This window comes from Vulpes lagopus, chromosome 7 (assembly GCF_018345385.1).
Source record: "Vulpes lagopus strain Blue_001 chromosome 7, ASM1834538v1, whole genome shotgun sequence".
In the NCBI taxonomy this organism is placed as follows: domain Eukaryota; kingdom Metazoa; phylum Chordata; class Mammalia; order Carnivora; family Canidae; genus Vulpes; species Vulpes lagopus.
Window position 1 is genome coordinate 11940338 of NC_054830.1, and position 121896 is coordinate 12062233.

General features: G+C 50.1%; 2 protein-coding genes across 18 annotated transcripts; one reads left to right on the top strand and one right to left on the bottom strand.

Moving 5' to 3' along the window:
- The first annotated feature begins 1981 nt into the window (after positions 1–1981).
- On the top strand, positions 1982–4411 carry KLF2 (Kruppel like factor 2). The gene is made up of 3 exons (XM_041764439.1): positions 1982–2159; positions 2347–3169; positions 3725–4411. The coding sequence occupies exons 1-3, from the start codon at positions 2085–2087 to the stop codon at positions 3898–3900; spliced, it is 1074 nt and encodes a 357-aa protein (XP_041620373.1). The 5' UTR covers positions 1982–2084; the 3' UTR covers positions 3901–4411.
- Positions 4412–24586: 20175 nt separating this feature from the next.
- On the bottom strand, positions 24587–121379 carry EPS15L1 (epidermal growth factor receptor pathway substrate 15 like 1). Of its 17 annotated transcripts, none has more exons than XM_041761454.1 (25): positions 121285–121378; positions 96981–97022; positions 96700–96789; positions 96196–96243; positions 94293–94388; positions 93179–93241; positions 89895–90020; positions 86225–86284; positions 82538–82771; positions 77752–77909; positions 74673–74829; positions 73984–74069; positions 73073–73145; positions 66573–66734; positions 65498–65695; positions 63871–64035; positions 58839–58962; positions 57809–57859; positions 56506–56642; positions 52327–52387; positions 51114–51196; positions 44629–44761; positions 42432–42479; positions 30244–30449; positions 24587–25207 (listed from the first exon to the last, which is right to left on the bottom strand). In XM_041761454.1, the coding sequence occupies exons 1-25, from the start codon at positions 121315–121317 to the stop codon at positions 25061–25063; spliced, it is 2781 nt and encodes a 926-aa protein (XP_041617388.1). In that variant the 5' UTR covers positions 121318–121378; the 3' UTR covers positions 24587–25060. The 17 variants fall into 17 exon arrangements, with proteins under 17 accessions (XP_041617388.1, XP_041617392.1, XP_041617401.1 ...); XM_041761458.1 differs by lacking the exon at positions 30244–30449 and adding an exon at positions 50014–50105; XM_041761467.1 differs by having other exon boundaries at positions 96700–96785; positions 121285–121330.
- Positions 121380–121896: the final 517 nt, after the last annotated feature.

A 121896-nucleotide genomic window follows, 5' to 3' on the forward strand; every position in this document is an offset into this window, starting at 1 on the left:
TCTTTCCCTCATTGTCATATGGGGAAACAGAGGCCCAGGAAAAGGCAGTGAGAAAAGCATACAGATGGCTCATCAAACCCGAACCTGCAGAGCTCACCGGATGTCATCAGCTCTTACACACACACACACACACACACACACACACACACGGAGAAACTGCATGACTCTTACAGTACCGCAGTGGGGTAAGGTACCATTATTATCTGTGTTTTACAGATGAAGAAGCAAGCCCAGAGAGCCAAAGCCACCTGCCCAAGGTCACACAGCCAGGGGTCAGTGGCTGAGGCTGACTCTCAAGCATCACGGTGGCAGCGGCAGGAGGGATGTTTGAATTCAGCCCGAGCCTCTAGAGGCCCAGGGAAGCTGCAGAGGACATCCTTGTCCCCTCCAGCCACTGTTCCTGGCACTGGGGCCCCTCTGGATCCCCATCCCCTGATGCATGGGGCTTATCCACATGTGTTTGCCGAATCTACAGTTGGATGAATCACAGCGGGGTGACACACCTCTGAGGTTCCTTCCAGCTGGGAGGGTCCAGGATCACAGACCCCCAAGGGGCCCCCTCGGTCCCTGTGTGGTGCCGAGGCCACCCCCCACACAGTGGCCCTGGGCTGTTGGTGGCCCAGCTGCTGTCAGTGGCAAAGCCCTCCTGGCTCCGAGAAGGCATCCAGGTCAGGAGCTTCGTGTACCCCTCACCACCTCGCCATGGGTGCCTCCAGGCCTGGAACATCCATAGGTTCTGGAATCAAGAGACGGAGCGGGATGCTGGCTCGGTGATACACCACGAGATGCTCTCCCTCTGCACTCACTGGCTCCCTGTTTCTCCAGCTCTGGACTCATACGGCCCTGGCTGAGGTGGGGTTCAAATGCTCATCATCCTCTCCCCCCCCACACACACTTCTCCCTCCCCCCTGTATCTTGCACCCCCTGCTTCACGTTTCCCGAAGGTTCCTATTCCCAGTACGCTTGTTTATTTTACACCTCCTCCTGGAAGCCCCCAAGAGCAGGGGCGTTTGCCTGCCTGCTGGCTGCTGCGCTCCCAGCGCCCTCTCAGGCCCAGCACACAGTAACGACGGCGGTGACAGTCCCTTGCTGGCAGGGCTGCGCTGTGGGTGACCCCAGTGCTATGTTCAAGATGCGGACCAGACAGGCTTGTTCCCGGTCCCCTGCTGCCACCTCCAGCCCCTCCCGCCCAGCGCTGGGTCTGTGCTGGAGTAGAGACTGTCATCCTTGCCTTCAGCCTCTTCACCTACGCAGGTCACCGGGCCTACCAGCCTCTGGAGGACCGGGCCTCAGTTTCCCTGGGGGCTTCCTTGAGGGAGAGCGTCTCAAGGACCCAACACTTGTTGACGTCATCATGCAGAGTTTTTTTCTTTCTTTTCTTTTCTTTTTTTTACAGAGCGATGGGCATATCAGCGGGTCAGGCTTAGTGGGCTCCCTGAGAATGAGGGGCCTGGTCTCCCCTCCCATTACGAACCCTGGGGACCCCGAGCCCCCTCCTCCAGCCAGCGTTCCTGGGCTCTAGCATTCTGGGGACCCCCTTGAAACTACGGGCCAACGTCGCCCACCATCAGGGCGTCCAGGAGCCCCGTGAGGCGCCGGGCGCCGTCCTCCCCGTGCGTCAGCGATCCCCGGGCCCGGATGCCGCCTCCGCTCCAGGGCCCCGGGCAGGCGCGAGCCCGCGGGGCGCCCCGGGGATCCCTGGGCGTCACGCCGCTGTTGTGGGGCGCGTGTTGACGCGTCGCCGGGGAGACGCGCGGGGGCGGGCCCGGCAGGGGGCGCGGCCTGGCGGTGCGCGCGGGGCCGGCGGCGCTGCGCGGAGTCCTGGCGGCCGCAGTGGCCACGGCCGCCGCCGCCCGCCGGCTTATATACCGCGGCTAAATTTAGGCTGCGCCCGGAGCTCGTCCCCATCCGGGACGCGTTTCCGCCGCCGCCGCGTTGGCCCGGCCCCCGCGCGCCGCGCCTATAAGGCTGGGGCGGGCCCGGCCGCCGGCCGCAGAGCGTCCCCGCCCGCCCGCGCCCCGACCAGCCCGGCTCCGGGCAGCCACTCGCCGGCGTCCCGACCCCGTCGGCCCCGGGCCCCAGCCATGGCGCTGAGCGAGCCCATCCTGCCGTCCTTCTCCACTTTCGCCAGCCCGTGCCGCGAGCGTGGCCTGCAGGAGGTGAGGGCGGCAGGGACCTCGGGGGCGGCGGGACCGCGGGCGGCGGGGGCGGCCGGCTCGGGGAAGTAAAGCTCGGGCCGCGGGGGAGTGGACCGCGGGCGCCGGGTAGCAGACCTCAGGCGGCGGGCGGCGACCCCGGGGCCCGCCGCGCGCTCACGCCCGCGCCCTCCCGCTCTGTCACCCGCAGCGCTGGCCGCGCGCAGAGCCCGAGGCGGGCGGCACCGACGACGACCTCAACAGCGTGCTGGATTTCATCCTGTCCATGGGGCTGGACGGCCTCGGCGCCGAGGCCGCCCCCGAGCCGCCGCCGCCGCCCCCGCCGCCTGCGTTCTACTACCCCGAGGCCGGCGCGCCGCCGCCCTACGGCGCCCCCGCGGGCGGCCTGGTGTCCGAGCTGCTGCGGCCCGAGCTGGACGTGCCGCCGGGACCCGCGCTGCACGGCCGCTTCCTGCTGGCGCCCCCCGGCCGCCTGGTGAAGGCCGAGCCCCCCGAGGCGGACGGCGGCGGAGGCTACGGCTGCGCGCCCGGCCTGGCCCGCGGGCCGCGGGGCCTCAAGCGCGAGGGCGCCCCGGGCCCCGCAGCGGCGTGCATGAGAGGCCCCGGGGGCCGCCCGCCGCCGCCGCCCGACACGCCGCCGCTCAGCCCCGACGGGCCCGCGCGCCTGCCCGCGCCCGGTCCGCGCGCGCCCTTCCCGCCGCCCTTCGGCGGCCCCGGCTTCGGAGCGCCCGGCCCCGGCCTGCACTACCCGCCGCCCGCGCCCGCCGCCTTCGGTCTCTTCGACGACGCGGCCGCCGCCGCCGCCGCCGCGGCCCTGGGCTTGGCGCCGCCCGCCGCCCGAGGTCTGCTCACGCCTCCCGCGTCCCCGCTGGAGCTGCTGGAAGCCAAGCCCAAGCGCGGCCGCCGCTCCTGGCCGCGCAAGCGCACCGCCACGCACACCTGCAGCTACGCGGGCTGCGGCAAGACCTACACCAAGAGCTCGCACCTCAAGGCGCACTTGCGCACGCACACAGGTGGGCGGCGAGCGCGGGCGGGGGGGGCCGAGCGGCGCGGGCTTAGGAACCCCTCCCCGAGGGCGTGGCCCTGGAGCCGGGGAGGGGGTCGCACGCTCAGGACTCCCCGGGAGGCGCGGCTCCAGGGGCTGCGCTTAGCACCCTCCCGGGAGCGCGCCTCAGGCTTTGGGAAGAGGGGGTGCGCGCGCCCTGGAAACCTAGGGGGTCGCTGGGTCTCAGAACGCCAGGGAGAGGGTGCAGGCAAGCGGAGGACTCCCGGGGGCGTGGCTCGAGGCGCCAGGGAGTGGGCAGCGCGCCCTTTGCGCGCCCTGGGGGCGAGAATCGGGAAAGCTTGAGAGCGGGGGGCTGGTGCCTGGGATCCCTAGAGGTGCGGAACGTGGGTTCCTCCCCCCCGCACCCGCACCCGCACCCGCACCCGCACCCGCACCGCGCAGCTCGGGGAGCTGGTTAGGACTAGGTTGCGCGCGCCCGATAGCCACAGCCGCGGGGAGCGCGCGCGCGCCGGGCGGCGCGGAGTCCCGGGGAGCCCGCTGACCCCGCTGTCGCCCCCCGCAGGCGAGAAGCCCTACCACTGCAACTGGGACGGCTGCGGCTGGAAGTTCGCGCGCTCCGACGAACTCACGCGCCACTACCGCAAGCACACGGGCCACCGGCCCTTCCAGTGCCACCTCTGCGACCGTGCCTTCTCGCGCTCCGACCACCTGGCGCTGCACATGAAGCGGCACATGTAGCCCGGACGCCCCCCCCGCGCGCGGCCGTGGCGGGTCCCACGCGCCGCGCGCGGCCCCCTCCCAAACTGTGACTGGTATTTATTGGGCCCGGAGGACCGGGCTGGGCACAGCGTGGCCTTTGGGGGGGGCCCTCCCCGCGACGCCAACGCTGCCGCCCGGCCCCCATCAGAGACTGAAGGCCCGGTGGGAGAAGACCGCGATCCTCCTTGACGAGTTCTGTTTTCAAAATGGTGCAATAATTCAGTGTCGTCTTCCCGTCCCCCCATCCCACCGGGTCTACACTAGAGGATCGAGGCTTGATGCCTTGTGAGAAATGCAGCCTTAATTTGTACTGTCTTCGACATTTTTTTTTATAATATTGTACATAGCAACTGTGACATATTGTATTACTGTAAATAAGGAGACAGGTGGGCATTTTGGCTCCCTGGTTCAGTTTTTTAAGACTTTGGTTGTTGTTGTTGGTTTTTTTTTTTTTTTTTTTTTTAATTAAAAAGAAAGTTTTGCATCTTTTGAAAAATCACTGCGCTGGTCTGACTGCTTGGAAGCTGGGGTGTAGGGTGGGACTGGGGACGGGAACCGGCAGCTTGGGTGGAAAGCAGCCCGTAAGAGGTGGGGTGAAGTGTGTCCTGCCCCAGCCAGCACCCTGGCTTGCCAGCTGCAGCACCCAGCTGCCAGGAACCTGTGGGTTTTTCTATAAATTTAAACACTACATTTTAAGACTGAGGGAGAGTTATTTTAAGGTTGTTCCCCGAGCCATAAATTGCCTCTTTTTCCCCTGAGCTGGGGAAAGTGCTGGTCCCACTGACGTGGCCTCCTCTGGGCTGAAAAAAGCTTTACCTCTTTCTGGAAGTTTCTGAGGTTTTAGCCAAAGTTCTGGAGTGTGCAGGCTCGCCCCACGCCTCACACACCTTTATTTTTTTTTCTTTCTTTCTTTAGAAAGGGGCAAAATGCTAATTTTCTGACCTGCTTTGCCTTTTACTAGTCTTGCCTTTTAGCAGGATTTTTTTTTTTTAAAGAGTGAGTTCCCCATCCTGTTAAAAAAAATAAAATAAAATCCATGTTTGAGGGCTATGTATGGTGGGTGCTCTTTCCCAGATGAGAAAATAGGCTCAGAGAGGTAGCTATGGAGTGATGGCGTTAGGATGCAAGCCTGGTCTGTCTGCATCCCGGGGATCCCTGAACCCCACTAGAAGGGATCAGGGGCTTTCTGTTGCTTGCATTGAAGGGCTAGGAGACGCACTCCTGCAGGTGCCCTGGTGTGAGGGAATCACATCAGAGCCCCTGCCTTGGTGGCTGGAGGTGGCCGCTCCAGAAACTCCGCTCGTAAGCTGGGGGAGACCCCTGCACTGCACCCTGAATGTCTCGGTCAGGCAAGGAGGTGCCTCTCCCTGGCAGGTTCCCCCTCATTTTCTCCCTCGTCAAGGGCCCCAGTGGGTAACCATGACTACCAACAATTGCACAAGTTGTTTCCAGAAAGTGAAAATAGCTTGTAAGCAGCGCCTATTTTAAAACACTCTCGCCCCATTGCGACAGAGGCTGGGATTTCCTCCCTCCCTCCATCCTTCCTCCCCCCCAAAGGCAGTCCTGGAAACAGCTGAGAGCGTTGGGTAATCCACAAAAAGCAGAAATGGGAGATGACAATCTGATTCATCTTTCTCGAGTGAATAGCCTGGGCCCAGCGCCGCTGCTGCTGAAGGGCGTGTGAGTGTGTGAGCCGCCCCATACCCACTCTGCGGCTTTTGCAAAAAACCGTTTCAGAGCAGAGCAGGGGCCCCGCCGACCCATGGAAATGCTCTTCTTTGCTCACAGCTGGTTCCGGAGGCCATGAGGATAGAACAAAGACTCACAAAAGATTTTAAAATAACTCTGCGTAGGGTCTCCAGTCTTTCCGGTTGAGCTTAAACTTGCAGGTAAAACCATTTTTCTGGCTTGCTCAAAAAGACCTCCCAGGTTCCCCCGAGGCCTCGGAGTCCGATGAGAGGCCTTTGTAACGGGACCACTGACAACGTTGAGCTCGTTTCCCCGAGCGCCTCCAACTGCTAGAAAGAGGTGCCGTGTGCGCTTCAGCCTCCTCCGCTGATTAATAAGAAAATAACTCTCATCGTTTGTGCTGCCCCTTTCTGAAAACCCAAATGACAATATCCATCATCTTCAGGATGCGTCGTTCTCAACCAGCTGGTCCAGAGACTTTCAGCTGCCACAGCTGGGGGTGGGGGGTGCTGGCATCCGGTGGGGGGAGGTTCGGGGTGCTGTTAAGCAGTTTCTGATGCATATAGCAGCCCCCCCCCCACCCCGCCACCCAGAAGATGCTCCAGCCCCGGATATCATCAGTGCCCCGGGTGGAGGGCACTGCTGATTCCTAAAAGAGCAGCGTTCAATGCTTTGATCATCAAGGACGTGGCCCTGTCCTGGGAGCAAGCGTTGATGGCAGGTGTCACCCAGAGACAAGTATGACTAAAATCTCACTGCTGAGCCCCATCTCGGATCACCGTGAGAACACACAGAACCTGGACACTTTTCCTTTCCATAAAGAAGTCCTGGCATCCATTTGAAAAATAGTAAATACCAAAAAGAAAAACAATTTATCCTGCATTCTACAACCCGATTCCAATCAAAGGTTTTTAGAGGGAGGGATTTCTGTTTAGGTGTTGAATTGCTTTCACATGGTTGTAATGATCAGCATCCCCCCCCCCTTTTTTTTTTCCAAGCAAGATTAAAACCATTTTTTCCATATTTTTCCCTCCATGATGTTTTTATTACCATTTGAAATGGCTGCATAATATTCCATTAGACATGCCAAAAGCTGCTTATGCAAACAAGCACTGAGTGTCGTATTTAGATTGTCATATTTTAGATTGTCCTCCAGGGCGGTGGGTAAAGGGGTTAGAAGGGATGAAGGTTTGAAGGGGTGGGGGGACTTTAGGCATCGCCAAAATGACCTCCCAAGAGTAACTCCAGGGTGGGGGGAAGTGTACAAGAGCTGTCTTTTTCTGCCAGGAGTTTCCTGTATGTCAGGGAGCCCGGGACACCCAGGCTGGTGACAAAATATGGTGTGAAGTAGAGGAAATGGGAGCTTTCAGAGGGTAAGGTGAGTCCCTGACTCAGCACCCTGCCCCATCAGCAAAGCTGAGTTAGCACCCAGACCCAGCATCACCCTGGGGAGTCCCAGGGCAACGGGCCAGAGACAGTTCATGAAGGCACGAGTGCCAGGCAGCTCCAATGCTGAGCTGGTGGGCACTGAGGACAGGCTTGAGCCAGTCGCAACCTTGACTCTGTCAACACTTGGGGCCGGATCATGCTCTGTAGCCGTGGCTGCCCTGTGCACCGTGGGGCATTGAGCTGCATCCCTGGCCCCACCCCCTCGTCACCAGCGGCAGCCATCTCCACGAGTTGTCACAACCAAAAACGTCTCCAGACATTGCCAAGTGTCCCTGGGGGCATAATCGCCCCAGATCAAGAAGTACTGGTTTGGGGTTCCATGACTACCTAAGAGACTTCACATCTGTAATCTTTTTTAAAGGTTTATTGATTTATTTGAGAGAGAGTAGGGGTAGGGGCAGAGAGAGAGACTGAGAGCAAGAGAGAGAGAGAGAGAGAGAGGATCCCAGACTCCCCACTGAGCTCAAGCCCAACACGGGGCTCGATCCCAGGACCCTGAGATCATGACCTGAGCAGAAACCGAGAGCCGGCCACTCAACCAACCGAGCCACGCAGGCACCCCTCTGTGTCTCTCATTTTATGGCTCACTGAGGTCCTACCACACTGCACACATTTGAGTACACCAAGTGAGGGAGCGAGGGAGTAACGGGATCACCCTGGTTTATATCAGCTGACGAATGGCAAATGTATTCTGCCGTGTAGCGTGGGCCCGGGGCTAAACTGACTTTTTTTCCAAATAATTGATGCAGGGGATCCCTGGGTGGCGCAGCGGTTTAGCGCCTGCCTTTGGCTCAGGGTGCGATCCTGGAGACCCGGGATCGAATCCCACGTCGGGCTCCCAGTGCATGGAGCCTGCTTCTCCCTCTGCCTATGTCTCTGCCTCTCTCTCTCTCTGTGACTATCATAAATAAATAAAAATTAAAAAAACAAAAAACAAAAAACAAATAATTGATGCAGGGTTTGTCTCCCTTGGCACCACTGACATTTAGGCTGGAGCCTTCGTTGGTGTCGGGGGCCGTTTTGTGCACTGTAGGGTGTTGAGCAGCATCCCCGGCCTTGACCCACCAGATGCCAGTAGCACCCCCAGCCCCTCAATCACGACAGTCTCCAGACTTCACTAAGTGTCCTCTGGGGAGGGGGCCGCAGAACCCTTCTCTCCCACCGAAGCCCCACGCCGGCCTCGCAGGCCTGTTTCCTTGTCTGGAAAGTGAAGATGCTGCCCTTAGGACAGAATGACAGGGGTGGGGGCGGCACCCAGCCCCGGGCTGTGGCCAGCACAGCAAGTCTCCCCCTGGTGCAGGCTGGCACTCGGATGTGAGGCCTGGACTAACCCGCACCCCATCTCTCTCTGGGTCCCTTCTCTCCTCTTTTTCTCCCCACCTCTCCCTCTCTCCCTCTCTCTCCCCCCTCCTCTCTGTCTCTCTCATTCATTCATTCGGCAGATGAACTCAATGCCTTAGCCCTGAGCTGAGTCCTGGGGAAGCAGCAGTGACTCAGAAGTGACTCAGCTTCAGGCTGACATCCAGAGCCAGTGTCAACAAGTTTATTGAATGACTAACCCAATGCTAACTTGAACTGAGCACGAGGGCTGGGGCAGGTGCGTTCATCCCGGGCATCTCCCCCAAGTCTCTCTTTGAACCCTCCCACCAAGCAGGGATGTGGGCGGGAGGATAGCCACCCCAGTTATCCAGATGCAGAAAGCGGGGCTCACAGAGCGGAAGCCTGGCCTGGGCCCCGTACAGGTGTAGGTGGTGGAGCCAGGGCTCAAACCCTGGGCGGCCTGACGTCACAGCTCCTACCCGGGCCTCGGACTGTCTCCATCCTGAAACACATCAAGCTTGCAGCGCCTTCCTCTACACGCATGATCGTGGTTCCTGGTGGCCCCAGGGAGTCCCCTCAAGGCTTCCATCTGAACATCGTGGAAAGTTTCTTTTCTAGGAAGGTCCCAGACAGGGAGAAACAGAGTCAGGAAACACAAATGTTTGGGGGAGCCTGGATGGGTGAATGGGGTTCCCTGAGATGCTACAATAGGAAGCAAAAGGAGGCCCAGGCAGCGAGTGGGTCCGCAAAAAGTGAAATAGAGTTATCATGTGATCCAGCCATTCCACTCCTTGCTATAGACCCCCAAGGATTTTTTTTTATATTTTATTTATTTATTCATGAGAGATACAGAGAGAGAGAGGCAGAGACCCAGAGGGAAAGGCAGAGGGAGAAGCAGGCTCCATGTAGGGAGGCCGACGCGGGACTTGATCCCGGGTCTCCAGGATCAGGCCCCGGGCTGAAGGCAGCGCTAAACCGCTGAGCCACCCGAACTGCTCCCCCCCCCGCCAAGGATTTAAAACCAGAGACTCGGGGATCCTTGGGTGGCTCAGGTCAAAGGTCAAAGCGACCTTTGGCTCAGGTCATGATCTCGGGGTCCTGGGATCAAGTCCCACATTGGGCTCTGTGCTCAGCGGGGAGCCTTCTTCTCCCTTTCCCTTTGCCTGCCGCTCCCCCTGCTTGTGCTCTCTCTCTCTTTCTCTGTGATAAAAAAATAAATAAAACGTTTAAAAGCAAAAGAAAAGAGAAAACATCATGCCTATTAAAAGATGCCAGACAGGAAAGCTCCTATATGCTCTGATCCCACTCACGGGGGACCCTTACGGCAGCTCTGTCCATATAGACAGAGAGTGGATAGTGGGGGTCGGGGGCAGTGGGGAGGAGGAACGGGGAGCTAATGTTTAATGGGACAGAGTTTCCATTTGACGTGATGGAAGGGTATGGAAACAGTGGGGATGGTTGTATGGCAGCGAATGTAATTAATAGCACAGAATCGTATACTCAAACATTAAAATGATAAATCTGATGTTACATATGTATATCTTATCACGATTTAAAAAGAAAAAGGCTTGAGAGTCTCCATAGACAGGAGGCAGGGGGTGAGATTTCTCTGTGACAGATCCCGTGATGAGCGTTTTCCAGGAGTTTGTGCCCATTTTACACGTGAGAAAATGGCAGTGTGGGGAGGCAGGGCTGCCGTCCACGTGTTGGAGCTGAGCCTTGAAGCCCTGTCTGCTTGAAATGAAAATTTTGCCCCACTGTAGGGGGCAGTCACTGCATGTCTCCCGGCCTCAGTTTCCCCATCCGGAAGCAAAGGCCCTGGACCAATAGCTCCTCTACGTGGACACCATACTGGGGACAATTTTGTCTCCCCTGTAAAATCAGATGGTGTCCTCCAGGAGCTCTCCATCATTCTAGAATAAATCTGAAGACTTCACTGGGGTCTGAGGGGCCCCAGCTCCTCCGTCCCGCCTCTCATCTTGCTCCTGTGTGCTCACTCAGCCACGCTGGCCTCCTTACTGTCAGCCAAACACGCTCCCCAGGTCCTGCCTCAGGACCTTTGCATTTGCATCCCTGGGCCTGAAATGCTGATTCATGTGCTCTCACTGTAGCTGCTGGTAGCAGCCTAGCCAAGCTGTACTGGGGCCGTTTCTCAGGCTTGAAGCCAGGAGGCAGATGCTCAGATGACAGCAGGAGGCCCCCGGACAGAGGGCTGGGGCCCTGGGTAGCCCTCCTTAGCCAGCGGGGGAAGAAGCTGGCTCTGGAGCCTGCATTCCCAGCACCTCTATTCCTGCCCCACACCCGCCACCCAGTGCCCCCCACCCCCACACTGGCCCTCACACATCATTTCTGCTATAGGCCTAAGCCCCTCAGAGGCACCATCTCCTTGTTCTTGTAGCAGAGGAAACTGAGGCCCAGACGTGTTTGCCAGAGTCACCTGTCGATGCTCCCACTCTGAGCGTCAGGCCCTTTCCCTCAACTGTGTGGGCTCAGAAGGCCGGTGCGGTCCCACCTCATGATGAGGCAAATCTCAATGCTCCATATTTCACCAATTCTTTTTTTTTTTTTTTTTTTTTGGAGGAGAGGGACAGTGAGGCAGGGTCCATTTATGGTCATTTGTGGCTCTGGGAATGAACAGATAACAACCCTCAATCCTGCCTCAGGGCCTTTGCACTTACTCTTTCCTCAGCTGGAAATTCTTTTCCTCTCTCCCTTCCCAGGGCCAGCGGCTATCGGTCCTCCAGACACTTGACCGTCCAGCTGACCTCACCCACTCCCTGGGATGGAGGGAGGACCAGTGCCTCACCCTGCTGAACACATACCTAGCGACCTCTGTCAAACGATTGGGCTCCTCTGGGCCTGACTGCACGTTAGCAAATTACACCCCCCTCGGAACTTGGGGGGACAGATGACCTTCTTGATGTGCCAGGAGGTGAGGGATGCATGAGGAGCCTCAGACAGGGCAGCCACCTGCCCAGGATCACACAGCAAGGAAGGCTAGAGCTCCTCAGGGATCCACCTCCCAGATCCTTACCCAGACTCCCCAGGGCTGAGACCCAGTGACCACCCCGTGCTGGAAGTCTCTGGGCCTCCCCGCTGCCTCTCCCCTCCACAAATCCCAGGTCCTCATCCCAGTGAGGGGATCCCTGGTCCTTGGCTGGTTCTGCCTGGGGGCTCCCTGGGGGCAGAGACCCAATCCAGGCTGGCACCAAGCGCTGCCAGTGGCCCCTGTAGACCGAGGAAGGTGAGGCAGGCCCCACTCTTTCTCCAGCTCTATTGCTCCATCACCGGAGTTTCTCCCCATACATCCCTTATTTTCGTTACTTTTTCATGGTGGTAAAACCACTTTAAGGGCAGCCCAGGTGGCTCAGCGGTTTAGCACCACCTTCAGCCCAGGGCGTGATCCTGGAGTCCCAGGATCGAGACCCACGTAGTAGGGCTCCGTGCATGGAGCCTGCTTCTCCCTCTGCCTGTGTCTCTGCCTCTCTCTCCTCTCTCTCTCTCTCTCTCTCTCTCTCTCTGTGTCTCTCATGAATAAATAAATAAAATTTTTTATAAATAAAAAAAAACACTTTAAGCATTTTTGTGTCCAACCCAGGGGCATGAAGCACATTCACACTGTTGCGCAGCCAGCCCCACGGTTCCTCTCCAGAACTTTCCCATCTTCCCAAGCTGAAACTCTGTCCCCACAGACCACAGACTCCCCCTCCCCTCCCCCAGGCCCCACTCTCTACTTCCTGCTTCTGTGGCTGTGAGTCCTCGAGACGTGTCACATAAGTGGAACTGCACAGTATGGGTCCTTTTGTGTCTGGCTTAGTTTCTTCCAGGCTCACGCATGTGTCAGGATTCCCTTCTTGTTTGGGGCTGCGTAATACTCCACCAGACGGCTCGACCCCATTCTGTTTATCTGCTCACCCACTGCTGGACACTCAGGTGACTTCCACCTTCTGGCGATTGTGAAAGATGCTGCTGTGGACAGGGGCGTGCAAACATCCCTTCAAGACCCTGCTTCCTATTGTGTGTGTGGGAGGGGAGCCTGCCCAGACCTGGAGCTGCTGGATCCCCCGTCTTCTCTTTCAAAGCTTTATTTGGGGCTGCTCAGGAGCTGAGAAATGTTTTTCTTTCCTGAGCAGCTCACCCAGGTGCCGCTGGCCTGAGCTGGGGGCCTGCAAATGTCCCAGCAGATTCTTCACCAGCTCACCGCTCGGTCAGCCTCAGTTGGCCACATACTGGGTCTCAGTTTCCTCCTCTGTGAAACAATGGGGAGGTGAGCACTGCCAGTGGCCCAACTTTGGGGCCACCCTAAAATTAGGGTTTCGCAGCAGCCCAGGCTGTGCAGGAGCTGGACAGGCCTGCGGTCGAGGTGCTACTCACACCCGGCACACCCGCCTGCCCGCCTGCTCATCCTGAAGACTGCTCAGCGTGCAGCAATCACCCCACCCCACCAGGCCCCGAATGTCCCAGGACAGCCTCCTCGGGGTGGGGGCAACAGCAGACCCGGAGACCCTCCACAGGGCCAGGGCCTGAGCTGGGCCAGGACCCAGAAATCCAGGCCCTCACACGGGCTGACACCATCTGTTCTCACTCGGAGACAGTGGAGGCCATTCACCGGGACAGGTCAGACAGGCCTCCTGGGTCCCCCGGCCCTCAGGAACCACAGACACAAACCCCATGGAGCCCCAACAGTGCACTGCCTGCCAGGACTCGACTGTTTTAACCTAGAACAAAGTGAACAGAACATTCTATTGACAAGCTTTTGTTTTCCTCCTCCTTCTTCCCCCACCAACTATTTGAAAACTTATTTTTAAGCACAAGGCGCCTATAAATCAACTAGATATAGCAAATATGTCTAGAACGCTCCACCCAACAGGAGCAGAATGCATTCTTCTTGAGGGCACGTGAACATTCCCCAGGATAGGCCACAAAACCAACCTCGATGCATTGACGAGGTTTCAGATAATACCAAGCATGTTCTCTGCCCACAATGGAATGAAACTAGAAATCCAAACCAGGGATGAATTTGGCAAACTCAGAAATACATGGGAATTAACTAACAGTGATGCTGGAGAACCTGCTGGGAGCCTTAATGAGCAAATCCTGGCCCCAAGAGATTTGCTGGGGGCCTGAGCTCCTGGGTGTACCTGAGACCCATCTCATCTGCACATCTGGGGTGCCCGCGAGATCTCTGGGTGTCCCCCGGGGTGTCTCATGCACCTCAATCTCCATGGTCCCCCCACCCTACCCCACTCTCCCTCCCTCCTTCCCAAGTCCACTTGGGAAGGCTGTTCCTCATATGAAGAAGCTCCTCCCGTGTGTCCATGGGGCAAACCTAGCCCACCTTTCAAGGCCCAGCTCAAGGGTCACCTCTGCCGGGAAGTCTGCCTTGACTCTTCGCAGCAGGAGTCTGCCCACTGTCACACAGGCCAACCTAACCAGGGTGGGGGTGTCAGGATGGGTATCTGGCTCCAACATTCGACTGGGTCTGAGCAGCCAGTAGTGAGCCGTGTGGTTGAGAAGGAGTCAGTCCAAAACGTGAGAGTCACCTAACTCTGGGAAACGAACGAGGGGTAGTGGAAGGGGAGGTGGGCGGGGGGATGGGGTGACTGGGTGATGGGCACTGAGGGGGGCACTCGGCAGGATGAGCACTGGGTGTTATGCTAAATGTTGGCAAATTGAACAGCAATAAAAAATTTTTTAAATAAATAAATAATAAAAATAATTAGGAAAAAAAAGAGAGAGAGAAGGAGTCCGTCAACACCATGAACTGGCACGGTATGGCTTGGCTTTTGGGACTCATAGCAGCAAAACCCCAAATCCAGGGCTTCCCAGGTTGACAGGACTTCAGAGGCCAAGATGATGCTGGGTACTGTGCAGAGTGCAGTGTAGACAGGACTGGGGAGTCGGTGGCCCGGGTTGACCCCAGCTCTGGCACCCTCCTCCCGCCGACGCCCTGAGCAACGGGCCCGTCCGTCTGAGCCAAATTTGCCCCGAGCCGCTCGGAAGAGTAAATCAGAGAGTCCTTCCATGGCACACGGTGGGAGCTCGGCCGGGCTGCCCCCTCCCCGCTGTCCTCCGGCAGAGACGGACCCCGCCTGGAGGGCCTGACGCAGGGCCCAGGAGCTGGCATGTGCACAGCGCCGCGGGGACTCTGGCTCGGCCGTCTGCGGGCCGCACTGCGAGACACGTGGCTCTAAATTGTCACAGTCATTCAGGAAATAGTTGTGCGCCCGCCAACGCCAGATGCCGTTCTCAAGGCTGCCATCCTGCCTTCTCCAGCGCCTTCTGGTTCCCTCCACCTCAGTCACCCCTGATTTCAACCTTGACCCCAAGTTGGCCTTTTGGGGACTGTCCCAAGTCTGAAGACACGCTCCTCGGCCCAGCCCCTCGTCGGCAGCCTCTGGGTTCTGTGATGCTCCAAAGCGAGGAGGAGCCCGGCCAGCCCTGTCCCTCCACTTGGCTTTGAGACGCGCCCCAGCGCCAATCCCGACTCTCCAGGACAGAATTCTCCACATTCCCGGTGTGTTTCCGTTGAACCCCAAACCTCAAACACATCCTGATGTCTCATTTCCTCAACGCGGCCCGGGGTGACAGGCCAGCTTGTCGGGGACTCGTGGGTTCGTTTTGAGTCATACAGAGGTTTGTCGAAGGAAAGGTTTCTTATCTCACAAGTTGTAACATCAAGCACAGCAGGTTCCCACCAACCCTCTCTGCCTGCATGTGTCCGGGTCCTGCAGGGCCCGCTCTTCCCTGCCCGCCAGGGCCTGGGCTTCGGGGGGCTCAGGGGGCAGCGCTGGCGACGAGGCGGGAGCTGGGGACATGGGACAGGGCCGAGCAGGCTCCCGAGTTCACCACTGTCAGCCTGGGGCTCTCAGGCTGCATCTCCTCCGCCCTATAAAGGGGGTCTGAGCCGCTGCCCTGGAGGGGCTCCCTCTGACGGACAGGCCTGGACTGTGCCTGGTATACAGTAGGCGCTCAATCAAGGAATGCTGGCCGTTTACTCAGAGATGATGGAACTTCAAAGGAGCATCTATCTATCTATCTATCTATCTATCTATCTATCTATCTATTTTTAAAGATGTATTTATTTGGGACGCCTGGGTGGCTCAGCGGCTGAACATCTGCCTTTGGCTCAGGTCGTGATCCCAGGGTCCTGGGGTCGAGTCCCACATTGCGCTCCCCGCAGGGAGCCTGCTTCTCCCTCTGCCTGTGTCTCTGCCTCTCTCTGTGTCCCTCATGAATAAATAAGTAACATCTTTAAAAAAAAATGAAGAAAATGGGAATAGAGGCTTCAGTCATAAACTGTCATTTTTAATAAAATTCTTTTGTGAATATAAAATAAAATGCGGACCCAGTGTCCCAGCTCTTGAAGGGTGAATGGAAAACAAGACGTGATACACACACACACACTGGAATACGATTTGGCCTTAAAAAGGAAGGGAATTCTGACCTGCTACAACACAGATGGACCTCGAGAACATTCTGCTGAGTGAAAGGAGCCAGTCACAAAAGACGAATACTGCAGGACCCTACTTAGACGAGGTCCCTAGGGTGATCAGATTCACAGAGGCAGAAAGAAGGGCAAAGGCCAGGGATGGAGTGGGGGTGGGCATGGGGGAGGGGAAGGGATGGGGAATTTGTGTTTAATGGGGACAGTGTCACTGTCACAAGATGAAGAGCTCTGGAGATGACCTGTAGGGGCAGCTGCACAACACACATGTACTTAACACTACTGAACTGTGCGCTGAGAAATGGGTAAGGTGGTAAACTTCGTATTTTTGTATATATATTATATAAATAAACATGTATTTTTTAAAAAAGATTTTATTAGTTCATGAGAGACACACAGAGAGAGGCAGAGACATAGTCAGAGGGAGAAGCAGGCTCCCCATGGGGAGCCTGGTGCGGGACTTGATCCCAGGACCCAGGGATCACAACCTGAGCCAAAGGCAGACCCTCAACCACTGAGCCACCCAGGCGCCCCTGTAGATGCGTATTTTACCACTCTTTTATAAATAAATAACTAGATACATAGCATTCGGAAAATCAGATATGAAAACAGAGAGCTGACCTGGAGCCTCTCAGACTCCCAGCCAGTAACTCAGCCTCTGCTTCGCTGACAGGAGCATCCACTCCTTTATTAACCAGACAATAGAATAGATACCCAGAAAGGGTGAGTTCAAACCCCTTTCCCCATTTCATTAGGAAATACTCATAGAACTCCACTAATGTGTATCCTTGGATATATGAGGGAAAAAAATCCATCAGAAAAATGATGGATTTCTCATTTTGTGGTTAAAAAAAATTATTTTCAGCCATGCATCTGTCAGCCTTAGGTCAAGATGGAAAAGAGAGACTCTCATAGAGAGAGTGGGGGAATCCAAACAGTGGTATGACCTTGATATTGTCATTAGATTCACACAAGGGGCTGTTTTCACTTCACATAATTTCCTTTTAAACATAATGTTGACTCTCAAACTTGTGGGGAAACAGGGAGGGGACCTCTGGTTTAATGGTATTGTGAACAACGCAGCATTTCATTTTTATACTTCCAAGTAATACCACCTAGCACCCCAGAGAAAGATAGAAATCATAAACTGGCCCTAATTAAAAAATAAATAAATAAATTCAGCTGGAGCTCTGTAAGGGCAGAAAAAATGCGTGGCTCTCCACTGCCTCCCCAGGACCCAGCTCCCACCCTAGCTCTGGAGGCACAAACCATAGCCTGAAGGCCAAACCTGGCCCCCTAAATGTTTTTGTAAATAAAGTTTTATTGGCAGGCAGCCAGAGGCAATCACTGACATATATTCTCAGGCTGCGTTTGTGCTACAACCGTAGTCTTGCAACAGAAACCATATGCCTCTCCCCCCCACCCCCCAAAAAGAAACCATATAGCCCTAAAAGCCAAAAATATTTACTGTCTGGCCCCTTACAGAAAGTCTACTGACCCCTGGTCTAGAACAACACGATGGCAAATATTTGTGGAATTAAATCTGATTCAAAGAACACTTGGCTGCTGGCAGCATCTCCTGTTTCTGGAAACAGAACTGCATTTGAGGGTGTCTAGTTTTTGGAGAAATACGGCACATCTACCCGGTTCTCTGAGACTCCTAAGAGAAAGTTGCAAATGACCAACAGTAAGAAAGCGCCCCAGGCCCCAGGGCTTGGACACAGTAGTCAGTCCCAGGCTGGCAGGTAATGGGGGGGAGGAGGTGACTCAGTGCCAATGGACTCTGCGTCCTTTGAATATAAGTGGGAAGAATTTTCTAGATCAAGTTTCACAGCCACCACAGGCCCTCCGTGAAGGCCAGGGGAGGAGTCTCCCGGCCTGACTTAGACCCTTGCAGATGCCTTGCCAAAATCCCCCACCTGTCCCAGGTCCCTGCGTCCCCCAGGAAAGTCCACAGTGGCACAAGGGACCCACAGACTGTTTCATGGGGAGGCAACCAGCTGGTGCCCGATGGAAAATCCCTGCTTGTTTGCTCAATCCCGCTTCCAAGGAAAAATTTAGTTCAGACAATACATGCGGCACCACCCCGGGAACTGGGGTGTCGTGTCAGCAAGACAATGTGAGCAAAACCAGGGTTCTAAGATGTTGGTTGGGTGTGAGAGGGGGAGTTGAAGATAGAGAAAAAGAGTGGCTGGAAATGTGGCAAGAGTCCTGAAGACAAAGTATGGAAAAATGCTCCACGCAGGGGCACGTGCCTGGGGGACAGAGAGACGTCCGCAAAGGGTGGGGTGTGCTCCATGTCTGAAAGGAGCCCCCCAGCCGAACATCAGCTTCTGCACCTCCTTTGTTAAATGAACTACCTTCCATGGCCCAGTCACGGTGAGGGGGAGAGAGAGAGACAGAGAGAGAGAGTGCAGCTGAGAAGCTCACACAACTCAAGAAAGCAGCGTGGGAAATGGAAAATGATAGAATGTTCCCATTGCTGGCCAGACGCACTCCTTCCCTCGGAGGGCCAGGCGGGGGCAGGTGGCCAGGAGGGCTGGGGTAAGCCCGGAGGGTCGGAGCACCGTGGTATGGGTAATGGTCTGTGGCCTCCAACACCAGTTCTTCCGGAAAGAACCAGTCCTCTGGAAGGCTGGGGATCCCCGGAATTCTTGCTGGGCTGGAAGGGATCGGTTCTGTGGGAACGTCTTGGTCAAGGGCCTGAAGAGCTCCCACATCCCGGGGCTCATATCCTCCATCCAACTCCTCAAATTTAACTGCAGGAGCTTTCTATGCATGAATGCCAAGCCACTTCCAGTAAGTCTCATTGTCGGCTATAAAAATAACCACTGTTGAAGTGGTGACAAGCCCGTGATTCAGTCCAGCAGTGCCACACAAGGGCAGTGGCATCTGTCCTCCTCCAGAGATAAGTCCCCTGGCCAAGCCTCTGAATGAAAGGTAGCTCTTGGTTTCAGGCATAAGCACCATTTTCCCGGATGTTGGCCGACAATAGACTTGGTCTACGCAAGGTCCTCGGTACACTCGAGCCCCCTTCTGTCTATAGACCTTGACACAATCTTGGGGGAGCTTCATGGCAGGTCCGGGCCTCCTATCTCCCCGCGACCCCATACCAGAGCCTCCCTTCATAAGCAATAGTGCGGGGGCACCAGGAGGCCTCAGTGGTTGAGCATCTGCCTTGGGCTCAGGTTGTGATCTCCAGGGTCCTGGGATCAAGTCCCGCATCAGGGTCCCCGCAGGGAGCCTGCTTCTCCCTCTGCCTATGTCTCTCTCTCTCTCTGGGTCTCTCATGAATAAATAAATAAAAGCTTAAAAAAAAAAAAAGCACAATAGTGCGGTAGCTTTTTAGCTAGTAGAGACAGAGTTACCTCTGTCCGCAGGTTCCTGGGTAGTAGGACTAGAATACACAAGCCTTGCTATCAAAGTGCAAAGCAATCACTATCGTAGGAACCATAGCGTTAATAATATGCATCAGAATCAGTAATAACAAAACCCACTACTACTGACTGGGAAATGGGGAGCTGTTGTTCCATGGGTATGAAGTTTCAGTTTTGCAAGACGAAAACGTTCTAGAGAGCTATTATTGCATTGCACAACAATGCGAATACAGTCCATGCTGCCGAGTTGTACTTTAAAAATGGTTGTTTTGTTAAGTGGGGTTTGGTTTTTTTTTAAAACCACAATCGGTAACAAACTAGATAACAAAACTACTACTACTGTTCTTTCTAGCTCGAGCACATAGAATGTGCTAGGAACTCAGCTATGGATTCTCAGAACAGCCTGGGGAGATAGAGTTATTATCTTCACTTTACAGAGGAGGAGAAATGACTCCAAGGGGTGAAGTGGGCACCCCCAGATCTATCCAGTCTGACTCAAGGCTGTGTCCTTCCCAGCACACCCATGGTTTCTTCACACGGCTGTGTCTTCTCTGGTCTCCCCTAGGGGAAGAGAAGCCATAGGTCTCTTATCCAGGATCTAGAACCGGAAATGAATCCGAGTTCCGGTCTTCCATGCTGTTCCCTTAGAACCAAGATCCTCGTTTCCTTTGAAAAGTGTGTTTATGGTTGAACAATGGCTCCATCTCATCTTGGGTCTTTTTTTGGCTCTTGGAATGGAAACTCTGCCCTTTGTCTTTAGTACAAAGAAACAATATTCACTACAGACCACTATCTCAAAAGTCCTTGTGCTCTGGTCCTCAGAAAGGGCCTCGACTCCCAGGGTTGAAGGTCAGTTGTAGGAAAACCATTGCAAGGTCACAGAATTGTTCATTTATTAAACTTGGGTTTCTTATAATGTACTGGGTTTTTTAAAGTTTATAAGATATATATAATTATTATTGATATCTATTATCAACACAATGTAGTGATATTGATGTTATATGTACTATATATGAGTATTACTATTATACATAATAGTCTATTATGTCAAGCTAGTAATTGTATAATAATAGCATTATATATAATAGTATAGGTAGTAAATATACAATAGTGTATACACACGCACACACACACACGTTATTTAAGCTAGTATCTCTCCCTTAGCTATTCAATGGTTATCAAGAGTGGAAAAATATTTTTTCGATTTTTTTAATGCATGGAAAAATACTTTTATTGAAATACATTTGACATATAACATTATGTAAATTTGTACAACATTGTGTAAGTGTAGGGTGTACATGTTAATTTGATAGATACACTTATATATTATAATATGATTCCCATTGTAGCAATAATTAGCACCCCTCTTACACAACTTAATTGTTTGGGTTTATTTTTTTTAAGATTTATTTATTTACTTACTTACTTACTTACTTATTCATTCATTCATTCACGAGAGACACAGAGAGAGAGAGAGGCAGAGACACGGGCAGAGGGAGAAGCAGGCTCCCTGTGGGGAGCCCGATGTGGGACTCGATCCCCGGACCTGGGATCACACTCCGAGCCTAAGGGAGACGCTCAACCACTGAGCCACCCAGGTGTCCCTGCATGACTTAATTGTAATTTCTTTTTAGTGGTTGGAATAATTACGTTCTAGTCTCTTAGCAAGTTCGGTGATCATAATACAACATTGCTGTCTATATGTGCACAAAATATTTTAAGTAAAGATGAGGTTAGTGGGACGATTTCCATTTTCTTTTCTTATGGTACCTGAAATCCTAAAATGCATGCCTTTCTAAGGCCTTGAATAATAATTTTCAGACTTCTAAAGCTAGGAGGGTCTTCCACTGGTTGTCCAGTCCAACCTCCTTGGCTAAATGAGGAAAGTGAGTCCCAGAGCACTTAAGTAGCTTGCTCAAGGTCATGAAGCAGAGTGCACACAGCGCAGCCGCCAGAAAGCAAATCAAAGAGATATTTAAAAACCCACTAAACATAAACACAACCCGAGCCATGCAAGCCCATATCACGTAATTTCTCTGGAATAAGTTGGTGATAAGGATCACATTTCCCTTTATGTTTTTTCCAACAACAGCTCATGATACAATTTGTACGGCTCCTGGTAACTTTTACTGGGGAAAATTTGGGGAAAAAAAACAAAACAAAAAAAAGACCCATGTTTCAAAGGAACCAGATCTGATAAGGGGGCAGAAATATTTACTCCATTATTTCAAGAGGCAGGGTCTTTGTTTCTCAGACGCTTCCTGTTTTAAAAATAGCTTTCCACAACTGTTCCAGGATTAGGATGTCCTTTTAAATGCAATTGGCTTTGAAGATGCAATTCCGTTTACTTGGAGTTGTTGGAGTTGCAGACCAACAGTCAACCTTTTACAAAAGGCTGCTCAGACCAGGTACCCTGAACCCTTGGTCTCTGGCCCTGCTGCAGCAGGAGCTGGGTCACTGGCAGGTGGGCAAGGAGGTGGGGAAGCAGCTGCCACAGGTGGGACCTGCAGTGGGGCGGGGTGGTGGGGGCACCTCCTAAGGGGACAGGCTTCCAGCCATCGGCCAGTACATCAGTGATGTCACCAAATCAAAAGTCGACGCTCATGTGCAGGATGTGACTAAAGGGAAGGAAGGCGTGACTCTTAGTTGTAGGTATGATCGCGGCCTGGCAGCTGTATGAGAAGATGCCCACCTTTTTGAGTGACATGTCCTTGAATCTGGAAGGATGAAGTGACACGGGGACAGAATAGCCTTTACAGCCTGTCTGCAAAGGGACTGGGGGAGGGAAGGCGGCAGACTGTGACAGCGGGCCACGCGTGTACAGTACGCGTGTATTCACGGTACTCTTCTTGCTGCTATTATGCTGGGAGATTTTCATAATAAATGCTTTCATACTGGACACTCTATTTTTTTCAGGAAATTGTGTGCTCCTTGCCAAGGAAGAGGCAGAGAGAGCCTGTGGGAGTGGGGATGGTATCGGTGGATTTGAGGCTCGGTTATTTGCACAGCAAGCAGGTGTGTGTGTTTGTGTGTGAGTATCCATGAGTGTGTGTATAAGGCTGGGGAAAAAGGAAACAGGATTTAAAATTGGCTTGTAACCTTTTTGGGGTGGTGGTGGTGGTGGTGGTCTGAGAACCGCTGCCGACAGCATGAAAACTTCAAGGACACCCACACAAAACAAACAAGAAGAAATACACAAATGTACTCTCTGGGGTTCAAGGATTCCCTGAAGCCCACTGCACCCCTCTGGGTAAGAACTCCTAATTCAGTGCCTGGCCCTCCATTTCTAAGACATAAAGAGACTCTGTACCTCTTCTACGTGGCAGTGCACACATAAAAAAGCAGCAGGCAAGATGAAACTAATCTTTTCTAAGGCCAGCAGAACACCAAGCCACCACCTCTCCAGGGCTTCGGGGCTCTGGGCAAATGAGCACAGACACTGAGCCTGTTTTTCCATCAGGAAAATGCATTCTCACCTCTCCCGCCTCACCTGTAAGGTGGCTCTGAGGTCAGAACAGAAGGATGCAAGTTGCATCACCCCAAAAACCGTGAGCTTTTCACCTTGTACTCAAGTGTGGAGCCGTGACCAGCTTGGGGACGGTGACATAGTGACTTCCCCAAGGGGATACACGATGGTCCCACCTCAGCAGGAGGAAGCCTTAGGAACCATCTCAAGGCACATACTGGAAGCTGCTCCCCCTTCCAGAGAGGATGAGGCGCACATCAGAGCTCAGGGAGCCCACAGGCCCACATCAATGCTGGTGACGGAGAAGCAAGGCCATCTCATGGGCACCAGGGAATCTTGGGGGCCTTTCGTCCAAAAATCACCCAGAAATGGGCAATTTCCAAGGGCCTGGACTGTCTGGGGTGATCTCCACATCCCCTACCCTACCTCGATTCACAGTGTCCTCTGAGCCTCACCCTGAGATGGGTCTATGTCACCGAATACCTGGCTCTGAAAAGCTGCCTTTTGGAAAGCCTGTCTGTCTCAGATGAAGGTTAACATCCGCAGCGACATGGCATTTGGTGATGGGGACTCACTTCACCTCTGTGCTCAGCCCCAATCTGTCACCTCGAGTCCCAGCAGGAGGAAACCCTCAAACAAGCCAAACCGAGGGCCATGCTGTGAGGCACCGGCCCAGCCGCCTCCACACTGCCACGGTCTGCAAAGACAAGTGGGTCTGCAAAGACAAGCAGGTCTCCTGCCTAAGGAGACAGGACAACTAGATATTACACAGTGGGGGTCCTGGGACAAAAACTTAAAAACACGGAATAAACTGTGACCTTAATAGTAATTTCTTAGTATTGATTCATGAATTCTAACAAACATACCATGTTAACATGTTCAGCACAGGGGAAGTTATGCGGGGTTTATGAGAACCCCTTTGTATTATCTTTGTGACTTTTCTGCAAATCTAAAACTGTGTCTAACACGTCAAGTTTATTAAACTGCAAAAACGAGTTGGTAAATACCTGTGATTCCCCGGGTGCGATAAAGCCGATAAAGCCCGTGGAGTCAGGCGGCAGAGAGGCAGCATGCGGGGGCGGGGGTGAGCAGCTCCACCTTGGCTGGGGAAGGGAAGCCGGCAGGGACCTTGGCCCAGAGACACAGAACAGAGAAGGGTCTCAGCATCCACCCCACCAGGAGGGGCTGGGGCCGTGTCCCCTGAGACTTCCCAAAGAGGCTAATCCTGACGGGGAACACTGTGGGCCTGCCGTCCTGGCGTCCCCAGCTCCTCCCCTTCCGAGCCTGTGCAGCCTTGGGGGTCAGAGGCTCTCTGCCACGTTTCTCAGGATGAAGGCTGTGCCAAGGCTGCTCAGATTCAAAAGATTTATCATGTTTGTCTGAGAGAAGTTGACCTGGGGTGTCTCATCTCCCTGGGGACAGTGAGAAGAAAAGCTGGGCAGATCTGCAATGTCCTTGGCAACTCCTGAGCTCACCCCCAGTTATGTCCGAGCTTCAGGAATGTTCTAGGGGATTTCAGCTGAGTTCGAATGGCTAACTCTCCCACCTCCCGACCTTGACTATGGGTTTGTTTCGTGGTATGAGGACTGCCTAGTGGCCTCGCCCCCCATGTAGACCAGCCCTCAGTGAACTGTGCAAGAATCTTTCTTCCAATTGCAGGGCCCTTACCAAGGGCCACCTGCTCTAGGGACAGTGAGGTTACTACCAACCATCTCAGAGACATTCTGTATCCTGGGGTGCCCCCTACAAACTTCCCAAATTGGCTCTGTGGCCCTAGAAGCTGCTCAAACACTGAGGATTTAAGCTAGAATGTTCCATCTGGTTTTCCACCCACTGTGGGGCTGGTTCGCCTCTGTGACACCACATGTGAAGGTTACTGCAAGGAAAATAATATTTAAATGAAAGGGGAAAAAAAGATTGTTTTGTATTAAAATATTTTATATTAATCATTCAAACTTAATTTTATACAACGAATGCATACATCGCCCAGGTGTCTGTCTCCGGAGGGAAGTCGGGGAGGCATGGGGGTGGTGCGCCTGGGCGCTGGTACGAGCAGATGAAAGGCAAGGGGTCACCGCGCTTCCTCTACTCGTCCTGTGCTCCAGGTGGAGGAAGAAGACCCGGTGCTGTCACTCCACAGGGACGCCGCGGAGAGGAGCGTCTGCAGGCACCTCTCCGGGCCTCTCTGCTGGGCGAGCCCCCGGAGCCCGAGGCCCTCCGACCAGCGAGTCCTTGACGTAACCGTGGCTGTGACATGTCACAACGCGAACGGGGACCACTGTGAGCGTGTGTGTGCGTGTGTATGTGTGTATAGATAGACTTGAGTTTTCTCCTTTTGCGAAACCGCCCCCGTGGCCGTCCCGCCTGGCGCTCGTGGCCGCTGACCCGGGCCTAGGCGGCGGGCATGTCGGCCTTGCTGAGCGCGATGGCCAGCTCTAGGTCCTCCTGCTCCTGTCGCCGCAGCCGCGCCAGCCTCTCCTGCTCCGCCTTCTCGCTCTCCCGCTTGGCCCACGCCAGCTGCTGCTCCTCATTGCCAAACTGCAAAGGAAAATGGAGGTTGGGTTACTTGGCCTGGGCGCTGCAACCTGCCGCTCAGGGGTGGGGGCCGGGGCCCGAGGACGCCCCTCGCGTGCTGTCAGGGTGCAGGGAAATGCAGTGCTGGGGGGCACTGGGCGGGGTGGGGCTGCCTGGCGTGCACGTGAAAACCAGACAAAGCCAGAAGCCCAGGTCTTGGTTGGGAGCCGGGAGGGGACACGCATGGCCCAGTCCTGACCCGCAGTCGCATGCACTGAGAAACAGGCCTGAGTCTGACCCCAACTACCACCTCGGACCTCAGAGAAACCAGCCACCCGGCCCCCTGCGGGAAACCAAAGCAGGCAATGCTAGGCATCGGTCTGGGGACACGGGGAGTTCCCGTGAGTCCTGGGTCAGAGTCTCCGAGGCTTCACAGGGTGAGGGACAGGTCCCCGCTCCGCTTGGCCTCCTCTCCGGGCACGGTGGGGGCATCTCTGAGAGCGGCCGTGGAGCAGAGGTCAGCTGAACCGAGGAGCTCGAACAGCGAGCCTCCAGCAGGCCGATGACACCAGCGGGTGGGAGGCGCTGCGACTGGAGAGCTCTGGCAGCGCACGGCTTTGCGTTTAAACGTGCACGGACGACACGGTCCTGAATGTGGCCTCTTTACCCCAGCCATGGCCTGGGGGGCACCAGACTCACTAAGAGCCACCAGCTACTTCAACATTTATACTTCAACATTTATAGAAGCCCTGGCATTAATGCTGCCGATCCATCCGGGAGTTCTTGAGGTCCTTTTCCAAAAGGTTCAGTTAAAAAAAAAAAAAATATATATATATATATATATATATTTTTTTTTTTTTAAACAAGGGAGGAAACCATTTTGACACCAAGATGGGTGGTTTCAAACCATTCAAGGTATCTTAGCTCTATGGGAAAAAAAAGCAAAGCTAGACCTCATGTGCTCTTCCCCTGGTGTGGGTCTCTGGTTCCCCCACGAGCCCCAGTCACATGCCCCACGCCCCTGAGCAAAGCTGTGGCCTCTCCATGGGCTCGGCCTCCCTTTGCATCTCTCTCCTCTGCACCGGCTTGGCCAGCTCTCTGCGGAGCACCAGGCGACACCAAAGAAAGAGGCAGGCCGACCCTCTGAAAGGCACCCCCTGGGAGCAGACATACAAACAATACCAATTCGACACAGGCTTCACGGAGGCCTGTATAGACCCCACTGGGAGCACCAGGGAGGGAAGCACGACTAATTCTGGACTACTTCTTCACGCATGTACTGAAAGCCTGAGTGACAACCTGAGAGGTGAGCTCCTCTGGCAGGTGGGGACGCGGAGGCCTGGGGAGATGGGGGCAGTGGCTACAGAACCTGGGCCCTCAGCAGGCTGGACTTTCTCTCTGGGTCTGGGTGGAGGGGGTGGGGGCAGTCAGCTACAGCTGCAGGGTTGGGGCAACAGGGCACCTCTGTGAGTGTAGCAGTGGGTGGGGGGCGTCGAGCACCCAAGCCTGGTGCTGCCAAAACGGAGCACAGGGTGGGAGGGACCAGACTGCCAGGGGTTTGTGCGCAGGTGGGTGGAGGGGTGCGGTGAAGGGAGCCTGATCTGGACCACATGAGGCTGGGAGAAGGAGATGAGGCAGGAGAGGAGGCCTCCTCCACGTGGCCTTGGGAGTCAGGTGGGGACAGGTGTGGGGTCAGTGTGACAAGCTGTCCCCAGGAAGAAAGCCTGAGTTCCAGTTTCTTAGAGAAACTAGCCAGGAAGCATTCTGGGGCTGATGGGTCTCCAGGTAGGACTCCATGGAATGCAGCCCTCACCCCTCCTGTTGCCACCGCCCATCACAGCAAGCCTCCGCCCTCACACTCTCTGGGGTTTTTCCAACAGCTCATCAGGAGAAAAACAAGGAAAAAAACCCCACAAATACTGGCAGAAACAGCTCCCTGATGCTGCTGACAGTGGTGGGAGAGGACAGCATGGCTGACAGGGACCTCGCCCTCGTCAGCCCAGTTGGGGAGGGTGGGGGCTGACAAGTAACGCCCAGGGTGATCCAGCCACAGCCTGGATGCCAGGCCAAGAGGGGTCAAGTATCAGTGGAGACCATGTGGCCACACTATGATTCCTGCCCAGCCCCAGAGTCTCAGGATGTCACTGCAGAGCCTCCTGCTCAAGGGGTCCCCATTTTCAAATGAAATGTGCTGACAGGAACATTCCAGATGCCTTCAGAGCAGACTGGATTGGGGCCGGCTTCTGGATCCTGTCTGGAGACTTGCACCGAGCATGCGCTGTTTGTGCGTGCTGGAGAAGCAGGCTGGACCGTGGTGTCCGTGAGACGACCTGGAGGGAGAGGGTTGCTTGTAGCTCCCTCTGGGCCTCCAATCAGCACAAAGGCCTCTCTCGGCCCCAGTGGAGACCCCTTGACTAGGCCACTCGGATTCTCCAACCTGCATGCATCGTGATGGCCGGCACCTGGGGCGCCTGTGGGTACAGCTGCCACTCCGTGAACGGCAGGTGACTCCTGCTTCACCCCGGCGCCTTCCTGGAGCTGAGACAGTGGGGCACAGAATGCCGCCCTGCCACAGCATCTCCCGTGTTCGGGGAGGATGCTACACGGTTTTCCTTTAGCAGCCTCTCAGCAGAAATCCAGGATTCAGAAGACTGCGCACGAAGGCACCCGGGGCCATTCCTCACTGGGGCCTGAGGCATCCAACAGCACCTCCCGTTGGCTCACTTATGCTGCTGTGAGAATTGCATCCAACTTGTCCAATGGTGCACAGCACAGCACATCCCATCTGAGATTTGCTCTGCTCTTAACACAAACTTCCGGAAAAAAGTCATTTTGCTAACCTATAAAAGCTACTTCCTAATAAACACATTTGCCTGAGACAGAAAGTCTTGTTTTTTAAGAAATCTTGGAGACGTTTCCTGTGACTAGCTACAAGCACAAGTAACCCATTGATGGAAACTCAGGGCTCATAAATTAGAGGCTTCCAGAATGGCAGGACCAGGGCGCCAACGGGGGGACTGCACACGCGTGTGACATCAGCTTCCCTGGACTCCAACGTGGACCACGTTGCTTATGCATGGGTAACAACATGTCTTGGGGGCTCTCTTAGAACATTCACACTGAAAGAGTCATGGTGCCAGTCTACTGGGCAGCAAGAGACCTCTCAGCGTTTACTTGAGGAAACACACAACCTGGAGGGACCAACTCTGGCCTTTTCTGAGTTAGCACAAACCTCCAAGGTCTAGCAAACCAGAGCCCACTGGCCAATGGACTGCATCCCCGGATGTCACAAAAATGCAAAGACATTCCAAGTGCCCTGAGGTGGGACAAGTTGACCATTTTTGAACTATGGTATGACTGAAGGGGAAAAAATCAAACCAGTTAGGTGTCCTGCCTATCCCACACTCCATCCTATCAGAGGGGTCAAATCTCATTGTTGGGTATTTCCTCTGGGAAAACTGGGGCATACGAAGCGGGAAAGGTGATTTTAAACAAAGAACAGCAGGGGTACCAACAAGGCAGAATCTGACCCACCACTAGGAAACAAGGATTCAATATTGAGAATGTTTCTGGAATGACCAGAAATAGTGGGCCAAATGATAGCTTAAAACCTGGGATTTTTTTTTTTTTTTTTTTAATATTCTCCCCCAACCAGCCATCAGGGTGAGGGCTGGGGGGAAACACAAACAGAATCCTGCATTTCAGAAAGAGAATAGTTATTTCTCCAAATTACCAATCACATCTACTTACCCCTCGTCCCTACCCAAAACAGAGTACCTGAATCATGCGTGAATAGCTCTCTTTCTCTCATCGGCATTTAATTTTTTTTTCCACCAAAACACAAATGCAGTACTATTCAAGAAACTGTAGATAAAGCGGGTTTTGTTTTTTGGCTTTTATTAATAACGTCGCCATTTGGATACATCCACGGTGTGCACTGGCTGTCAACAAAGTTGAGCTAACTGCAGTCGTAAAATATTTACAGGTCGCCAAGAGCCGGGAATGTGCGGTGTCTTGGGCGACTGCAGTAAGACACAGGATAGCTGTGCACGCGAGGTGGATCTGAAGTGCATCAGGCACTCACTGGGCCCTGCCAGGGCAGATCTGGTTTTAAGAGAGATTCTAGGAGCTGGAGCATCTATTAAACAATACATCTCACCCCGAACCGAACCAGGAAACAAAGGACTTTGCAAATCAGAATGTAAAAACAGTGCACAACGGACGGTGAAACCAATTCTGGGAAGATGACATCTGAAGCTCTCTGAGAATAAGGTTCTTGGTACCGAGGAAGGTGTACCGAAAACACCCCCCAGTGACAGCGTTTCACAATCCAGAATGTTTTGCACACCGAGAAACAACAGCCAGGCTTTCCAAGTCCCAGGATTAGCTTCTGAAAAGGCACTTTGCTTTGCTAAATGGCTCCATGAGGGTTAGGGTTTTGGTTTGGCAGAGGGAAAAGGGCTTCAGAGCAGTTGTTCCAGGCTGGATTTCTTTCCATCATAGCTGGGAACTGAAATACATTCTAAAAAATCAAATTGCTCTTCCTCTGCATGCCCTGCCAGGGTCCTTCGATTCTCACTTGCTGCTCAAAATGCCCTGGGGTGGGACCGTCACAGCTCTCGCCCAAAGACCCTTTTGAGGACAGTGAGACCCTAATGGGACTTCTGCAATCTTGTGTGCGTACTTCAGAAGCGTCTGACCCCTCTGCTTCCAAAAATCCATCAACACAACGGCCTCCGGGCCGCAGAAATGATACAGTCTACCAGGGAGGGCAGAAACAGGTACATCTAGCCACCCTGCTGGAAGAGAACATGCCCTTATCACAGAGTATCCAAACTGTAGCTCTTTTCTTTTCTTTTCTTTCTTTCTTTTTTTTTTTTTTTTTTATTGAGAAACTGTTTTTCTTACACAAAGTAGTACAGAATAAATAACACAAATGAGAGCATGGAGGTACCGGGAGACATAAACCAGGCTTGCCGTTTCTAAGAGACAAAAAAAGAACCCCAAAGAAGCTGCAAAGCGGAGGGTGGAGGGGGTGGCGCGGAGGGAACTCAACTTACAGAGGTGAAGTCTGCAAAGCCCAAGGAAGAGGCTTTAGAAGGTTTAGCTGAAGAGGAGGGAGCAAATGGATCTTTTCCACTAAACGGGTCCCCAAACCCCTTTTTATTTTGGAACGGGTCACTGCTGTCAGCCCCGAGTGGCTGGAATGGATCGGGGGGCTCGGGAAAGTCTGCAGAACCAAGCTGGCTTACAGGTGTACTTTTACCTGGAAAGTTTAGGAGAAAAAAAAAAAAAAAAAGAAAGAAAGAAAAAAGAAAAAAAAAGAAAAACAAGTTACTGACCACGGACAGAACAGAGTCCTGACTGAGGAGGAGGGCAGCGAGAGCTGGCAGGGATGCCCTCTCCCTCTTTGGAAAGGGCCAGGATGTGGCTCGCTGGGGGGACAGATCCCAGGGGCATCCTGGATGGATCTCGCTTCACTCTCACCTTATCTCGGAGGCTTAACAGGGTTGTGGGCGATATAAGAAAACCACTTCAGACAGCCCCCTCTCTTCCCCACCCCGCTCAGCTAAAATTTACTGTCTTTACCAAGTTTACACGCAGGCATGTTTCAAAGGGACTCATTTTAGTGAGGCAACACATTTACTATCACAATGAGTTAAAAAAAAAAAAAAAAGTCATGGCTGAGCAGAAAAACACACTGCAAGCTTCTAACAACAACAACAAAAAAAAACGGGGTGGGTGGAATGGGGGGGTAGGTGGAGAGATATTTGCAATTAACAGGAGTGATTAGTTTCACAATATGGGAAAGAGTTAGCATTGGTTGTGAGGGCCTAGAGGCAGCTCACCAGACAACCGCCTCAGCTGTCCTGAGGGTTATGATCTGTGTTTAGCTCCCGCTTCTGCCTTTTGGTGCAGGTGGCTCCAGGAGGCAGGGTTTGGGCCTTTCTGGGCTCTTGCTGAGAGGGTGGCACTAGGATGCCTGGGTCCTAGCAACGCAGATGACGGCCGGACATGTGTGGGATAGACGGGCTCAGAATTAGAGGGAACCAAGGTCATGAGACCATGCTTGGGGCAGTGGCCTGAGGGTAGGTAGCTTCTCCTAACAAGTCCTGCCAATGTGCCGGAACATTCCACTGGGAACCAGGGGCCTCCCCAGGCCTGCCTAGCCAACACTTGATGAGCTTCCAGTATCTGCCAGTTTCATAGGCCAGGTTCCTGCCCGAAGCCACTCATTTGTCCAGTGGCTGGCCAGGGTGGTTGGGGCACCAAGAGTGAGATATTGGATGTAGTCCAAGCCCCAGGTTAGAGACTCCAATTTGTCAGTCCAGCTGCTTATGGTTACTCTTACAATTTCAAAACTAATGTGCACAAAGAACCCAAAAGCCATGGGCCACATTCCACATATGACCTTGGACATCTAGGTGCACATCCAGAAAATCCCCCCAGCCCCAAGGGGTACCTGAGCCTGGGACACCTGCCTTCCTCACCCAGCCAGCCTCTGCCACATGACCTGCCATCTAGAGAGACCACCTGGCTCTCAATCTCCATGCCCAGCTCTTAAAACCATTCTCTCTGATGCCACATTTCCAAAGGCTCCAAAGTGTCTTCCTAGAAGCTCTGGAGCCACAGCCTGCCTCAGCTTCTTTCAACTCCAAGACCTCAACCAGGACAAGCACCTCGGCCCTAGATGGCCTCAGTTTCCTATGTGTGAAGCGGGAAGGAAGAGGCAGGGGTCTGATGCCCAGCGCTCCTCAGAGCAGCATGACCTGTGCCCCACTCTGAGGCTGCTCTGGCACCTTGTACCTTCTCGGTCACCCTGCTGGCCCCAGGCAGTACCATAGGACTCGCGTGGACCAAGGCAGGGGGCGGGGGAAAGGGAGAAGGGGAGGCTGAAGCATAGGTCTGTCTCTCCCCGTGGCCTCCAGCTGAATCATAGGCATACATGGGGCCCCATGGTGGGTGGGCCCTGTGAGCTAGAAGGGTCCCTGACGGAAAGCCTTTGCCAAAGCCCCTAGGTGGGCCGCACTGACACCACGCAACAGGAATTAGGACTTCTCTCTCCCACAGCAAACGACTTGTCAAAGCGAAGGCCTGGGGGTGCCGCCCCCACTTTCTGTACCAGTCGAGTCTTTACCAGTGGTATCTCCTCCTCTATCCATGACAGAGCCCAGATCTTCAAGCTCCCTCCAGCACCAAATGCTCCTCCCTGATATTCACTCTCCCACCTCCTCCCCGTTCTGGATCCCAGTGCCCCCCAGGCTACAGAGAGCAGGGTGCTCTGGGTGCCTGCCACAGCTTCCCTGGCTTGTCCCACTGGTCCTGAAGACCTGCCTCCCCCATGGCCACTATGCACAGCCAACCTGCTCCCTGGCCTGAGGGATGAGCCAATAGGTCAGTTAGGCTGCCCAATGGCTGCTCCTCTTCTTGGCTTCCTGCCTGGAAGGCCATCCCCACCCAGCAAAGTGGTCTTCTAACATAGGGCTGATCCTCACGCTGCCTGGATCTCCCAAAAGGCTTGAGGTTGCCCTAGAAATATCCACCCACCAGCCTCATCCACCTGCCCCTTGCCCTACCACCACAGCCACCTCTTGCTCTGCCTAGCTCAGGCCTTTGCATCTGTTGCTCCCAGGCTTGGGAGGCCCTACCCCTTGTGGATACCAAACACTAGGAGGCTGCCCCTCTCCCCTTCTGGCTGAGATGCTTCCCTGTCTACTGCTCTGCAGCCATCATGACATTCTGTCCTTACGTCACATGTGTATTTCTACTCTCAACAGAATGTAAGCTCTGTGAGGCTGGGGCCCTGCTGTCCACAGTGCAAGCTCCTCTGCCCCCTGCCCCCCACCACACCCTGCCTTGGGCCCATGTTTCTGCCATCTCGTGGTGATTCCCAAAAGCTCCACAACCCATGCCAAACTCTTCCCAAACTCATCTTCCACCAGCCCTCCAGGGCCTGAGTGGCACCTCCTTTCCTGGGAACTCCCCCAACTCAGGGCTTTTATCTGGCTGGTCCCTCTGCCCAGGATGCACTCCCAACTACTGCCCTCTTGAGGAAGCCCCTGTGCACTCCTGCCCCGCTGTTCATCTCTTCCAGCCTAGTCCCGGGGCAGGCCACATTTACCCCTAGAAGACAGGGAACAGCACAGCAGCACCCACCCCCACCTTGTTCCCAGACTCAGGGGTTGTGATGGGTTGAACTGCATCTTTGAACTGCACAAATTCCTAACGTTGTCTTTACTCCTAGCACCTCAGAATGAGACTGTTTGGAGATGGGGTCTTTGATACGGTAGTTGAGTCAAAGTGAGGTCCTATGGGGGGGTGCCAGTCCACTAAGACCGGTGATTCCATTTGAAGAGGAGACTAGGACACAGACATGCACAGAAAGAGGAGGATGTGAAGACACAGAGGGAAGATGGCCAGCTACCAGCTAAGGAGAGCAGCCCTGCTAACTCCCTGATCTTGGCCCTCCAGCCTCCAGAGCCACGAGATAAGGACACACTTCTGTTGTTTAAGCTGCGCAGCCCGTGGCCCTGCTCTGGCAGCTTGAGCTCACTCACACAGGGTCAGGGGAAGGCCACCCTTGTGGGGCTGCCAGAGTGGTCACCCAGAGGAGGGGTCGACCCACGACACGGCTGCCCACTGTTGTAACTCAAGTTTTACAGGCATGCCAACGCCAGTTAAGCTGGGCCAACTCATTTGTGTGCACTCTATGGCGGCTTTCATGCCACAACAGCAGAGCTGAGCAGCTCGGATAATGTAAGGCCTGCAAGGGCACAAATAGTGACTCCCTGGTCTTTCGCAGGAACCCCGTGCATACTGGTGATGTGGAGCAGGCGCTAAGCTCAGGCACCTGCCAGGCGATGAGCACAACACATGCTACTGCCAGGTGATCAGGCCCTTCTGGGACACTGAAGGATACTGTTGTCCCCAGGGAGGGCCCCAAAGGAAACAGAGGACCCTGGATTGCAGCTCTGACAGAGTCACTCAGAAGCTCTGTGTGCAGCATGGTGGCACCTGCAGCCTCCAGAAAATGTCACCTTCCCCATGGTCTGCTTCACAGGCACCTGCCCATCCCGTCTCCTCAAACACCTCTCAGTACCCTCTTTCCCCACTGTGGAGTAGTGCCACATACCAGGTGCCACCCCAAGAGAAGATGCACAGCCTCAGGAGAGGTCCCCTGTGGCGTTTGCCAGGAGGCCGACTCCAGCTCACCTTCCACACCCGTGGCGGCACTACCCAAGGCTTGATCGCAGGTATCAAGCCTTATTCCTGAGTGAAGGGCACTCCGGGGCCTCCTGGGGCACTCGCAGCCTTTTCAGGGCCCAGAAGACTGTCCTTAATCTGCACACTTAGCTGGTATGTGCAAGGACCCTCAAGGCCATAGGCAGGGGTGCCATAGGGGGACGGTGTCCTGAGGGTTGGGGACACAGGATCAGGTTGCATGAGGAAGGGATGCCAACCTAAGCATTGCATGGTCCTCATGGCCTGGCCACCCCCAGCCTCCTTCCTGTAGCTACTTCCACTGCCTGACCACCTGTACCATCCAGCCCAGCCTGTCTCTCCCGGCCTTGGCACGCAGCCTCGCCCTTACCCTGGCAGACATCCCCCAGGACTCATTCCTCCCCTGCAGGGCTCTCCATGCCTTGTCTGCTTCCCATGACACTGGACTTTCCTGGTCTGACCTCCACATGTGAGGGTCAGTTCCTCATAGGTGGGGCTCAGCAACCACTGATACAAGTAAATGCCAATCCCTGTCCTCAGTGGGGGGTGGGGGGTTCCTCCTGGGCCAGGTGCTGCCATACAAGAGCCATAGGACTGTCCCATGGGACCTGAGGCCCTTTCAGGGAACCCCTCTGGTGAGCTAGGAAAGAATAAGGCATCTGGCTTCCTTCCTTTGCAAGAAAGAGCAGTATTATTCACTGATGTACTCTTGGGTTGATTTTTTTTTTTTTTTAATAAAAAACTAAAATGACAACAGACCAAATAGCAAACTTCTGATACAGGAAAAAGTAGAGTTTCTGGGGATGGGCTGAAAATCTCAGGGCGTGGCACAGCTCCTGGTTCTACAGTAAGTCCAGGTAGACAACTGCCTGACTTCCTGGAGCATTTCTTGTAGGGTCTGGTCCAAAGGGCAGATATCTGAGCAGGGATAAAGGGGCCAGCTGACCCCAGCCCAACCCCAAGGGTGAGCACAACAGTCCAAATGTTCAAAGGTATCACCCACTTCTGTGCTCTTTCCTTCTTTTAAATTGGGAACATCTCCCCACCCTGGTTTGGGTTTGTTGTGGTTTTTAAATTGCTTTTGGGGGGGGGGGTTCAGATTCTAGCCTGCTAGGATTTCAAGCTGAGGTTTCTGACAAGCTATGAGGTGATCGGGGAGATGAAAAGCTCTGTTCACATCAAAACTGCTGGGGCCTGGTCTTGCTCCGTTGCTGAAACCGTTGTTATTTAGAAATCATGACTGTGTTAATATGAAACCAGGGCACATCAACTGCTCTTGATTTCAGAGGGGAAAAAAAGAAACAGAACGTTTTTTTTCTCGGTTGTCTGTTTTTGTGCTTTGGCACAGAGGCTGAATTACTGGATGTGACACGTGCAAAATCGATGGCATCCCTGGCTTGGCTTGACATTGTGCTAGTGACCAGAGGCTTTCTGCCAAGAAACGCACACCCTGACTGCCCTCAGTCCAAACTTCCTACTCTGCACCCCCATTTATTTTTAGCAGCTGCACTTTTAAAACATTCTGGGTGTAGTTCCTGCTTTTACGTAACCACTTCTGCTAACGCCTTACTCGTTTTTCCGATTTTCTGGGTATAGGTTATCTTAAACGTGACAAAGTCATTTTCAGCTGCGTCTGTGCCCCTGAGCGAACTCACTGTCATTTTAAGGCTTTCTGCAGCTCCAGGTACCATGAATAGGAAAGATGTTGACTGTGGCACATTTCAGAGGAGGCAGCGATAATCAGTTTTTAAAAATTGCTGTAAGAGCTCTTGGGGGTGATTCCCGACGCACAAGCCATGTGGTAGGCGTGGCACCACCATTCCTAGATGTCCACACGGGGCCGGGGTGCCACCTGACCCCTCAGCAGTGGGAAGGTGGGGAGTGGGGACCAACAGAGTGATGACCCCCTAGGGGCTGGAAGCTGCTGCCTGCCCCCCAGAGTGACTCCCCAATATTCAGAGTCTTCCTCATTAATAGGGGAGAGGAATGCAAGATTGAAGAAAAGGCAAAATAGGGCTTATTTCAAACCGCAGCAGTTTCAACAGTTACCCAAGCGGTGCACCGAAACCGCACACAGGACTGCCTTTAGCAAAAACAATATGAACCCGATGGTTTACCACAGCGTGTGCTGTTAAAAAAAAAAAAAAAAAAAAAAACACTCGGTGGCCGACTCCACCCTGGCAAAAAATTTCTTTAATTCTCCTATTTAACTTTTCAAGGCCATGCGTGTCCCCAAGCCCCCATACTGCAGGCACCCCGGGTCGGGGAAGCAGCCGGGCCCCAGGCAGGTGCTCCTGAGCAGGTGCTCCCGAGTGAGTCTCTGGCCGCAGAGCTCCCTCTCGCTGCGCCTTTCCCAACACGCTTTTCAGGAAACCGCTGTCCGGGAATGGTCCCCAAGAGCCTGGTCCGCCCGTTGGGAAAAAAATGATGGAATGCACATTTGAAAAACTGCAAACGCTCAAACTCTGAAAGAAGGTAGATCCCCTTGTTCGTAAGTCTTTAACTTATTAGGAGACAAAGAGGTTTTGGGTGACTTAGGGTCTCAATAAATCTGATGGGTAAAGATATCGAAAATACACATCTAACCGTGAGTTTGTCTTCATCCCAACTGGACACTTGCTGGGTTCTATTTATAAAATTCAGGGCCATAGTTGGAAAATGCAACTACATTACTGTAGATGAGAGATAAATACGAAAACAACAAAACACAACAAAAAAATAAAAAACAAAGGGCTTGTGGTCAGGACAGCTGCCCCACCTTAGCTATTACCCTACACAACACAGGACGTTTGCACAACTGCCATTTATCCCAACATGGGACACCTACGCAGCTGTCACTGGCCCTCTACGACAGGGGACACCCACGCAACTGCCACTCATCCTCCACAGCATGGACCCTCACACAACTGCCAGGCTTCTGTCACACTGCACGGGAGAACTGCTGCTTCGGAGGGGACACACCCTGTTTCCTTAGCCTCTCCCTTCCCACCCGCTGTCCCCACTGCCCCCAGCCCTCGGCAGGAAAGCTTAACTAGGGGGCAGGGGGGACATGGGGAGAAAGTGAGAAAGCAGGCTGTCCAGAGCACCACCTTTCAAATTCATAATCACTGGGGCATCTTTTATGGAAAGAGACCTTTTTTTTTTTTGCCAACATATATCTGTGTTTTCCTCTGGCTCCTGCCTACGGTGGGACACAGAAGATGAGTGAGGGAAGCTAACTTCTCAAAATAGGACACCTGGGACCATGTTAACAGCTTGCAAGCGAGGAGTCCTGCAGACACCAGCCCTGCTCGCTCTCACTGATGCACATGCGAGGGAAGGCAAACCCGGCAGATCAAAGCCGTGCCAAGTAGCACAGCCCTGGCAGATAAAATCTGAGGTCCCCACCATCACAGCGTTGAGATTTTCCACTAAAAATATTTACTGAATTTTAAGAAAATCTGCTTAATGCATTGAAGGGAACAGGATGAGGTTTGGTACCGAATTGTTGAAAAAAGCTGAACAAATATTTACTATTACCCACCAGGCATCTCCACGACCAGTATGTTTTTCAGCCTATGTGGTGTTGGAGGTGGTCAAAGGTCATGGAAGCGAACTTGGTGTGGAGCCCCATGGATGCGGGGTCAGCCCACCACGACAAGAGAGCAGAGAAAAGAGGGAGGAAGAAAAGTGGCCATGCTTTTGGGGTCCTCAAAAGACAAGTATCACTGGGAGTGGGACACAGTTTACGAGAAGTTTCAACAAAAGCTTCCTTTAGTTCTGAGCAAAAACAGGGAGGGGAGTTCATGATTTACAAATGCATTTACAAATCCCAAATTTGTCTTTACAACAAAAACAATACCGACTGTAGGTCTCACAGTTCTGCTTTTTCAAAAAATCACATTTGTTCTTTGATTTTTTTTTTTTTTTTGCCTTCGACACACACTGCCGGATCAGCCCTGTGTGCCAACCCCGTCTCCATCCTGGGGGCTCAGAGCGCCCTGGAGGACAGGGAGACACTCGTAGCCACACAGCAACCAGATGCGGGGGGAGTCCTGGGTCTGTGCCACAGGACCAAGGCGGCCCAGCCTTTGCTACCCCCTGCAGAGGAGCTCCAAAGCTGTCAAAGCGCTACCTCTGCACAGGCAGAAAGGTATCGAATCCACAGTTCACAAAATCACCAGTCTCACGCAGCGGGTCTGAAAAACAATTAAAAGGTGTGCATGCATTGGATCTGCAGAGCCAACCAGGAGCTCCCTCTCATTGTCGGGGTGGCTTGGAAGCAGTCAGGAGAGCCTTTAGCAGATCGGGGTCCCCCTACTCTTGCTCTCCGTACAGATTCCCCTGCATCCCACACATCAATCCCATGCGTGGGCATGTGCTGTTTTTCAGCTGACAATGGCAGGCAAAGAGAGGCTGACTGGGTCTCCTGAATCTGAGAAAGGGATGAGGGGCCACACTGGGCACATCTTCCTCGGCTCCCTCACATTGCTACAGATGGAACTGAGTTGTTAAGGGGTATCTGGTGGCAGGTACAAGAGGCCCTCAAGGTGGCTAGGGAGGGGCCAGGGGCGGCGGTAGGGCGGTGGCTCCTATCTGTTCACACAGAGATACAGGATGGGGGAGGCCCGGGAGCTCTGAGTCTGTCCCCCACCTTGAGGCCCCACAGCCCCCCGGGAGCCTGGCTGGCTGAGCCTCTGATTCCTCTGCTCCAAGACCCTAAACCACTGCACAAGGGTGACAACTGTGTCACTGAACTCCTACTCAATCTTCCCTCCTGGGTGCAGGAGGGTGGGCGTGTGCTAAAATAGGCAAATGTTTCTATTTTCAAACAAAGCCGACTTTGCAGAGCAGAAATGTTCCCCAAAGAATAGTCCGTCTCCAGGCATCTCACCAGGAAGAGGCTGGGAGGAAGAGGGTGTTTCTCTCTCTGCTGGAAGCGGGGCTGGCGGCGAGCTCGCGCTACCAGGGCGTCACCCCCAGGCCTGACACAGACCCCCCCACCCCAGCTGGCAGGGGTGGTGTGTGGGCAAGGAGGGCTCCACTCCGCTGGTGCACCCTGACCCCGGCTGGTCCACAAGTGCTGGGATTTTCCAGTCTTCTTGTGATGGCAGTGAACCACTCTCGTCCCATTCTAGAACTTTACAAGTACCCACCGAATTATCTCTCTGAAAGCATCGTGGGAACGGAATTAAAGTAGTTAAGTTCAAGGCTGAGGTGCTAACCGCACGGCTCAACTGGAGAAGCCATTTTAAAAGTGGATCTTGAGCAAACAAGAGGTTGGACCCGTATGGGCAAAGGATGGCCACCCTGGGCTCCCCCCAAGCCTGGCCCTGCCGCACACGCCGAGGGCCGAGTGCGAACATGGGTTGGTGCTGCAGAGGAATGCAGACTTCCCTCCTTGCCCGAGTCCCATGGGGCAGCTCCCCCAGGACGGGCAGGGTGACCCATGGGCAAGTGGGGTGGCCTGCGGGTGGGCGGTGGCCAGAAAACCGCATGAAGCAAGAAGCCACAATTGCCCTGTGTGGCATCTGCACACACAGGTGTGGGAGGGGACTCACGTTCTAGGGTAGACAGCACTTCTTTTTTTTTTTTTTTTTTGAAAATCATTTGACTCAAACAGGACACAGATTAAATGCTATCTTGCTTTCCTGCGTTCGTTGGAAGAATTGAGGGGAAGGAGTAGAGGGGCAAAAAAGACACCCTAGGCATGTGCACAGCTTTATTCTGGAGGTGAAAAGGTCATTAGCAGTAATAAAAGGGTAATAAATTGCGGAGAGGTTAAAGGTGACTGGATGGTTAGTGGTGAGGGCCCGCGAGCTGGTGTCACCCGGGCGCTGCAGGGACCGAACGCAGGGCTGCACTTGCAGGAAGTGGCAAGGGTGGGGCCGGGCGCAGGATCCCGCTATCTGTCGCTGGGGTGCGGAGGCCCAATCACTGACACCCACACAGCCATTTCCTGCCCTTAAAAAAAAATCTGTTTCTCCCTTTGCAAATCAACAACTTTTACCTAGAAACTCTTCAGCGGTGAGTTCTGACTGATCTCGGTCTCTGATCCGTTGCAGAAAATACACCACTGTTTACCTGGGGGAGGTGTGCCAGTGCCCGCTTTAACTGACAGGTTTCGGAGGCTGCGAGTGGGGCCTGTTTTGCATCTGCCTGGAAGAAACCAATTCTCTCTCCCCCAAACAGGCACCTGCTAGTTACCCAATACCTTGATAGACCTTTCTAGAAAAGAGCTCTGAGCGCACAGAACTCACTGCGGACACTAGAGCTTCGGGTGTGCCCCCCATGGGTGGTTCTCAATGGCCCGAGGGTACGCCTTCTAGCTTGGGTCAAGCCAAGAACTCCATGTTTAGCACTGAAAGCAGACGGCCAGCAGTGGGCTGCTCTAGTCACACATGCGGGATGCCAGGACTCCTTCCACAGGGAACCTCCGTGAGGCCCCCAGGTCGGGTGGGGGGCCCCACTATGACTGAACAGGCGGACATTTACGTGACTTTATCGCTTGTCATGTAAACCTTGGTCAAGTTTTTAAAAACAAAAACAGCTTGCACAGAATGTGAAAACTGCAGGCTACAGTATACAAGAGGTGGTACCTAAAAAACAAAGCCACTCGTGACTCAGACCCAAATGTGCATTTGGTCCTGGACAAGTGACTATGGCTGAGCTTCGCCAGAGAGGAAGGACCCTGGAGCCCTCTTTGAAGTTCAAGTACCCCTGCTCTGACTTTTTCAACTGCAAAGATTTCTGCCAAACTGCAATCTCGTGGGGAAAGAGAGTCCCCTGGTAACACCCTGTGTGCATATGGCTGCCTCAGCCCTAGCCTGTCTGCCCCTTGGAAAGGGGATTTTATGGATGAAGGACCTGTGTCCTGGTCCCAGTACCGTAGGGACAGGATGAGGATACATGTCACATACATCACATCACAGGTAATCACTGTGAAAGGCACTTTACCCCAACGGTCACCTGCTAGGCCAGAGCTGGTCCTACATTCCGTCAAGGAAACCAAGGCTTGGTGAGGTTGAGACGCTTGCCTACAGCCCCCCAAGGAGATGGTGGCAGAGTCAGAACATAAACCCAGGCCCTGGCTCCAACATCCAGAAACATGGACTGAACCTGATCAAGTAACCTTCCTAGATCCTAGTGGCCTCACATATCGGAGTGACCTCCAGACACAGAGGCCTGACAGCGTTCTAAAGACTATGGAAGAGCTGTCCCTTCACCTTGGTTTCTCTGAGTGCAGGTTTGAAGCTGTGTTTGGTCTGCGGAAAGAAACCATTTTCTCCAGGCAGTCTGGTCTGTCCATTTGAGATCTCCACAGGATCAAGGCTCCATCAAGAGGGCTGCAGGGCCCCCCGAGCAGGGTACCCACTTCACCTTGTCCCCACTCTGCCATGCTAGGGCGGCAGCTCCCTCCACATGCCATGAAGGCCCCTGAGTGTGATCATATGGCATTCCAGGTGGCAACAGCCACTACGGCATGCTGGCCACATGGCCTCACCGTGAGAGAGGAGGCCAGGTTAGTGAGAAGAGCAAAGGAGCACAATCTATTCCCTGTCAAACTGTTGGACTTTGTTTTCTTAAAAAACAAAGACAACAAAACAACACAACTTGGCCATCAGCCTGGCTGCTTCCTATCATAAACAGCCAAGAAAACAAGAGTTTTGCCTTGTGTTTTCATAAAGACTGCTTGGAGCAGGACTTCCTCCAGCACTGCTGCCCTGTCCTGCTAATAACCAGCTAACTCCTGGGCTGCTCCAGGGAGTCAGCAGCCTTGCTCTGTGCACCATGGACAAGGATGGAGAGGGCAGTGTGCGTCACTGGGTCTTGATTCCATCAGAGGAGCAGTGTGGGGCAGACACCGTCCTTTGCACCCCCAAAAGAACCAAACGCTTCCCCCAAATGCAACTTATTAAAAGGTCAACACGCATGGGTGCATCTGCATGGGCAGCAATTTCCATGTTGTTAGAGGTTAGTATGAAATCACAGCAGAGCCACCACTGGAAGCTGGTCAAACGATAATCACCACACGGTCTGTACCTACCACCCAGCAGTGTGTACAGCGCAGAGTTTTTCTGATCAGCCATTGCTTCTAGGTAAGAGAATCAGATGAGAGACATTTAGACCTCCACGCAGGTATGTCCTGGCCACTTATAGAATAAACACTGCACATGCATCAACCATTCTCTAGAACTTGTGAGAACTCTGAACCTCATGGTTTGATTCTCATTACAAAAGATGGGGGGTGGAGAGGTCCAGGTGGAGCAGGTCACTGAGTCCAGGGCTGGCCTTGCTGCACTTTGCTATGTGATAGCGGGTGGCCCATGTGACCTCTCTCACTTCCCTTTCCTCTTCTGAGAAAAGAGCATCATAGTATCTGTCCTATCTTGTGGGTCTTGCTAGGACCTGGCTATGGAACAGTTCCACAAGTGTTTCCTAAGAGTCCATGGATGTGAACAGGATATTGGGGGTACATGGCACCTCACCAGCCATGATAGAGCAAGGGTGCAGTGACCCAGAGCCAAGAGCAAAGCAGCCTGAAACTCTCCAGGGTTCAGGCCCAAACCTCCCAAGACGGGGATGGCTTCTCTGCTCTCTAAGTCCATGCGCGATACATTAAAAACAAAAGCCAAAATGAGGTGGGGAGGCTTGCAGAGGGTAATACAAGGGAGAGGGGACAGTGAAGGGTAAGTTCAAAAGCAGACCCAGCACTGTTCAAGGAAGGGGAGGCGGCTGAAATAAGAGTTTCCAAGAAACCCTATGCATGAAGCTCTGCACCTGCTAGCGAGCACATGGAGTATCTCCTTGAGGACTGACAAATACTGCATGGCCCTGTGTGTGCAGGTGTGCACACGTACATTCACATGAGAGTGTGTATACATGCTGTGTGCAAGCAAGCACTGTGAGAATGTGAACATGTGATGGTGCATGGAACTATGTGTACATGTGCACACACATCTGCATATATGAGCAGTATATCAGCACATGTGCACACACGTATGCATGCAAGCAGGAATCCATGCATGTGTGTACGTGTGTATGCAGGTATGTGTATGCACGCCTTGGCTCCCATCTTTCAGGAGGAGCATGGAAGCTCGATGCCCTGCCATTAGGAGACTGTCAGGGGTGTCCCCTTAGGGTTACCAAAGAGGGCACTGTGGGCAGGCAGCCTCTTAAGAATAACTTCCCCTCCATTCATCTCTACTAAAAAGAGGACTTCAACAGGTAGATCTCATGTAGGATGATTGGAGGCCCTGGGGCCAATGGCCACCTGTAACTAGAGAGTTTCATGGGGGCCACCAAGTGGAGCCCCAGGTCAAGCACAGGGCAGAGCTAGCTCAGGCAGGACCAAGGTTTTGAGAGAGCATGTGGGTCTCCTGTGGCCACCCCCAGTCTGGGACAGCGTAGGTGAGACAGCCTGGAGCCAAGACACCAAGAAAAAATTGAACAGTGGGGTCGGGGTTGGGTGGGGTTGGGGATGTGGGGCTGGCAAATTGCAATGGATCACTGCCACTTGAAGCAATAGCTTTCTCCTTTTGAGTCTTGCAACCTGACTTATTGGCCTATGGCCATCATAGAAGACACTGCCCCTGCACAAGCTCAAAGTCCTCAGCATCCTCAGGAGGATACCTGGGCCCTCTCCCAAGAGTGGAGCTCCAGGGCCAAGATCAAGAGAGATCGGTAGCACCAGCCACAGCCAGGAGAGGTGGCCCCTTGCTTGGAGCTGTCTGGAGAGATACTGGGCAGGAGCCTAGCAGAAGGGAGCTCAGAGCCATCTGGTTCCTCTTGCATCAGACGGCCAAAGAAGACCCCCACTCCCAACCCCACTCTGAGTCCTTAACCAGTAGGGAAGCCCCAGATTGAGGGGGTGGCCTCAGCCAACTTGGGAAAGAGCTCGGGGTGGAGGAAGGTCAGAAAGGCCACTGGATCCTGATTATACACCTTGCCGCCCCAAGGGCTGAGCCCAGTCTTTTCTAGAGGCCCCCTATGGAGGCTCACACTGAGCCTAGAGCCAAGGGCCCCAGGACAGGGTGAGGGTGGGTGGGATCGCAGGCGTGCCCCAGGCACGCACTGTGTGAGGACCCAGGTCACTAAGCAGTAGGGAGACTCTCTTGCTCCAAGTGCAGGTCCCCCAGCATCTGCTCCACTCTGGGCTGGTAAATAGAGATGCCCCTGGTTCACCTCCCCATGCCGTCCTTGGACGGTGGGCAGGCGGCTGTGAGAGAAGAAAGCGTACTGACCGCTGGGCGGTTTAGGCCGTGGAGGAGCAGGTTTCTTCGGAGGCAGAGCGGGAGTGTCCTGTTTACTTTTAAAGGGGTCATCTGAGAATCCTGCCCCTCCAAAGGAGGAGGTGAAAGGACCAGAAGTTGGGGGCTGTAAAAGAGGACATGAAAGAGAGGCAAAAATAATCATTAAAATGGAGGCAACGGATGTCCATTCAGCCAATGCTCAAGTACCGAGAGCTTTGGTGAGGCCCCCAACCCTTTGGGTTCCACAGCACGGCCCCCAGGGGACCCAAGTCTCTCACGAGACCTCTGCTTTCCTCCACCCTCAGGAGCCAGGGTCCTCTGGCCTGTGAGGGGCAAGCCAGCCAACAGAGCAGGCAAGCCACCCTCTGCCTCAACCAGCTTATATCACATGAGCGGTGTCCCCTATCACACACACACCATTCTACCCACATAGGGATATCAAGTCTTTCCTGACTCCAGGGTCCCCTGGGACTCCTGCTCATGAGGTCCCATCCTCACCCTTGCACTGGCTGCAGATCCCTTCCTGTGCCATCTCTGGGCTGAGTAACTGGCCTGTGTGCTGCTACCTCTGGTCAGTGAAGGGCAGTTCCAGGCACTGGGTCAGAATGGCCGCAACGACCTCCTCGCCCCCACGTGGCCCATGGGTGCTGCTGCCCACACAGTGGCTTGGTTGGAGCCCAACCCCACTCCAGTTGGGACAGCCTTGGCTGCCTGTCAGGCTCCTCCAGCCTGGACCTTCCACCCCTGCTCCTACCCAACCCCATCTCAAATGCAAATCGGGCCATGTCATCCCAGCAGGAGAGAAATGCACAGGTGGGTGAGTGGGTAGAGAGGACAAGTAGGTACGTACACCTAACAGCCCCAGGGCCCACAGGTAACCTCCAGAGTATTTGTTAAAGCACACGGGACCCTCCTCACAGCCCCCCACTACCCAATTCTTCTATTTCACCCCTGCAGCTACCCCCACCCCCTTGACAATTTCCCAATCCCTGGAACCCCTTGCACCCTGGTTTCCAGGGCCCCACGCACATAGGGTCTCCAGCTGGGAAGTTCAGTTTATCCCATCCACCCCAAGCCCCTCTTTCCCTCAGACACTGACCAGACCAGATCTCACTGCTCCTAGAGCTATCTCTGATACCCCTTCCTGCCAACTGTGCCACCTGACATCCCAGTGGAACTCGGATAAGCACATGCCCCCGACCTGTCTGCATCTGCTGTGAGTGGGCACAGGTGATGGAGCAGCACATCTGCTGGCTGGGCTTGTGGCAGGCTGTGACTTGTCTCTGTGGCCACCCCATATCCTGAATGCCAGCACAGTGCTGGGCACGACAAACCTCCACCAGCAGATGGACGAGCCACAGATGGGTCAGCTCAGGTGATAGTGAAAGACCCTCCGTCTTCACTCTGAGATCCGGTCACAGGACCTAGCTCCCCCTCCTCCAGAATGTGGTCGCAAGGACCCTGATTTGGCAACCTCTGCCTCAGGTACAGCCATAGATATTACTCTCAAGAGGGAAAGAGGTGGCCAGTCTAGTATGGGGGGTGGGCAGGAAAGGCTGTTGGGCACCCCACTGGGCACCCTGGTTCCCCTCTACGAGCTCCTAGGATCCTCAAAGGTAGGAGATGCTGGCTCTGTGCTGATCTTCTCACCTCATCTTCCCAACAATCCGCTCCTTTTTACACACAGGGAAACTGAGGCAGAGAGAGGCAACACAGCCTATAGTCATACAGCACCTCAGTGGCGGACTCAGGGTAAGAACCCATGTTGTCTGCCTCCAGGGCCAGGGCTCCTGGGCTCTGCCCTCTGCTGCTGGCAGCCCACTCCCCGAGGTAGGTCTGGGGCTTCCTTCTAGGCAGAGCTCCATTCTCAGGCCTGTGGGAGAGACATGCAAAGATGCAAGCAAGAGGCAGAGCAGACCTAGGGGCCAGGGGGCCACAGAAAGCCCTGAGGCAGACAGGGGTCAAATGAAGAAGACTAGTTTCCCTGCCAAGACCACATTGGCCCCCCAGGAAGCTCTGAGCAAGAGGGGCAGATGGGATTGGCAGGACTGCAGTAGGGTAAGGAGGCGCCTCCCTCCATGGCTGCTGCTTCCCTCTTCTGGGCCCTGTGGCCACTTGTCCTCTCGGGTACAAAAGTTGAGGAGTCTCTGAAAACCCTGCAGCTCAAGGTTCTGGAACATTTGGCTGGCCAGACTACAGAGCACAGTGGTCAGGGTTAGAATCTGGAGTCCCAGCCCTGCCACTAACTGCTCCATGCCTCCACTTCCTCATCTGTGAAATGACCATAAAGACACACCATAACCCTAGGGCTGCCGCAAAAAAAAACACAATCAAGTCACGTATAAATTTCTCCAAGGCACCACAACAACATGACGCAAAGATGACACAATTATTATCATGCCAAGGATAAAGACATGACTGGAATTCCTTTAGATGCCTATAAGAATCTGCAGCCGCCCCATTAACCACCGATCTTTTATTCCTGCTGCTTGCAGTTATCCACGGACTTTACCCAGAGGAAGGTAGCATGGGAGTAGAGGGGAAGTGTTGAGCCACAGCTTAGCTTTAAAATGGGGGTTGAGGGTCTGCAGTTTGGGAATGAAGAACAGGGGCAGGGGAGTGGGCAAAGGAGCTGGGAGAGCACGTGGATTCTGTTTCTGCCTCTGCCGTTCATGGAACAGAGCATGGGCTCCCACAATTCCCATATAGCCTGAGACCAGGGCAGGCAGGAATCAAAACCAATTTCTTAGCAGAGAGGAGGTGTGACTGGCCCGAAGGCCCCCTGCATGGACCCCAATCTTTGTCTTGGGTGTTGGGAACGCACCAGCTCTGGGGAAGGCATGCAGACTGGCGCCTGGAGCCCTCTGGACACAACCCACTGAGCGTCCACCCAGCCCACGTGCTGCAGCCTGGACCTCAACCTGGAAGGATGGTCCTGGCTGGCAGAGGGCACTACAGGCCAGGCTGACACTCTGCCCCACCTTCTGAGTTCAAACCCATGGAGTCAGTGGGCTCGCTCCAGTGGGACAGGGCTCCAGCCATAGTGGCCACTCCCCACACGACACACTGCCAAGCCCCACGTCACTTCCGAATCCCACTTTTCAGGACTCCAGGTTTCCCAAGACGCCTCCTCTGGGACCTGCCTTATTCTTCCTCAGGCTGCAGCTTCAGGGAAAGTGGCTATTTTTAGAAAGGTTTCAGTAGAGCCGGCAGGGGCTCTCTGGGCTGGCACAGTGTGAAATGTGCTCAGAAAATAAAATAAAATAAAATTTTAAAAAAGGAAAGAAGAAAAGAAAAGAAAAGAAAAGAAAAGAAAAGAAAAGAAAAGAAAAGAAAAGAAAAGGAAAGAAGAAAAGAAAAGAAAGAAAAGAAAAGAAAAAAGAAAAGAAAAGAAAAGAAAAGAAAAGAGAAAAGAAAAGAAAAAAGAAAAGAAAAGCCACTATAAAAAGCAGCTCTAAGAGGAACATGTTTGGGGTTCACAGTTTAAAGAGCTAGTTTAAAGCAAGTGACTCTCAACTTTTAAGGAAGCAGCCCTAAATGGGAATGGATAGCTTTAAACACCACTGGAGAAACGAATGGAAAGGCCCTGAAAACCAGCCAAGGACTGCAAGGATAGCTTTTTTTCTCACAGGGCAGGGATTAAATAATTATGTCTGAGTCTTGTTTTTATTCTCAGATGCTGAGAATTTGCAGAGCAAGGTGACAGATTAACATGGTCTAAAAGAAAAATCTCTGCAGGTACGGTGGGACCTCAACTTTGTGTTCAAGCCTGAAGAATCTCCCAAAGGAATCTGCTGGAACCAGCTCACTGGCTGTCAACTTCACTCAGCACTGCCAGGCAGAGGAGGATACCTCAATTTAGGGTGGAGTTAAGAAAGGGCGCAGTGTGTATCACCTCGCCACCCCACTCAGATGGGCAAAAGCTGGCGATGAAAAAAACACACGCAAAAAAACATAAAACCAAGAAGCTAAAAAAAAAAAAAAAAAAAGCCTTCTTGCCACTTTACTTTCATTTCCTTCAGCATTTTATTTATACACATGATGTTTTTCTTGAAAAACAGAAAGGGAACCAAAGGGAAAAACAGAGACCTATAAGGTTAGGGCTTGGTGCTCCACTGGACAAGTGGCACAGCATCAGGCGCTGACAGGAGCGTGGAAACCAAACAAAGGAGCACCAGAGACAAATTTTCCATGGCCCCATCCAGCTCTGTCCCGCCCGGCACCGCGAACAGGAAGGGGCCACCGGCTCTGAAGTCACAAGTGCACGTGTGTGTGCAACCTGATCAAGGGACATACGGACAGGGAGACGGCAGCCACATCAGAGGGAAAACGCAAGGTTAGGTTAGAATGGGCAGAAAAGACAGGCAGGGCCAGGCTCTGAACCACCTGGCTCCGGGGAGTCTCCACAGCTCCAGGACACTCAAACACTGCCTGGAAGGGAGAGGGCAGGCCATTCCTCCCGACCAGAGCCCGTCCAGACTGGCTGCCCAGGCAGCCTCTATCAGCACACCTCTCAAAACGGGGGCCTCGTCAGTGCCCTTGTCCTGATCTCAGCCCTGGGCACCGGTAGCTCTCACCTGCTCAGCCACCGGCTTCAGCCTCCTGAAGGGAGATGGGAAGGGCCTGCTCTCACAGCTTAAGAGTACAATACAGACCCCTTCATTTGGGGATTGCTGCCATCGTGTGGCACAAGTTCTCTGATTTTAGGAGTTTGACTTCCTGCCTGCTGGGCAGGGACAGAAGCAGAGGATACACAGCTCTACTCAAAGAGCAGAAGCATGTGGAACAGCCACCAAACAAGACAAATGTTCGAGCAGACTTCCTGCCCTGGTGCCTTCCCAGACAGCATCCCGACCATCAGTGTCACAGCTTCCCTACGGAGGATGGAGGCTCATTCCCTCCAGGCACTGGAATGAGAGAGCCAGCTACACCAGCACCTCTGGGCTCCCTCCTGTGACAGCTGATGGGCAAACAGACATTCTCTCTCCGGCCAGAAGCTGGATTTGCTACCTTAACAACGTACGGTCACGTGCTTCTCTGAAAACCTAAATGGAATCTCAAATGTTTCTCAAAAGCTGTGTGCCACAATCACACACAGGTTCACCATAAGTGCTTGGTGCCCGGACAAGTGTCTGCCCATCAGGCTGAGTGAACATGGAGCTGGCATGGCGGGGCTGCCCAGCAGGGGCTGGTGGGGTACGGGAAGCAAGTGACTCCTTGCTGCAGATGCTCAGCTCCCACACCCACATGCCCCAGAGACTCCCTCCCCAGCTCCCTCTCCACCATTTGGTTTCTTGGCCTTCCCAATAGGAGGTAAAATCAGGGGATGGGGACTGCTTTCTGCTTGTGGCCACCCCCGCCCCATGCCAATGGTACCTGGGCTGGAGCAGGTGGTTACTGAAGACTGGTAGAGTGAGTGAAGAAAGTATGACTCTGTGGCCGCAGGCTGTGCTCCAGGAAGCCCTCACCTGCCAGAGAGGTGGCCAAGAAGCAGTGGAGCACAAGTAGGTCCGGGGATGGGGCACAGAAGCCAAAATGGTACACACCTAACATTGCTTTCCTTAAATTCTTATCAAAGAAATATATGCTCTTACTCAAAAGGAAGGGACACTAAAAATGGTAACAAAGACCAGTAGACCCTCAGATCACTGCCTTTCCCACTCTCCAAGGCCGGTATTTTTGACTTCTTACCAGTTTCTTGGTAATCTGTAATCATGGACTTCTACTATTATTTCTTTACCTGTCCATTTTGGACATGATCTACTGACTCCGTGCTACATTAAAGATTTAGCTTTCTAGCTACATCTCTCGTAGCCCCTGCTCACAACAGGGCCCCAACACCATCAGGAGTTATATTCACCTACCTGTGGCCACACAGATCCTGCCCAGCCTGACAACTGAAGGAATGTCATCTGTCTTGAACAGCTCCCTTTTCATCAATGTCTCTGTTCACAGAACCTAGCTCTCACTTTCCAAACCCTTCTCAGGTTCTCTCAGGCAGCTCCCACTTACATAACTGACCCACTTTCTCTGCTGCCTCCCGCCTGCCAGCCTGTCGCCCAGTTCCAGCCTCAGCTGCCTGCACACCAGGCCTGTCACCCATGACCCTCCTGAGTCCTCTGTGCCTAACACCTTCTCTGAGTCTGTGCGGCCATAACTTTATTCCCTGAGATCGGGCAACTAACAGACACTGGTAGAACTGGGAGAGCCCTCGACATTTATGCCGCATGGAGGGATGCAGTATCCTGGCAGTTCACTTAGAGGAAGGGATACGATACCAATCACAACCACAGGCATTTTTCTAGACCCTGCCTGTTGGCTCACAACCTCACGTGAGGATGAGTTTCAGCATCTGATCGGTGCTGGGAAATACATACGTGTTGCTAACAATTACGCCTGGCCGCTCACGACACAACCACGACAAGAGGCACAAAGACACTGGCAGAGGTGCACGTGCTCCATGGGAGGGGCTTTACCTTGGCCATCTGGCTGAAGTCAGCAAAGCCCTCAGTACTATTGAAGGACCCACTTCCGAAGGGGTCTAAGGTTCCAAAGGGACCTGCAAGTAGCATCAAGAGAGACAGGGTTACAAGGCATTCATGGCACATACCTCCAGGGGCAGGGGGAGGTGCTACCTCTCAGTATTCAACAGCCCCCAGCGCGGAACATCCAAGAAGGCAGCATTTGCTTGCTAGGGTTATGCGTCTGGATGCAGTCCCTCCACAGGGCCTCCCTGCCCCCAACCCGCTCTGGCACATGGCTGGTGCAACTCAGCCAGAAGTGTCTTGCCATGATGGTATCCATGGGCAAAGCCACAGGAACTTGCTCCATATCTGTACTTCTAGGTAGCATTGTTCATGGTCAGTAAGAGAGTGACAAGTGCAGAAGCACAGCTGACTGTTCCCCCAGGTCAGGGAGGGAGGTGCATTTCCACAGTGACCCACCATCTATATTATGTATGTGAGGAGGTTGTCTGTGGGTGCAGATTTTGCAGAGCTTGCTCTTTTGGGGGACAATCTGTCTGCATAACCCACACACCAACCTATTAACCCAAACTCTATCACCAATAAACAAGAGCTTCTAGGTGAGGCAGCAAGACCAAGCAGAGCCTGTTCCCCAAAGCAAGGGGGATCCAAATGCTCCCCCATCCCTTAATGCACAAGCCAGGACCCTCAGTCAAACTTGGATTCTTTTAGGAAAAAGATCCAAAGGTATGGGGCACCTGGGTGGCTCAGTGGTTGACCTGCCTTTGGCTCAGGTCATGATCCCGGGGGTTTGGGGGTTGAGTCCCATATTGGGTTCCCCACAGGGAGCCTGCTTCTCCCTCCGCCTATGTCTCTGCTTCTCTGTCTCTCATGAATAATAAAATCTTAAAAACAAACAAACAAAAAGATCCCAAGGTACAAATCAAAAGATTTGTAAGGAGAAATGAGTAAAGAGTAACCAGGAACACTGGTGTTATTACTGACTTAATTCTTAATTCCTACTGCCAACCTTCCTTTCTGGAAAGATAAGCAGCTGGGATGGGGAGCTAGCTCTGGATGAAGTGCCTTAGGTGAGGATCTGGGTGCCACTGACTAATGACATAAAACTCTGAGGACACACAGCTTCGGCAACAAAAGTATGAATTGGGTGGGCTCCTTCCACTGGTTGGGGAGAGTCAGAAGGAAAATAAGCCACCAGTCTCACCTGATCCTTTTGAGGAGACACTGGAGGATGAAAAAGGATCACTGGATTCGAAGGGGTCAAGCTGAGTAGAAAGAGAGAGGGAAGAGTAAAAAGCAGTTCATTCGTTCACCCAGCCATCCCTCCAACCACAGATTTCCTGCCATCTGCATTCACTGAATCTGGGGCTGGCCAGGAGAAGATAAAATGATTTAAACTAAACCCGGGCAGAGTAAAATCCCAACAGACTGACCCCTTTTGTGGATCATACCTATAAACTCTGGACAAAATGCAAAAAAATAAGTGAATACAAGAAACCACCTGATGGCTTAGGAAGTGAACGAAAGCAGGAAGACTCTGGATGAGAATTCAAATTTGGCAAGAGCCAACAGCACAAAGTTGAGTCTTCCATCTGGACAGCTATAATCTGAGGGCTTCAGGATGCTAAGACCCCAACAAAAAATTTACCATCTTTCTGGCCTAAAGACCAGAAGATGGTAGACCAGGACAACTGCAGTCACGGAAAAGGGACAGAGACCCAGAAAGGAGAGGCAGAGAACACGAGTCTGATATTTCATGATAAGCCCTGCCAAAGACAAGGGCTGACCCCAGCACTGTGTGCGGGAGAGCAGACCTGATGCAGCCTACAGCTAAGGTCACAAGTACACAGTTAGAGGGAAGAGAAAGTAAGTTTGCAATGGAGCCTTACCAAGTCCATTGCCTGCTGAGACAAGACCATGTGGGCTCTCTGGAGGTATGTAACAGTATCCAGTCACCACAACAGAGCACTCACTATATATAGGATACATTTCTAAATCATTCAACATAACAAGAACCAGAAAAATGTGGCAAATTCTCAAGGGAAAAGACAACTAACAGAACCAATCCCAAGATGACCCAGATGTTGGAATTCTTTGATGAGGATGACTTTAAAGCAGCAATAACTGTGCTCATGGGATAAAGGAAAATACACTTAAAAGAAATGGATAGGAGGTCTTAGCAGAAAAATAGAAACTATACAAAGGAACAAATGGAAATTCAAAAACTGAAAGAAGGAGAATATCAACAATAAGTTTCACTAGGTCAGCTAAATAACAAATGATCAAGAAAAAAGTAAGTGAAGTTGAAGACAGGTCAGTACAACTCACCCAATCTACAGAAAAAAGAGAAAAAAGAATGAAGAGAAAACAGAGTTTCAGGGAGCTTGAGGGAAACATCGGCAAAACCTCTAATATGCCAGTAATTGTAATCCCACAAAGAAAGGAGAGAATATAGTAGAAAAAGAAAATGTTTAAGGAAATAATGGCCAAAAAATTGTCAAGTTTGGTAAATGACCTGATTTACAGATTTAAGAACCTCAGTATTAAGAAGACTTAAATACAAACAGCTTAAATACAAAGAAAACAAACAAAAACAAAGAAAACCACATATATATGCTTCACAGCCAAACTACTGAAAAGCAGATATAAAGAGGTAAAGTAACGCACCCAGAGAAAAAACAGCTTGGTACCTACAGAGTAACGACTGCCTGAGAGACTCATGCCTTCTCCACAAGGACAAGGGAGGCCAGAAGGCAGTGGGAAAACATCATATAAATGCTGGATGGGACAAAACTACCTCTAGATGATTGAGCACAAATATCTTCAAAAATGACAACAAAGTAGACCTGGATTATAACAAGTGCCAAAGAAAGTTCTTCAGGCTTAAGGAAAAGGACCACGAGGGAAAATCAGATCTTGAGAAAGGAATGAAGGGCATCAGAAATGGCAAACATGGGTAAAAATAGACTGCTTTTTTCCTTTTTAAAATTTCTTTAGAAACATACAGCAGGTTAAAGCAAAGCTTATAAGACAGTCTTATGGAGTTTATGGCATATTTATATATACGACAGCTAGAACATAAGAGGAGACACTGCCGGCTGGGGAGGAGGTGGACAAATGTGCCTATGTGGTTGCAAGTTCTCCACGTTTAACGTGAACTAAGAAAATATTAACTCCAAGTAGCCTACGAAAAGTTAAGGGCATATTATGGTAATCCCTAAAGCAACCTCCAAAAAAATAACAGAAATACATAGAGCTTAAAGAAGCCAAGAGATACTAGAAAATGGAATTCTAGAAAACGTTCAAGTAATCTAAAAGAAAGCAGAGAGGGGGGGATCCCTGGGTGGCGCAGCGGTTTGGCGCCTGCCTTTGGCCCAGGGCGCGATCCTGGAGACCCGGGATCGAATCCCACATCAGGCTCCCGGTGCATGGAGCCTGCTTCTCCCTCCGCCTGTGTCTCTGCCTCTCTCTCTCTCTCTGCGACTATCATAAATAAATAAAAAAAATTAAAAAAAAAAAATTAAAAAAAAAAATAATAAAATATTTGGAAAAAAAAAAAAAAAAAAAAGAAAGCAGAGAGGGACAGAGGAGCAAAACATAGGGGATAAAGAGCAAATAAATAATAAAACAGTAGATAGACTTAAATCTAACCATATCAAAAATCACATTAAATGTTCGTGGGCTGGACACTCTATTTTGAAGGCAGAGATTTCCAGACTGGAGAGAAAAGCAACCCCAACTACACACGGACTATAAAAGACCCTTTGTGTATGAAGCCCCAGAGAGACCAAAGTAAATGAATGAAAAAAGATATAGCAGGCAAAGAGTAAGCATAAAAAGGATGAACAGGCTATTTCAATATGTGATAAAACCGATCTCAAGGCAGAGGTATTGCCAGAGGAAAAAGGGAAGCTTTTATAATAATAAAAAAGTCATTAAAAAAATTTTTTTTAAAAAGTCATTGCATCAGGGTGATACAAGAAGTATAAATGTGTAGGCAACAGAGACAGCTTTAAAATATATGAAGCAAAACTTGATAGAATTAATAGAGACACAGACAATTTCACAGACTTTAACATTCCTCTCTCAGAGACCAGTGGAGTGGTAGAGCTACAAAATAAGCAAACAAAAACAGTAAAGACACAAATGATCTGAATAGTATTATCAACCAGTGACAAAACTGGCATTTATAGTATGTGACACCCAACAACTACAGATAAACATTCTTCTCAACCGTACCTAGTAGGGACTACAACACAAACCATAACACGGGTATCAAAAAATTTAAAAGGACTGCAAACATACAAAATATGTTCTCTAACAATAGACTTAATTAAAAATCAGTATTACAAGATAAGTGAAAGAAAGAACAAATCTCTAGAAACAATAAATAATCCATGGTTCAACAGAGAAATCACGAGGGAAACTAAAAAATATCTCAAACTAAAGGACAACAAAGATACAACAAAATGTGTGGAAAGTAGCTAAGTAGTGCTTAGGGTGAAATGTGTAGTTTTAAAATATTTATATTAGAAAAGACGGTCTAAAATCAGTGACCTACGGTTGAATCTTAAGATGTTGGAAATAGAAGAGCAAGTACTAACCCAAAATAAATAGGAGGGAAATAATGAAAGCAAACAGAAGAGGAAATTAACACAGCCAAAAAACAGTTCATGGACAAGCTCAAAAAAATTGGTCAACAGAGTAAGAACAGAGTTCGCACACATAGATCAGTACCAGAAATGAAAGGGGGATCCTGCAATAGGTCTATCAACAGAAATGCTGCAAATTAATCCTTGCCTTCAAGGAGCTTGAGGTCTAGTACAACAGACCAATAGGTCCATGGAGAAGAGGAAAACCAGGACTTGTGTGGGGCAGAGAGGGAGATGCAGCCTAGAACTTGAAGGGAGGCTATACAGCATCCTCACCTACACACAAGAATTCTCTGTTCAATCAGAGTCACTTTTTTGCTTTTTAAATCCCAGCTGCTACCAATTTAATGCAGCGCGTTGGGCTGAACATCGTGCAAAACACACTAGATGCTGGGGATGGAAAGGGGGCATGTGAATGCCTCACATCCTTTCAGCACTGCCAGGAAGATGGCAGGACGGTCATAGGGAGCATGTGATGCTTTGTTTTATTTCATTTTGTACAGAGACAGAGCAGTGGGAGCAGGTGACAGAAGAGAGAAGCCACCCGGTGGGCCTGAGCTGAAGTGACAATCCCAGAAAGGAACAGAGAAAAGAGCTTTTCAGGACCCAAGCCATCCTGACATGGGCTCTCTGGTCCATGGAATGTGACAGCTTGAGTCACAGGACGAGCCCTACAGGGATGAGCACTGTACACGTACACTTAGCACCTCCGCCTCCCCAGCATCACTCACCTTTGAGGGTAAGGAAGGGTTTTTCGTGAAAGGGTCTGAGGTAAACGGGTCGTTCTTTGTCTGTTTCTTAAAGAAGTCATCAGGCGCAGAGCCACGGAATGGGTCATTTTCTTTGAAAGGATCCCCTCCGAATGGATCTAGAGGGTGTTTGGGAAAGTGGAGAAAAACACACCTCATGAGTAAACCGCAGTAGGCTTTGTGAAAGAACCCAAATATAAAAGAACACATAGCTGACTGATGCCATTGATATGAAATTCTACAAAAAGTAGAAACTATGACAGGAAGCATGTCAGTGATTGCCGGGGGTCTGGGGGTGGTGTGTAGGGGGTACAGGGAACCTTAAAGGATGATGGAGATGTTCTCTATCTCACACAACCGCACACATTTACCAAAACTCATCTAATTATACACTTAAAATTGGTGAATTTTGTTGTGTAAAAATTATACCTCCCAAAAAAGCTGATTTTAATAAAAACATGGATAAATCCAGAGACAGAAAGCAGATTGGTGGTTGCCAGGAATAGGGGCGGGGGAAGGGATATGACTGCTCATGGGGATGAGGCTTCTTTTTAGGGGATGGAAAGGTTCTAGTTCTACACAGAGGTGATGGTTGTACATTATGAATGTATCAAATGCCATTGAACTGTCACTTTAAAATGGCGAGTTTTGTGTTATAAGAGTTTTGCTTCCATTAAAAAAAAGAGAGAGAGAGAAATAAAGAAATAGATGAATAAACAGCACGACTGCAACACCACACCCACAGTGTATTCATTCCCCTGGAATGTGGGGTGCAGGCACAGTGAATGGACATGCAGCAAAGCTGCTATCGCCAGGAGGGAACAAGATACTAGGCTTTCATGTGGTGCAGCTGGCCATCCTCCCGTGGGGCTGCCACCACTGCTAGGGCCACCATCTTTGACATGTATAGACTGAAGCCCCACTGTGGGCAGGTGCTACACGGGGGCCCCCTGATGCTACCACAGATGACACAAATGGGTACAAGGGACCAAGTTGCCATGGGCATGTCTGCAAAGTCGTCTAGCCACCAGGAGCTACTTTCCTAGTTCTGCTTCTCATCATGCTGTGAGTTTGGCAAGAAGGGGCATTCAACCGTGAAGGGGAGGGTGATGCCACTGCCAGGCTTCTTCAGAAACTAACCTCCCCTGCTGCCCTATCGTAGGAGGCCTGGCAGACAGGCTGCTTTTCCATTTCCCTCAACTTGAACTAGGAATGGAAATACTCTGAGGATGAATCCACCAAAAAAAAAAAAAAAAAAAAAAGTCTTTCCAACAAAGGCTTTTACCTGCTGAAGCTGTATGTTGTTCTGCAAAGGGGTCATTCTGGAATGGGTCACCTAGGTGAGAGGAGAGAGGAATGTTTAGCTCTACGACAGGAATGATTTTGGCAGAGCCACATGGGAGCAGCCACTGGCTGAGGCAGTTTTTCTTAGTTGGGGCATTCAAGATGAAATGAGGTATTGTTGGCTTCTCTACATGTGGTGGAGGCAGGGAAAATGTGGAATGAGCCAGAATTCACTCCTCTCTTCCCCCCCCCCCCCATGCTTTATGTTTGTATGTCATCTCCCTCTCACTTCCCCACAGTGCGACAACATAGGACCCTGGGGCTGCCTTCGTCCTCAACCTACAGCCAACCTGGAACCACAATGAGCTCCACATGTATGAGCTTCAGGACTGCCCGGTTCTTCCCTTGGACTTGTGGTGCTTTCTTTGATCCCGTATCTGACACTGGGAAGGCACCCCCACTGCCCTCTCCCCACCCCAGTACTTCCCAGCTCAGGAATGTACAGGTAGCTTTCCTGGAAATAGTGCCTTGCTCTGAAAAAAAACAGAGACACTGAGGAATACTTGTTTCTAGAAGTCTTAGTTATTCCTGACTCCTGTGTGGCTCTGGGTAAACATGTCCCATAAAAATCTTAGACTTAAGTGGGGATCTGTCCTTCACTGGATAGTCTCATTACTGCAACTACATCTGATTGCCTTCCTGATCCCGCCAGGAGAGCAAGGGAGAACTTACCACCTCTACTGAAGGCTAGGTACGAAAGCGTACAGAGGTTAAGGGCAGAGCCAGCTGCCCCTGAACGTGGGTACCTCTGTTGGGAGCAGGAGCTCAACTCTTCCCACCACAGGCCCATGCCTCAGCTTTGTAGTGAACCGGCTGAGGCAAAACACACAGGCAGCCCAGGAGGCTCCAAGAACTCACTTCCTCCTACATTCCAGGAGGTGCTATCTTGCAACCATTCGAGTCATCAGATAGTTCTAAAGGGCATAAAGTAAACAGCCCTCCAAAGATGAAGTGGGCACCAAGCGAGATACCTTTGAAGGGATCAGCTCCTTTAAATGGGTCGGATTTGAAGGGGTCTTCGGCCTGGAAAGGATCCGGATGCAATTCTTGGGCATTGTTGCTAAATAACAAGGCTTTATTTTTGAAAGGATCATCCTATAATTTTGTGAAGAGACAGGACAGGAATTTTATTATTTCAAATTTAAAGCAAAGTACAGAATTCCCTACCCAACTTGTGTATTTCTGCTTCAAGCAGTGGGACCCTACAGAGAATGATTAAAAAAATCATTGAAGAACCATGGCCATCAGTTCATAATGACGTGTCGACACTAGTTTATTCGCAGTGACATATGTTCATTCACAGGGACAAGGTGTTAATGATAGGGGAAGCTGGGTGTGGGGCATATGGAGACTTTCTGTACGACCTTTGTGTTTTCCTGTAAGTCCACCACTCTCACAAAATAAGTTTATTTAAAAGTTGAGTGGAAGCAACTCAAACATCCACCTGCCAATGGACAGATATATCAGATGTAGTGTGTATATATGGGAATATTATTGACTATTAAGGACACTATGCTGAGTGAAACAAGCCAGTCACGAAAAGACAAATATTGTGTGACAGTGTCACTTTATACGAGGTCCCTAGAGGAGACCAATTCACAGAGACAGAAAGTAAAACAGTGGGTGCCAGGGGCTGGGGGAGCAGAATAGGGAGTTAAGTCTCTATTGCATATGAAAACATTCTGGAGCTTAGTTGCACAATGTGAATATACTTAGGCATGATTAAGATGATCAATTCTATGTGTATTTTCTCACAACTAGAATTTTTTTTAAAAAAATCACTAAGAAAACTGAGTGGGGGAAAATTAGAGAGGAAGACAAACCATGAGAGACTCCTGACTCTGGGAAACAAAGAAAGGGTTGCAGAAGGGGAGGGGTGTGGGGGGATGGAGTAACTGGATGATGGGCACTAAGGAACGTACTTGATGGGATGAGCACTGGGTGTTATACTATATGTCAGCAAATTGAATTTAAATAAAATATTAAAAAAGAAGAGGAAAAAAGTGGTAGTTTTGGAAATATCAAAAAGAAAACCTAGCAAGCCACCCAACGACAACAGCATGGGCCTTGTTCAAAAGTGTGGACTCCCTCAACCATCTTTATCTCATAGAATGCCTACCTATGTGGGCATTTTTTAAAATGCCGTTTCCACACCAAGAAACATGCTGGCTATTTACATCTTGGGAGGAAATGACTTGCTTATGCAGTTAGAACTACTAGAGCATATACAACACTTTGCATTTTTTTTAAAAAAGGCTTATTTCTAGAAACAAACAAGCGTGTTTAAACCAGAAGAAAAAGATTTGCTTTTGAAGAGCACATTTTTATAGTGGAAAATGACCCAAATGTAGGACAGTGGGGGTCATCTACACAGAAACAATGCACTTCGTTCAGAAACAGTGAGTATATTTTGGTTAATAAAGACACACCCTCAGTAAAAACATGAAGGTTTCACTGTGATATGAAATAGCACAACATCCTCACTGAAGCTGGCAGATGTGTCAGCAGCCGTGAGGCTAGCAAACATCCATTATTCCAAAGCCAAATAATTAAACAGCCAGGGCTTCCATGAAAATACAGATCATGGTTACAGGGCAATGACGTCAAAGGTGCCAAATGAAGATTCCTGACAAGGCTCCTAGACCTCTGTACTGGTTGACTTTGGAAGGCAGAGTGGCTGTCAGAGGCACTGGGTCATTGGGAAGCCCCGGGCTTCAGAAGGACAACCAATACCCCTGCCCTCTGATGAATATGGAATGATTTTTCTTACCTGGGAAAGATCATCTGCGGCCTCCAACCACAGGGCTTCCCAAGGTAGGGAAACCAAGCAGAGTTCCTAGGCAAGTAAGTACATATATGCACAAGCACCACATCTGGAGGAAGCATGCGGTTCGTTAAGGACATCATGGTGCTAACATGTGCATGATGCATGCATCCAGCAAGCATCTGATGGGCCTCTCAGACACAGATAAACATGAGGGAGAAGTCCTAATCTAAAGAAGCTGAGAGGCCAAGATGGAAAATCAATGTCTCACAAGGTACCATGGGGGAAGGGATGTATCTGTTCCAGAAGAACAGAGAGAGATAATGACCTGGATATAGGTTTGCATTTAGGAATGATAGCTTGGTCTCAGACTGGAAGCTTCTATTTAGTTTTTAATAGTATTAATTTACAAGTTGGTAGGCTTTTGTTATTTTTAATGTTTTCAATCATCACTTGGAAGCCTGCCAAATAATGGTGGGCAATGGCAGAGGGGAAAGACTATGATTCTAGGAGCTCTGGCTGCGAGCCCCTGAACTGAAAGTCAGGTCTACAATCTTACTCAGGAGCAATTATTTACCTAAGGCAGCAAACGTACCCTCCTCTCCCACTTCAAAGGCGAAGTCTAAAGAGACCCCAGTAGGATTCAACATGTATGTGAGGTAACCACCAGTGGTTGTGATTCCATTTCACAGATTCAGAGCAGAAAATTAGATTTCCCCTGGTGCAGAGATGCCGTAAACTCTACCATCCACTGAGCACTTATCATTGAGAACTGAGCCACCTGTGCCACTTGGGAGATACAAGTATAACAGACAAGCACCGGGGTTAAAGATTCCTTAGCAGAGGTAAAACTCGAACATGGAGTTCAGTAACCAGTTTTAAGTTCTGCACTTAAGAAACAGATGTGATAACTCTGAAAGGAGTTTCTGTGACTTTCCTTCCCTTTAGGTGGGGGCTGGGCAGTGGTGTGCTGGTGAACCAGCTCTCTGGGCGGGGGCGGCCTGATTGGTAGCTTCTGTTAGTTCCCATGGTGTAAATACTCCCACTGTGGCTGAATCTAAGTTACCAAAGGTTGAACAATCAGGCTACAAAATTCCTATTTAATAATCAGCTCTTGAAAGTCAAGAAAAGTATGACTCCAACACACCAGTGAGGCTGGATGTAAAAGACAACCTAATCTTTCATGATGAGTTCTTGGTGAGGCGTAAGTCTGGGATGATTTATTACCTTCTCTCTACTAGACAGGTTGGTTGGGTGCTGTCTTCAAGGGCAAGAGGCCAGCATTCTCATCATCAGATGAGAGACAAAAAAAAAATTTGGCTTTAAGAACTCTCTGTCTCTTAGACCAAATAATGTGGTATGAGCTTAATGTGGAAGTTAATAACTTTAGTAGAACTGTCCAGCCTTAGAAAGTTCTAGATGCACCTCTTTGGTTACACTATTCTCAGGGGAATAAACCCCTCACTTTCGCCCACCTTGAAGAGAACTCAGCTCTCTGAAGCAGTCTTGAAATATTCAAGAGTAAAGCAAAAAGCCCTCTTCAAAGTATTTATTAAGAAAAGGAAACAAACCAAAAAGTGCTTTAAAAACTGTATTTGTACAACAAGATAAATAATAGTTTTTCTCTCAGACACCAGTTGCAAGTTTCTATGTAACATATCTGACGTTGACATTCCAGGACGAATGGACTATCATGTAAACTCTGCCCCGCTTACAAGATGAATGAAAATCAGGAAAGATTAAAAATCTGGGAGTTTCGGGGGGAGGAGAGAAATCACTGGCCACTTGTGAACTGCCACTTCGCTGCCAACTTTTCATCCAAGGAAACCGATCTTATTCAAATCTGCAGAAGGGTCTGAGAGTGAGATGTCCCATGAACTAAGATGAAACAGGACAAGCCCAAAGCTGTGCAAGGGGACCAACGCCAGATGGGAAAAGTGAAAGCAGGATCACGAAGCTGAAATGCACACACCAGGACAGGAGACAGTCAGACAGCCAAGCAGGCAATTCTGCCTCACGCGTTTAACGAAGAGTGGATGTTGGTCGTCTACATTTGGACAATCAAGTTGACATGGGCCCAGGGGTGGGTATGGAATTCACCTGTTTACAACTCCACGAGAAAAAGGAATCTGGGAACAGCAGAAGGAAGCAGCAAGAGCCAGAGACAGGACACAGATGAGAGCAGCAACAGCATCTTGTAAGCTATTCAGAGAAGGTGGTGTAAGCTCCCCCATAAATTCCCGGGACTGAGTACTCAGCTACTGAGGAAAGAAACACATCAAGAAGTGAACAGGAAGAGCTAAGTGTCTAGTTGAGAGAGCAAGGAGCTGTATTATTACAGGAAGGAAGGAAAAGGAATCTGTGAAGCCAACAGGGTCAGGAGCAGAAAAGGCAGGCTCAGAGGATTCCTGGACGGGGGCCGGACAGCAGCGCAGGGGAGCAGTGAAAGGTTTTGGAAGCAGAGCACAACCAAACCAAAGAGACCAACTGCATCCCACTGGTTCCTGAGGGACGCAAGATGCTCTCATCAGCCAGACTAAAGTGGAAATGCTGGGCTCAGGGCTGTGAGAGGAGGCTCTGGCAGGAACAAGGGAATGTGACAAACCAAGGAGAAAGTAACACTGGCTGGATGCCAGCAGCCCTACAGTCCACAGAAACGTAGGTGGCCAACAGCTCCTTGGGCCTTGACCGGGGCCCCTAGGGTCAGAAAGTGCTGAGGTTTTCAGCATAAGAATTGCAAGAGAGAGAGGGCAGTGCATAGGTTAAACAGGAGTGCCTCAAAACGGCTGTCACTTTTCTTGACCTTTAGCAATACATTTGGTTTTCAAGATTGTCCCTGTGGGACACAGACACATAGACACACACACACACAGACACTTGGTCTCCCCAGCTAGTAGGGTATAGGGCTTCACAATGTGTGAGAGCTTGATTCAATTTTTGTTAAGTCTAGGAAGCCCTCCAAATTTGGGTGGTTGGCCTACCAGAGACAATAGCCTTTAAAAACTGGTTTTACAGAGGATTCAGGCCCATCCTTCACTCTGTCTCGGAAGCAAGGGTGGCATACAACCATATACCCTGGGCTGCAGAGCCCATGGGAACACACAAAGCAGCAGCAAGAAGAAACACCCTGCATTTGGATAGAATCAAGGCTGGCAAGTGCCGGATCCAGCAGGCAGGGCACTCTCTGACCTCAGCGTGGCCCTAATTCCAGGACTGGAATACGTTTATTCAACCTTTACCATAGCTCCAAAACCGCCCCTCTCTGCCAGGGAGACGCCCTCGCTCAGGTCGGCTAAGTTGGTCAGGCTGGCACCGTGGGCCCCGTCGAGTGCCTCGTCGTACTGCTCCAGGGTCCTGTGGGCTTCCTGGTGGCTTTCTTGCAGCTGGGAAAGCTTGCTTCTTGCCTACACAACAAAGATTGCTGACATCACACGGGGTTTAGGGGAAAAGGGTCAGGCAAGACATTTTTTTCCCCGACCCCAAGTGATTCATGTGGGTAACTGAATTACCCGCAGAGTTTACAAGAATCGAGACCACTTGTAAACCAGAAAGAAGTCCTTCTCACTGCCCCACGAGGCCTTTTGGTATCCTTGGCCCCTGAGGGAGGCCCATGTTCAAACAAACGTTTGCCAATTCTTAACGAACTGAAACTGGTAAGATCAAGATTCACAATCTGTTCCTGACAAAAGCTGACATTTTCCTTTATGGGGTTTTTATCATCCTGTTTGCCCACCTTACCCCAGAGAGGGATGTGAGGCCATGGAAATTAAGACAATCCATAAAGTCAGATAGATCCAGAAATGTATCTTGTCTTATCCACACGGTGGGACCTCTGACTGGTGACCAAACCTCTATTTGCTCTTCTCCAAAAAGTACCACCGCAAATGCTGGGTAAAACACCTCCTGCAATATCTGGCAGGGGGGGGTGTTAATAGGCACCAGCGAATATCACCATTATTATTACTAACACACACTCATTTCTCGGTTCCTATTTACACTGTACAAATTCTTAACTCCTCGGAGAAAAAAAAATCTAAGAGAATTCTATACCTATTACTACTTAAGAATGAAACACAATGCAGGGTATGAAATATCTGACATGTTTGTGGTCAATTTTTGTCTGTAACCTGGAAAAAAAGGGCAAGAAATTAAGCCAGTCAAGAGAGGAAGCATGACTAGCCATTCTGACATTGCCAAAGGTGAGCATCACCCCCACTCTGTAACTGGGACACCAAGGGGCCATTATATCCAGGGGAGCAGGAAAGGAGCCCTCTCTTTGCTAATGAGCAGCTGCTGCAGGCCTTAGCCCTTCAGACCAGAGCAGGAGAAGGGTGGAGTGCCCAGACAGCTTGAAGAACTGGAAAAGGACCCGCCGTGGGGTGATGCTCTTCATACAGTGGGGCCTCCTCAATGTGCCAGTCCTCAAATTGCATGTGGATAGAGAGGTGCTAGAACAGATCTTGGACTCTGTCCCTCCTGCTTGTCTGAGAACCACATTGGTAAAGGTATTTCTGCACCCAAGACTCTCTCCAAAGGAGCCATTAAAGTCTTCATGCAGATCCTGTCCATTCCCCCAAAATGACATGCACTCAGGAGGGGAAATGGAAGGACAGCGAGGCAAAGCAAATTGCCACTGGGGCCACAGTCAGCATGATGCTGGAGGACACTGCTGCGTTCTTACCCTCCAGGCCAGAATAATAGCTTCTAAAAAGAGAACTTAATGTAAATGAAACAAGTGGCCTTGGAGCAGGTACAGACCAACACAGGCTGGTCACATACCAACGTGACCATTCACAGCAGCTACTCCACTTGCAACCACTCCCAGCCACCACTAGCAGAGGCAGGGACCCACCCTCAGCAAGATACCTGGTTGATTTCGTCTTGCGTTGATTTCAGGGACTTGATGATTGTTTCCAGTTGAACTTTCCCAGCCTGAATGCTCTGCTCCAGCTGGGTTTCTTCCTGTTGCAATCGGGTCAGCTCAGATTTAGCCCGGTTCAGGTCATCTTCCTGGGACTTGAGGTCAGATTCCTGAGACTGGATTTGGGTCTTCAATGAGGAAATCTGAAATGAGATAAAATATGATTCAGGGAGAATTCTTTTTGTGTGTGTGTGTGTGTGTGATCTAATTTATTTGAGAGAGAGAGAGAGAGAGAGAAAGAGAGAGAATGCATGCAATTGGGGGGGGGGGGGGGGGAGGATGGCAGAGAGCAGACGGAGAGGGATAAGTAGACTCCAAGCTGAGCACAGAGCCTGATGTGGGGCTCGGTCTCACAGTCCCAAGATCATGACCTGAGCCGAAACCAAGAGTTGGACGCTCAACCAACTGAGCCACCCAGGCTCCCCGAGGGAGAAGTCTTAATTCACATTGCTGGAATGAGCTAACTCAGTGGCAGATACCATTCTGATGGCCAGACACCTGGCTTCCTTCTAGGGCTCTCTCTCCACTTGCAAAACAGAGAAAAACAAGGCAAACATGCTCATGCCCATGTAACTGACAGAATGTCAATCTGGGATAAGGAAAAATGAGACCAGGGATAAGCAAAGGCAATGTCTATCTCCCAGGGACTAAACATCCCCGTACAAGGTCTCAGAGGGGACATAAGGGCTTTACAATCTGCTGAGGCTGCAGCCCCCAGTCTGTAACAAGCAGTGAAGACACCAAAGTGGGCAGAGAGGTGTGCTGGCCCTGCTGTGCTGTGAGTCAGGGGCCAGGGTGAGGTGTCCACACACACACAGGTTAGTAGGGATTAAGGCAATTCACCATATGGCTCAGTGGGAGAGACTGAGGTCAGGCCACAAATGTTTGGTTGCTTTCTCAAATTGTATGTCCAGCAACTCTATTAAACCAGGAGGATATTTCAGCCTTATGTTTCAAGGTCATTGTGAGCTCAAAGAAGCCCATAGGAAGCCCCCTTGCAGTGCTGGGTGTGAGACTCACCATCTGGGTCTCATCCTGGCACTTCTGCCTGACATCGCTCAGCATGTCTCGGAGTTTGGCCTTCTGCTGATCCATTTCGTCAAGGCGATCTTGGGCGTCCTGTTTCTGAGCTTCTAGCTCTTGCAAACTGCTTGTTTCCCGGTCTAAATCATTTTGTAATTCCTAGGGAAGAGTTGCATCAATTTACTTGAGACTGAGGTGACTGGGGCACATCCAAGATAACATGGTCTCAGCCTGGGCTGGAGCCCCCAGGACATCCTATAAAACTGCCCCGTGTCCCCAGTCTGTGCTCGACAGGCATCCTGCACACACCTGCTGTAAATGTGTGCATCTTGGCTTGGTGGCTGTGGCTTGATCTCTCACTAATCCTTGGTAAATACATACTGATGGCCTAAGAAAGGCCAGGGGCCAGGAATGTTGTTGGGTCCCAGCAAGAAGAGCTGTCCAGTGACATGTGGTCAGGGGTGGAGAGAGGAGAGGCATTACCCAAACACAAATAAACTGGGAGGAATGGAACCAAAAGAATGCATGGGTGCTGTTGGGTGGACCCAGGGGGCACACAGGGAGACTGGACTGATGCTGCATGGACAGAGGGAACCCCCAGAGAAGCACCACTTAGGATGGACCCAAAGGGCAAGCAGGCAGCAACCAAGTGAAGAGCCAGGAGGAAAGGAACCTGGCGGTGGAGAGCTATAAGGGGACCCCCAAGGTGGGGAAGGGGATGTTGGGCTCTAGTTTGAGCCAAAGGAAGCAGGGCCACACCAAAGAGACCACACTTGCTTCTGGGGAGGGAAGCCATTGCAGGAAGTTCAAGTATGGGCCTGGGACATGACAATTCTTACTGCTAACACTCCTCCAAATTGGCAGCATCTATCAAGGGGAAACATGCAGGTACCCTTGGATCTAATTATGAGACCTCTAGGAAAAGCATCTTAGAGATGTATGGCACATGCGACAACATGCAGCAAAACCTGTAAGCAATGTAAATTTATACCAGGCAGGCCTCGCTAACCCTAGGGAAAGGTTACTCTAAGGGAAGCTGTACCTCATATTCTGAGGTACAATGTGAAGCAAATAACGCACAAGGCAGAATGCATGTGTATGTTGTATTGTGGCATTCGTGCAAACAGGAAGGAAAGAATATGCACAGATCTCTCCCCTTAAACATGCACATGACCTTCCTGGAAGGCCTCATGATAGCTAACGGACTGTATCTCTGAGGGGCCGAAGGAAACAGCGGGAAGTGTCTAGCCTTTCGGTTTCCAACCAGGCAAATGTCTTATCAAACGTTTTATAACTAAACTTAAAATAATGAATGGATGGGGCAGAGAAGATGGAAGCCAAGGGGGCTGATGAAGGGAGCAGGAGAGGACCTGGGCCTAGGTGAGATGGTGGCCATGGGAACCAAAGCAGAGGAAAGATTTGAGGGGACCTTTGGGGGTACAGAAAGATAGGGATGGTGAGACCAACCCCCAGGGCTGGCCTGGGCTGTGCGTTGCTGGTGCCATTTTAGGAAAAAAACCCAAAGCAGGCACAGGGTCTCCCCTCTACCTCGAAGACAAAAATGTCATGGCTCTCTCCTCTCTAGACAGCCAAAATACACCTCTGAGTTATTCTGGGAAGTTGGATTCTCTGCTCCCCAGTCTCCCTGCCCTTTAATTCAAGAAGCTGATTTTCAGTCTGACAAGTTTGGGGAAGAGAAGAGAAGAGACTGGTGGTAGGGTGTCCAGGACATGGGTTTGCCACATCTGAGGGAAGAACAAGTGACAAAGGAGGAGGAGGAGACGAAGCAGGGAGGAGGGTCAGGCCCAGTGTGGTAGCCTGGGACACCAGGTGGCCAGCAGCCTGGGACATCAAGGAATCTTGGCCTCATTCTGTAATGAAGAGGGAAGAATCAAAGAGCCCCACAGGGACAAAGACCCCCATGGTTAGGATAGGAGCTGAGGTCAGAAAGGGGGAGATGTTTATGCAAAGAGAACACAGAAATAACCCAGACAACCTACAGACTCAATTCAAACCCAACCAGAATCCCCAGCTGCCTTCTGTGCAGTATCTGACAAGCTGATGCCAAAATTCATAAGGAAATGCAAGGGATTCAGAATAGTCAAAACAATCTTGAAAAAGAAGAAAAAAAGTTAGAGAACTCATACTTTTCAATTCCAAAATTTACAACAGACATACTCCAGATATATTGTAATAAGGCAAATATCACAAAAAAGCAAGCCAAATGAATTTTTTAGTTTCCTAGTACATATAAAAGTTATGTTAATATTATACGGCAATCTATTAAGTATACAATAGCATTATGTCTAAAAATAAACATATGCACCTTAACTAAAAAATGCTTTATTGCTAAAAATTGCCCCCCATCATCTGAGCTTTCAGTGAGCCATAATCTCTGATCACAGATCACCATAACAAATATAACAATAATGAAAAAGTCTGAAAGACTGCAAAAAATACCAAAATGGGACAGAGATACACAAAGGAAGCAAATGCTACTGGGAAAATGGTGCTGATAAATTTGCTTGACACAGGGTTGCCACCAACCTTCAATTTGTAAAACAAACAAAAACCCATGCAGTATCTGCAAAGCACAATAAAGTGAAATACAATAAAATGAGGTATGCCTCTAAGAAGCTACAGTCACTAAGACAGTATGGTACTGACATAAGCAGAAATGGAGGTAGATCAGCGGGGTAAAATTGAGAGTCCAGAAATAAAGCCACACATCGATGGCCAAGTGCTATCCAACAGGGGTGCCAAGACCATTCAGTGGAGAAAGAAGAGTTTTTTCAACAAATGATGTTGGGACAACTGGATCTCCACATGCAAAGAATGAAGTAGGATCCCTACCTCACACCATACACAAAAATTAACTGAAAACAGATCAAAGATCTAAATATAAGAGCTAAAATGATAAAATGTGGGGCACCTGTGTGGCTCCTCCAGCTAAGCGTCTGCCTTCAGTTCAGGTCATGATCCCAGGGTCCCGGGATTGAGCCTTACATCAGGCTCCCTGATCCGAGAGGAGTCTGCTTCTCCCTCTGCCCCTCCCCCAGCTCATGCTCCCTCTCTCTCTCTCAAATAAATAAAATCTTAAAAAAAAAGAGAGAGCATTGGGGGCAATGAGATACCACTCTATACCTACTAGGAAGGCTAAAATAAAAAATAGGAAATAAGTGTTAGAGAGGATATGGAGAAACAGGAACCCCTATGCGTTATAGATTAGAATGTAAAATGGTAAAAAAAAAAAAAAAAAAAAAAGAGTAAAATGGTGCAGCCACTTTGGAAAACAGTCCAGCAGATCCTCCAAAGGTTAAACATAGAGTTACTATACGGTCTGGCAATTCCACTCCTAGGTAATAGACAAAACAGAAGTGAAGTCATATGTCATTATGACTTGCACATGAAAGTTCAGAGCAATATCATTTGCAATGGCTAAAAAGTTGAAAAACCCAAATATCCATCAAGGGATGAACAGAGGAACCAAATGTGGTCCAGCCATACCGCAGAGTATTACTCAGCCATAAAAATGAATAAAGCACTGAGACATCCTATGATGTGGTGAACCTTGACAACACAAGGCAGAGTGAAATAAGCCAGACACAAAGGCCACACAATGTACAATTCCATTTACATGCAATGTCCAGATCAGGTAAATTCAGAGACAGAAAGTAGACAAGTGGCTGCTGGGGGGTTGGGGAGGGGAACAAGGACTGCTAATGGGGATGGGGCTCCCTTTTGGAGTAATGAAAGTGCTGAAGAACTGATAGTGGTGATGGTTGCACAACTCTGTGCACACATGAAACACCACTGAATTATGCACTTTAAGTGGATGGATTGTGTACTGTGTGAGTTCTATCTCAGTAACGCTGTTTTCACAGAAAGAAAATAAAACAAAAAAAAAAAAAAAAAGAAAAGAAAACGAAAAACCAGGCAAAGATGCTGCAGATGTTCACCAGAACAAAAGCGATGGAAATGGAAGTGAGAGACCCCAATGGAGGATGGGGAAGGGGTACCATGAGAACAGGACAGTGGGGGCTGAAGCCAAGCATTGGCTGCCTAAAACCAAACATAAACAGGCCTGAGGACAAAGGACCCATACTCTATAGGGGGCCCAACCCGAAGACTGTGCTAGCGGGTGTGGCAAGTGATCATCTGGCCAGACTCAGGTGGGGAAAGGTGGCAGGAACCAAAGCCAAACCTGGTTTTCACAGGGGAACTTTTAAAAAATACACAGTGTTCTGTCTATGACCAAAAAGCTACCATTAAGCACTACAGCAGAGACCCGGGCTGGCCTGCTTACAAATGAGGCCCCCCACAGAACAAGGGCCAGTCTGGCTGGCACTGGGCTCCCTCCCCCCCAGCTCTGGGGGGCTATCAGGGCACACAAGAACCCTAGCACCTCAAAGGCTGCAGGTGTGTGCCATCAGAGCCCACCATCTAGGGTTCCAATTGGCCTGAATGCACCTAGCGCAGACCAGAGAGGACAGTACTTCCAGATGTCAGAATAAGTCACCACAAAGACCTGACATCTTCCTCAGAATCACCCAGAGCAGGCACCAGAGACCTGATGACTGGTTTCCTCAGTAGTTAAAGGACATCATAGCATCCAGATCCTCAGGGACCAGAATACAAACCAAAGCATGTTCATGGCAATCCAGACACAACAGGAAGGGAGAACCAGCCACACATCCTGTCACTGGCTGGGCCCAGCACAGGCATGAGGGAACACAAGGCCAGCTCCACCACACCACAGGGCTAAAAGGATAGAGCATGAGGGGATGCAGGTGACAGAGGAGCAGGAGTGGGCTCTGTGTCTGAGGGATCAATTCTAGGACATGGATGGAAATCAGAGGCCTGAGAGAATAAAGTGACAGGATGAAAGTACTGTGGGGGCTTTCAGAAAAATAGTAACATCACCTGCAAGGTGCTCTTACAACTGAAGCAGCTCATTTGAGCAAAAAGCTCCTCCTGCCAGAGGCAGGCCAGTCCCTGCTTTCCAATCCAAAACATTCTAGGAGACCATCTACAGCCCCATCCTCACTGCTCACTTCTCACAGAGAGTGAGATGCTGGGAAAGGAAAGAAGGGTCTGGACACTGCACAGCACAAACTAATGGGTGTCCTGAAGCAGGGTGGGCACATCCACCCCACCTCACCCGCAGACCATAGCCATGACATTTCCCACAGATCGGTGAAATGTACTATCCACCTAGTATCCCAGAGTCCTCCAGTCCCCTTGTGGGTAGTACAGGGGAGGGCCGCCCAGCACCTCAGGAGCCCAAATGAGTCAGATGCTACTTAGTTCCCCTGACTCGGGTCTACACCCTAGGAGGTGGACCAGAAAGAACCGGCCACTCCTGTAGTACACATGGCAGACAGTTGCTTCTCTTGGCTCTGTGAGCAGCCCAGGCATTGGCCCTCATTGCCAGCTGGGGAGATAGAAGCCACCCATCCAGGTCACTCAGGTGAGACATGGTGGAGCTGGAGTCCTGCATACTTGGCTGTGCTCCTCTCCCCTGGCCCAAGTCTGAGCTCAGAACATTCAAAGGCCTCAAGTAGAGACCACCAGTACCAGTGGCACTTGTAGGGGTCACTCTCAGGGTGCCATAGCCACCTCTAGTATCCTCACAGTGGCAGTGCCTTCTCTGTCCATTCAGACCCGAGGCATCGTGGGAACCCACATCTCTTTGATGATGCTGCTGCCCAGTGCTGACTGATTTGATCCTGATGCAGAATCCCTTCTGCTCAAATTATGAGAAGAGCAAGAAGGGCCCCAAGTGAGCGCTGAGCATGTGCCAGACCCCACTTTCCAGGCCCACAACCCAGGAAAGTAAAACACTCATTACCAATGTCATACAAGATCCAGAGGTGTTGAGTAACTTGCCCAAGGTCACACAGCTAAGGAGAACTGGGTTCGAGCTCAGCAGTCAGACCCCCAGTCTCTGTGTCACCACCACCTGCTAGGAGACACTCAAGGAAGCAGGACTGTCCTAGAAAAAGGTTAGCAGCTACTGTCTAAACTTCAAAAACTGAGACTTGAGTGAAAAAAGCCAGACACAAAAGACCTCACGTTGAATGTCCAGAACAGACACATTCATAGAAAAAGAAAGCAGATTAGTAGTTGCCAGGGGCTGGAAGGGGAGGTTACGGAGGAGACGGGTGAGGGCCAATGGTCATGGGGTTTCTTTTCAGGATGATGGAAATGTTCTGGAATGAAACAGAGGGAATAGCCAAGCAACATACTGAATATGCTAAAACCCACTGAATTAATTGTATCTTTTAAAGTGGCAAATTTTATGTAATGTGACTTATATAGCTCAATTGAAAAAAAAAAAAAAAGACACCCCTGTCTATGGTTATAGGAAACTTAAAAATCCCACCTAGAAGCCCCCCAGAAGCCCGTGTTTCCAGTTAAGTGCCCCGACCCACAGACAGGCGTGGCCTGTGAGGCGCAGGTCATAGCTGCCTGCCCAGGGTGGGCACTATGCTTACCTGTACTTCGTTGCTTTTCTGCCTGATTGCCTCTTCCTTTTCTCTGATGTCTTGTTCCAGGGAGTATTTCTCTCTGGGCATTGAAAGATTTCAGGGAAGCGCAGATGAGCGACAACATGACAACAGCCATCGTGTATTTTCTCCACACCCGATTCCGTCCACACCCACAGAACCCAGCTCAGCTGGCTCCCAGCGACCGTGCACCCTACGTCATTCCTTCCCCTCAAGCATGAGTGGAATCTGTGGATATGATGAGGCATCACTCCCAGTGAGACCACTCGAGCCTCTGGAGCAGGGGGAAGTGGTCAGAGCGATGGCCAGGGTGAGGAGGGCTCAGCATGCCCTCACTGACCTTACCCAGGGACAGCAAAGCATTTTTTGAGCCCTTCTGCTCACTGCTCTCCCCCAGAATTATCTGTGGTTTCGAAGAGGATCCCAGGGACATATAAAGTGGATGCATTTCTTTATGCCAGCTTCCGAGAGTGCAGACACCCCATCCAGAGCCCTTGTTTACAGGTGAGAAACTGAGGCAGTAGGGACAGAGAGGAGCCAGAGACCTGGACATGACACCTCTCTCAGTTTAGCTCTTGGTCCTAAGCCATTAATTTGCCACCTAAGACTCAGTGGTCTTATGTGCAGAGGGAGAACAAGGCCTTCCTGAGGTTGGGGGGAGCAGCCCAGTAACACCTGCCTGAGACCCCCCCAGCCCACAGGGACTCCCACAGACGCCATCACTCAAGCTTAGTTAAGTCAACTCAGGAAATCGGGGCGACATGCAGCCCTGCATTTCTGCTGCACAAACTTGGGATAGTCAACCTGCTGCACGCCTCACAGGCCCCTGGTGCTTGTGGTGCCAAGCTAGGGTGGGGCTGTGTGAGATCCAGGTTCACAGGGGAAGGAGCTTTAACCACCTTTGTAACTGAGCAATCTCCTGGCTGATATCGTCAAGTTCCTTCACACCAGTAAACTCCCCGGATCCGAGACAACTTGAACCATCCTGGAACCAAATTCATATACAGAATTAAACATTGACAAGCTAAGGGGTGCCTGGGTTGCTCAGTCGCCTAAGCATCCAACTCTTGATTTTGGCTTAGGTCATGATCTTGGGGGTGTGAGACTGAGCTCAGTGCTCAGCATGGAGCCTGCTTAAGATTCTCTTGTTCCCTCTCCCTCTGCCTCCTGCCTTAAAAAAAATTGACAAACTAAGGGGTGCTTGGCTGGCTCAACTGGTAGAGCACGTGACTCTGGATCTCCAGCCCTACATGGGGTTCAGAGATTACTTAAAAATAAATCTTTAAAAAAAAGTTTGACAAAAAAAAAAATTGACAAGCTGACCTTACCACCCAGCAAGTCCTAGTAGGTCTTAGTATGAAGGATAGAATCATAGTATCTCCAATTCACAGTAGCCAAAGGGCCAGCATCCAGTCTGGAACACTATCCCAGTGGCCCAGACACCCCCCCAGACCCACCCCTGGGCCCCTGGTGAAAGCAGGCAAGGAAAGCAGGGCACTGGTCTGCTCACACAGGCCACTACCGCCACCTGGTGGCAGGCCGCGGGAAACCACACAAACATGATGGGGTTGTGGCCAGCAGTACTCACCGGGATGGGAGTGCCTCTCTCAGAGGGCGGGACCATGTCCGGCGACAGGACTTGAGGGGGGTCGATGCCTTTACTGACCTTCTGCTGAATGAAGTACATAGCTAGCGCAAATTGGTCTTTACTTAACTTTCCTGTTTGCCTCGTATCGGCCAGGGCCCTGGGAGAAACGTGCAGATGCTAATTACACATCGGAGACAAGAATTCGGCCCTGCATGGTAAGTACAAATCACAGAACCCATCCTTTTAAGAAATGAACAGTGACAATACAAACAATGGGGCACAGCAGCAACTTCTTTTCTACTGAACATCCCGACAGCAATCCTGACACCCCCCTACCCAAGCACCCTGCCCCGCGGCTAGTTAAGGAGGGGGTTGTCAGGACAGGAAGGGGGGCCTCACCTGGCTGGAGAACCACCAAACCCCACCTCACAGGCCAAGGTTGGCAGGCCTCTGGGAAGATCTCACTGGCAATAATCAGAAATGCCACCAACTCTCTATGGCCTGTACATGGAGAACTGCAATGGTCCAAGGATGGAGCAGCCGTTCTCACGGACACAGATGTTGGGCCCGACTGTGCACCCTTGGGTCTTTAGCCATAGCCCTGTAGCCTGGGTTATGTGAGCAGCCTGAGCTGCTGGCTTTTAATGGAGATGACAGCAGCAGCATTTTGGGTTGTCGTCATGAGGAGATGGGCCCCAGAAAGCCACACCTGACCATGCCGCACAGGACAGTCCCTCACTGCTAAGGTATCCCTGCTCACTTGGCCTTCTGGCATCCTGGCTGACAGGCAAGGCAGCATATAAACCAGCAGCACGCAGAACCCCTGCAAAGCCGGAGAGAGCAGCTCTGCAACCAGCCCAGTAACCAAGGAGCTGGCCATTATGGGAAGGAAAGCTTCAAGTGGTTGGACAAGACCTCCAGGCCTACAAAACTGTCTCATTCTGGCCACTCAAGAGGGTCTCACTTCCCACTACTCATAGTGACTGCAGAACAATGACGCCACTCTCTAACTCAAAGGAGAAGAGAGCCGCCCGGAATGGTAAACAGACTCGGGCCCAAACAGCCAATGAACAGAGCCAAGGGGAGGCAGAGACCCCACTGAGTATCACTGATAAAGGCTGCTTTAAAAGCCTCTTCAGGGGCGCCTGGGTGGCTCAGTTAGTTAAGTGTCTGCCTTTGGCTCGGGGTCAAGATCTCAGGGTCCGGGGACCCAGCCCTACATCAGGCTCCCTGCTCAGTAGGGAGGTTTACTTCTCCCTCTGCCACTCCCTCTGCTTATGCTCGCATTCTCTCAAATAAAGAAATAAACGATCTTTTTCTAAAATGTTTTTGAAAATTAAAAATATAGAAACATCTTCTTTCTTGTTGCAGTTTGAAGGTAAGATGTGCGGATTCTGCACATCAGGGCCAGTTCTGTCGCACACCCAGCCCACAGCTACTCCTGGGCCAAGGCGTCTTCTTTTAGCCCCTCTCTTGCTCCCTATCTCTAAAGGAGCATGGGCTCTGAGGCCCGCATGCCAGGTGCCTGGCCAGCCTCCACCCATGACAGCTCAAGTGCACACCCTGGCTCCAGGGCTGTGCGCACAACCCTCACCCCCACCCCCCGCCAGCCCTCCGGGCATGTTATCTGGATTTCAGTTATGGCTCTCTAGCTCCGGCTACCTGCAGACAAACTGAGACTGTCGTTTTACTTTCCCAGCAGTTATTCTAGAGCTTAGAGCTTGCTCAGCTCTGCCTTTTTCCTTTGCTTTTTTTTTTCTTTTGGATTTTATTTATTGAGAGACACAGAGAGGCAGAGACACAGGCAGAGGGAGAAGCAGGCTCCCTGTGGGGAGCCCGATGTCAGGCTCAATCCCAGGACCCTAGGATCATGACCTGAGCCGAAGGCAGACACTCAACCATTAAGCCAACCAGGTGCCCCTTCCCTTTGCTCTTAATATGCAAAGCTTTCTGCATTCCTTCTTTGAATCCAAGTATATTTCATGATTTCACTGTGCCATTTCCCTGTTGCTGCACCACTTACAGGTTGAGAGGATGTCCCTACACTATGATCAGGGTGCTGCATCACTACCGTTGATCGCATGCATATCCACTTCAAGGTGATAAAGTGGACAATGCATTTCATTGGCTTCTCAAAGTGGGCACTGGAGTTGAAGGGCCAGAGAATGATTGCTCCTGACCTGTCAGAAGCCATCAGCCTCCCCAAGCTGTTTCATGATTAACTCTGTGCGTCATACATTCCTTCTGAAGAGAAAGGATAACAGCGTGTTTTTTCAGGTTGGGGACTCCCCTCACAATGTGGACGTCTATGAATGACTGCTGAGGACAGTTATTTTCCCAACCTACTAACATGCGAAATTTCACTGCTCTTCTTTGGAGGGGTTCACCTCTCCAGAATTATATGGAAATTCTCTCCTTGACTTCCAAGTGAAGCCCCGCTAAGTCCCGAAGACAAAGTCAGAAAGTGACTTTCCCCACTGGCCAGTTACAAAAAGAGGCCTCCCAGCACCGTGAAGATTGCTCTGGTCTACCCTGCAGGAAAGTGGGGGTGAGGACGGCTCCCTGACTGGCCCTGAGGCATGGACCAGAGTCTTGTTGACTGCTCAGCCTCCTGATGGGAGCCAAGTCACTGACCACAGGGTCTCCCAGGAGCTGCTGGAATTATACTGCACACCGCCCCCATACAGGGGCAGGGCCAGGTGAGTGCACCCCATCTGGCTGTGGCAAAGGCCTGCACCTCTTGCTAGAACCAGCATAACCAACAGCAAGAACTTGCCCCAGCCACTCAAGCATATCTCCCTAGAGCTCTCTAAAGGGTCCAAACAGGTGGAGAGAGAGCTGCCATGCCTAGGAAAAGGGAAAGGGCCTTCACGCTTATACCTCACCCAGCCCCTACCCAACCAGGCAGATCTGGAGGCCTGCTGCGGGGCTGGAGAGGTGGCCCTGACCACCGCACTCTGATGGCCGCCTGTTTTCCTTCAGCACCAGCCTCACTTCCTCGGGGCCCTCGGAGCTACCCTCAGTCACTGCCTCTCCACAGGAGGCCCATACACACAGATGTCCAGCTACCCGTCCTTACCATATGTGTGCTAGAAGGTTCTGGGTGAGGCCTGAGTGCATGAAGATCTCCTTCACCTCCTGGCCACTCACATAGCCATCTAGGTCCAGGTCGGTCTTCAGGAATATTTCGTCAAATCGCATCTTATCTGCAACTGGCACCACCCAGCTCACTGTTGGCTGAAAGGGTTTCAAAACAGTTGGTCTTGAGCTTCTCGTCACCGTAAACATGTGCTATTAAAGCACTTCCACGTATTCCTGATGGGAGGACTACTGAGTGCTTGTGGGTAGCACGGCTCCATGAACCAACAGGGCAGACAGGAGCCCTGTTCTGAGTGGGGAAACTGAGGCTGAGTAGTGAACACCACTCAGTCAGCCTCACCCAGCAGCCAAGGTGAGCCTCTCCCAGCCCATCGCAGCATCTCCTCCTCCTTATATTTAGATGGAGGTAAAGATCCAGCAGGTGAAGGGGGCTCGAAGGGAAGCTGATGACCTCCTTCCAGAGAAGGGCTCCAAGTGTGCAAGGCAAGACCCTCCTAACGGCCCATGTTAGAAGGACAGTCTCCTGACAACCAGCCAGCCCCACTCCCATGCCAGGATTTCTGGTCCTCTTGTCTTCTGCCTGCAGACACTGCTCTGCAGCTGCCAGAGGTATCCTTGATGCCCACCATCTGGGATCCTGTGCAGATTCCATCCTTTGCCCTGACTCAGTTCTCTGTGACACTGCAATCTCCCCATGAGGTGTTGGCACACACCCAGCACTGATGGGCAACCAATGAGGCGGACATGAAAATGGTGTCTGCTAGATGGACAGGAACCCAGGGTCCCTGCGTGCTGGTGGGGGAATCTGGGCCCCGAACGAGCATGCCATCCACCTACAAGGGCCCCACCACCCTCGACACTGCTCTGGCAGATGGAAGTAAGAGAATCTGAGAGCCTCGTGTGGTGCTATTTTGGCAGCTGTGGGGCTTGGCCCCTGCTACACGTGTGACCCCTCACGCTGCCTGCTCAGGTATACACGAGAGGGCAAATGCCACCAAGGGTCTACCGGGGACCACGCACCTCCTAATTCAGGAAGATCGGGGCCCCTTCAACTGCTAATTCTGGACGCATCACCTCTGACCTTTAGCATGCTCATTGAACCAAGATCCACAGTGCCTCTGCTCCTTTTTCTAGGGATGTTTTTCTTCATCTGCTTTTTCTGAACAGGTCTCCCTCGCTATCCAAATCCAGCATGATCCTGACGGGAGCACTGGGAATCCAGAAAGCAAGGGTGGGAAGCAATGGACACCATGGTACCCATATTATTTCAATTTCAGGATTCTGGATAGGGAAAATGATTTAGTCCAGCAAGGCTTTATCAGAATTTATGGACCAAATTCAAACAGCAAGGGCTCAGGCAGCAGTTCAGATAACAAGAGAGACTTGCACTTTGCTTGTTGCATTACGTGAATTTTTGTAAGCTACCCCAGAGTAGAGGTAAAAATACACGTAAAAGATCTCTAATGAAGAAGAGGCTTGTTGTCTTTACACCCAGTAACTAGAGTAAGCTAAACCTCAAATGCCAAGAAACCTGAGAAGGCTGTAACAGCGGGTCAGACAAGCTATAAATTGAGGGAGACGCTGGTTTCTGTGATCCACAAGTCCCAAGAGATTATTACAACCCCGGGATGACAAGAATCATGGTTGACCATGATTAACCTAACGGTTAACCTGCAAACAAAATGAGTTTGCTGCCTGATTTCTGGGTCTCAGAGTATGTCAGCAGCAACACTCTGAAGCCTACATGGCTACAAATCCAACATGGGACAGCCTTCTCCTCAGAGCTGGTCTCCCAGAACGGGCTGGGTTTAAGGCTGGCTTAGCAGCCACAGGTCCCCTCCAATAAAGAGCAACAGAGCCTAGTAGCTAGAAGGAGCTGCACCCCACAGCTGGCAGGAGGACAGTACCTGGTAGCCCCTGCCTGGTGGGGAGAGAAGTGAGGGAGGGGACACCATGGGGACTGTGGGTCCCCGGAACTGCTTGCTCTCACATCTGTGATTCTAACAGCTGTCCCCATCCTTGGGGCGGGAAAGCACCCATTTCTTCCCACCCCCACCCACCCTGGTAACATAAGTCTAGTTGTAATCAGCAGCATGCTCCCAGGGTCTGGGGAGAGCCACCAGATCACCATGGACAGGAGTTACAAGGCTGGTCAACCTGTACCTGTTAGCAACTCTGGCCCCACTTGCCTCCTTGTCAGTTAAACCTGTCACCACTAACCTAACCTGCAGTACTTAGTAAGAACTTTCAGCAAGAATTTTGCAGACATAGGTGCTGCTTGTCTTGGAAAACAGCTTGTGCAGGTCTAAGTTATCAGTCTTGGCCCCCTCTCTAACTCCATCCCACCCTTCTTCCTGTTTCTAGAGGTTACCACTTGAGAGTCTTGACACAGACTAGTCCTCTGATGACTTTTTGTCATTCAGGTGTCAGCTCAGGTATCATCTCCTTTGTGACCTTCTAGCTGACCCCATCTGTAGGAGCACAGCCCTCTCCTCGCCCCAGTGCTTCCAGGCCAGGCCCTGTTCTGCTTTTCATAGTTACCTGACCTTCCTTGGTTTATTGATATGGTTATCATCTATCTCTCCAAGAAGCACAGAGGCCAGTCCCACAGTCACCGCGACATCCCCAGGATGTGCCAGGCACGGCTGGTGAGCTGCTGAGCTGGTGAAGATGCCCAGACTGGACCATCTGGACATGGGGCTTATTAATAGATACCAACCTGAGGGGAAGCCCTGTCACCTCTGCCCCTCTGCCCAGCTGGGGCAGTGACAGGGGCTATATTAGCCCCCTGACCAAACCACCCTGACCCTCTCAGAGAGGACTCTTGCTCCTGAAAATGAGCCACTCCCTTCCCCACCAACACCAAGTAGAATGTTTAACTTCAAAAATATGTCATGCATAACAGAATCATCATCTGATCCTGAGTTTCTGAAGCATTAAGTATCTGACAATTCATTTTTTATTGTAATTTAAATGCCTGTCATTACGCTTTTGATTGCTGAGGCACCCATTTCAAAAACAGCCATCCTGAGTAAACACATTACCAACCACACACGACCAGGGAAAGAACCAGGCCAGCCCAAGACGGTTCCCTGGGAAACCCGGGGTGTCCTAGATAAATGGCCTCCTGAGTGACACCACTTTTCCCTTTCCATGCTTTCATTTCCACTCTTATGTTTTAAATTCACCAGTAAAGAGTGAACCCAAGAAACCCTAGGCCCCCATCCTCGACCCCAAAAAGGTAGAGCCCCATGCCTGAGCTCGCTCTCTCTCTACCCCTGGCTTTGCTATGGTGCCAGGGGTGTGATGTACACTCTGCAGGACCTGTGAGTAATAAATCTTAGTTTTTAAAATTTTCCTGATGGTTGTTGGTGAAGTACATTTTGCAATCCTAACAAGAGCCACAAAGACACTTGCTCCAGTCGAGGAAGTATCTGTGGGGGCTCGCCAAAAGTAACGGGGGGCCTAAGTGAATGCCACAGCCATTCCTAGCCAACAGTGTCACTTACTGATAGGCTGAGACCAAGATCGTTTCTCATTTCTACTTTTATGGTTCATATCTGAATTTGCATGGCAGTGCTGGCTGGCCCTCTTCATGTCACCTGCACTGCTTTCCCTTTGAAACCACAAATAAGGCAGAAAGCAAGGCATGACTCAGGATGTAACTCATGGTCACATTCTTGCATGTTTTAGATAATCTCAAAGGCACCTTTTTATAAAAGACCCCTTTATGGTGTGCTACATTTGCCAGAACAAGAAATGTCTTTTTGAAATATAAGATGCTGCCCGCTGGGAGTCAGAGCCCCCACACTGTCTTCTTAACAAGACATAGATGTCTCCCTTGCTCCTGTGATATTCAACATCTTTACTGAGCATCAAAGTATCCGGGTTGTTCTGACACTGAGATTACAACCAAGAACTAACTCTGCTCTCATGCAGCTAAGCGGGAGGGGAGTAGGAGAAAGAGACAGATAATACATAATTAACAACAAAACAGGCCAGGCATGGGAAATATAGAATGCAGGGTGGAAAGAGCCCAGGGCACACTGGCTATGATCACACCAAAGCCCCTGGATAAGATGCCCTGTGAGCAGAGGCCTCGCAAAACAAAGTGCTGGGTACAATCTGGGAAAGCACCAGCCCAGCAGAGGTGCTGCCTAAGGCAGAAGGAATAGAGAGCCCAAAGGGTAGAGCAAACTAAGTGTGTCTGAGGAAGGATGGCATTTGTTTGCAAAGGAATGAGAAACTTAACTCCAAATCCCTGTAGCTACAGACTCAATTTTTGTGCCACCCACCCCCGCCTCTCACCCCAGAATTCCTGTTAAAACCCTAATCCCAATGTGATGGTATTGGGAAGTGAGGCCTTCGGAAGGTGAGTACTTCATGAGGGTGGAGTTCCATGAATATGATCATTCCCCTCATAAGGGAACCCCAGAGAGCTCCCTCGTCCTTTCTACCACCTGAAGACAGCGAGGAAACTCAATCTGTGAACCCAGAATCAGGCTCTCATCAGACACCAAATCTGCCTGTGCCTGGATCTTGGGACTTCCTAGCCTCTAGGTTTTTTGGGAGAAATAAATGTTTGTTACAGTCAGCGAGTCTATGGTACTAAGGTGCCAACCATAAATATCGTTTGAAAAAACACAATCACAAATGTTACCTTTCTGGAGTCACAAATTACTTGCTCCCAAGGAACATCTGGCTGGGACTCTGCAAGTATACACGGCTGCTCCAAGAAGCAGCCACGCATGCAGAGGGCACCATACCTGTGTTTGCTTGATGCTGTGCTTGGGAGACAAGCTTCCCGTGCTGTTCAGGCTGCTGACGCTGCCGTGGGAAGGCGTGGAGCGGAGGCTGTCTTTTGGCGGGGGGCTGGCAGGCAAGACGGGCACAGCGCCTGGGAACACCGTCTTCTTCCTCTTAGAAGGTGGGATGAGGGATGGGGGCAGGACAGAGGGCACAGGCTCCTTCTCAAGAGCTCGGTACACCAAGTGCATCGCCTGTGAATGCGAAAGAGAATAACGTTCAGGTGGCCAGGCACAGGCCGTGGCAGGGAGAGGGAAGCTTTTTCTGGGACTGTGATGCTGTGACAATGACTGCTCTTTTTGAGGCCACTTCTAAGTGGAACAAAGTAAAAAATAAACCTTTACCGATGCATTCTCTTCCAAAGCATCATTTTTCCGGGATGTGTTTAATCACATAAGACCAACACAAGCACAAAAGGAATTCAATCGTGTCAGACTCCACACATGTCCCTTCACCACACAGCTCCAGGGCTGATGACTCCCCAAGTGCTAGAATTTGAAGTCTAAAGATACACTGAGAACTGTGCTTACTTCCTGTTTCAGACAGGCAAAGAAAAGAAACTTTGTCTAAAACAAAGATTTAAGTCTGTTTTCAAGCTTAACAAAACCCTTTGTTACACCAAGGGTCCTTGGGTGGCTCAGTCAGTATTGATTTCAGTTCAGGTCATGACCTCAGGGTCCTGAGATCAAGCCCCATGTCTGGCTCTGTGCTGGCTCTGTGCTGGGCATAGAGCCTGCTTAAGATTCTCTCTCTCCTACTCCCCCAGACCTCGCTCTCAAAAAAAAAAAAAAAAAAAAAAGGACAAAATCAAAATTCTAACCCTTCCCACTTAAAAATATTCCTTGAGGTGCTATCTGCATTTAGACCAGATCACTAACATAAGTAAAATTTACCATCACTTAAAAATGCTATAGAAAAAAAAAAGAGAAAAAAAAAAAAAGAAGAAAAAAAAAATGCTATAGAATGTTAAAAACCCAGCAAGTGATGAAAAGAAACCCAAATGACACAATTATAAGACCCATTTACAGAACAACATAAATCTCAGCTGAAATGATGGGAAATGATACAAACAAAACAATAATGGAAACTTGGGGCTCCTGAGGCCGTGCAGAGAGGGGCACATTCCCAGGTTCACTCTAGGCCAGTCATCCCATTCCTGGGAATCACCCCAAGAGCAGTTCAATGAAACAAGCACCTTAAGACAAGTATGGTCACTGGAAATATAAAAACTAAATAACGAGAGACTAGAAGACAGGGAAGCTAGTATTCAATGGAGAAAGAGTTTCAGTTTTGCAGCATGAAGGATCTTGGAGATGGGAGGTGGTGACAGCTGCACAGCTACATAAAAGTATGCCACTGAACCACACACTTGAAAATGGCAGGGTGCCTAGGCGGCTGTCAGTTGGGTGTTGGCCTTCAGCTCAGGTCATGATCCCAGGGTCCTGGGATCAAGCCCCATGTCAGGCTCCCTGCTTTAGCAGGGAGTCTGATTCTCCCTCTACCTCTGCCCCATCCCCATTCATGTGCTCTCTCTAATAAATAAATAAATTTTTTTAAAAAATGGCTATGATGATAAATTTTATGTTCTATATATTTTACCACAATTAAAAAAAAAAAAAAAAAAAAAACAGGGATACCTGGAATGGCTCAGTGAGTTAAGCACCCAACCCTGATTTCAGCTCAGGTTGTGATCTCAGGGTTGTGAGGTCTCACTGCAGTCTGCTTGTGATTCTTGCTCTCCTTCTCCCTCTGCCCCTCCCCCTGCTTTTGGCCACTCATTCATGCTAATAAAGAAATAAATAAATCTTTTTTAAAAAATTAAAACATATTGCCCTTAACTACAAGAAGCTACTTTGTTCTCCTTTGAGATTCAAGGTAACAAGGTGAGTGAATAAATCTCATGAATGGAAAAGGTCAAAGATGTGAGGTGGAGGGAAGGGAGGAAGAAGAGGAGACAGAATGACACAGGCCCAGGGTGAGGAGGGCTGGCATGTGAGGACCTGAGCATGGCCGCTAGGCCACGGAAGAGGAAGGGGGTGGGGAGCTGGAAGGGTGTGAAGGGAGTAGCTGCATGGTAAGGCAGCCTACAGTACAGGAGAGCCCCGATCAACACACAGACATCACTGCCATTAAAAGGAGAAGAGGGCAGGAGTACCAGGGTTCAACATAAGCAGACCTGAAAATAGACGGTGGTGCCTTGGAGCATCTGCTGGGTACGTCTACATGTACACCTACTCCCAACTCTGTCTACTGAGAGGTCCTGGAAGCAGTGGTATCCCAGGAGCACTGAGCACCCCAGAGCCCACATCCTGGTTTCTAACACCATTCTCCACTACATGGAACCAGGGCTCCCTGGAGAAACAGGGTTGGGGCAGGAAATATACAGGAGGAGCCATCAGCCATCTCACCATGCCAAAAGGAAGCCAAGTGCTCTGACAATGATGGAATGTGACCAAAGGACAAAGGAGGCAGCTGGGAAGAGCTCTACATAGGCAGAGTAAATCACACAACCAAAAACATTATAAACCATGGAACAGAGGATACAGCCATGAGTCCACTCTGACACAAATTCCTTATAGTAGAAGACTAACTAAAAATGTGCAAAAAGTGCCAGAATTAGAAACTTGTCTGGCAACCACCATAATCTTCAATCAGGTGAGAGTCCTGGGAGGACATGAGAACTAGTGGGTGAGAGGTGGAAGAGTAATGAAGTGTCCAGTCTCCAAGTATCTCCCACAAGACACTGAGTCACAGGAAGAGAGTAACTCTGCAGGGAGAAACCTGCAGCCTCCACCAACCACAATCAAGGTGGACACCATGTCGACAATGGGGCAAGAAGATAGCACAGGTCCTGTCAATGGCACAGACCCCAAGAAAAACAAGCCATCACCTCGGTGGAGTCCTGCCCCACACAAGGGCATGACCTGGATTGTCAGAGGAAACAGTTGATATCCCCAAGCTAAGGGACACTCCACAAACTGCTGGCCTACACTCTTCAAAATGCGCACAGGCCCATGAGACACAGAGATAAATAGAGCTGTTGCTCCAGATTAGAGGATAGGAAAGAGACTGTGGAATGTAACAAAGGAGGCTGGAACTTCTTAGATGCAAAGAATGTTTGGGGAAAGTGGTACAGTCTGAGTCATATTCTTAGACAATACATAAAGACATATTAATATGGAAGCTATATGACAAGACACACAACAGATACTATAATTATTAGATAGACATTGTCTATGTTAATTTCCTGATTTTGAATTGGACGCTGGGTATGTAAGAGAATTTCCTGGTTTTAGGAAATACACACTGAAGTATTCTGGGACAAACCAGTATGGTGTCTGTAACTTACTCCAAAACGGCCCAAAGGAAAATTTTAGGTGTGTGTATACGTACATATGTATGGCGAGAGAGGGAAGGAGGAAGCAGATAAAGCAATATGGTAAAATAATACCACTGGGGAATTTTACTGAAGGGTATTCCAAAGAATTCTCTGTATTACTGCCACTTTTCTTTAAATCCAAAATATATCAATTTTTATCTGATTTTTAAAAATCAGATAAAAAAAAAAAAGACTCCAGAAATCCCACATGAACTATACATTTCCTTCCTCAGTAGGGTGGGAAAAGAGAGTCACAGCAGGGCCATACCACAGCAAACTCATCTCTGTCCAGGTGCCCATCCTTGTCGATGTCACTGAGGTCCCAGACCTGCAAGGGAAAGAAAGCAAGGCTTACTGGGGAAGGAAGCATGCCTGCCAGAACTCAGATTCCGAGTGCTCTGGGCATACCAGGGCTACGACAAGGCAATCAAAATACATTTAAGAACCAGTCGGTGGGTTGTCTGAAAAACCACCAGCTGAGGAAGTATTGTCAATTCCAAGATCCCTTCCGTTACATTACGTTCATTTTCTCTAACGTACAATCATAATAATAACCAGGTCCACCTTGGTTTTTTTTACCGTCTTACAAGGAATTCTTGGACAGAAAAGATGGTTTGGTTTTGGCACAGGTGTTGCTCCAACACAAACTGTCCCCACCCCCCCTTTCACACTGTGCTGAGCTGAGGTCCGCCAAGTCTCCTCTCCTCTCCCGCTGGTGGATGATGAGGCAGATGCCACTGAGGATGCATGGCCCATCGCACACTTTGAAGATGAGGCTGGCAGGTAAGAGTTTCTATACTGGGCCAAAGGTCAGGTGCCAGATTTTTTTTTCTAAAGCACAATCAAAGCACTAACTTCCTGACCCAAGTCAGCCCCAACTCAAACCAGCAGGCCTGTTTGACTCGGACAACACGGTATGGCACCAGTATCTAGAACCAAGCAGACCCCTTAGCATCCAAACATGGTGGTATTTCATGCGCTGGCTACCCTCTCAGTCAATCATGAGCAACATCAGCCCAGGGACATTTCTCCCACGCAAGTCCCCCTCCCCAGCCCTGCCACCATCTTTGACTTGGGCCTCTCCAATACTCCACAAAGGCCACAGCCTCCAGTTGGCTTCTTTGCCTCCGATCCTTTCCCTAGGGTTACAATGGGGACTGTTCTAGAATGCACTCTAAGCCTGTCCCCTAGACTGGCACATGGAACCTCCTTGGCCTATACAGGTCCTTGTACCACATCCCAGCTTCCAGGGACTCCATCCACTTCACTCTCTAGGGAGCCCAAATTGCTCGCAGTCCCTTCAAGCATATAGATGGCCTTTGGGAGGTGTTCTGCATCAGGCTGAATGCTTTATGCCTCTGGTTTCAATGCAGGAAGCAGGGGTTCGGGAAGAGTAACTTTTCCAAAGATATGGCACTTGCCTGGGGGAACTTGGAGGAGAATGAGACTTCCTGACTCCACGTCTCTCCCCGCCCAGGGCCTCTGCATCTCAGCACCACTGCCATTCGGGACCTTATCGGTGTCTGTGGTGGGGCTAACCTGGCACTGCATGGTGTTGAACAGCATCCCAAGCCTCCACCTACCTGATGCCAACAACACCTGCCCCATGTGGGACCACCAGAACTGTCTCCAGACACGGCTCAACATCCTCCAGGGGAGGAAGTACGTGGTAAGAACACCAGCCCTCCCCAGCATGCCTCTGCTCATGCCACTATGTGCCTGGCCTCCTCATCCTGTCATCAGCCACTCATCTCTTCACTCTGGAGGACACAACCCTGAAGGGCCTATTCTAGGCAGCCCTCCCTGCCTGCCCTGTATGCTTCCTCTCTGCCACTGTCCCCACTGGGCAGAATCACAATTATCAGGGAGGCAATGGGCAGTAGGGGGTCACCAGGAAACAATGAGGGCCCTGGGGACCACCTAGGTCCTATTCCCCTCTCCATGAGACCCCAGGAGGCTTATTAGCCACTCTGAAAGCCCACTTTTCCTCATCTAGAAGATGGAAGTGATACCATTCATAACAGGGCGGCTGCAAGTCCTGAAGGACTTCATTCATGCAAAGTGTTCTAATGGGATTGGCATATAGTAAGACCTCAATAAATAAATATCACAATCTTAACCATTATTTATCTCTTTGACCCCTTGGACTAATTTCTAATTTCATCCTCATCTTCCCGGTGCCCAGCACAAGGCCTGACCCAGAGCAGACTCCAAACTTCCTGAATGGCTGAATGGATGGTTAGTGCATGGATGAATGGACAGATGCATAGATGCATGGATGCACGAGTACACTGATGCACATATCACAGATAGGTGTAGAGATAAATGGGTACGTGAATATGGATGCACACATGCCTAGATGGACAGGTGCACAGGTGAATGGGTGCATGGTTATGAATGCATGTGTGCATGGATATGGATAAGTGCATGGATGGGTGCATGGATATGATTATGGATGCATGTGTACATGCCTGAATGGGTGCACATAAGGCTGGTGTGTGCAGAAAAGGAGGGAAGGAGAAAGCCCAGCAGATGAGAAGCGACTCCTATGCCACAAGACCTGGAGCCAGGGCAGCAGATCGGCAGACCACACCCTTCCTAGCCACATCTCCCTTTGTAATGAAGCTACCTTCACCTCCATCATTCTGTCTTGTTTGTAATTTGGCTCTATAGAATGAATACATCCAGTTGTCAGGTATTTAGCAAGGACTGCCAAATGAATGCACACAATGAGCAGGACTGGGTCACCCCATCTTGCTGCAATTAAAACTCATGCCTTGTAAAGACTCTTGGTCCCCATCACAGATCTCCACCTATACCATGCCACAGCTCAGAGGAAACAAAGGGACTTGAGAGATTGCCTTTCTTAGCAGCCTTCCTTCAAAACAAAGTATTAAGATGGGCTCTACTTGGGTCCTTTCAAATGGGCCAGTGTCCACAAGTCATACTCAAACAGAAACCAAGGGACAAGAATTTGCATCTTTCCCAAAGGTTGTCCCAAATGTCGTAAGCTAGACCTACAGGTGTCGCCTAAGGCAGCAGAGACTATGCTCAGTCCCCTGCTCTGGGTTTGTGCCTGCCACATCACTGTAATCCAATCCAGACAGATGACAACACCCATCCCTTCTTGGTGAAGAGCAGGGAACTCAGTATAGATGCCTTGTGAAACTGGGCTTTGTCACAGAACACACGGGGCCGTGATGCAAACCTCATTGGTGGGAAGACAGTCTGGAATAGAAAGCTGTAACTAAAAAGAACTTGCATTTAATAGGAACAAAACTAAGGGCTTTCTTTTAAGAGAACGTGTAAAATTTCTTCTAAGTTTACAGCAGATTTTAAAGTACCTTTAACTTAAGCTCCCAGATAGAAAAAAAAAGGTAATTAAAAAGAGAAAAGAGGGGTGCCTAGATAGTGCAGTCAGTTGAGCATCCAACTCTTGGTTTGGGCTTAGGTCTGACTGAGTCCTGTGTTGGGCTCCATGCTTGGCGCAGAGTCTGCTTGAGATTCTTTCTCCCTCTCCCTCATGTCCCATCTCTCTAAAATAAATAAATAAGTCTTTAAAAAAAGAAAAAAAGTTCTGGACATATACTCCCATACTTCTCCCCAGGAGCACACGGAGATGTGGAAATCCTGGGTGTGGGTTCAAATCTCATTTCTGCCTGTCTCTAGGCCCCAGGCAGCAAGTTCACTTCTGAGGCTGCCTTCCCAAGTGTGTAATGGGCCCACACCAGCATCTTCCCACAGCCCAGGGAGCATCTGTGAGCCACATCCATAAAGCCCTAAGCCAACTTGACCATAGCAAGTTCTTCATGAACATCAGCTCTAACAAAGCCTCCAATGGTGCATGGCCTTGTGTAAAGCCTCATATGTGTGCGTGGGAACCATGCATGGGGCAGACGGCAGTCAGCAACAGTGTAGGATGCGAGAGAATCACTCACCCGGCCCAGGACATCAAGAGGCAGCTTTGAGTTCATGAGGACTGGCTTGACTTTGTCTCCAGAGAGCAACCCATTGATGGGTAAGAGGCTTTCAAAAATTCCATCGAATTTTGCCTTTTCTTCCACCTAGTTGGAAAAGAATAGCCTGAGTAAGTAAAAAAAAAAAAACTGTGAGAGAGTCCAAAATGAGCTCTGACCCGAAACTGAATGAAAACAGGCAAGGAGGGCAGCCCCGGTGGCCCAGCGGTTTAGCGCTGCCCTCAGTCCGGGGTGTGATCCTGGAGACCTGGGATCAAATCCCACGTCGGGCTCCCTGCGTGGAGCCTGCTTCTCCCTCTGCCTCTCTCTCTCTCTCTCTCTCTCTCTCTCTCTCTGAGTCTGTTGTGAGAAAGAAAAGAAAGAAAAGAGAAAAGAAAAGAAAAGAAAAGAGAAAAGAAAAGAAAAGAGAAAAGAAAAGAAAAGAGGGATCCCTGGGTGGCGCAGCGGTTTAGCGCCTGCCTTTGGCCCAGGGCGCGATCCTGGAGACCCGGGATCGAGTCCCACGTCGGGCTCCCGGTGCATGGAGCCTGCTTCTCCCTCTGCCTCTCTCTCTCTCTCTCTCTCTCTCACTTTGTGCCTATCATAAATAAATAAAAATTAAAAAAAAAGAAAGAAAAGAAAAGAAAAGAAAAGAAAAGAAAAGAAAAGAAAAGAAAAGAAAAGAAAACAAAACAAAACAAAACAGGCGAGGACCCACCCCTGGGCTCGCCTAAAAGCACAGGATGGTCTTATGGCAGTTCCAGAGTAAACATCTTCCCTGAAGGAAATAGCTCACTGGAACTACGAATCTGGAGACCAAGGTCAATGGAGGGACAGGACCTGGCCCTAAGCCTTGCTCTCCACCATAGGGGCCGCCTGGGAGACAAAGATCACCCTACCTCCCTCCTAGGAGCTCACTAGGACAAGAAAGGTCATAGTGTGAATGGGCTTTCATTCTTTAAGACAAACAACTAAATCTGGATATCAACCTACAGGACTAAAAGAGCTCAAGAACCAAATATAAAAATAAACCAAGACTTAAGCAACCAATTATCAAAATCAACTTTAAGCACAGGAAGTCCTCTTACAGTAAAAAAAATAAATAAATTATAAAAGCTCCTCGTAAACAGAGAGCCCTGGGCAGGACTAATAGCACATGGCCACACATGTCAAAGGGGCCATCAGTGAGGTGGGTCTGGGCAGGGGCCTGCAGTCTGCCCTCCTCCGGAAATGAAACCCACAGAGACTGGACCCAGGGGATAGAGAGCCCTCACCACCCACTCAGCCCATGAGCTGGAGCCCCTGAGAGCATTAAGAAACCCTCAACAAGCATCCATCAGAACAGATAACCTAAATGTGGTGCATCCACACAATGGAATATTCTTCAGCCTCAAAAACAAAGGAGATTCTGATCCAGGCTACAACATGGAAGAATCCTGAGAAAATTATGCTGACTGAAATAAGCCAGACAGCAAAGGACAGGTACTGTAGGATTCCACTTCTATGAGGTCCCCAGAGGAGTCACATTCTCCTCTAGGCGCCAGGAGGTGGAGTGGGGAGGGGAGGAGTCAGTGTTTAATGGGGACAGAGTTTCAGTCTGCGGTAATGAGAAAGTTCTGGAGAGGAACAGTGAAGATGGCTGCACAACAGTATGAATGTACCTAACACGACTGAACTACATGCTTAAAAATGATCAAGATGGTGGGGGCACCTGGGTGGCTCAATCAGTTGAGCGTCCGACTGGGTTTTGGCTCAGATCATGATCTCAGGGTGCTGGGAGAGAGTACTGCATTGGGCTCCCTGCTCAGCATGGAGTCTGCTCAAGATTATCTTTCCCTCTCCCTGCCCCTAACCTCCCTCACACATGTATGCACCCTCTCTCTCTCTCTCTCAAATAAACAAATCTTTAAAAAAAAAAAAAATGGTTAAGATGTTCATGAACTTCATGTCACCTACACTTTACCACAATTAAAAAGAAAAATAGAAAACAGAAGGGAGCGCATGAGCAGACACTGCATGGGCGAGGCACTGGGAGCACTGAGAAGGCAAGCACCCTGTGTCCACCTTGAGTGTCTGGAATCGTGCCCACATACTTCACTGCTTTGAGCAGCCCAGGAGCTCTCCCAACGGAAGAGAACACTTGGCACTTCAGCTCTGTCAATGTTTATCTGATCAAAACAGCTGAATCTCTCTTGAAAACAGTCTACTCCTGTAATGGCACCTTTCCTGCCCAGCCTCCCGTGCTTGCGAGGCCTCACAGCCTCCTCTGGCGCCAGCCCTTCTCATGAGGCCTCAACACAGCCCTGCAGGAAAGGAGCCAGGACAGCTCAAGGCAATTCTGGCTTTATTTTCCACAACAAAGCAGCTCCTTTTCAGAGTAGGTGCCCTGCAGACTACAAAGAAGGAACATCCTTTGGTACTGTGACTGCTGCTGGCAAAGTGCTCAGCTGCTCCCAGAGGTCACTTCCCCAATTCCTGGGTCAGAAGAGGCCTCCTTCTGCCCTATGCCTACACAAACCTCCCCTTATCCAAACCCTTCAAAGGACAGGACAGAAAAATTGTGTAAAAACAGGACAAGTGTACTTGATGTGGGGTGGGGGTGGAGGGACATCTTTATTTTATAGCAAGGCTGTTATTAAGGTTAGTATTTAAGCCAAATAAAAGTGAGGAAATGTTACAATCCCCTTACAAGTGGGGAGTGAGGAGGTCTCAGGCTCTAGGGCACCGTCTCCATGTCCCACACACATTTCCTTTAGAGCTAATTCTGTACCTATTAGAGGTTACCACTCTTGCTTCTTTTTGCTGCTTCTAGAAAGACATGGAACATGGAGACAGTCCCCTCAGGTACTGAAAGAAGCTTTTCAAAAAGCAATGAGAGCATCAGAAAGGAATGAATAGCAACACCCAAACTGGCTAGAAATAAGAGGGAGAGTTACAAAGACATCTTAGATGTCTTCACACTTGCAAATTCTCACAACTGCTCGTTCTATCCTGATTAACCAACCCAGGCAGCAAAAACCACATAACATGACCTAAAAATGCAAAATATTAACTGTAAAATTTTAAGAATCCATTGCCTGAAACTCAGCTAATGGCCTTAGCAGGGCAACACCCAAAAATGTCACGGCCATTTCAGAAGATTTTAATCTGAAAGAGTGTCTTGGTTAAATTCTGTGGCAGACTCACTCTGAAACAGAACAATCATCCCATCCAACATTTTGAGCACGTAACGGATGCCTGAGGGGCATTGCCCGGGGGTCACTTACCCTCACAGCCCAATGGGCCTCTGCAGATGGCGGCGTGACCATCAGAGGGCTGCTGGTGTCATGCTGTAAAGGAAGAGAAATACTCTGCTGTGGATGGCACAGAATTCAACTACAGAGAATGTGTCTGTGCAAAGGACACACGTTTCAGGGTGACTCAGTTGGTTAGGTGTCTGCCTTGGGCTCAGGTCATGATCTCAGGGTCCTGGGATCAAGCCCCACATCAGGCTCCCTGCTCAGGAGGGAATCTGCTTCTCCCTCTCCTTCTGCCCCTCCCACTCCTGCTTGTGCACTCACTCTCTCTCTCAAATAAAATCTTTAAAAAAAAAAAAAAAAAGGACACACATTTCAAAGTGCTTTTAAAATGGGGAAAGATCTCAAAAACTTAAACACAGAATCACTATATGCCCCAGCAATTACCCACCGAGGTAGAGACCCAAGAGAACTGAAGAGACAGGTACGCCAACAAATCCCGGAACACAAGTTATCACGTCCACCAACAGAGGGATGGATGGGCCAAACAATGCAATCTGACTCAGCAATGAAAAGGAACCAAGCACCAACACTTGCTACAGGGCAGATGATCCCTGGAAACATTATGCTGAGTGACAGCAGCCAGATCTAGGATTCCAGAAATGCCCACAACAGGTAGATCCACAGAGAGACAAGTGGCCAGCAGCGGCCAGAGGAGGGGGACCCATGAGTGACTGATTACTCAGTGGATAAAAGGTTTCCTTTTGGGGTGATAAAAATATTCTAGAACTAGAGATAAGTGATGGTTGTACAACACTGTCAGTGGACTAAATGTCACTAAGTTGTTCACTTTAAGATGGTGAATTTTAGGGCCCTGGGTGGCTCATGGTTGAGCATCTGTCTTTGGCTCAGGTTGTAATTCCAGGGTCCTGGGATCAAGACCCACATCAGGCTCCCCACAGGAAGCCTCCTTCTCCCTCTGCCTATGTCTCTGTCTCTCATGAATAAGCTTTTTTAAATCTTTAAAAAAAAAATAAAATGGTGAATTTTAGGTTATATAAATTCCACCTCTATTAAAGAAAGAGAGAATACAGATCGATAGATGATAGTAGAAGAGCATGAACTGAAGGATTTCAATACTTACGAATTTAGGTGGCGGCATGTTCAGATTCAGATTGCTCAAGGTAACTTCGTGGCCACTCTGTGCACAGGCCACTAATCTCAGCGCAACATAGAAACCCTGCAAATCCAAAAGAGGGAGAGGTGTGAACACCAGCTGGCTGGCGATAACGGGGGAGAGCTGTCTACAGTCGTGGGCTTCAGGAGAGAGGGATTTCTCTTCACTGCAGCAAGAAAGACTGAATGTGCAAAAGTCACTTGAGGGTCAAGCTGAACAGATTTCCCCCTGGGAGCACTGTTTAAATGAATATGCCTGCCAAGTGGACTTAGTCCACCACACTCTGGACACTGTAAAATTTTAAATAAATGTATTTTTTATAACTTTATTATTTTTTAAGTAAACTTTATGCCCAGTGTGGGGCTTGAACTCACCACCATGAGATCAAGAGTCACATGCTCTACTGACTGAGCCAGCCAGGCACCCCTCAAATAAATACATTTTAGGCAATAACAAGCTCCCAACATTTAGGAAAATGTTAGATTAGGTAAGTAACAAACTAAAGTTTAAGATTATAAATAAATGATGAGTCAAATATGTGTTGACTTTTTAAAAAATGGTTTGAGACAGATATAGTTGTTAGGGAACTGATACACACAATTCGCTATGATCCCCCTGGCTTGCTGGAGATAGCCTCTCCCACCTGCCCTCTGTGGCCTAATGTGGACCTCATTCCCACATAGGGACAAAGGACCTGAACTAGGCCATCAGGGACCTTTGCTCCTCCTTGCCTCCTCCTAACCCAGAACTGGCCATGCCACAGTCTTAGTGAACTCAGGCAGCATCATCTAATTTTTTAAATTGATCAAATAGCCTGAGAACATGAACTGTTTTAAAGCTATAAACACAAGTACAGTTTTAAAAACCTCCTCAAAGAGATAAACACTAAACCAGCCCTTCTCAGACCGGTGTCCACAGAATGCCCAGGTGGCATATGCAGAAAAGGGGATGTAAGAAAGTTTCTAGGAACTGCATCAGACAAAGTTAACAGGTTTCTTGCCCACAAGGACGCTCAGAATCTTTCAACATGCAGACATGCAGTGCAAATCTCAAGGAAGGGAGAAAGAGCTGATAGTGCTTTCCCAATGGATCAGATCATGGACAGTAGGACAACAGGAACAACATTCCCTTGGGATTTAGTTTAGGGAAAGACTGAACAGAATTAAAATATGACCACTTAAAGTCATTTGTAAATGCCATAAACTTCCATTTACAGAACATTCTCAAAATGACAAAGTCATGATGGAGAAAGAACTAGTGGGATGCCAGGGGTTAGGGTGTGACTGCCATGGGGCAACACAAGAGATTCTTCTGGGGGCCAGGCAGTTCTATATCCTTTGATGGTAATTACATGAATCTGTGCAACTGATAAAATTACACAGAACTATACACACCAAAGAACACCAAAAATTGCATGTAAAACTAATCAGCTCTGATCAAGGCCTCTAGTTTAGTACCACTCCAGGCTCTGAGCATCACACTATGGTGACGTAAGCAGCTCTCGCTGTGGGGAGCGGAGGAAGGATACACCGGAACTCTCTGAACTATTTTTGCAATTTCCATGAGTCTTATTTCAAAATAGAACATTTTGAAAACATTTTCATCACTTGTAAGCACACAAAATATTAAAAGATCTGCTAACCACGAAAGATGGCTCCCTCCAAATGTTTTCAAAAAACCTTTATTTCAAAATGAAACCTTCCAATTTTAATAGTCTGATGGCCGCACTTATGTCTAGTAATACTTGTCCGCGGAAGTAATAAGGAAGGAAGAGCAGAGGTGACCCAGCCTGTGGGGTTCTGGCTCAAGCCTCTCCACTTGCTGTGTTTATGGTGTGTATGTATATACATATATATATATATATATATACCTGTTTGTCCAAGAACCCTTTACCTTCTGGGTCGGCCAAATCCCATATCTGTGGAAACACAAAAGTGCTCATAAGTACAACTGCCAACCACTGCCCATTTATTCACAGAACAGGAACTGATGCCCCTGTGTCTGAGCCTTACAAGTCAGCTGGAATGGTCACTCCCGAGCACTGGGTGAGGAGGCAAATTTGGAACAGATGAATGACCTGCCTGCTCCCCATGGGCACACAGCTAGTCAGTGGCAAAACCCAGAAAATACCCAGGTCCACTTGGCTCCAAAGCCAAAATAAACCCATAAGCTGTCAAGATCCCCAAAGCACTCAGGCTTCTTGTCTGCTGCCCAAGAAGTAAGTGGAATATCCACCAGTGACAGCCTGCCAGGCTCACAGTGACCAGCCCACTCCCCAGGAGGCACATCCCCTTGAAGAGAAGTCTGGTCTTTGCCTGCCAGGGGAGCCCTGAGGGCGGCCTCAGAAGAGAAGTCATTATCCATCTTCACGTACCTTCCCAAGGATAATGTCTGAGAGTCCAGACTTCTTTAGAAAAAGCGCAGCTTCACTCGCCCCAACTCGCCCTGTGTATGCCGGGTCTACCTAGAATAGGAGACAACTCTTGAGACAAGACCTCAGCAAACGGACAACAGATAAAGCAGTGCATAGCCCACTGGCTACTGGCTGATAACTTGGGAGGATAGAAAGGAACTAAACCGGGCTTCTATTAAGGTTTGTGCCTGCCAACATAGGTCCTCTCTAATTCAATCCAAAAAGACACCAATGAAACTTACCTGCTTGTAATAAGATTCATATAATGGATTTCCAGTGGGAATCTGTAAACAAAACCACAGACACTGGTCAAAAAGTGGACACGCCCCACCCTAAAAAAAAAGTGTCATCCCCTCAAAGTGCCGTTACCAAAATGTACAATAGTGAAAATCAAAATGTAGGCACTTTGAAGGTCTTCCCTACACAGACTGCAGCTTGTTTTTATTTATTTATTTTTAAGTTTTTATTTACTGGAACACCTGGGTGGCTCAGCAGTTGAGTGTCTGCTTATGGCTCAAGGGATCCAGGATTAAGTCCCACATCAGGCTTCCTGCAGGAAGCCTGCTTCTCCCTCTGCCTATGTCTCTCATGAATAAATAAATCTTTAAAAAAAAAAAAAGATTTTATTTATTTATTCATGAGAGACAGAGAGAGAGAAAGGCAGAGACATAGGCAGAGGGAGAAGCAGGCTCCCCAAAAGGAGCCCAATGTGAGACTCAATCCCAGGACCCCCGGGATTACAACCCGAGCCAAAGGCAGACACTCAACCACTGAGCCACCCAGGTCAGCTTGTTTTTAGACAAAGATCTCATACTTACTCTGTCTGGGAAGAGGAAACGCTAATGCTCTTTCTCAAGTCCTAATTCCTATACAAACAACTTGGCACTCAGGGAGCAGGAGCAGCCGAGATGACTTCCAGTCACCAAATGAAGGCATTTCAATGTACCCAGGAGCTCAGAGGGAAAAGACACCCTATCCACTGAGACTGTTCTCTGGTTCCAGAATCCAAACAGGAGTTTCTGCATGTCATCACGAATCACTAGACAGGCAAGCTTCAGACTGGTTTCCCTGCCCCATATCTCATCCCCACCCATCCCGTCCTCCACCAGCCACCAAGGGATACACACTGACTGGTTCCTATTGGGAGACAGCTGGCTAGTGACCACTCCTACTGTGGCAGGCCAGATGTTCAAAGTCCTCAGCTCAGCACAGAAGACACTCCACATTCCAGCCATCAGATCCCCAAGATATCACAGTTTAGAAAAGGGAACCACCCACTCTAGGGTCATGTGGCTCATTAAAGCCATGTCTGGATCTGGCCTGGTTGGCGGCCAAACTCTCACACTTTGCACCTGTCCACAGCCTCTCTTCCCAACCTTAGTGAGCTGTCCCCCAGGGGAGATGTCAGCTGGGGGAGGAATTAAGTAGCCACTAAAATGTCAGCTCTAAAGGCTTATACTTTTGGATGTTTTGCCATGTGAAGGGAAAACAGCAGTACATAAGCCTGTCGACTTAGTGAACAAAGTAAAGAATACCCAATTATGCTTAATCGTATAGAAGAACAGGCACAGAAACCACTAAAGACAAGAGAGATGGGGAAAGCGAGGACTGAATGAGAGGTGGGAATACCATGTTTGTTTTAAAAGTCTTTGAATGCTGTCCTGTGATTTTTTTTGTAATGAATAAAAATGATGGAGGTGGGTTTCTTCCAGTTATAGTCACTGGATTTGAACCAGCCTAACACTTGCATACTGCTGTGGCATAAAGAGACTCACTTCAGGTTAAAAATAATGCCAAGATTACGGTCAGCTTCTCTGGGGGATGCCAACACCTGCGAGCATATAAAGAAGCGAAAGTGCAGAGAACACCACCAAGACAGAATGAAAATAGAAGAGCATGAAGACCTGAAAGAGGGAAGGGGAAAGTCAAAACAAAAAAGGGGCAAAACTTAAAAAAGCAGAGAAAACTAAACACAGAGCAACATGGAAAGGAGAGGAAGGCCAGGTGACAAGAAGCGGAGAAAGAAAAGTAGACAACACCTGGGAGAAGGACCCAGAGGTAAGTACACAGCTACAGCACCTCCATGGCTAGCTGCTTCCTCCTGCCTGGTGCACTTGCCCGACACGGTCACTGGGGGAGTCTGTCACCCTCACTCAGCTCCTTTGGACCTTAGACTACGGTGCCTGCCATCACACCCTGCATGACCTCTAGGGCTTAAAACCCTGGCACATTCCCAAAGCACATCTCCTCAGAGTAGGGCCCACAGAGGAAGCCAAGTCAGGCAGGCCGTTTGTCAAGGTGACAGCAGCCAGGGCCAGACGGCACATCTCCTGCCACTGGCTCACAGGAATGGACTGCATAAGCCCCAGAGGCCCTCACCTTGATGGCAAAGGTTCCCTTCCCACCAACAATCAGAGAGGCTCAGGTCTGAAATACATTTCCAGTGGGATTTTTTTTTAAATATCTCATGGTAGACAAGAAAGAAATTTCCAAGCCACTGTAATTCTAGTGAAAAGAGTTACAGTATTTGGGGCATACAGAGTTAACAACCATCTCCCAACTTCCCAACTGCTTCTGAGCAATTACATCCACACACAAGAAAAACACAACCCTGAATAGTCTGGAAAGGCCACTGAAGCACCAGACCCAAAGGTCCAACCATTTGTGCTAAGGGCTCATCCCCCAGACAGTCTATGGCCAGGTTTCAATCCCACACGATTCACAAGTGACAGAAAATCACAAAAGTGTGCCTCAACTATTCCTCTCTATGGGAATCAATTCAGTTAAGCTGGGACAATGACCACAGTTAGAAGCTTCAATCTGATTACTCATACTTCAGCTACTGCAAAAGCAAAAGAAGGGAAAGAGAGGGAAACACTAGTTGGCACTTCCTCTCACTACCCCGCCTCATCCTGGGGACAGTGGAATCACGTCTGCAAGCTGCCCAATATGCCACTGAGACCGCGCTGAAGACACTAATATCATGAATCGCCCAGTGACTGGTGGTCAATGTGGCCAGCTTGTGGGCAAAGATCTCCATCACAACCAGCTCCCCCATGCAGGCAGCGGCTCCCAGTGGGACTGTTACAGCTGTTGGGACAGAGCACACTGAGAGTGGACACCAGAGCTGTTCCCCTCTCTCTGACCCCGAAGTTAGCCCAGGGCCAAGCCTGGTGCACAGGCACAAAGGGAGAGCGAGGGGACAAGGCTTTTCAGTGTCAGAGGCTGCAGAGAGCTGGGTGAGGTCTTTGAAAATGGAAGTAGGACACAGCCAGCCCGGACAGCGATCTCCTTCGCCAACCCACTCTGCTAAGAGGCCATCTTCAACTCGCAGTGACTGAAATATTGATGAGGCTCGATTGTGATTTTCAATTTGACCTTTCAGTGCTCGTGGTATCTTAAAATACTCAGAGATAACATGAAAAGTTCCTTTGGCCTCTTTGCTCTATCCTCCAGCCTCGATGTAATTTATAAGCAGGGTGACAGGGAAGGGAGTGTACTAAGAACAAGTTCACAGCCTTTGGCTGGGAGAACTTTGAACATGACAGTTCATGTGAGCACACACAATTTTAATGCAGGAGAAAGCATCTTGAGATTAAGAACACAGCAGTACCACTTTAGAGGGGAAATCCTCTGATGATCGGGATTCTAGCCATTCCTAAACCTCTGAGGATTGAGTCCACCCAGATCTGATCCCCACTTTTGTCCACAAGCAGGACCCTTCCTAAATCTTTATGCCCGGAATCAGGAGAATTCCCATTCTTCCCAGAAAGGATGTGCTTTCATGCAGAACAAAACAATGATTGCCAACCTTGCTCATTTCAAAATGGCATTTCTTAAACTCATTTTAAGACTTTTGGAGAAAAAGTTTAGTTCCTTGCTCTGATAAATAGGGGGTCACATTTATGGAGCACTCAATGTTTCCTATCCAGTACACCTCATTTAATCTTCCAACACCACTATGGCACAGGTATATTGTTGGTCCTAATTTATTATGGGTGTTGAGACTGAGGGTACCTTGCCCAAGGTGACAGAGCCAATGAGGGAGAGAGCTAGAGGAGCACCCAGGTCATGTGGCCCTAACCTACTTTGCAACTGGAAAAAATAGTCCAGGCATGACAGAGCTGGGCACTAGTCACAGTACAGCCTCCCATCCATGGAAGCCTGGGGAAAAAATGCATGCATGTGATTATGTAATGGTGCATTTTATTCAATCCAAGAGGTGAGAGTACAAGATTCAACTCAAGTATATAAACAGATTTGAAAACCAGTGCAGCCTGTCATTTCCCCCAGAAAACAAGACCCCATAATGGCTGTATCTTTTTTTTTTTTTTTTTTAATTCAAGTGTGGTCAGCACACAGTGTTATATCAGTTTCAGGTGTACAATATAGTGATTCCATATTTCCATATATTACTCAGTGCTCATCAAGATAATTGTATTCTTTAATCCCCATTGTCTATTTCCCCCATCCCCACCCACCTCCCTTCTGGTAACCATCGGTTTGTTCTCTATAGTTAAAAGTCTGGTTTTGGTTTGTCTCTTTTTTTTTTCTCTCTTTGTTGTTTGTTTTATTTCTTAAATTCCACATCCGAGTGAAATTATGTGGTATTTTTCTTTTTCTGACTGACTTACTTCACTTGGCATAATACTCTCTAGTTCCATCCAAGTTGTTGCAAATGGCAAGATTTCATTCTTCTTTATGGCTCAGTAGTATTCCATCGTGTGTGTGTGTGTGTGTGTGTGTGTAGCTCCTCTTTATCCATTCCTCTATCGATAGACACTTGGGGCTTTTTCCATAGTTTGACTATTGTAAATAATGTTGCAATAAACATAGGGGTGCATATATCCCTTCATATTAGTGTTTTTGTGTCCTTTGGTAACTACTCAGTAGTGCAATTACTAGATTGCAGGGTAGTTCTATTTTAAATTTTTTGAGGAACCTTAATACTGTCTTACAGAGTGGCTGCACTAGTTTGCATTCCCACCAACAGTGAATGAGGATTCCACTTTCCCCACATCATCGTCAACACTTGTTGTTTGTGTTTTTGATGTTAGCCATTCTGACTGGTGTGAGGTAATATCTCACTGTGGTTTTGTTTTGCATTTCCCTGATGATGAGTGATACTGGAAGAACAAGTGTTTTTTAAATGTCTATACCACTCCCAAGCAATGTACACTTTAACGCACTCCCTATCAAAATACAGCATTTTGGAGCGTCCCTGATGGCTCAGCAGTTTAGCGCCGCCTTCAGCCCAGGGTGTGATCCTGGAGACCCGGGATCGAGTCCCACGTTGGGCTCCCTACATGGAGCCTGCTTCTCCCTCTGCCTGTGTCTCTGCCTCTCTCTGTGTGTCTCTCATGAATAAATAAATAAAATCCTTTAAAAAATAAAAAATAGGAGATCCCTGGGTGGCTCAGCAGTTTAGCGCCCGCCTTCAGCCCAGGGTGCGATCCTGGAGTCCCAGGATCAAGTCCCGTGTCGGACTCCCGACATGGAGCCTGCTTCTCCCTCCTCCTGTGTCTCTGCCTCTCTCTCTCTCTCTGTGTCTATCATAAATAAATAAATCTTAAAAATAAAAAATAAAAAAATACAGCAGTTTTCACAGAACTAGAACAAACAATCCTACAATTTGTATGGAACCACAAAAGACCCTGAATACCCACAGTAATCTTGAAAAAGAAAAACAAAACTGGAGAGATCACAATTTGAGACTTCAAGTTATATTACAAAACTGTAGCAACCAAAACAGTATGGTGCTGGCACAAAAAGAGATAGATCAATGGAAACAATAAAGGTCCAAAAATAAACCTATAATTATATGATCAATTAATAATCTTCAACAAAGCAGGAAAAAAAATATCCAATAGGGAAAAAATAGTCTCTTCAACAAAAGGTGTTGGGAAAACTGAACAGCAACATGCAGAAAAATTAAACTGGACCACTTTCTTACACCATACACAAAAATAAACTCAAAATGGATTAAAGATCTAAATGTGAGACCCAAAACTATAATAATCATAGAAGAGAACACAGGCAATAATTTCTATGACACTGGTCACAGCAACATTCTTCTAGATGGGTCTCCCTAGGCAAGAGAAATAGAAGAAAAAGTAAACTATTGGGACATCATCAAAATAAAAGGCTTCTACACAGCAAAGGGAAACAACCAACAAAACTGAAAGACAACCTACTGAATGGGAGAAGATATTTGCAAATGATGTATCTGATAAAGGGTTAGTATCTAAAATATATAAAGAACTTATACAACTCAACATCAAAGAAAAAAATCTAATTTTAAAAAATGGGCAGATGACATGAACAGACATTTCTCCAAAGAAGGTAACCAGATGGCAACAGACACATGAAAAGATGCTCCATATCATGCATCATCAGGGAAATGCAAATAGTGTGCTTTTCAACCAGGTTGCCAAGTTTTGTGGGAATTAGGCAGGTAACACTAAACAACATCCAGATCGGAGTTTCTACTTGGGAAACCAGATGCTGATACAAAACTGCAGCCCACGGGGTGCCTGGCTGGCTCAGTTGATAGAGCACCCAATTCTTGATCTCAAAGTTGTGACTTCACGCCCCACACTGGGTGCGGAGATTACTTAAATAAATAAAACTTAAAATAATAATCATTTTTTTAAAATGCAGCCCAAAGAAGTGTTCACACTTAATAGTCCTTTTTTCTCTCTTCCACTTACCATTAGCAGCCCTCACTGCTTGCAAAGCCATTACTTTGGCTATGTGCACAGTGATATTCTGCAGCTGAGGAAACTGGGATTTAGCTCAGCAGCATTTAAAAACATCAAAAAACACTGAGGCATCCCTAACCTCCCAGGGACTGAGAGCTCTTTCCAACTGCCCCATCAGAGGTTTCTAAACCAGAGTTAAGGTAAGCATTGCTGAGAAAAGAACAACACTGATGTGAGAGAGAGCTTTTATAATCACAAGGAAAAAGAGATCCTAATTTAAAAATGAGCAAAGTAGAAGGCAAAGGCGATTCAGAAAGAAAAGACACAGCAAAGTTGGGGGAAATGTTCAATTTCCGCATTGCATAACAGAAGCGCCAGCGTTTGCTATGGTTGGCAGAGTCAGCAAAGGGGGAACAAGCATCTTGGGTCCTGTGGGTGGGAAGATGACCAACTATCTTCTCTGGAGGGCCATACAACACCGCACAGTTAACGTGTACACCCCTGATATGCAGGCTTCACTTGATTCCTACCAAACTCCAGCAAGATTTTTTTTTGTAGATAAAAATAAGATTATTCTAAAATATATAGAGACAAGCAAAAGAACCAAAATAGCTAAAACAATTTTGAAGAAGAAAAATAAAGTGGGAGAAGCAGTCTACCTGGTTTCAAGTCTCACTATAAGGTAGTGTGGCAGTGATGAAGGGGTAGACACGCAGAGCCATGGAACAGAATGGAAAGCCCAGAAACAGACCGACACGGGTATACTCAACTGACTACTGACAGAGGTGCAGAGCCATTCAGGAGGAAAGAGGCCTGAGCAGCACATGGCAGTGAAGCAAATGGACATCCAGAAGAAAATGAGCCTCAACCTAAGTCTCACACTTTCTACAAAAATTAACTCCAAATGGATCACAGGCTTAAATGGAAAACTGTACACTTTTGAGAAGAAAAAAAAAAAAAACATAGAAGAAAATATTTAGGATCAAGGGCAGAGTTCTCAGACTTGATACTAAAAGGCTCACTCATAAAAGGAAAAATTGAGGGGTGCCCAGGTGGCTCAGTCAGTTGAGTGTCTGCCTTTAGCTCAGGTCATGATCCTGGGTTCCTGGGAAAATAAAACCTGCATCAGGCTCCCTGCTGGGACGAGAGCATGCTTTTCCCTCTCCCTTTGCCTGCCACTCCCACTACTTGTGCTCTCTCTGCCAAATAAATAAAACCTTAAAAAAAAAAAAAAAAAAGGAAAAATTGATAAATTGGACCTCATCAAAATTTAAAATTTTTGCTCTGTGAAAGACCTTAGTAAGAGGATGAAGAGCCAAGTCACAGAAATATTTGCAAATCACAGATTTCACAAAACATTAGTATCCAGAATATATAAAGAACCCTCAAAACTCAATGGCACAAAAGCAAATGATGGGGGGTGGGGTGATGCCTGGCTGGCTCAGTCAGTAGGGCACGCAACTTGATCTTGGGGTAGTGAGTTCAACTCCCACGTTAGGTATAGTTTACTTTAAAAAAAAAAAAAGGCCAATGATCAAATGAGAACACGGACAAAAGACATGAAGAGGTATAAGAGGTATTTCACCCAAGAGGACATACAGATGGCCAGTAAGCCCATGAAAAGATGGTCAGCATACGTTAGTCATTAGGGAAATGCTAATCAAAACCACAGGGAAATGCCACCACACAGCCATCAGAATGGTGAAAATAACAATGACACCACTGATTACGCTGAGAAACCGATCACTCACACATTGACAGTGAGAAGGTAAAAAGGTACAGCTACTCTGGAAAACAGTTTAAGTTTCTTAAAAAGAACTAAGCCTTCAACTGTCACAGGACCCAGCAATTGTCCTGGGCATCCATCCAGAGAAATGAAGACTTGGGTTCATGTAACACCCTGTACTGAGATGTTTAGCGCAGCTTTACTCATAATTGCCCCGAACTGGAAACACACCAGATGTCCTTCAATGGGAGATTGGTTTAATGAACTGTGACGCCCCCTCCCCACCCGTGGAGCACCACTTGGCAATGAAAAATCCCAAGCAATGAACTAATACACACAACAATCTGGAAGGATCTCCAGAGGATTATACTAAGCAAAAAAGGCCAATTTCCAAAGGTTATGTCCTGTATGATTCTATTATATAACATCATTAAAATGCTGAAATTTAGGGGGCCTAGGTGGCTCAGTCAGTTAAGTATCTGCCTTTGGCTCAGGTCATGATCTCAGGGTCCTGGGATCCAGCCCCACATCAGACTCCCTTCCCCCTCTCCTACTAGCTCTTATTCTCTCTCACTCTCTCTCTCGCTACCTGTGTTGTTATTCTTGTCTCTCTCGCTCTTGAATACATAAAATCTTTTTTAAAAAACTGATAAAGTGCTGAAATTCCAGAAATGAACAGATTAGTGGATGCCAGAGGTTAAGGAAGGCATAGGAGTGGCTAAAAGAATCAAGAGTAGGGGATCCCTGGGTGGCGCAGCGGTTTGGCGCCTGCCTTTGGCCCAGGGCGCGATCCTGGAGACCCGGGATCAAATCCCACATCAGGCTCCCGGTGCATGGAGCCTGCTTCTCCCTCTGCCTGTGTCTGCCTCTCTCTCTCTCTGTGACTATCATAAATAAATAAAAATTAAAAAAAAAAAAAAAGAATCAAGAGTAAGGATCTCCGTGTGGAATGGAATTGGTCTGCATCTGACTGCAGCAATGTCAAAGTTTCAGCCGTGATGGTGTACTACAGATTTGCTGCTACCACTGCAGGAAACAGAGTGAAGAATACACAGGATTACTCTGCATTTTTTTTAACTGCATGTAAATCTATAATTACCTCAAAATAATTTTTAAAAAGATACTGAGAAAGACAGGAAACCTCACAACAAAATAAGGTGACATTTTGAGACAATCAGGGAACTCTGCAAATGGACTTGGTATCAATCAGGTAATGCTAAAGAATGATTACACGTGTAAGGTGTTGATATGGCACTATGGTTACGAAATGAAAAGTGGTCTTTCTGTCAGAGATGCAAATTGAAACATGATTTCTGAGATTTCCTTTTTCAAGATATTTTCAGAGACAACAATGAGAGCATGGGAGAAAGGGAGAGAAGGAGAGAGAGAGAGAGAGAGAGAGAGAGACTCTCAAGTGGACTCCCAACTCAGTGAGGAGCACGACGGCTTAATTTCACAATCCTGAGATCACAACCCAAGCTGAAATCAAGAGTTGAGGTGCCAAACCAACTGAGCCACCAGGCACCTCAATTTCTGAGATTTAAAATAAAAACCTCAGAAATAGGGGATCCCTGGGTGGCTCAGCGGTTCAGCACCTGCCTTTGGCCCAGGGCGTGATCCTGGGGTCCCGGGATCGAATCCCAGGTCGGGCTCCCTGTGTGGAGCCTGCTTCTCCCTCTGCCTGTGTCTCTGCCTCTCTCTCTCCCTCTCTCTCTCTCTCATGAATAAATAAATTCTAAAAAAAAAAAAAAAAAAGCTTCAGAAATAAAAATGTATGTGGAAAAAAATGCATATGGCAGAGGACAAGGGATAGTAGACAACTGCAGAGAGACTTGCAAAATGGCATTTGTTGGGGTGCCTGGATGGCTCACTCAGTAGAGCATATGACTCAACCCGAGGGTCATGAATTCAAGCCCTATGTTGGGCATGGAGCCAGTTTTTAAAAAAAAAAAAAAGGCATTTGTTGTAAATGGTGCTAGGCACATGGGAGTTCATTAACCTCTTCCCTCTACTTTGAGGGTATATAAAATGTTACATAATTAAAGACCAACATTTGATATGTTTCTGCTTTGTCAAGGATCCTAATAGTACAAGCCATCTCAGGTGTTAAGTATGAGAAACAAAGAGTAGCTTTATCACCAGCAGTGTCCTACTTTTGTGAAACAATAAAAACTAGCACTTCTTTAACACACACACACACACACACACACACACACACACCCTCTTCTGCTACTGTAAGGTCTCGCCCTGGGAGTCTACCCTGAGGAAGTGATCAACTATGCAGCAGGTGAGGAAAGGCAAGAGGGTTGTATCAGCTTACCCTGCTGGAGGGCCAGGACTCCAGGTGATGGCAAAGATTGAAAACAGGTGAGGATCCGGGCAGAACATTTACAAGTGAGGTATGATAGTCATGTATTTGCTAAGTCCAAAGGGAGGGCCCAAACCAGCAAACACAGTTATGACCTGGCTGGTAAGCCCATAACGATCATATATGCACATGGACCGGAATGTGGCAGGATGGACGCCATATGCTAACGGTGGTTCCTACCAGTAAACTGGCTACCCCTGCCTCCCCTCTCTGCCGTGGCTGAGTCTGTCAGTGTTCTACATTAGTGCATACTGCTTTTGTAAATAAGACAGAAAAGGAAAGAGCCACATACAAGAGGAGAGATGTAAAGCTACAGGATTCTCTCTGGGGGCCCAACTGACCACCATGATGAAGGACTAGGGGAAGATGTGTACCTGCCATTCAGCACAGCACGCAGGGCCTCTAACCCACTTGGAACACAAGGCCTGGGGTGGGAACATGTCATGGGTGGTGGGTAAGGCGTGCAAGTAAGGCCTCCCCACCTATGAGGAGAACCAAAGAACAGAAGAACCATGCCTGGAAGTTTTGACACGCAATGAAGCATCCTCAAGGCAAACAAGACAGCCAGAGGGAGTTCTAGGCCAGGAACTATCAGGAGGAAGACAGTCTCAAGATATAAAAGCGTCAGTGCTCCCAGAAGACCACTGCCCTTGGCCCTGTCTACCAGAAATGGAAGTAAAAGAGAAACCATGGTCACCTGAGGCAACCTTCCCACCTTGACATGCTGCCCTCTATAGGAGGCAGGGCCCAAGGAGGAGACTTAGGCCCAAAGGTCTACACCCACACATCTTTGCCTGGCATTCCTAGCACCAAAGGAAACAGAACCAGAGAGGTCAACCAGAGGTGCCACCAGACAAATGTGGACTCAAGTCCCAACCTACCACCAGAGTACTGTACAATTCTGGGGAGAGTGAGCAGCCTCTCTGTACCTCAGTTTCTTCATTTGGAAAATAAGGATGAGCATGCCCACTACCAGAGTCTGGCATGGGGTAAGCACTCCTCCAATGCCAGCTGTTTACAGGCCCGTTTTCTTCCTTGTCCTCTCCTTCCACCAGCTCCAATGGGAAAATGTATCCCATCCCTATAAATGTGTCCCTAGGTCAGTTCCACCCTAGACTATCAACCTCCCTCCTACTCTTCACAGACAACTTCCTGAAAGAGTGGTCTGCCTTGGAACTTGTAAATTCATTCATTCTTGTGTTCAACACACACATGTTAAGGCCATACTATGAGGAAGAATCAAGGATACAAAAGGGTGTGAGACAGAGCTCCAGTGCTCAAGATGAGGAGACAGGCCTGCAAGGTTGAGAGCATGACTACATCACAAGGTGCCACAGGATATGAGGTCTACAACGGTACAGCCGAAGCCTCCAGGGCCTGAGCCAGGGGTCAGGGATGGGCAAGGTGTCTCCAAGGCAGAGGGGGCCGCCAGGAACTTGGGAGTCATTCAGCACAATTTTAGCCAGCCGGGAAGGGTGGACCCAATGAGTAACGGAGTCTGTACCCACCCACTGAAAAGCCCGGAATGTGGTCCCCATGGTGACCTGAGCAGATGTGCTAGCGACCAGTGTACTGAATAAGCACTTAGCTACTCGGAGTAGGTGACAGAAGAGCCACCAGGGACAGACTTCGGTGGGCCCCCAGGAGGGGAAGGCCAAGGAATGCAGCCACTCACTGTGTACAAACACAGAGAAAGGGGGCTGTTCACCTTTAAATACTTTACTCTGGGATGTCCTCAAGAGCCATCAAGGTGGAAATCTCATTCTTATTCAAGCAGTCTCTACAGAGTGCCTGGCGGTGCTCCTACTCTGGAGGGGAATGTCATCACACATGACAATGTATACTGAAGGCTGTCAAGTGCTGGGAGAACAGATGGGGTGGTGGGGGCACTTGGCAGACCAAACATGCACCTATGAGGGTGGGGAGACCGCCACGGCCCCAGCTGAGCCTGCCTGAGGGGCTACAGGACAAGGAGCACCTGCACTGAAGCACTGGGGTAGACAGGCCTACAACACAGATGGAAAGAGTCCCCACTGGTGGGCAAACACCAAGGCAGTGGGATCCTGAAGGAACCAGGGGCTGAGCATGTAGGGAGGGGTATGGGGTTTAGTGCAGCCACACAGAGGGCAGGTGGATAAGACAGAAAAGGATCAGGCAATAAGCTCCCGGTGGAGAATGGGGCAGATTCTAGCCTGTTCTCCCAAAAATGCTGCTTAAGATCAAAAGCAACCCTGGCCTCCCTAGAGCCCTCTCTGGGCATCACTCTTCCCAGCATCTCACAGAACAACCGCCCCCCCATCCATTCCGTCTTTCTCTGCACAGTGGACCAGGCCCTGAACAGACTCACAGGGGTGACAGGGCCACCACACAGCAGGGGGGGGGGGCCTATTGCCTTCCTTGAGAATGCCCACTGCCCACGGCCCACAGTGCTCCCAACTTTTCCCAAGTGTGCCCTGAATCTTCCCAAAATTCCTTTCCTGGATCAGCCACCCTGGGGTTCCAACGTCTCTACCATCTTCTACCATATCTGAGTCCTGGCCCGATATTTCACTACCTCTTAAGCAGGCACACTGCCCAGGACTCAGGGATCCCCAAGGCAGATTGGGTCAGCAGCTCTCCGTGCCCCTCCCCTCCTCTCTGTGGGTGGCATCAGCAGCCAACCAGCACCCACTGCTCTTCTACAGAGCCTGGATCCTCTAGGCACCAGGCACCAAGTAGGCTCCTGGATTCCACTGTGAGCAAAAAACACTCACCACTACCACAGGGGAGCGGAGCACAGTTATCTGCTCAGGGAACAAACACTGAAGAGTAAACACTGGCAGGAGCAGGGGGAGGAATTCACACGGTGGTCACTCCCCAGCTGGTCACTCCCCAGCTCAGAAAAGACCCTTTGTGGTTGGTGAGGAGTGCAAGGTTCAAACTCTCAGCCATCCCCTGCCCCTGCTGAGCTAATTTCACTACCCACATCCAACACACACCCATACACCTGGATGCTGATACACATTCACCCAGAGACGCTTGCACACACTTGTGCACACACAGCACTCAATCCTGGCTTTCCCTTCCTGCACTGGCAGATGCCCTACGTCGTGCACACCATACACTCCTTATCTTGACACAAATCATTCCCTGTGCCTGAGGCAGGGGTGGGGGGGGTTGGGGAGGGGGCTGGCGCTGCTCAAGGCCAATTACCTCCCAGCCCCAAAACCAACCCCCTGCTTTAAAAAGCCACCCAAATTCCCCCCCAAATGAAATGCATCTCTCCTCCACATTCCCATAGCCTCAGATCTACAAATGGGACATTTCTTAATGTCCAATTTTTGTCAAGGCTACTGTAACAACTGGGGCTCCCTACTTCCTACATTTTCAATTCTGGGGTGTAGGGAGTGGGGTAGAAGTCTCAGATTTATTCTACCTCTTGCAATGCTGGCACTGTAAGTGAAGCTTCCGTAGGCTTTTTTAAATAAACTGTTTGTTTACAGAATGGGTAAGATTTTGATGGAGCCTCAGGAGGGAGTGGGTGAGATGGGTGCAGAGATGTTGATGCTCAAGCAGACACAGCTCCACTACTTAGCAGCAGAGTGAAGACAAGTTACAAAGCCTCCTGGGGCCTCAGTTTTCCCATCCATGAAGTGGAAATAATACAGTGTCTGCCCTGAGGACTACCTCAAGTACCAGATGAGAACATGTAGGTAAAGCACTCTACAAACCCCAAGATGCTACTGTGTCCATTACTACCCTTCTTACTACTATCACTGAGACAGAGGAGCAAGCTTTATTCACCAGGAATCATGGGGGATGGGAAGGGAAGTCAGGCAAGGCTACTAATCAGGGCGTGTTTGGCAGGCATCAAATCACAGTCCTTACAACACACCACACCAAATGATCTTTGCCAAAAAATAATAAAATATTTCACCAAATGTTGGATACACTGCAGTACATGTTGTACTCATACTCTCACTCAACTAGTTGGCTGAGCCACTCCCAAGAGTCTTTTACTAGTTCTCTTAGTCTTATTTATTTTTTTAAAAGAAGTGGGCAATTGCACACACAGTAGGTTAAGTGCTTAGCAGCTGTAAATTAAAGGATAATTTTTGGTAGCTAAAAGGCAACATAGAATTAAATCAAGAGGCCGAATGCCAACAGAATGAGCTCGGCATGAAAGAAAATGCCGATTCCCTGAGCTGGTGTGTAGGCGAGAGAAACAGCAGCACTTACTTGCACCCACTCAGCAACCGTGGACATCTGCTCATCCCCTATGGAATCCTCTTCTCCATGGATTGTGTCCACAGTGGATCCAGGGGTATAGCACTGAAGGCACAGAGACCCTTCTGGTCTTGATCAAAGAACACTCCCAATGGGAGAAATGTTCTCAATAGCACACACCTAGGTCGGTTGCATGTGGGTACCTCTAGCCATAAACAGTGCTGTTTCTAGGATGGGGAGTAATTTAGGGGGCTAATCCATGCCCCCAACTTTCCAGTCCTGGCTTAATAATCTCCCTGTGAGGACCTCACCATCAACAGGCCTTTTCTCTCTTTTTTTTTTTTTTTGTTTATGTTTCCCCCTTTAAAAGCAGTCCGAAAAATCATTTCCTTTCCCCACTGGGTAAGTAAAGTGGCAAACATCCTTTGTGGATTAAGAAAAGTCAATTTTCAGGGCACCTGGGTGGCTCAGCGGTTGAGCATCTGCCTTCGGCTCAGGGCGTGATCCTGGGTCCAGGGAATGAGTCCCGCATCGGGCTTCCTGCAGGGAACCTGCTTCTCCCTCCGCCTATGTCTCTTGCCTCTTTTTCTCTCTCTCTCTCTCTCAAGAATAAATAAAATCTTTAAAAAAAAAAAAAAAAGGGAGACACATCTTCTATGGCTCCACAGGTATGCTTATTACTGTCATTAGTAAATCAGAGAACACCCTCCCCCACACCCTCTCATAGCTGAAGTGCAGAGACATGGGCAGCCCTGTGAAAGGTGGGGGCCTGGCCATCAGGATGCTGGCCTCCCTGACTTACCTCACCAGTGCAGTAGGTTCCTGCTTCTTCACCAAGGAGATAAGACATTTCCACTCATCAACTACTGTGAATGGCAGCTAGAGACTGCTCCTGGCTGCTATTTGGAGCGAGCAGCCGCCAATCAACAGTCATCACCTGCTTGCTGCAGGGACTAGGGACACAGTAGGGACAGGGCTGCTCCTGCCCACCCCCTAGGAGCCCACGGTGCAATGTCCACAGGAGAGAACACTGGTTTTGGAGCTGCAATCTGATCCAAGCACCCCAACTCCCTGGGAGGCCTGGAACCTGTCATTTTAGTTCTATCCTTCTCAGTTTCCTTGTTCAGAAACGAGCACAGACAGTGACAATGACACTTCCCTAATGGGGAGTCAGTGGTGAATGGGCACAAAGTGGGTGTCCAACCACACTCCCTTACTTCTGTACAAGACCTGCACCCCCAATCTCTCCCCAACACCTAGGTTACCAGAGTCAGGGAAGGAGGCTCTGACAGGGTCAGAGAGGGTGATGAGTGGCCAGTCTCAAAGGCTGGACCCATCTGCTTCCTCCAGTCCTGCTGGAACAGAAGAGGAAAAAAAGGAAGGAAGACCCAGGCCCTCTCTTCCTCCTTTCCTTATTTCCAACCCAGTGGAGGCAATTCATTCCGCTTCTGCAGGCTGCCACCTGACCTCCATGAGGGTATCTGCCACCTGGGGTCCTATCTATCTGTGTGCCTGGGAACCCAGCTCCAATTGAGCCATCTAAAGGGTGGGGGCTCAGTTTTATTTCTCTTAGTCCCAGACCAGCATAGGATGGGTGCTCAGCAAATGGGATGTGACAGTGACCCCACGAGCTAGGCTGCTTCTCAACTGCACCTAAATGTAGGGTCCCATCAAGCCTGGAGGGCCCACTGCAAGGTGATGGCTCTTGTCTCAACTGACCCAGCTACCCACCTGGCAACACCCAGGAAAGCTGGTCTTGCTTTGCTGGCTGAACACACCCCACCTGCCTCTTCTTCCTCCCCACACCTAGAAGGCTCTGGTGCAAATAACCATCTCACACATTCCTTTGATCACCAACCCCTTCTGCTCTTAAGAGAAACCACCTCAGGCCAGGCTACTCTTTATCACTTCATGCCCACATCACAACTAACGTCTCTGAGCTAGTACCCAGCTCTGCCCATTCTCTATGCCACCAGTCACTTCACTCCTTAAGATCCTGCCATAGCCCCTACCTGCCTCACATACTGTGGACCTGCCCTATCACTCTGCCATTCCTTCAACAGATGATTACTGAGCACCTGGGGAACAGGGACGAGTTAAAACAGGCCTTTGTGGACCTAGTCTACATGGTAGGAGAGAATGACCATCAATCTAATAATCCCACCAATAGAAAATTACAGGCTGGCATGTGGAAAAGTACAGAGTATCCCCACAGGCAGCAACAGAGAAGCTGGGCCAGCCTGTCAGGGAAGGCTTTAACTGAGGAAGTGATGTGCCAACTGAGATATGAGGAGGAACAGAGGTTAACCCAGAAATAAAGTGGGGGATAGAATATCTCAGAAAAGGGCCATAAAATCATGTGCAAAGGCCCTGAGGCAAGAGGGAATGTCACCCGAGCAAGTAACTGAAAGGAAGACCCAGGGGTTGGGACACCTGGGTGGGTCAGTCAGTTGAGTGTCTGCCTTCAGCTCAGGTCATGATCCCAGAGTCCTGGGATTGAGCTCACTGCTCAGCGGGGAGCCTGCTTCTCCCTCTCCTTCTGTCCCTCTCCCAGCTTGTGAGCTTGCTCGCTCGCTCTCTGTCTCTCAAATAAATATTTTTTAAAAAGGCCCAGGGGCCGCAGGGCAGAGCAAACAGGGAGGGCAGAACTGGGAAAGTGGGATGCAAATGAGTAGGAGGCTGGATGGGGCAGAAGCCCAATTCCAGTCTGCAGACAGTGACAGACGACCAGCCCTCCGGGCACCATCCTTTCCTGCTCTCAACCAGTGTCTACAAAAGGAGAACTGACTTTGTATCGGCTGGTCTGAAACAGAATTGGTAAATTGATTCTGCCATCAAGAGTACAACAATCCCACCCAATAGGTAAGGCCAGACGGAAGTCTGAGGGCATGGCTGTTTGTGGCCATCTGCAACTTCTACTTCCCTCCAGCAGTTTGTGACACTAAGGGCTGGGCCTACTATGGCGGGCAGAGCATTCCAAGGAGCCCTCTGGGTCACCCAGCAGGCAGGTCTCCTTCCCACTATTCCCCACTCCCCCAACATGGGCCACTCTCTAAGCAAGCAGACACCCTGTCAGTCCCTTTTGTCTCAGGTCAATCTGTAGGCCAAGCACAGACTGTGTCCCATTTACCAAACCACCTTCTTCCTTTAATCTCTAAGTCTCTGTAGTTAAAAGAGGGCTGTGGACCCCAGAGAACACAGTCCTGGCCTCACATTTGGCCCTTTGAGCTGGAATCCCAGGGTCTTGGCTTCTGTTCATTCTGTTCTGCCTCCGTCTGAAAAAGCATTCGTTCCTCTCTTCCCAGCATCCCCACAGCCCAACCCAAATGCCCCTTCTCCAAGTGGAAGCAAGTTATCCACCCCTCATCCAGCTCTGACCACTCATGGCCTGTGCCTCCACTGTGGCCTGGATCAAACCAACCCTCCTCATGGGCCAGGCATGGCTCACTCATTTCTGCATCAGTCTCAGTGAAGCAACAAATACCCACTTGAGCAGGGAAACCTGTAAAGACGATAAGGCTGCCTTTCCATTTCTCCCATGACTTTTCAGTGAGATATGATTAAAACAAAATAAGAATTTAAACAAATGATCTTCTCTCCATCAGACTCCACAGTATCTAGAGGTTAGGTGGCACAACCACTGAGACACAAGAGAGAAGCAGACACTGGCAGAGGGAGAAACAAGCTCCCTGTGGGAAGCCTGGTGCAGGACTCGATCCCAGGATCCCAGGATCATGCCCTGAGCCAAGCTCAACCACTGAGCCACCCAGGCGTCCCACGACCAGTTTAAAACCAAATGAGATCTCACACTGTTGTATGCTTGGCAGTTAAAATAATAATAATAAGAGGCACCTGGGTGGCTCTGTCAATTAAGCCTCCGACTCAGCTACGGTCTTGATCTCAGGGTCATGAGCTCAAGCCCTGCACTGGGTTCCATACTGGGCATGGAGCCTACTTAAATAAACAAACAAATAGAACCTACAATGCAACACAGAGCCCCAGGCCTGCATTAGATGAGCTGCATCAGTGCAAGCTTGCCAGGTGTGACCATTCACAAGTAACATATGCCTCTGGGCCTCAGTTTACCCTTTTATAAAGTGAGAATAAGACTGACTAGGGTGACTTGGGAGGATACAGTGAGCAATGCAAAATGCCTTTCCTGGTCAGTCTGTGGTGCCTGAGGCCTCCCCAACCTCACACGTGGACCATAGACTCTGAGTCAGTTCTCACTGTACAGATCACTTCACCCTGGGACACACTACATACTTGCTTGTTTCCTTCCACCTGTGCCCTGCTCCTGAGACCCTCAGCTATGTGGGACAGGGCTGTCTTCCAGTTCACAGCTACATCCCACTGCCCTGGAAGTGCCCAGCAAAGAGAAGATGCCTGATATGTATCTGCTGAATGAACAGTGCACACATAAGGTGCTGACACTCCACTGTCAGGAGGCAGACACATAATATAGAATTACTGCCAGCTCGCACGTGGAGAAACTGAAAACACTACACAACTGAGGGCACTGAAAGAACATCTGGAGACCCTAACACTGAAAACACACCCTAAAGGGACCTCAAATGAAAATGGGAAGGGGAAGTCTTCTTTGGGAAAGAATGTGTAGTAGCTTTCTGCACGGACGCCAGATATTCAGGTGAAGTCTGTGTGGGGAGAGCTTGAGAGCACCCCCTCAGTGGCTGACAGGGTGCCTCTCATGGAGGTGACAGCAGCTGTGTCCATCTGTCAGTATAATGACATGAAGTGGCTTGAGGCATCAGAGAGTAGACACTCAGCTCTCAAGTACCACCTGATCAAAGACATTCACTTCCCAGATCAGCTGATCGGCTAAAGAAGTAGGCGTAGCTAAGTTGCTTTAAAGTTCAAAATTGGGGGATCCCTGGGTGGCTCAGTGGTTTAGCGCCTGCCTTCGGCCCAGGCCGTGATCCTGGAGTCCCGGGATTGAGTCCCACGTCGGGCTCCCTGCATGGAGCCTGCTTCTCCCTCTGCCTGTGTCTCTGCCTCTCTCTGTGTGTCTGTCATGAATAAATAAATAAAATCTTTAAAAAAAATAAAAAATAAAAAAATAAAGTTCAAACTTGAGGCTGAGGTGGCAAAACTTAACTGGGAGCTACTCAGCTCACAAATGTCAGGCCAGAGCAGGTCAGTAAGATACAGAGAGGGAATTCAGGATCTTCCAGGGCAGGGCCAGTCTTTACTCTAAAACCTACTCTCTACCCACCAATTTATAACACATCACCATTAGCATTCTAGTAAGACAGAGAGACTAGCAATTATTTTAGAGAAAAAAACAAGGAACGAAAGGACAAACAAGTGTCCCAAGCACTTGGCATTCACTGCAGACACGTTCACCGGGTGTTGCTCTGGGCGAGGTGCCCAGAAGGCTGCCTGGAAGAAGGGAAAGAGCAGGGCTCTGCAGGCAGACAGATGTGGGGTCAACTCACCAACTATGGTACTTCCGTTACCTAAATCCCTTTAGATCTCAGTTTTCTGTTTGCAAAATGCGAACAAAAACCTCCTAGAACCTGGCACCCATTAAAAAGATGATGTATCTTAAGTGCTTGGGCATAGGAAGCACATGGCAGAGGAGGAGGACCCCAGTGGCACCTGGGGGGGGGGGTGGAACTCCTTGCACAGGGCACACTCTCTTCATCAATGAGCCCAAGGCTTTCCATATGCTTCTTGGGTCAAGGGCCACACAAGGGACCCACAAAAGGTGCAGCAGAGAGAACTGTCATTGGGGTGGGACTGAGGGAAGACACCACCAAGGAGGCCTCCGAGAGTGGCCTCCAGTGAGCAGAACGTGGGGAAGGCTACAGCAGGAGGTCACAGCATTAGGAGGGAGCAACAGCACCACGGAGAGCATAGGGGGAGCACTGGGAAGAGCAAGGGTATATGGGGAAATGGTGCAAGTGTGGGAGAGCAAGCCGGCAAGGTCAGGTGGAGGCACAGGGGGCGTGGAAAATGCTAAACCAGGAGCAGTGGAGCTGGACATACTGAGGGGAGTGAAACAGGAGCAGCTGGAAGTTGCTGGAGCGGGGGGGGGGTGCGGAATGAACTAAGAGGGAGAGGCTAAGTAGGAAGGGGGACAGCCCCAGCCCTGTGAACTTATGGATGTGGCAAGAAGGTGGCTAATTCCAGCAAACAACCAATGGGGGTGGGGTGCGGGGTTGGCAAGGGAGAAAAGAGAGGCTAGACTCTGGAAGGGTCTTGGTAGGGAAAGGGCATGCTCTGTGGGGAGGCCCTAAAACAGGAGCAGAGAGAAAGGATGCAGAAGACAATGAAGGCCAACTGGTGGGTTCCAGTGACCCGTGTGGTAGGGCTCAAGGATGACCAACGACAGGCCACTGGGGTTAAGGATGGCATGATGCCCAGTAGCTTAAGAGACCACATGGTACAAAGGGGGTGAGGGACATGGGTCATATCTGGGGTCAGAGAAGCACAGTGGAGCTGTGGTCGGAGGCAGGGAGAAGCAGAAATCACCCAGACGCCAGTGGAAGGAGAAATCAACCCTAGAATCCTCACTTTTCAAACGGGAAAGATTTGTATTCAGAGACTATACAGTGAAAGAGGTGTCACAGATCCTAGGGATAATGGAGCAGACCAGGAAAGATGCCAATAGGAAAAGTGCTGGGGACAGAGAAGAAACACCCCTTTCTCCCTCTGCAAACCTGCTGGCAACCACTTTACTCACCTTCAACTGGCCAACCATGTTCCAAGTGCACTTGGCACCTCAGTCCAACCAGAGCACAGCCTCATGCTCCAGGGGGCTCCCTGACTGCCACCCACCAGAAACTATCCTGGAATCATGCCCATGCTTGAACCTGTGTGATCCCTCAGCTGGGGATCACATGGAAGGGCTACACCTCCCACCTAGGGCAACAGGAACACCTGGCACAGAACTCCACATAAGAAGAGGTAGAGAGAAATGTTGGCATAGCTACCTAAGGAAGAAAAGCTGGTCATGCCTTTGTTTGACATATAAAGGAACAAGAAAAAAATATAGAAGTCAGAGACCTAAAGCTATCACAGGCTCCTGGCTGACGGTCTCTTGCAAGGCCTCTTTCAATTCCACTCCCACTCCTAGCCCCATTCCACACATGGAGAAGAAAAGTCACCTGTAACTAGCGCTCATAGGTGTAAGTCTCAGATTCCTGCTTCATGAGTTTACCAGACACCTCCTGGGTGCTGGTCACAGGAACAAGAGGCCTGTACCTGCTCTCACTGGGTGCCTGGTCTAATGGGGGAGAAACAGACATCTGTAGACCATGATTGGTGCTGAGGGGTGTGTGGAGGAGACACACTGCTAGTGCTATGGCAGAGGGGTCAGCAAAGGCCTCTGGGAAGAATGAGCTACCACCTAAAGACAGGAAAAGAGCCAGGCACTGAAAGCACCAAGAGAAGAAACTATGAAGAGAACTTCAGGAAGAAGGAACAACCAGTGAGGATACCCTGAGGTCAGAGAAAGCTTGGATTATAGGAGGAGTAGAAAAGCAGCAAGTATGGCTGCAGTGTGGGTACAGGGAAAGCATGAGGTGGGAGAGGGCAGGCAGGTACCAGACCAGCAAGGCTTCCTGAGAAGGAATTGAGATCTTATTCCAAAAGGTGCTAAGCAGGGCAGCACGGGTGGCTCAGAGGTTTAGCACTGCCTTCGGCCCAGGGCATGACCCTGGAGACCTGGGATGGAGTCCTACATCGGGCTCCCTGCATGGAGCCTGCTTCTCCCTCTGCCTGTGTCTCTGCCTCTCTCTCTCTCTCTCTGTGTGTCTCTCATGAATAAATATTAAAAAAAAAAAAAAAAAAGGTGCTAAGCAGGTGAATCACATGACCGGATTCAGGTTTTCTTACCTTAACCCACAAGGGCAAACCACTGCCCTCCTCCGAAGCTAATCCTTCATCAGTAAAATAAGAATTCCCCTCCCCTTGTTGTGTGGATAAGTGCCAACATGTTAAGAAGCACTTAAACTCTAAAGCACTCAATAAACATTAGCCATTATTTTCATTAAAGTTCAAACTAGGGCTACTGTCAAAATGTGATAGGAATTCTAAAAAGGTTCCCCCAAAAAACTGGGGGCACTTTCTCATTAATCGAACCTGTACCCCCCCCCCACACACACACACACATACCCTCAACTGTAACAACTGGCCAATAATAACAATACCCCACATCTGCAGAGCACCTAGTTTACATAGCACTTTCGTGTCTGCTATGAGAATGCTAGTCAATAACCACTGGTCTTTAATACTTTTAATTTAGTGACAGTGTTACAAATTGGCTGGTTCTTGCTAGATTTAGCAGGTGTGCATGTGTTCCTCCTCCAAACAGCAGCTGGTCATGGTCATGTCAACACATCTATCAGCTCTCTCTTAAGGTTTAGCATTCCTGCTGCTGTGGTCTACATTCCCATATGTCCCGATCTGCCGGAGAATTAAATGATGATAATATAGTATCACTGTGTGCTGTGATGTGCCTGGCACTGCACTACGCACTTTACATGCTTCATCTTCACGTTATCCCAATACTCCTTATATATCCATTTTCCAAATGAGTTCTAAAGGTGTCGCTCAAGGAAACTCAGAGAAATAAATGATAGAGCCAAGAAATAAACACAAGATGATAATGACCCCGTGTCCTCACTCTTGATCCCACCTCTGTGCTAGATATACTTCAGACAAAATGCTTATCGTACGGTGCTTGGTACAACACGGGTGTTCCGTCAACAGAGGCGGCTGTTATTAGCAGGGCACAGGTAGTTTCTACTTCCCATGAGAGTGTCACCTCCGGGAGAGCAGCGACCTTGTCTGTCTGGGGGACGGCTGCACTCCCAGCACGTCTGACGGAGAAATGAATGAACGTCCCTCCCAGGGAGCAGGGCTGCCTGCGCAAGGCTCCTCGTTGCACGCATCTGTCGCGCCACTGCTCCTGCCCCTTAGTAAGACCACCAAGCGCATCTGACGGCACGGAGAGGGTCTCGGGGACGTGCGATCTCCTCTTTCTCGATTCAAGGGTGGCAGAAACAGCTCCCGAGGAAGAGCGGCGGTGAGTCCGGGATCGCGCTGCGGGAGGGTCGCGGCCCTGGCAGGGCTCTCCGCCCCACCACGCCGGCGGGGACACCGTCCGCCCCGGCGCTGGGACCCGGCAGGAAACAAAGACTCGCGGGGCCGACGCACCGGCAGGAAGGCTCACTCCCCTCGCCCACCTCCCCGAATGGGAGCCCGCTGCCACAGCGCCTCGCCCTGCCCGGGAGCTGCGGCGAAGGCCGGGCGCGCGGCCGAGCCAGGGCCCGGGCCGTGCAGACACAGGCAGCGGCCCCGCCTGTACGCCACCCGCAGAGGGTCGCCAGGGCGCGGGAGGCCGCGGGCTGGGCCGGCCTGTCACCTTCAGGACCGCCCGCCCACTCGCCCGCCCTCCGCGGGGGCGCCTCAGCGCGAGCCGCCGCCGCCCGGCTGGGTCTCCCCGCGCATCAGCCTGTCCGCCGCGCCAGCCTCGCGCCCCGCGCCCTCGCGCTGCACCCCCTCCCGCCGGCCCGTACCTGCTGGGAGAGCGGGATGAGCGGAGCCGCCATCTTCCCGCGGACTCGGGCTCCGAGCGCCGGGGAGACGGGGGCGGGGCCGCGCGTGCGCACGGGGGCGAGGGGCGGTGCGCGCGCAGCTGAGGCCGGGCGGGGGCGGGGCCGAAGCGGGGCTGCGCACGCGCAACCAAACAGCAAGGGGCGGGGCCGGGGGCGGGGCCGTTCGCGCCGAGCCCAGCCGGGAGGGGGCGGGGCCGGGGAGGAGCGCAGGACCCCCAGCGCGCGCCAAGCTTACCTGCTCACTTGCCCGCGGCCCGCCCCACTGCCTAAGTCTGACGTGCTCTCGTTCATCCCCTTCCAGGTGCACCTGCCAAACGCCTTGTGGGGAGTTGTTGCCCACCCCGCAGAGGGTCAGGAACCCCGCGGTGCCCAAACCTCCCTGTTGTAGGATGGGGGGGTGTGTGTGTGATACAGTTCCCAACTGCCACTTTCTGGCACAGTGACCTTGGCAAGTCACCTAAGTACTTTCTCTGAGCCCCCAGTCCCCTTCTGAAAAGAGGGGATGGTAATAGGTGTTTGCTGTTGTTCCCCTCCACGTCTCACACTGTGCCTGATGTTTCCTGGAAAACCGAT

Coding starts and splice junctions, on each gene's coding strand:
- EPS15L1 (XM_041761454.1), bottom strand. CDS start 121,317: ATGGCGGCTCCGCTCATCCCGCTCTCCCAGCAG. Junction 58,963..63,870: donor GGGGCGGTTTTGGAGCTATG/GTAAAGGTTGAA, acceptor ACAAAATTATAG/GATGATCCTTTCAAAAATAA. Junction 30,450..42,431: donor GCTGTACACACTGCTGGGTG/GTAGGTACAGAC, acceptor TAAACTTTCCAG/GTAAAAGTACACCTGTAAGC.
- KLF2 (XM_041764439.1), top strand. CDS start 2,085: ATGGCGCTGAGCGAGCCCATCCTGCCGTCCTTCTCCACTTTCGCCAGC. Junction 2,160..2,346: donor GCGAGCGTGGCCTGCAGGAG/GTGAGGGCGGCA, acceptor TGTCACCCGCAG/CGCTGGCCGCGCGCAGAGCC. Junction 3,170..3,724: donor GCACTTGCGCACGCACACAG/GTGGGCGGCGAG, acceptor CGCCCCCCGCAG/GCGAGAAGCCCTACCACTGC.